A 144,179-nucleotide genomic window follows, 5' to 3' on the forward strand; every position below is an offset into this window, starting at 1 on the left:
AAAACATCATCCTCGGGCCATGATGGCGGAAATCCACTTCTGAAGGTGAAAACGGTGACCCGGGCAGCGGAGTGAGAAAATCACCTGCGAAGCCCGAAAACGCCCTATTCGGGCCGCGATGGCCGAAATCGACTTTTGAAGCCGAAAACGGCAACCCGGGCTGCGGACCAAGAAAATCACTTCCAGAGCCTGAATTCGCCCTACTCGGGCCGCAATGGCCAAAATCGACTTTTGAAGCCTGATTCAGAGACCCGGGCTGTGGAGCCAGAAATTCACCTCCGGAGCCCAAAAATGTCCTCCTCATGCTGCGATGGCCGAAATTGACTTTTGAAGACAAAAACGGCGACCCGGGCTGCGGACCGAGAAAATCACTTCCAGAGCCTGAATACGCCCTACTCGGGCCGCGATGGCCAAAATCGACTTTTGAAGCCGGAATCGGAGACCCGGGCTGTGGAGCCAGAAATTCACCTCCGGAGCCCAAAAACGTCCTCCTCATGCTGCGATGGCCAAAATTGACTTTTGAAGACAAAAACGGCGACCCGGGCCAAGGACTGAGAAAATCACGTGCGGAGCCCGAAAAATCCCTTCTCGGGCCGCGATGGCCGAAATCGACTTCTGAAGCCAAAAACGGCGACCCGGGCTGCGGAGCCAGAAATCCACATCCAGAGCGCGAAAACGTCCTCCTCGTGCCACGATGACCGAAATCGACTTTTGAGGCCAAAAATGGAGACACGGGCTTCGGAGGCCAAAATGCACGTTCGGAGCCTGAAAACGCCCTCCTCAAGCCGCGATGGACAAAATTGACTTCTGTAGCTGAAAACGTCGAAACGGGCTTCGTAGGCCTAAATCCACGTCCGGTGCCCGAAAACGCCCTATTCGGGCCATGATGGCCGAAATCGACTTTTGAAGCCGAAAACGGCGACCCGGGCCAAGGACTGAGAAAATCACGTGCGGAACCCGAAAAAGCCCTTCATGGACCGCGATGGCCGAAATCGACTTTTGAAGGTGAAAACGGCGACCCGGGCCGTGGAGCGAGAAAATCACGTGTGGAGCCCGAAAAATCCCTTCTCGGGCCGCGATGGCCGAAATCGACTTTTGAAGCCGAAAACGGCGACCCGGGCTGCGGAGTCAGAAATCCACATCCAGAGCGCGAAAACGTCCTCCTCGTGCCACGATGACCGAAATCGACTATTGAGGCCAAAAATGGAGACACGGGCTTCGGAGGCCAAAATGCACGTTCGGAGGCTGAAAACGCCCTCCTCAAGCCGCGATGGACAAAATTGACTTCTGTAGCTGAAAACGTCGAAACGGGCTTCGTAGGCCTAAATCCACATCCGGTGCCCGAAAACACCCTCTTCGGGCCGTGATGGCCAAAATAGACTTTTGAAGCCGAAAACGGCGACCCGGGCTGCTGACCGAGAAAATCACTTCCAGACCCTGAATACGCCCTACTCGGGCCGCGATGGCCAAAATCGACTTTTGAAGCCGGAATCGGAGACCCGGGCTGTGGAGCCATTAATTCACCTCCGGAGCCCAAAAACGTCCTCCTCATGCTGCGATGGCCGAAATTGACTTTTGAAGACAAAAACGGCGACCCGGGCTGCGGACCGAGAAAATCACTTCCAGAGCCTGAATACGCCCTACTCGGGCCGCGATGGCCAAAATCGACTTTTGAAGCCGGAATCGGAGACCCGGGCTGTGGACCGAGAAAATCACTTCCAGAGCCTGAATACGCCCTACTCGGGCCGCGATGGCCAAAATCGAGTTTTGAAGCCGAAAACGGCGGCCCGGGCCGCGGCGCCAGAAATTCATGTCCGGAGCCTGAAAACATCCTCCTCGGGCCATGATGGCCGAAATCCACTTCTGAAGGTGAAAACGGTGACCCGGGCAGCGGAGAGAGAAAATCACCTGCGGAGCCCGAAAACGCCCTATTCGGGCCGCGATGGCCGAAATCGACTTTTGAAGCCGAAAACGGCGACCCGGGCTGCGGACCGAGAAAATCACTTCCAGACCCTGAATACGCCCTACTCGGCCGCGATGGCCAAAATCGACTTTTGAAGCCGGAATCGGAGACCCGGGCTGTGGAGCCAGAAATTCACCTCCGGAGCCCAAAAACGTCCTCCTCATGCTGCGATGGCCGAAATTGACTTTTGAAGACAAAAACGGCACCCGGGCTGCGGACCGAGAAAATCAGTTCCACAGCCTGAATACGCCCTACTCGGGCCGCGATGGCCAAAATCGAGTTTTGAAGCCGAAAACGGCGACCCGGGCCGCGGCGCCAGAAATTCATGTCCGGAGCCTGAAAACATCCTCCTCGGGCCATGATGGCCGAAATCCACTTCTGAAGGTGAAAACGGTGACCCCGGGCGGCGGAGAGAGAAAATCACCTGCGGAGCCCGAAAACGCCCTATTCGGGCCGCGATGGCCAAAATTGACTTTTGAAGGTCAAAATGGCGACCCGGGCCGCGGAGCGAAAAAATCACGTCCGGAGCCCGAAAAAGCCCTTCTCGGGCCGCGTTGGCCGAAATTGACTTTTGAAGCCGAAAACGGCGACCCGGGCTGCGGAGCCAGAAATCCACATCCAGAGCGCGAAAACGTCCTCCTCGTGCCACGATGACCGAAATCTACTTTTGAGGCCAAAAATGGAGACACGGGCTTCGGAGGCCAAAATGCACGTTCGGAGCCTGAAAACGCCCTCCTCAAGCCGCGATGGACAAAATTGACTTCTGTAGCTGAAAACGTCGAAACGGGCTTCGTAGGCCTAAATCCACGTCCGGTGCCCGAAAACACCCTCTTCGGGCCGTGATGGCCGAAATCAACTTTTGAAGGTGAAAACGGCGACCCGGGCCGCGGAGCGAGAAAATCACGTGCGGAGCCCGAAAAATCCCTTCTCGGGCCGCGATGGCCGAAATCGACTTTTGAAGCCGAAAACGGCGACCCGGGCTGCGGAGCCAGAAATCCACATCCAGAGCGCGAAAACGTCCTCCTCGTGCCACGATGACCGAAATCGACTTTTGAGGCCAAAAATGGAGACACGGGCTTCGGAGGCCAAAATGCATGTTCGGAGCCTGAAAACGCCCTCCTCAAGCCGCGATGGACAAAATTGACTTCTGTAGCTGAAAACGTCGAAACGGGCTTCGTAGGCCTAAATCCACGTCCGGTGCCCGAAAACGCCCTATTCGGGCCATGGTGGCCGAAATCGACTTTTGAAGCCGAAAACGGCGACCCGGGCCAAGGACTGAGAAAATCACGTGCGGAACCCGAAAAAGCCCTTCCTGGGCCGCGATGGCCGAAATCGACTTTTGAAGCCGAAAACGGTGACCCGGGCCAAGGACTGAGAAAATCACGTGCGGAGCCCGCAAATGCCCTTCCTGGGACGCGATGGCCGAAATCGACTTTTGAAGGTGAAAACGGCGACCCGTGCCGCGGAGTGAGAAAATCACGTGCGGAGCCCGAAAAATCCGTTCTCGGGCCGCGATGGCCGAAATCGACTTTTGAAGCCGAAAACGGCGACCCGGGCTGCGGACCGAGAAAATCACTTCCAGAGCCTGTATACGCCCTACTCGGGCCGCGATGGCCAAAATCGACTTTTGAAGCCGGAATCGGAGACCCGGGCTGTGGAGCCAGAAATTCACCTCCTGAGCCCAAAAACGTCCTCCTCATGCTGCGATGGCCGATATTGACTTTTGAAGACAAAAACGGCGACCCGGGCTGCGGACCGAGAAAATCACTTCCAGAGCCTGAATACGCCCTACTCGGGCCGCGATGGCCAAAATCGAGTTTTGAAGCCGAAAACGGCGACCCGGGCCGCGGCGCCAGAAATTCATGTCCGGAGCCTGAAAACATCCTTCTCGAGCCATGATGGCCGAAATCCACTTCTGAAGGTGAAAACGGTGACCCGGGCAGCGGAGTGAGAAAATCACCTGCGGAGCCCGAAAACGCCCTATTCGGGCCGCGATGGCCGAAATCAACTTTTGAAGCCGAAAACGGCGACCCGGGCTGCGGACCGAGAAAATCACTTCCAGAGCCTGAATACGCCCTACTCGGGCCGCGATGGCCAAAATCGACTTTTGAAGGTGAAAACGGCGTCCCTGGCCGCGGAGCGAGAAAATCACGTGCTGAGCCCAAAAAATCCCTTCTCGGGCCGCGATGGCCGAAATCGACTTTTGAAGCCGAAAACGGCGACCCGGGCTGCGGAGCCAGAAATCCACATCCAGAGCGCGAAAACGTCCTCCTCGTGCCACGATGACCGAAATCGACTTTTGAGGCCAAAAATGGAGACACGGGCTTCGGAGGCCAAAATGCACGTTCGGAGGCTGAAAACGCCCTCCTCAACCCGCGATGGACAAAATTGACTTGTGTAGCTGAAAACGTCGAAACGGGCTTCGTAGGCCTAAATCCACGTCCGGTGCCCGAAAACACCCTCTTCGGGCCGTGATGGCCGAAATCGACTTTTGAAGCCGAAAACGGCGACCCGGGCCAAGGACTGAGAAAATCACGTGCGGAACCCGAAAAAGCCCTTCCTGGGCCGCGATGGCCGAAATCGACTTTTGAAGGTGAAAACGGCGACCCGGGCCGCGGAGCGAGAAAATCACGTGCGGAGCCCGAAAAATCCCTTCTCGGGCCGCGATGGCCAAAATCGACTTTTGAAGCCGAAAACGGCGACCCGGGCTGCGGAGTCAGAAATCCGCATCCAGAGCGCGAAAATGTCTTCCTCGTGCCACGATGACCGAAATCAACTTTTGAGGCCAATAATGGAGACACGGGCTTCGGAGGCCAAAATGCACGTTCGGAGCCTGAAAACGCCCTCCTCAAGCCGCGATGGACAAAATTGACTTCTGTAGCTGAAAACGTCGAACGGGCTTCGTAGGCCTAAATCCACATCCGGTGCCCAAAAACAACCTCTTCGGGCCGTGATGGCCAAAATAGACTTTTGAAGCCGAAAACGGCGACCCGGGCTGCGGAGCCAGTAATCCATGTCCGGAGCCCGATAACGCTATCCTCGTGCCGCGATGGCCGAAATCGACTTTTGAAGCCAAAAACGGCGACCCGGGCTGCTGACCGAGAAAATCACTTCCAGACCCTGAATACGCCCTACTCGGGCCGCGATGGCCAAAATCGACTTTTGAAGCCGGAATCGGAGACCCGGGCTGTGGAGCCAGAAATTCACCTCCGGAGCCCAAAAACGTCCTCCTCATGCCGCGATGGCCGAAATCGACTTTTGAAGCCGAAAACGGCGACCCGGGACGCGGAGCGAGAAAATCACGTGCGGAGCCCGAAAAATCCCTTCTCGGGCCGCGATGGCCGAAATCGACTTTTGAAGCCGAAAACGGCGACCCGGGCTGCGGAGGCAGTAATCCATGTCCGGAGCCCGATAACGCTATCCTCGTGCCGCGATGGCCGAAATCGACTTTTGAAGCCAAAAACGGCGACCCGGGCTGCGGACCGAGAAAATCACTTCCAGAGCCTGAATACGCCCTACTCGGGCCGCGATGGCCAAAATCGACTTTTGAATCCAGTATCGGAGACCCGGGCTGTGGAGCCAGAAATTCACCTCCGGAGCCCAAAAACGTCCTCCTCATGCTGCGATGGCCGAAATTGACTTTTGAAGACAAAAACGGCGACCCGGGCTGCGGACCGAGGAAATCACTTCCAGAGCCTGAATACGCCCTACTCGGGCCGCGATGGCCAAAATCGAGTTTTGAAGCCGAAAACGGCGACCCGGGCCGCGGCGCCAGAAATTCATGTCCGGAGCCTGAAAACATCATCCTCGGGCCATGATGGCCGAAATCCGCTTCTGAAGGTGAAAACGGTGATCCGGGCAGCGTAGAGAGAAAATCACCTGCGGAGCCCGAAAACGCCCTATTCGGGCCGCGATGGCCGAAATCGACTTTTGAAGCCGAAAACGGCGACCCGGGCCAAGGACTGAGAAAATTACGTGCGGAGCCCGAAAAATCCCTTCTCGGGCCGCGATGGCCGAAATTGACTTTTTAAGCCGAAAACGGCGACCCGGGCTGCGGAGCCAGAAATCCACATCCAGAGCGCGAAAACGTCCTCCTCGTGCCATGATGACCGAAATCGACTTTTGAGGCCAAAAATGGAGACACGGGCTTCGGAGGCCAAAATGCACGTTCGGAGCCTGAAAACGCCCTCCTCAAGCCGCGATGGACAAAATTGACTTCTATAGCTGAAAACGTCGAATCGGGCTTCGTAGGCCTAAATCCATGTCCGGTGCCCGAAAACACCCTCTTCGGGCCGTGATGGCCGAAATCGACTTTTGAAGCCGAAAACGGCGACCCGGGAAAAGGACTGAGAAAATCACGTGCGGAACCCGAAAATGCCCTTCCTGGGCCGCGATGGCCGAAATCGACTTTTGAAGGTGAAAACGGCGACCCGGGCAGCGGAGCGAGAAAATCACGTGCGGAGCCCGAAAAATCCCTTCTCAGGCCGCGAAGGCCGAAATCGACTTTTGAAGCCGAAAACGGCGACCCGGGCTGCGGAGCCAGAAATCCACAGCCAGAGCGCGAAAACGTCCTCCTTGTGCCACGATGACCGAAATCGACTTTTGAGGCCAAAAATGGAGACACGGGCTTCGGAGGCCAAAATGCACGTTCGGAGCCTGAAAACGCCCTCCTCAAGCCGCGATGGACAAAATTGACTTCTGTAGCTGAAAACGTCGAAACGGGCTTCGTAGGCCTAAATCCACGTCCAGTGCCTGAAAACACCCTCTTCGGGCCGTGATGGCCAAAATAGATTTTTGAAGCCGAAAACGGCGACCCGGGCTGGGGAGCCAGTAATCCATGTCCGGAGCCCGATATCCTCGTGCCGCGATGGCCGAAATCGACTTTTGAAGCCAAAAACGGCGACCAGGGCTGCGGACCGAGAAAATCACTTCCAGACCCTGAATACGCCCTACTCGGGCCGCGATGGCCAAAATCGACTTTTGAAGCCGGAATCGGAGACCCGGGCTGTGGAGCCAGAAATTCACCTCCAGAGCCCAAAAACGTCCTCCTCATGCTGCGATGGCCGAAATTGACTTTTGAAGACAAAAACGGCGACCCGGGCTGCGGACCGAGAAAATCACTTCCAGAGCCTGAATACGCCCTACTCGGGCAGCGATGGCCAAAATCGAGTTTTGAAGCCGAAAACGGCGACCCGGGCCACGGCGCCAGAAATTCATGTCCGGAGCCTGAAAACATCCTTCTCGGGCCATCATGGCCGAAATCCACTTCTGAAGGTGAAAACGGTGACCCGGGCAGCGGAGTGAGAAAATCACCTGCGGAGCCCGAATATGCCCTATTCGGGCCGCGATGGCCGAAATCAACTTTTGAAGCCGAAAACGGCGACCCGGGCCAAGGACTGAGAAAATTACGTGCGGAGCCCGAAAAATCCCTTCTCGGGCCGCGATGGCCGAAATTGACTTTTGAAGCCGAAAACGGCGACCCGGGCTGCGGAGCAAGAAATCCACATCCAGAGCGCGAAAACATCCTCCTCGTGCCATGATGACCGAAATCGACTTTTGAAGCCGAAAATGGAGACACGGGCTTCGGAGGCCAAAATGCACGTTCGGAGGCTGAAAACGCCCTCCTCAATACGCGATGGACAAAATTGACTTCTGTAGCTGAAAACGTCGAAACGGGCTTCGTAGGCCTAAATCCACATCCTGTGCCCGAAAACACCCTCTTCGGGCCGTGATGGCCAAAATAGACTTTTGAAGCCGAAAACGGCGACCCGGGCTGCGGAGCCAGTAATCCATGTCCGGAGCCCGATAACGCTATCCTCGTGCCGCGATGGCCGAAATCGACTTTTGAAGCCAAAAACGGCGACCCGGGCTGCGGACCGAGGAAATCACTTCCAGAGCCTGAATACGCCCTACTAGGGCCACGATGGCCAAAATCGACTTTTGAAGCCGGAATCGGAGACCCGGGCTGTGGAGCCAGAAATTCACCTCCGGAGCCCAAAAACGTCCTCCTCATGCTGCGATGGCCGAAATTGACTTTTGAAGACAAAAACGGCGACCCGGGCTGCGGACCGAGAAAATCACTTCCAGAGCCTGAATACGCCCTACTCGGGCCGCGATGGCCAAAATCGAGTTTTGAAGCCGAAAACGGCGACACGGGCCGCGGCGCCAGAAATTCATGTCCGGAGCCTGAAAACATCCTCCTCGGGCCATGATGGCCGAAATCCACTTCTGAAGGTGAAAACGGTGACCCCGGGCGGCGGAGAGAGAAAATCACCTGCGGAGCCTGAAAACGCCCTATTCGGGCCGCGATGGCCAAAATTGACTTTTGAAGGTCAAAATGGCGACCCGGGCCGCGGAGCGAAAAAATCACGTCCGGAGCCCGAAAAAGCCCTTCTCGGGCCGCGATGGCCGAAATCGACTTTTGAAGGTGAAAATGGCGACCCGAGCTGCGGAGCCAGAAATCCACATCCAGAGCGTGAAAACGTCCTCCTCGCGCCACGATGACCGAAATCGACTTTTGAGGCCAAAAATGGAGACACGGGCTTCGGAGGCCAAAATGCAAGTTCGGAGGCTGAAAACGCCCTCCTCAAGCCGCGATGGACAAAATTGACTTCTGTAGTTGAAAACGTCGAAACGAGCTGCTTAGGCCTAAATCCACGTCCGGTGCCCGAAAACACCCTCTTCGGGCCGTGATGGCCGAAATCGACTTTTCAAGGCGAAAACGGCGACCCGGGCTGCGGAGCCAGTAATCCATGTCCGGAGCCCGATAACGCTATCCTCGTGCCGCGATGCCCGAAATCGACTTTTGAAGCCAAAAACGGCGACCCGGGCTGCGGAGCCAGTAATCCATGTCCGGAGCCCGATAACGCTATCCTCGTGCCGCGATGGCCGAAATCGACTTTTGAAGCCGGAATCGGAGACCCGGGCTGTGGAGCCAGAAATTCACCTCCGGAGCCCAAAAACGTCCTCCTCATGCTGCGATGGCCGAAATCGACTTTTGAAGACAAAAACGGCGACCCGGGCTGCGGACCGAGAAAATCACTTCCAGAGCCTGAAAACGCCCTACTCGGGCTGCGATGGCCAAAATCGACTTTTGAAGCCGGAATCGGAGACCCGGGCTGTGGAGCCAGAAATTCACGTCCGGAGCCCAAAAACGTCCTCCTCATGCTGCGATGGCCGAAATTGACTTTTGAATACAAAAACGGCGACCCGGGCTGCGGACCGAGAAAATCACTTCCAGAGCCTGAATACGCCCTACTCGGGCCGCGATGGCCAAAATCGAGTTTTGAAGCCGAAAACGGCGACCCGGGCCGCGGCGCCAGAAATTCATGTCCGGAGCCTGAAAACATCCTCCTCGGGCCATGATGGCCGAAATCCACTTCTGAAGGTGAAAACGGTGACCCGGGCAGCGGAGTGAGAAAATCACCTGCGGAGCCCGAAAACGCCCTATTCGGGCCGCGATGGCCGAAATCGACTTTTGAAGCCGAAAACGGCGACCCGGGCTGCGGACCGAGAAAATCACTTCCAGAGCCTGAATACGCCCTACTCGTGCCGCGATGGCCAAAATCGACTTTTGAAGCCTGATTCGGAGACCCGGGCTGTGGAGCCAGAAATTCACCTCCGGAGCCCAAAAACGTCCTCCTCATGCTGCGATGGCCGAAATTGACTTTTGAAGACAAAAACGGCGACCCGGACTGCGGACCGAGAAAATCACTTCCAGAGCCTGAATATGCCCTACTCGGTCCGCGATGGCCAAAATCGAGTTTTGAAGCCGAAAACGGCGACCCGGGCCGCGGCGCCAGAAATTCATGTCCGGAGCCTGAAAACATCCTCCTCCGGCCATGATGGCCGAAATCCACTTCTGAAGGTGAAAACGGTGACCCCGGGCGGCGGAGAGAGAAAATCACCTGCGGAGCCCGAAAACGCCCTATTCGGGCCGCGATGGCCAAAATTGACTTTTGAAGGTCAAAATGGCGACCCGGGCCGCGGAGCGAAAAAATCACGTGCGGAGCCCGAAAAAGCCCTTCTCGGGCCGCGATGGCCGAAATCGACTTTTGAAGGTGAAAATGGCGACCCGGGCTGCGGAGCCAGAAATACACATCCAGAGCGTGAAAACGTCCTCCTCGCGCCACGATGACCGAAATCGACTTTTGAGGCCAAAAATGGAGACACGGGCTTCGGAGGCCAAAATGCACGTTCGGAGGCTGAAAACGCCCTCCTCAACCCGCGATGGACAAAATTGACTTCTGTAGTTGAAAACGTCGAAACGAGCTACGTAGGCCTAAATCCACGTCCGGTGCCCGAAAACACCCTCTTCGGGCCGTGATGGCCGAAATCGACTTTTGAAGGCGAAAATGGCGACCCGGGCTGCGGACCGAGAAAATCACCTGCGGACCCCAAAAACGCCCTATTCGGGCCGCGATGGCCAAAATCGACTTTTGAAGCCGGAATCGGAGACCCGGGCTGTGGAGCCAGAAATTCACCTCCGGAGCCCAAAAACGTCCTCCTCATGCTGCGATGGCCGAAATTGACTTTTGAAGACAAAAACGGCGACCCGGGCTGCGGACCGAGAAAATCAATTCCAGAGCCTGAATACGCCCTACTCGGGCCGCGATGGCCAAAATCGAGTTTTGAAGCCGAAAACGGCGACCCGGGCCGCGGCGCCAGAAATTCATGTCCGGAGCCTGAAAACATCCTCCTCGGGCCATGATGGCCGAAATCCACTTCTGAAGGTGAAAACGGTGACCCGGGCAGCGGAGAGAGAAAATCACCTGCGGAGCCCGAAAACGCCCTATTTGGGCCGCGATGGCCGAAATCGACTTTTGAAGCCGAAAACGGCGACCCGGGCTGCGGACCGAGAAAATCACTTCCAGAGCCTGAATACGCCCTACTCGGGCCGCGATGGCCAAAATCGACTTTTGAAGCCGGAATCGGAGACCCGGGCTGTGGAGCCAGAAATTCACCTCCGGAGCCCAAAAACGTCCTCCTCATGCTGCGATGGCCGAAATTGACTTTTGAAGACAAAAACGGCGACCCGGGCTGCGGACCGAGAAAATCACTTCCAGAGCCTGAATACGCCCTACTCGGGCCGCGATGGCCAAAATCGAGTTTTGAAGCCGAAAACGGCGACCCGGGCCGCGGCGCCAGAAATTATGTCTGAAAACATCCTCCTCGGGCCATGATGGCCGAAATCCACTTCTGAAGGTGAAAACGGTGACCCCGGGCGGCGGAGAGAGAAAATCACCTGCGGAGCCCGAAAACGCCCTATTCGGGCCGCGATGGCCAAAATTGACTTTTGAAGGTCAAAATGGCGACCCGGGCCGCGGAGCGAAAAAATCACGTGCGGAGCCCGAAAAAGACCTTCTCGGGCCACGATGGCCGAAATCGACTTTTGAAGGTGAAAATGGCGACCCGGGCTGCGGAGCCAGAAATACACATCCAGAGCGTGAAAACGTCCTCCACGCGCCACGATGACCGAAATCGACTTTTGAGGCCAAAAATGGAGACACGGGCTACGGAGGCCAAAATGCACGTTCGGAGGCTGAAAACGCCCTCCTCAACCCGCGATGGACAAAATTGACTTCTGTAGTTGAAAACGTCGAAACGAGCTGCGTAGGCCTAAATCCACATCCGGTGCCCGAAAACACCCTCTTCGGGCCGTGATGGCCGAAATCGACTTTTGAAGGCGAAAACGGCGACCCGCGCTGCGGACCGAGAAAATCACTTCCAGAGCCTGAATACGCCCTACTCGGGCCGCGATGGCCAAAATCGACTTTTGAAGCGGGAATCGGAGACCCGGGCTGTGGAGCCAGAAATTCACCTCCGGAGCCCAAAAACGTCCTCCTCATGCTGCGATGGCCGAAATTGACTTTTGAAGACAAAAACGGCGACCCGGGCTGCGGACCGAGAAAATCACTTCCACACCCTGAATACGCCCTACTCGGGCCGCGATGGCCAAAATCGAGTTTTGAAGCCGAAAACGGCGACCCGGGCCGCGGCGCCAGAAATTCATGTCCGGAGCCTGAAAACATCATCCTCGGGCCATGATGGCGGAAATCCACTTCTGAAGGTGAAAACGGTGACCCGGGCAGCGGAGTGAGAAAATCACCTGCGAAGCCCGAAAACGCCCTATTCGGGCCGCGATGGCCGAAATCGACTTTTGAAGCCGAAAACGGCAACCCGGGCTGCGGACGAAGAAAATCACTTTCAGAGCCTGAATACGCCCTACTCGGGCCGCGATGGCCAAAATCGACTTTTGAAGCCGGAATCGGAGACCCGGGCTGTGGAGCCAGAAATTCACCTCCGGAGCCCAAAAACGTCCTCCTCATGCTGCGATGGCCGAAATTGACTTTTGAAGACAAAAACGGCGACCCGGGCTGCGGACCGAGAAAATCACTTCCAGAGCCTGAATACGCCCTACTCGGTCCGCGATGGCCAAAATCGAGTTTTGAAGCCGAAAACGGCGACCCGGGCCGCGGCGCCAGAAATTCATGTCCGGAGCCTGAAAACATCCTCCTCCGGCCATGATGGCCGAAATCCACTTCTGAAGGTGAAAACGGTGACCCCGGGCGGCGGAGAGAGAAAATCACCTGCGGAGCCCGAAAACGCCCTATTCGGGCCGCGATGGCCAAAATTGACTTTTGAAGGTCAAAATGGCGACCCGGGCCGCGGAGCGAAAAAATCACGTCCGGAGCCCGAAAAAGCCCTTCTCGGGCCGCGATGGCCGAAATCGACTTTTGAAGGTGAAAATGGCGACCCGGGCTGCGGAGCCAGAAATACACATCCAGAGCGTGAAAACGTCCTCCTCGCGCCACGATGACCGAAATCGACTTTTGAGGCCAAAAATGGAGACACGGGCTTCGGAGGCCAAAATGCACGTTCGGAGCCTGAAAACGCCCTCCTCAACCCGCGATGGACAAAATTGACTTCTGTAGTTGAAAACGTCGAAACGAGCTACGTAGGCCTAAATCCACGTCCGGTGCCCGAAAACACCCTCTTCGGGCCGTGATGGCCGAAATCGACTTTTGAAGGCGAAAATGGCGACCCGGGCTGCGGACCGAGAAAATCACCTGCGGACCCCAAAAACGCCCTATTCGGGCCGCGATGGCCAAAATCGACTTTTGAAGCCGGAATCGGAGACCCGGGCTGTGGAGCCAGAAATTCACCTCCGGAGCCCAAAAACGTCCTCCTCATGCTGCGATGGCCGAAATTGACTTTTGAAGACAAAAACGGCGACCCGGGCTGCGGACCGAGAAAATCACTTCCAGAGCCTGAATACGCCCTACTCGGGCCGCGATGGCCAAAATCGAGTTTTGAAGCCGAAAACGGCGACCCGGGCCGCGGCGCCAGAAATTCATGTCCGGAGCCTGAAAACATCCTCCTCGGGCCATGATGGCCGAAATCCACTTCTGAAGGTGAAAACGGTGACCCCGGGCGGCGGAGAGAGAAAATCACCTGCGGAGCCCGAAAACGCCCTATTCGGGCCGCGATGGCCAAAATTGACTTTTGAAGGTCAAAATGGCGACCCGGGCCGCGGAGCGAAAAAATCACGTGCGGAGCCCGAAAAAGCCCTTCTCGGGCCGCGATGGCCAAAATCGACTTTTGAAGGTGAAAATGGCGACCCGGGCTGCGGAGCCAGAAATCCACATCCAGAGCGCGAAAACGTCCTCCTCGCGCCACGATGACCGAAATCGACTTTTGAGGCCAAAAATGGAGACACGGGCTTCGGAGGCCAAAATGCACGTTCGGAGGCTGAAAACGCCCTCCTCAAGCCGCGATGGACAAAATTGACTTCTGTAGCTGAAAACGTCGAAACGGGCTTCGTAGGCCTAAATCCACGTCCGGTGCCCGAAAACACCCTCTTCGGACCGTGATGGCCGAAATCGACTTTTGAAGCCGAAAACGGCGACCCGGGCCAAGGACTGAGAAAATCACGAGCGGAGCCCGCAAATGCCCTTCCTGGGCCGCGATGGCCGAAATCGACTTTTGAAGGTGAAAACGGCGACCCGTGCCGCGGAGCGAGAAAATCACGTGCGGAGCCCGAAAAATCCCTTCTCGGGCCGCGATGGCCGAAATCGACTTTTGAAGCCGAAAACGGCGACCCGGGCTGCGGAGCCAGAAATCCACATCCAGAGCGCGAAAACGTCCTCCTCGTGCCACGATGACCGAAATCGACTTTTGAGGCCAAAAATGGAGACACGGGCTTCGGAGGCCAAAATGCACGTTCGGAGCCTGAAAACGCCCTCCTCAAACCGCGATGGACAAAATTGACTTCTGTAGCTGAAAACGTCGAAACGGGCTTCGTAGGCCTAAATCCACGTCCGGTGCCCGAAAACGCCCTATTCGGGCCATGATGGCCGAAATCGACTTTTGAAGCCGAAAACTGCGACCCGGGCCAAGGACTGAGAAAATCACGTGCGGAACCCGAAAAAGCCCTTCCTGGGCCGCGATGGCCGAAATCGACTTTTCAAGGTGAAAACGGCGACCCGGGCCGCGGAGCGAGAAAATCACGTGTGGAGCCCGAAAAATCCCTTCTCGGGCCGCGATGGCCGAAATCGACTTTTGAAGCCGAAAACGGCGACCCGGGCTGCGGAGTCAGAAATCCACATCCAGAGCGCGAAAACGTCCTCCTCGTGCCACGATGACCGAAATCGACTATTGAGGCCAAAAATGGAGACACGGGCTTCGGAGGCCAAAATGCACGTTCGGAGCCTGAAAACGCCCTCCTCAAGCCGCGATGGACAAAATTGACTTCTGTAGCTGAAAACGTCGAAACGGGCTTCGTAGGCCTAAATCCACATCCGGTGCCCGAAAACACCCTCTTCGGGCCGTGATGGCCAAAATAGACTTTTGAAGCCGAAAACGGCGACCCGGGCTGCGGACCGAGAAAATCACTTCCAGAGCCTGAATACGCCCTACTCGGGCCGCGATGGCCAAAATCGACTTTTGAAGCCGGAATCGGAGACCCGGGCTGTGGAGCCAGAAATTCACCTCCGGAGCCCAAAAACGTCCTCCTCATGCTGCGATGGCCGAAATTGACTTTTGAAGACAAAAACGGCGACCCGGGCTGCGGACCGAGAAAATCACTTCCAGACCCTGAATACGCCCTACTCGGGCCGCGATGGCCAAAATCGACTTTTGAAGCCGGAATCGGAGACCCGGGCTGTGGAGCCAGAAATTCACCTCCGGAGCCCAAAAACGTCCACCTCATCCTGCGATGGCCGAAATTGACTTTTGAAGACAAAAACGGCGTCCCGGGCGGCGGCGCCAGAAATTCATGTCCGGAGCCTGAAAACATCCTCCTCCGGCCATGATGGCCGAAATCCACTTCTGAAGGTGAAAACGGTGACCCCGGGCGGCGGAGAGAGAAAATCACCTGCGGAGCCCGAAAACGCCCTATTCGGGCCGCGATGGCCAAAATTGACTTTTGAAGGTCAAAATGGCGACCCGGGCCGCGGAGCGAAAAAATCACGTCCGGAGCCCGAAAAAGCCCTTCTCGGGCCGCGATGGCCGAAATCGACTTTTGAAGGTGAAAATGGCGACCCGGGCTGCGGAGCCAGAAATACACATCCAGAGCGTGAAAACGTCCTCCTCGCGCCACGATGACCGAAATCGACTTTTGAGGCCAAAAATGGAGACACGGGCTTCGGAGGCCAAAATGCACGTTCGGAGCCTGAAAACGACCTCCTCAACCCGCGATGGACAAAATTGACTTCTGTAGTTGAAAACGTCGAAACGAGCTACGTAGGCCTAAATCCACGTCCGGTGCCCGAAAACACCCTCTTCGGGCCGTGATGGCCGAAATCGACTTTTGAAGGCGAAAATGGCGACCCGGGCTGCGGACCGAGAAAATCACCTGCGGACCCCAAAAACGCCCTATTCGGGCCGCGATGGCCAAAATCGACTTTTGAAGCCGGAATCGGAGACCCGGGCTGTGGAGCCAGAAATTCACCTCCGGAGCCCAAAAACGTCCTCCTCATGCTGCGATGGCCGAAATTGACTTTTGAAGACAAAAACGGCGACCCGGGCTGCGGACCGAGAAAATCAATTCCAGAGCCTGAATACGCCCTACTCGGGCCGCGATGGCCAAAATCGAGTTTTGAAGCCGAAAACGGCGACCCGGGCCGCGGCGCCAGAAATTCATGTCCGGAGCCTGAAAACATCCTCCTCGGGCCATGATGGCCGAAATCCACTTCTGAAGGTGAAAACGGTGACCCGGGCAGCGGAGAGAGAAAATCACCTGCGGAGCCCGAAAACGCCCTATTTGGGCCGCGATGGCCGAAATCGACTTTTGAAGCCGAAAACGGCGACCCGGGCTGCGGACCGAGAAAATCACTTCCAGACCCTGAATACGCCCTACTCGGGCCGCGATGGCCAAAATCGACTTTTGAAGCCGGAATCGGAGACCCGGGCTGTGGAGCCAGAAATTCACCTCCGGAGCCCAAAAACGTCCTCCTCATGCTGCGATGGCCGAAATTGACTTTTGAAGACAAAAACGGCGACCCGGGCTGCGGACCGAGAAAATCACTTCCAGAGCCTGAATACGCCCTACTCGGGCCGCGATGGCCAAAATCGAGTTTTGAAGCCGAAAACGGCGACCCGGGCCGCGGCGCCAGAAATTATGTCTGAAAACATCCTCCTCGGGCCATGATGGCCGAAATCCACTTCTGAAGGTGAAAACGGTGACCCCGGGCGGCGGAGAGAGAAAATCACCTGCGGAGCCCGAAAACGCCCTATTCGGGCCGCGATGGCCAAAATTGACTTTTGAAGGTCAAAATGGCGACCCGGGCCGCGGAGCGAAAAAATCACGTGCGGAGCCCGAAAAAGACCTTCTCGGGCCACGATGGCCGAAATCGACTTTTGAAGGTGAAAATGGCGACCCGGGTTGCGGACCGAGAAAATCACTTCCAGAGCCTGAATATGCCCTACTCGGGCCGCGATGGCCAAAATCGACTTTTGAAGCGGGAATCGGAGACCCGGGCTGTGGAGCCAGAAATTCACCTCTGGAGCCCAAAAACGTCCTCCTCATGCTGCGATGGCCGAAATTGACTTTTGAAGACAAAAACGGCGACCCGGGCTGCGGACCGAGAAAATCACTTCCACACCCTGAATACGCCCTACTCGGGCCGCGATGGCCAAAATCGAGTTTTGAAGCCGAAAACGGCGACCCGGGCCGCGGCGCCAGAAATTCATGTCCGGAGCCTGAAAACATCATCCTCGGGCCATGATGGCGGAAATCCACTTCTGAAGGTGAAAACGGTGACCCGGGCAGCGGAGTGAGAAAATCACCTGCGAAGCCCGAAAACGCCCTATTCGGGCCGCGATGGCCGAAATCGACTTTTGAAGCCGAAAACGGCAACCCGGGCTGCGGACGAAGAAAATCACTTTCAGAGCCTGAATACGCCCTACTCGGGCCGCGATGGCCAAAATCGACTTTTGAAGCCGGAATCGGAGACCCGGGCTGTGGAGCCAGAAATTCACCTCCGGAGCCCAAAAACGTCCTCCTCATGCTGCGATGGCCGAAATTGACTTTTGAAGACAAAAACGGCGACCCGGGCTGCGGACCGAGAAAATCACTTCCAGAGCCTGAATACGCCCTACTCGGGCCGCGATGGCCAAAATCGAGTTTTGAAGCCGAAAACGGTGACCCGGGCCGCGGCGCCAGAAATTCATGTCCGAAGCCCGAAAACGCCCTATTCGGGCCGCGATGGCCGAAATCGACTTTTGAAGCCGAAAACGGCAACCAGGGCCAAGGACTGAGAAAATCACGTGCGGAGCCCGAAAAAGCCCTTCCTGGGCCGCGATGGCCGAAATCGACTTTTGAAGCCGAAAACTGCGACCCGGGCTGCAGACCGAGAAAATCACTTCCAGACCCTAAATACGCCCTACTCGGGCCGCGATGGCCAAAATCGACTTTTGAAGCCGGAATCGGAGACCCGGGCTGTGGAGCCAGAAATTCACGTCCGGAGCCCAAAAACGTCCTCCTCATGCTGCGATGGCCGAAATCGACTTTTGAAGACAAAAACGGCGACCCGGGCTGCGGACCGAGAAAATCACTTCCAGAGCCTGAATACGCCCTACTCAGGCTGCGATGGCCAAAATCGACTTTTGAAGCCGGAATCGGAGACCCGGGCTGTGGAGCCAGAAATTCACGTCCGGAGCCCAAAAACGTCCTCCTCATGCTGCGATTGCCGAAATTGACTTTTGAATACAAAAACGGCGACCCGGGCTGCGGACCGAGAAAATCACTTCCAGAGCCTGAATACGCCCTACTCGGGCCGCGATGGCCAAAATCGAGTTTTGAAGCCGAAAACGGCGACCCGGGCCGCGGCGCCAGAAATTCATGTCCGGAGCCTGAAAACATCCTCCTCGGGCCATGATGGCCGAAATCCACTTCTGAAGGTGAAAACGGTGACCCGGGCAGCGGAGTGAGAAAATCACCTGCGGAGCCCGAAAACGCCCTATTCGGGCCGCGATGGCCGAAATCGACTTTTGAAGCCGAAAACGGCGACCCGGGCTGCGGACCCTGAAAATCACTTCCAGAGCCTGAATACGCCATACTCGGGCCGCGATGGCCAAAATCGACTTTTGAAGCCTGATTCGGAGACCCGGGCTGTGGAGCCAGAAATTCACCTCCGGAGCCCAAAAACGTCCTCCTCATGCTGCGATGGCCGAAATCGACTTTTGAAGACAAAAACGGCGACCCGGGCTGCGGACCGAGAAAATCACTTCCAGAGCCTGAATATGCCCTACTCGGTCCGCGATGGCCAAAATCGAGTTTTGAAGCCGAAAACGGCGACCCGGGCGGCGGCGCCAGAAATTCATGTCCGGAGCCTGAAAACATCCTCCTCCGGCCATGATGGCCGAAATCCACTTCTGAAGGTGAAAACGGTGACCCCGGGCGGCGGAGAGAGAAAATCACCTGCGGAGCCCGAAAACGCCCTATTCGGGCCGCGATGGCCAAAATTGACTTTTGAAGGTCAAAATGGCGACCCGGGCCGCGGAGCGAAAAAATCACGTCCGGAGCCCGAAAAAGCCCTTCTCGGGCCGCGATGGCCGAAATCGACTTTTGAAGGTAAAAATGGCGACCCGGGCTGCGGAGCCAGAAATACACATCCAGAGCGTGAAAACGTCCTCCTCGCGCCACGATGACCGAAATCGACTTTTGAGGCCAAAAATGGAGACACGGGCTTCGGAGGCCAAAATGCACGTTCGGAGGCTGAAAACGACCTCCTCAACCCGCGATGGACAAAATTGACTTCTGTAGTTGAAAATGTCGAAACGAGCTGCGTAGGCCTAAATCCACGTCCGGTGCCCGAAAACACCCTCTTCGGGCCGTGATGGCCGAAATCGACTTTTGAAGGCGAAAATGGCGACCCGGGCTGCGGACCGAAAAAATCACCTGCGGACCCCAAAAACGCCCTATTCGGGCCGCGATGGCCAAAATCGACTTTTGAAGCCAGAATCGGAGACCCGGGCTGTGGAGCCAGAAATTCACCTCCGGAGCCCAAAAACGTCCTCCTCATGCTGCGATGGCCGAAATTGACTTTTGAAGACAAAAACGGCGACCCGGGCTGCGGACCGAGAAAATCACTTCCAGAGCCTGAATACGCCCTACTCGGGCCGCGATGGCCAAAATCGAGTTTTGAAGCCGAAAACGCGACCCAGGCCGCGGCGCCAGAAATTCATGTCCGGAGCCTGAAAACATCCTCCTCGGGCCATGATGGCCGAAATCCACTTCTGAAGGTGAAAACGGTGACCCCGGGCGGCGGAGAGAGAAAATCACCTGCGGAGCCCGAAAACGCCCTATTCGGGCCGCGATGGCCAAAATTGACTTTTGAAGGTCAAAATGGCGACCCGGGCCGCGGAGCGAAAAAATCACGTGCGGAGCCCGAAAAAGCCCTTCTCGGGCCGCGATGGCCGAAATCGACTTTTGAAGGTGAAAATGGCGACCCGGGCTGCGGAGCCAGAAATACACATCCAGAGCGTGAAAACGTCCTCCTCGCGCCACGATGACCGAAATCGACTTTTGAGGCCAAAAATGGAGACACGGGCTTCGGAGGCCAAAATGCACGTTCGGAGGCTGAAAACGCCCTCCTCAACCCGCGATGGACAAAATTGACTTCTGTAGTTGAAAACGTCGAAACGAGCTGCGTAGGCCTAAATCCACGTCCGGTGCCCGAAAACACCCTCTTCGGGCCGCGATGGCCAAAATCGAGTTTTGAAGCCGAAAACGCGACCCAGGCCGCGGCGCCAGAAATTCATGTCCGGAGCCTGAAAACATCATCCTCGGGCCATGATGGCCGAAATCCGCTTCTGAAGGTGAAAACGGTGATCCGGGCAGCGGAGAGAGAAAATCACCTGCGGAGCCCGAAAACGCCCTATTCGGGCCGCGATGGCCGAAATCGACTTTTGAAGCCGAAAACGGCGACCCGGGCCAAGGACTGAGAAAATTACGTGCGGAGCCCGAAAAATCCCTTCTCGGGCCGCGATGGCCGAAATTGACTTTTGAAGCCGAAAACGGCGACCCGGGCTGCGGAGCCAGAAATCCACATCCAGAGTGCGAAAACGTCCTCCTCGTGCCATGATGACCGAAATCGACTTTTGAGGCCAAAAATGGAGACACGGGCTTCGGAGGCCAAAATGCACGTTCGGAGCCTGAAAATGCCCTCCTCAAGCCGCGATGGACAAAATTGACTTCTATAGCTGAAAACGTCGAAACAGGCTTCGTAGGCCTAAATCCACGTCCGGTGCCCGAAAACACCCTCTTCGGGCCGTGATGGCCGAAATCGACTTTTGAAGCCGAAAACGGCGACCCGGGAAAAGGACTGAGAAAATCACGTGCGGAACCTGAAAAAGCCCTTCCTGGGCCGCGATGGCCGAAATCGACTTTTGAAGGTGAAAACGGCGACCCGGGCAGCGGAGCGAGAAAATCACGTGCGGAGCCCGAAAAATCCCTTCTCAGGCCGCGAAGGCCGAAATCGACTTTTGAAGCAGAAAACGGCGACCCGGGCTGCGGAGCCAGAAATCCACATCCAGAGCGCGAAAACGTCCTCCTTGTGCCACGATGACCGAAATCGACTTTTGAGGCCAAAAATGGAGACACGGGCTTCGGAGGCCAAAATGCACGTTCGGAGCCTGAAAACGCCCTCCTCAAGCCGCGATGGACAAAATTGACTTCTGTAGCTGAAAACGTCGAAACGGGCTTCGTAGGCCTAAATCCACGTCCAGTGCCTGAAAACACCCTCTTCGGGCCGTGATGGCCAAAATAGATTTTTGAAGCCGAAAACGGCGACCCGGACTGGGGAGCCAGTAATCCATGTCCGGAGCCCGATATCCTCGTGCCGCGATGGCCGAAATCGACTTTTGAAGCCAAAAACGGCGACCCGGGCTGCGGACCGAGAAAATCACTTCCAGACCCTGAATACGCCCTACTCGGGCCGCGATGGCCAAAATCGACTTTTGAAGCCGGAATCGGAGACCCGGGCTGTGGAGCCAGAAATTCACCTCTGGAGCCCAAAAACGTCCTCCTCATGCTGCGATGGCCGAAATTGACTTTTGAAGACAAAAACGGCGACCCGGGCTGCGGACCGAGAAAATCACTTCCAGAGCCTGAATACGCCCTACTCGGGCCGCGATGGCCAAAATCGAGTTTTGAAGCCGAAAACGGCGACCCGGGCCACGGCGCCAGAAATTCATGTCTGGAGCCTGAAAACATCCTTCTCGGGCCATGATGGCCGAAATCCACTTCTGAAGGTGAAAACGGTGACCCGCGCAGCGGAGAGAGAAAATCACTTCCAGAGCCTGAATACGCCCTACTCGGGCCGCGATGGCCAAAATCGACTTTTGAAGCCGAAAACGGCGACCCGGGCCTCGGCACCAGAAATTAATGTCCGGAGCCTGAAAACATCCTCCTCGGGCCATGATGGCCAAAATCGAGTTTTGAAGCCCAAAACGGCGACCCGGGCCGCGGCGCCAGAAATTCATGTCCGGAGGCTGAAAACATCCTCCTCGGGCCATGATGGCCGAAATCCACTTCTGAAGGTGAAAACGGTGACCCCGGGCGGCGGAGAGAGAAAATCACGTGCGGAGCCCGAAAAAGCCCTTCCTGGGCCGCGATGTCCGAAATCGACCTTTGAAGCCGAAAACGGCGACCCGGGCTGCGGACCGAGAAAATCACTTCCAGAGCCTGAATACGCCCTACTCGGGCCGCGATGGCCAAAATCGAGTTTTGAAGCCGAAAACGGCGACCCGGGCCGCGGCGCCAGAAATTCATGTCCGGAGCCTGAAAACATCCTCCTCGGGCCATGATGGCCGAAATCCACTTCTGAAGGTGAAAACGGTGACCCCGGGCGGCGGAGAGAGAAAATCACCTGCGGAGCCCAAAAACGCCCTATTCGGGCCGCGATGGCCAAAATTGACTTTTGAAGGTCAAAATGGCGACCCGGGCCGCGGAGCGAAAAAATCACGTGCGGAGCCCGAAAAAGCCCTTCTCGGGCCGCGATGGCCGAAATCGACTTTTGAAGGTAAAATGGCGACCCGGGCTGCGGAGCCAGAAATACACATCCAGAGCGTGAAAACGTCCTCCTCGCGCCACGATGACCGAAATCGACTTTTGAGGCCAAAAATGGAGACACGGGCTTCGGAGGCCAAAATGCACGTTCGGAGGCTGAAAACGCCCTCCTCAACCCGCGATGGACAAAATTGACTTCTGTAGTTGAAAACGTCGAAACGAGCTGCGTAGGCCTAAATCCACGTCCGGTGCCCGAAAACACCCTCTTCGGGCCGTGATGGCCGAAATCGACTTTTGAAGGCGAAAACGGCGACCTGGGCTGCGGACCGAGAAAATCACTTCCAGAGCCTGAATACGCCCTATTCGGGCCGCGATGGCCGAAATCGAGTTTTGAAGCCGAAAACGGCGACCCGGGCTGCGGCGCCAGAAATTCATGTCCGGAGCCTGAAAACATCATCCTCGGGCCATGATGGCCGAAATCCGCTTCTGAAGGTGAAAACGGTGATCCGGGCAGCGGAGAGAGAAAATCACCTGCGGAGCCCGAAAACGCCCTATTCGGGCCGCGATGGCCGAAATCGACTTTTGAAGCCGAAAACGGCGACCCGGGCCAAGGACTGAGAAAATTACGTGCGGAGCCCGAAAAATCCCTTCTCGGGCCGCGATGGCCGAAATTGACTTTTGAAGCCGAAAACGGCGACCCGGGCTGCGGAGCCAGAAATCCACATCCAGAGCGCGAAAACGTCCTCCTCGTGCCATGATGACCGAAATCGACTTTTGAGGCCAAAAATGGAGACACGGGCTTCGGAGGCCAAAATGCACGTTCGGAGCCTGAAAATGCCCTCCTCAAGCCGCGATGGACAAAATTGACTTCTATAGCTGAAAACGTCGAAACAGGCTTCGTAGGCCTAAATCCATGTCCGGTGCCCGAAAACACCCTCTTCGGGCCGTGATGGCCGAAATCGACTTTTGAAGCCGAAAACGGCGACCCGGGAAAAGGACTGAGAAAATCACGTGCGGAACCTGAAAAAGCCCTTCCTGGGCCGCGATGGCCGAAATCGACTTTTGAAGGTGAAAACGGCGACCCGGGCAGCGGAGCGAGAAAATCACGTGCGGAGCCCGAAAAATCCCTTCTCAGGCCGCGAAGGCCGAAATCGACTTTTGAAGCAGAAAACGGCGACCCGGGCTGCGGAGCCAGAAATCCACATCCAGAGCGCGAAAACGTCCTCCTTGTGCCACGATGACCGAAATCGACTTTTGAGGCCAAAAATGGAGACACGGGCTTCGGAGGCCAAAATGCACGTTCGGAGCCTGAAAACGCCCTCCTCAAGCCGCGATGGACAAAATTGACTTCTGTAGCTGAAAACGTCGAAACGGGCTTCGTAGGCCTAAATCCACGTCCAGTGCCTGAAAACACCCTCTTCGGGCCGTGATGGCCAAAATAGATTTTTGAAGCCGAAAACGGCGACCCGGACTGGGGAGCCAGTAATCCATGTCCGGAGCCCGATATCCTCGTGCCGCGATGGCCGAAATCGACTTTTGAAGCCAAAAACGGCGACCCGGGCTGCGGACCGAGAAAATCACTTCCAGACCCTGAATACGCCCTACTCGGGCCGCGATGGCCAAAATCGACTTTTGAAGCCGGAATCGGAGACCCGGGCTGTGGAGCCAGAAATTCATCTCTGGAGCCCAAAAACGTCCTCCTCATGCTGCGATGGCCGAAATTGACTTTTGAAGACAAAAACGGCGACCCGGGCTGCGGACCGAGAAAATCACTTCCAGAGCCTGAATACGCCCTACTCGGGCCGCGATGGCCAAAATCGAGTTTTGAAGCCGAAAACGGCGACCCGGGCCACGGCGCCAGAAATTCATGTCTGGAGCCTGAAAACATCCTTCTCGGGCCATGATGGCCGAAATCCACTTCTGAAGGTGAAAACGGTGACCCGCGCAGCGGAGAGAGAAAATCACTTCCAGAGCCTGAATACGCCCTACTCGGGCCGCGATGGCCAAAATCGACTTTTGAAGCCGAAAACGGCGACCCGGGCCTCGGCACCAGAAATTAATGTCCGGAGCCTGAAAACATCCTCCTCGGGCCATGATGGCCAAAATCGAGTTTTGAAGCCCAAAACGGCGACCCGGGCCGCGGCGCCAGAAATTCATGTCCGGAGCCTGAAAACATCCTCCTCGGGCCATGATGGCCGAAATCCACTTCTGAAGGTGAAAACGGTGACCCCGGGCGGCGGAGAGAGAAAATCACGTGCGGAGCCCGAAAAAGCCCTTCCTGGGCCGCGATGTCCGAAATCGACCTTTGAAACCGAAAACGGCGACCCGGGCTGCGGACCGAGAAAATCACTTCCAGAGCCTGAATACGCCCTACTCGGGCCGCGATGGCCAAAATCGAGTTTTGAAGCCGAAAACGGCGACCCGGGCCGCGGCGCCAGAAATTCATGTCCGGAGCCTGAAAACATCCTCCTCGGGCCATGATGGCCGAAATCCACTTCTGAAGGTGAAAACGGTGACCCCGGGCGGCGGAGAGAGAAAATCACCTGCGGAGCCCAAAAACGCCCTATTCGGGCCGCGATGGCCAAAATTGACTTTTGAAGGTCAAAATGGCGACCCGGGCCGCGGAGCGAAAAAATCACGTGCGGAGCCCGAAAAAGCCCTTCTCGGGCCGCGATGGCCGAAATCGACTTTTGAAGGTGAAAATGGCGACCCGGGCTGCGGAGCCAGAAATACACATCCAGAGCGTGAAAACGTCCTCCTCGCGCCACGATGACCGAAATCGACTTTTGAGGCCAAAAATGGAGACACGGGCTTCGGAGGCCAAAATGCACGTTCGGAGGCTGAAAACGCCCTCCTCAACCCGCGATGGACAAAATTGACTTCTGTAGTTGAAAACGTCGAAACGAGCTGCGTAGGCCTAAATCCACGTCCGGTGCCCGAAAACACCCTCTTCGGGCCGTGATGGCCGAAATCGAGTTTTGAAGGCGAAAACGGCGACCTGGGCTGCGGACCGAGAAAATCACTTCCAGAGCCTGAATACGCCCTATTCGGGCCGCGATGGCCGAAATCGATTTTTGAAGACAAAAACGGCGACCCGGGCTGCGGACCGAGAAAATCACTTCCAGAGCCTGAATACGCCCTACTCGGGCCGCGATGGCCAAAATCGACTTTTGAAGCCTGATTCGGAGACCCGGGCTGTGGAGCCAGAAATTCACCTCCGGAGCCCAAAAACGTCCTCCTCATGCTGCGATGGCCGAAATTGACTTTTGAAGACAAAAACGGTGACCCGTGCTGCGGACCGAGAAAATCACTTCCAGAGCCTGAATACGCCCTACTCGGGCCGCGATGGCCAAAATCGACTTTTGAAGCCGAAAACGGCGACCCGGGCCTCGGCACCAGAAATTAATGTCCGGAGCCTGAAAACATCCTCCTCGGGCCATGATGGCCAAAATCGAGTTTTGAAGCCGAAAACGGCGACCCGGGCCGCGGCACCAGAAATTCATGTCCGGAGGCTGAAAACATCCTCCTCGGGCCATGATGGCCGAAATCCACTTCTGAAGGTGAAAACGGTGACCCCGGGCGGCGGAGAGAGAAAATCACGTGCGGAGCCCGAAAAAGCCCTTCCTGGGCCGCGATGTCCGAAAGCGACTTTTGAAGCCGAAAACGGCGACCCGGGCTGCGGACCGAGAAAATCACTTCCAGAGCCTGAATACGCCCTACTCGGGCCGCGATGGCCAAAATCAAGTTTTGAAGCCGAAAACGGCGACCCGGGCCGCGGCGCCAGAAATTCATGTCCGGAGCCTGAAAACATCCTCCTCGGGCCATGATGGCCGAAATCCACTTCTGAAGGTGAAAACGGTGACCCCGGGCGGCGGAGAGAGAAAATCACCTGCGGAGCCCGAAAACGCCCTATTCGGGCCGCGATGGCCAAAATTGACTTTTGAAGGTCAAAATGGCGACCCGGGCCGCGGAGCGAAAAAATCACGTCCGGAGCCCGAAAAAGCCCTTCTCGGGCCGCGATGGCCGAAATCGACTTTTGAAGGTGAAAATGGCGACCCGGGCTGCGGAGCCAGAAATACACATCCAGAGCGTGAAAACGTCCTCCTCGCGCCACGATGACCGAAATCGACTTTTGAGGCCAAAAATGGAGACACGGGCTTCGGAGGCCAAAATGCACGTTCGGAGGCTGAAAACGCCCTCCTCAACCCGCGATGGACAAAATTGACATCTGTAGTTGAAAACGTCGAAACGAGCTGCGTAGGCCTAAATCCACGTCCGGTGCCCGAAAACACCCTCTTCGGGCCGTGATGGCCGAAATCGACTTTTGAAGGCGAAAACGGCGACCCGGGCTGCGGACCGAGAAAATCACTTCCAGAGCCTGAATACGCCCTACTCGGGCCGCGATGGCCAAAATCGACTTTTGAAGCCTGATTCGGAGACCCGGGCTGTGGAGCCAGAAATTCACCTCCGGAGCCCAAAAACGTCCTCCTCATGCTGCGATGGCCGAAATTGACTTTTGAAGACAAAAACGGCGACCCGGGCTGCGGACCGAGAAAATCACTTCCAGAGCCTGAATACGCCCTACTCGGGCCGCGATGGCCAAAATCGAGTTTTGAAGCCGAAAACGGCGACCCGGGCCGCGGCGCCAGAAATTCATGTCCGGAGCCTGAAAACATCCTCCTCGGGCCATGATGGCCGAAATCCACTTCTGAAGGTGAAAACGGTGACCCGGGCAGCGGAGTGAGAAAATCACCTGCGGAGCCCGAAAACGCCCTATTCGGGCCGCGATGGCCAAAATTGACTTTTGAAGGTCAAAATGGCGACCCGGGCCGCGGAGCGAAAAAATCACGTCCGGAGCCCGAAAAAGCCCTTCTCGGGCCGCGATGGCCGAAATCGACTTTTGAAGGTGAAAATGGCGACCCGGGCTGCGGAGCCAGAAATACACATCCAGAGCGTGAAAACGTCCTCCTCGCGCCACGATGACCGAAATCGACTTTTGAGGCCAAAAATGGAGACACGGGCTTCGGAGGCCAAAATGCACGTTCGGAGGCTGAAAACGCCCTCCTCAACCCGCGATGGACAAAATTGACTTCTGTAGTTGAAAACGTCGAAACGAGCTGCGTAGGCCTAAATCCACGTCCAGTGCCCGAAAACACCCTCTTCGGGCCGTGATGGCCGAAATCGACTTTTGAAGGCGAAAACGGCGACCCGGGCTGCGGACCGAGAAAATCACTTCCAGAGCCTGAATACGCCCTACTCGGGCCGCGATGGCCAAAATCGACTTTTGAAGCCGGAATCGGAGACCCGGCTGTGGAGCCAGAAATTCACCTCCGGAGCCCAAAAACGTCCTCCTCATGCTGCGATGGCCGAAATTGACTTTTGAAGACAAAAACGGCGACCCGGGCTTCTGACCGAGAAAATCACTTCCAGAGCCTGAATACGCCCTACTCGGGCCGCGATGGCCAAAATCGAGTTTTGAAGCCGAAAACGGCGACCCGGGCCGCGGCGCCAGAAATTCATGTCCGGAGCCTGAAAACATCCTCCTCGGGCCATGATGGCCGAAATCCACTTCTGAAGGTGAAAACGGTGACCCCGGGCGGCGGAGAGAGAAAATCACCTGCGGAGCCCAAAAACGCCCTATTCGGGCCGCGATGGCCAAATTGACTTTTGAAGGTCAAAATGGCGACCCGGGCCGCGGAGCGAAAAAATCACGTCCGGAGCCCGAAAAAGCCCTTCTCGGGCCGCGATGGCCGAAATCGACTTTTGAAGGTGAAAATGGCGACCCGGGCTGCGGAGCCAGAAATACACATCCAGAGCGTGAAAACGTCCTCCTCGCGCCACGATGACCGAAATCGACTTTTGAGGCCAAAAATGGAGACATGGGCTTCGGAGGCCAAAATGCACGTTCGGAGGCTGAAAACACCCTCCTCAACCCGCGATGGACAAAATTGACTTCTGTAGTTGAAAACGTCGAAACGAGCTGCGTAGGCCTAAATCCACGTCCGGTGCCCGAAAACACCCTCTTCGGGCCGTGATGGCCGAAATCGACTTTTGAAGGCGAAAACGGCGACCCGGGCTGCGGACCCTGAAAATCACTTCCAGAGCCTGAATACGCCATACTCGGGCCGCGATGGCCAAAATCGACTTTTGAAGCCTGATTCGGAGACCCGGGCTGTGGAGCCAGAAATTCACCTCTGGAGCCCAAAAACGTCCTCCTCATGCTGCGATGGCCGAAATTGACTTTTGAAGACAAAAACGGCGACCCGGGCTGCGGACCGAGAAAATCACTTCCAGAGCCTGAATACGCCCTACTCGGGCCGCGATGGCCAAAATCGAGTTTTGAAGCCGAAAACGGCGACCCGGGCCACGGCGCCAGAAATTCATGTCCGGAGCCTGAAAACATCCTTCTCGGGCCATGATGGCCGAAATCCACTTCTGAAGGTGAAAACGGTGACCCGGGCAGCGGAGAGAGAAAATCACTTCCAGAGCCTGAATACGCCCTACTCGGGCCGCGATGGCCAAAATCGACTTTTGAAGCCGAAAACGGCGACCCGGGCCTCGGCACCAGAAATTAATGTCCGGAGCCTGAAAACATCCTCCTCGGGCCATGATGGCCAAAATCGAGTTTTGAAGCCGAAAACGGCGACCCGGGCCGCGGCACCAGAAATTCATGTCCGGAGGCTGAAAACATCCTCCTCGGGCCATGATGGCCGAAATCCACTTCTGAAGGTGAAAACGGTGACCCCGGGCGGCGGAGAGAGAAAATCACGTGCGGAGCCCGAAAAAGCCCTTCCTGGGCCGCGATGTCCGAAAGCGACTTTTGAAGCCGAAAACGGCGACCCGGGCTGCGGACCGAGAAAATCACTTCCAGAGCCTGAATACGCCCTACTCGGGCCGCGATGGCCAAAATCAAGTTTTGAAGCCGAAAACGGCGACCCGGGCCGCGGCGCCAGAAATTCATGTCCGGAGCCTGAAAACATCCTCCTCGGCCATGATGGCCGAAATCCACTTCTGAAGGTGAAAACGGTGACCCCGGGCGGCGGAGAGAGAAAATCACCTGCGGAGCCCGAAAACGCCCTATTCGGGCCGCGATGGCCAAAATTGACTTTTGAAGGTCAAAATGGCGACCCGGGCCGCGGAGCGAAAAAATCACGTCCGGAGCCCGAAAAAGCCCTTCTCGGGCCGCGATGGCCGAAATCGACTTTTGAAGGTGAAAATGGCGACCCGGGCTGCGGAGCCAGAAATACACATCCAGAGCGTGAAAACGTCCTCCTCGCGCCACGATGACCGAAATCGACTTTTGAGGCCAAAAATGGAGACACGGGCTTCGGAGGCCAAAATGCACGTTCGGAGGCTGAAAACGCCCTCCTCAACCCGCGATGGACAAAATTGACATCTGTAGTTGAAAACGTCGAAACGAGCTGCGTAGGCCTAAATCCACGTCCGGTGCCCGAAAACACCCTCTTCGGGCCGTGATGGCCGAAATCGACTTTTGAAGGCGAAAACGGCGACCCGGGCTGCGGACCGAGAAAATCACTTCCAGAGCCTGAATACGCCCTACTCGGGCCGCGATGGCCAAAATCGACTTTTGAAGCCTGATTCGGAGACCCGGGCTGTGGAGCCAGAAATTCACCTCCGGAGCCCAAAAACGTCCTCCTCATGCTGCGATGGCCGAAATTGACTTTTGAAGACAAAAACGGCGACCCGGGCTGCGGACCGAGAAAATCACTTCCAGAGCCTGAATACGCCCTACTCGGGCCGCGATGGCCAAAATCGAGTTTTGAAGCCGAAAACGGCGACCCGGGCCGCGGCGCCAGAAATTCATGTCCGGAGCCTGAAAACATCCTCCTCGGGCCATGATGGCCGAAATCCACTTCTGAAGGTGAAAACGGTGACCCGGGCAGCGGAGTGAGAAAATCACCTGCGGAGCCCGAAAACGCCCTATTCGGGCCGCGATGGCCGAAATCGACTTTTGAAGCCGAAAACGGCGACCCGGGCTGCGGACCGAGAAAATCACTTCCAGAGCCTGAATACGCCCTACTCGGGCCACGATGGCCAAAATCGACTTTTGAAGCCTGATTCGGAGACCCGGGCTGTGGAGCCAGAAATTCACCTCCGGAGCCCAAAAACGTCCTCCTCATGCTGCGATGGCCAAAATCGAGTTTTGAAGCCGAAAACGGCGACCCGGGCCGCGGCGCCAGAAATTCATGTCCGGAGCCTGAAAACATCCTCCTCGGGCCATGATGGCCGAAATCCACTTCTGAAGGTGAAAACGGTGACCCCGGGCGGCGGAGAGAGAAAATCACCTGCGGAGCCCGAAAACGCCCTATTCGGGCCGCGATGGCCAAAATTGACTTTTGAAGGTCAAAATGGCGACCCGGGCCGCGGAGCGAAAAATCACGTCCGGAGCCCGAAAAAGCCCTTCTCGGGCCGCGATGGCCGAAATCGACTTTTGAAGGTGAAAATGGCGACCCGGGCTGCGGAGCCAGAAATACACATCCAGAGCGTGAAAACGTCCTCCTCGCGCCACGATGACCGAAATCGACTTTTGAGGCCAAAAATGGAGACACGGGCTTCGGAGGCCAAAATGCACGTTCGGAGGCTGAAAACGCCCTCCTCAACCCGCGATGGACAAAATTGACTTCTGCAGTTGAAAACGTCGAAACGAGCTGCGTAGGCCTAAATCCACGTCCGGTGCCCGAAAACACCCTCTTCGGGCCGTGATGGCCGAAATCGACTTTTGAAGGCGAAAACGGCGACCCGGGCTGCGGACCGAGAAAATCACTTCCAGAGCCTGAATACGCCCTACTCGGGCCGCGATGGCCAAAATCGACTTTTGAAGCCTGATTCGGAGACCCGGGCTGTGGAGCCAGAAATTCACCTCCGGAGCCCAAAAACGTCCTCCTCATGCTGCGATGGCCGAAATTGACTTTTGAAGACAAAAACGGCGACCCGGGCTGCGGACCGAGAAAATCACTTCCAGAGCCTGAATACGCCCTACTCGGGCCGCGATGGCCAAAATCGAGTTTTGAAGCCGAAAACGGCGACCCGGGCCGCGGCGCCAGAAATTCATGTCCGGAGCCTGAAAACAACCTCCTCGGGCCATGATGGCCGAAATCCACTTCTGAAGGTGAAAACGGTGACCCCGGGCGGCAGAGAGAGAAAATCACCTGCGGAGCCCGAAAACGCCCTATTCGGGCCGCGATGGCCAAAATTGACTTTTGAAGGTCAAAATGGCGACCCGGGCCGCGGAGCGAAAAAATCACGTGCGGAGCCCGAAAAAGCCCTTCTCGGGCCGCGATGGCCGAAATCGACTTTTGAAGGTGAAAATGGCGACCCGGGCTGCGGAGCCAGAAATACACATCCAGAGCGTGAAAACGTCCTTCTCGCACCACGATGACCGAAATCGACTTTTGAGGCCAAAAATGGAGACGCGGGCTTCGGAGGCCAAAATGCACGTTCGGAGGCTGAAAACGCCCTCCTCAACCCGCGATGGACAAAATTGACTTCTGTAGTTGAAAACGTCGAAACGAGCTGCGTAGGCCTAAATCCACGTCCGGTGCCCGAAAACACCCTCTTCGGGCCGTGATGGCCGAAATCGACTTTTGAAGCCGGAATCGGAGACCTGGACTGTGGAGCCAGAAATTCACCTCCGGAGCCCAAAAACGTCCTCCTCATGCTGCGATGGCCGAAATTGACTTTTGAAGACAAAAACGTCGACCCGGGCTGCGGACCGAGAAAATCACTTCCAGAGCCTGAATACGCCCTACTCGGGCCGCGATGGCCAAAATCGACTTTTGAAGGTGAAAACGGCGACCCGGGCCTCGGAGCGAGAAAATCACGTGCGGAGCCGGAAAACGTACTCCTCATGCTGCGATGGCCGAAATTGACTTTTGAAGACAAAAACAGCGACCCGGGCTGCGGACCGAGAAAATCACTTCCAGAGCCTGAATTCGCCCTACTCGGGCCGCGATGGCCAAAATCGACTTTTGAAGCCGGAATCGGAGACCCGGACTGTGGAGCCAGAAATTCACCTCCGGAGCCCAAAAACGTCCTCCTCATGCTGCGATGGCCGAAATTGACTTTTGAAGACAAAAACGGCGACCCGGGCTGCGGACCGAGAAAATCACTTCCAGAGCCTGAATACGCCCTACTCGGGCCGCGATGGCCAAAATCGACTTTTGAAGGTGAAAACGGCGACCCGGGCCACGGAGCGAGAAAATCACGTGCGGAGCCGGAAAACGTACTCCTCATGCTGCGATGGCCGAAATTGACTTTTGAAGACAAAAACAGCGACCCGGGCTGCGGACCGAGAAAATCACTTCCAGAGCCTGAATACGCCCTACTCGGGCCGCGATGGCCAAAATCGACTTTTGAAACCGAAAACGGCAACCCAGGCCGTGGTGCCAGAAATTCATGTCCGGAGCCTGAAAACATCATCCTCGGGCCATGATGGCCGAAATCCACTTCTGAAGGTGAAAACGGTGACCCGGGCAGCGGAGTGAGAAAATCACCTGCGGAGCCCGAAAACGCCCTATTCGGGCCGCGATGGCCGAAATCGACTTTTGAAGCCGAAAACGGCGACCCGGGCTGCGGACCGAGAAAATCACTTCCAGACCCTGAATACGCCCTACTCGGGCCGCGATGGCCAAAATCGACTTTTGAAGCCGGAATCGGAGACCAGGGCTGTGGAGCCAGAAATTCACCTCCGGAGCCCAAAAACGTCCTCCTCATGCTGCGATGGCCGAAATTGACTTTTGAAGACAAAAACGGCGACTCGGGCTGCGGACCGAGAAAATCACTTCCAGAGCCTGAATACGCCCTACTCGGGCCGCGATGGCCAAAATCGAGTTTTGAAGCCGAAAACGGCGACCCGGGCCGCGGCGCCAGAAATTCATGTCCGGAGCCTGAAAACATCCTCCTCGGGCCATGATGGCCGAAATCCACTTCTGAAGGTGAAAACGGTGACCCGGGCAGCGGAGTGAGAAAATCACCTGCGGAGCCCGAAAACGCCCTATTCGGGCCGCGATGGCCGAAATCGACTTTTGAAGGCGAAAACGGCGACCCGGGCTGCGGACCGAGAAAATTACTTCCAGAGCCTGAATACGCCCTACTCGGGCCGCGATGGCCAAAATCGACTTTTGAAGCCTGATTCGGAGACCCGGGCTGTGGAGCCAGAAATTCACCTCCGGAGCCCAAAAACGTCCTCCTCATGCTGCGATGGCCGAAATTGACTTTTGAAGACAAAAACGGCGACCCGGGCTGCGGACCGAGAAAATCACTTCCAGAGCCTGAATACGCCCTACTCGGGCCGCGATGGCCAAAATCGAGTTTTGAAGCCGAAAACGGCGACCCGGGCCGCGGCGCCAGAAATTCATGTCCGGAGCCTGAAAACATCCTCCTCGGGCCATGATGGCCGAAATCCACTTCTGAAGGTGAAAACGGTGACCCCGGGCGGCGGAGAGAGAAAATCACCTGCGGAGCCCGAAAACGCCCTATTCGGGCCGCGATGGCCAAAATTGACTTTTGAAGGTCAAAATGGCGACCCGGGCCGCGGAGCGAAAAAATCACGTCCGGAGCCCGAAAAAGCCCTTCTCGGGCCGCGATGGCCGAAATCGACTTTTGAAGGTGAAAATGGCGACCCGGGCTGCGGAGCCAGAAATACACATCCAGAGCGTGAAAACGTCCTCCTCGCACCACGATGACTGAAATCGACTTTTGAGGACAAAAATGGAGACACGGGCTACGGAGGCCAAAATGCACGTTCGGAGGCTGAAAACGCCCTCCTCAACCCGCGATGGACAAAATTGACTTCTGTAGTTGAAAACGTCGAAACGAGCTGCGTAGGCCTAAATCCACGTCCGGTGCCCGAAAACACCCTCTTCGGGCCGTGATGGCCGAAATCGACTTTTGAAGGCGAAAACGGCGACCCGGGCTGCGGACCGAGAAAATCACTTCCAGAGCCTGAATACGCCCTACTCGGGCCGCGATGGCCAAAATCGACTTTTGAAGCCGGAATCGGAGACCCGGGCTGTGGAGCCAGAAATTCACCTCTGGAGCCCAAAAACGTCCTCCTCATGCTGCGATGGCCGAAATTGACTTTTGAAGACAAAAACGGCGACCCGGGCTGCGGACCGAGAAAATCACTTCCAGAGCCTGAATACGCCCTACTCGGGCCGCGATGGCCAAAATCGAGTTTTGAAGCCGAAAACGGCGACCCGGGCCGCGGCGCCAGAAATTCATGTCCGGAGCCTGAAAACATCCTCCTCGGGCCATGATGGCCGAAATCCACTTCTGAAGGTGAAAACGGTGACCCGGGCAGCGGAGTGAGAAAATCACCTGCGGAGCCCGAAAACGCCCTATTCGGGCCGCGATGGCCGAAATCGACTTTTGAAGCCGAAAACGGCGACCCGGGCTGCGGACCGAGAAAATCACTTCCAGAGCCTGAATACGCCCTACTCGGGCCGCGATGGCCAAAATCGACTTTTGAAGCCTGATTCGGAGACCCGGGCTGTGGAGCCAGAAATTCACCTCCGGAGCCCAAAAACGTCCTCCTCATGCTGCGATGGCCGAAATTGACTTTTGAAGACAAAAACGGCGACCCGGGCTGCGGACCGAGAAAATCACTTCCAGAGCCTGAATACGCCCTACTCGGGCCGCGATGGCCAAAATCGACTTTTGAAGCCGAAAACGGCGACCCGGGCCGCGGCGCCAGAAATTCATGTCCGGAGCCTGAAAACAACCTCCTCGGGCCATGATGGCCGAAATCCACTTCTGAAGGTGAAAACGGTGACCCCGGGCGGCGGAGAGAGAAAATCACCTGCGGAGCCCGAAAACGCCCTATTCGGGCCGCGATGGCCAAAATTGACTTTTGAAGGTCAAAATGGCGACCCGGGCCGCGGAGCGAAAAAATCACGTGCGGAGCCCGAAAAAGCCCTTCTCGGGCCGCGATGGCCGAAATTGACTTTTGAAGGTGAAAATGGCGACCCGGGCTGCGGAGCCAGAAATACACATCCAGAGCGTGAAAACGTCCTCCTCGCACCACGATGACCGAAATCGACTTTTGAGGCCAAAAATGGAGACACGGGCTTCGGAGGCCAAAATGCACGTTCGGAGGCTGAAAACGCCCTCCTCAACCCGCGATGGACAAAATTGACTTCTGTAGTTGAAAACGTCGAAACGAGCTGCGTAGGCCTAAATCCACGTCCGGTGCCCGAAAACACCCTCTTCGGGCCGTGATGGCCGAAATCGACTTTTGAAGCCGGAATCGGAGACCCGGACTGTGGAGCCAGAAATTCACCTCCGGAGCCCAAAAACGTCCTCCTCATGCTGCGATGGCCGAAATTGACTTTTGAAGACAAAAACGGCGACCCGGGCTGCGGACCGAGAAAATCACTTCCAGAGCCTGAATACGCCCTACTCGGGCCGCGATGGCCAAAATCGACTTTTGAAGGTGAAAACGGCGACCCGGGCCACGGAGCGAGAAAATCACGTGCGGAGCCGGAAAACGTACTCCTCATGCTGCGATGGCCGAAATTGACTTTTGAAGACAAAAACAGCGACCCGGGCTGCGGACCGAGAAAATCACTTCCAGAGCCTGAATACGCCCTACTCGGGCCGCGATGGCCAAAATCGACTTTTGAAGCCGGAATCGGAGACCCGGACTGTGGAGCCAGAAATTCACCTCCGGAGCCCAAAAACGTCCTCCTCATGCTGCGATGGCCGAAATTGACTTTTGAAGACAAAAACGGCGACCCGGGCTGCGGACCGAGAAAATCACTTCCAGAGCCTGAATACGCCCTACTCGGGCCGCGATGGCCAAAATCGACTTTTGAAGGTGAAAACGGCGACCCGGGCCACGGAGCGAGAAAATCACGTGCGGAGCCGGAAAACGTACTCCTCATGCTGCGATGGCCGAAATTGACTTTTGAAGACAAAAACAGCGACCCGGGCTGCGGACCGAGAAAATCACTTCCAGAGCCTGAATACGCCCTACTCGGGCCGCGATGGCCAAAATCGAGTTTTGAAACCGAAAACGGCAACCCAGGCCGTGGTGCCAGAAATTCATGTCCGGAGCCTGAAAACATCATCCTCGGGCCATGATGGCCGAAATCCACTTCTGAAGGTGAAAACGGTGACCCGGGCAGCGGAGTGAGAAAATCACCTGCGGAGCCCGAAAACGCCCTATTCGGGCCGCGATGGCCGAAATCGACTTTTGAAGCCGAAAACGGCGACCCGGGCTGCGGACCGAGAAAATCACTTCCAGACCCTGAATACGCCCTACTCGGGCCGCGATGGCCAAAATCGACTTTTGAAGCCGGAATCGGAGACCAGGGCTGTGGAGCCAGAAATTCACCTCCGGAGCCCAAAAACGTCCTCCTCATGCTGCGATGGCCGAAATTGACTTTTGAAGACAAAAACGGCGACCCGGGCTGCGGACCGAGAAAATCACTTCCAGAGCCTGAATACGCCCTACTCGGGCCGCGATGGCCAAAATCGACTTTTGAAGCCGAAAACGGCGACCCGGGCCGCGGCGCCAGAAATTCATGTCCAGAGCCTGAAAACATCATCCTCGGGCCATGATGGCCGAAATCCTCTTCTGAAGGTGAAAACGGTGACCCGGGCAGCGGAGTGAGAAAATCACCTGCGGAGCCCGAAAACGCCCTATTCGGGCCGCGATGGCCGAAATCGACTTTTGAAGCCGAAAACGGCGACCCGGGCTGCGGACCGAGAAAATCACTTCCAGAGCCTGAATACGCCATACTCGGGCCGCGATGGCCAAAATCGACTTTTGAAGCCGAAAAGGGCGACCCGGGCCGCGGCGCCAGAAATTCATGTCCAGAGCCTGAAAACATCATCCTCGGGCCATGATGGCCGAAATCCTCTTCTGAAGGTGAAAACGGTGACCCGGGCAGCGGAGTGAGAAAATCACCTGCGGAGCCCGAAAACGCCCTATTCGGGCCGCGATGGCCAAAATCGACTTTTGAAGGTGAAAACGGCGACCCGGGCCGCGGAGCGAGAAAATCACGTGTGGAGCCCGAAAAATCCCTTCTCGGGCCGCGATGGCCGAAATCGACTTTTGAAGCCGAAAACGGCGACCCGGGCTGCGGAGTCAGAAATCCACATCCAGAGCGCGAAAACGTCCTCCTCGTGCCACGATGACCGAAATCGACTTTTGAGGCCAAAAATGGAGACACGGGCTTCGGAGGCCGAAATGCACGTTCGGAGCCTGAAAACGCCCTCCTCAAGCCGCGATGGACAAAATTGACTTCTGTAGCTGAAAACGTCGAAACGGGCTTCGTAGGCCTAAATCCACATCCGGCGCCCGAAAACACCCTCTTCGGGCCGTGATGGCCGAAATCGACTTTTGAAGGCGAAAACGGCGACCCGGGCTGCGGACCAAGAAAATCACTTCCAGAGCCTCAATACGCCCTACTCGGGCCGCGATGGCCAAAATCGACTTTTGAAGCCGGAATCGGAGACCCGGGCTGTGGAGCCAGAAATTCACCTCCGGAGCCCAAAAACGTCCTCCTCATGCTGCGATGGCCGAAATTGACTTTTGAAGACAAAAACGGCGACCCGGGCTGCGGACCGAGAAAATCACTTCCAGAGCCTGAATACGCCCTACTCGGGCCGCGATGGCCAAAATCGAGTTTTGAAGCCGAAAACGGCGACCCGGGCCGCGGCGCCAGAAATTCATGTCCGGAGCCTGAAAACATCCTCCTCGGGCCATGATGGCCGAAATCCACTTCTGAAGGTGAAAACGGTGACCCGGGCAGCGGAGTGAGAAAATCACCTGCGGAGCCCGAAAACGCCCTATTCGGGCCGCGATGGCCGAAATCGACTTTTGAAGCCGAAAACGGCGACCCGGGCTGCGGACCGAGAAAATCACTTCCAGAGCCTGAATACGCCCTACTCGTGCCGCGATGGCCAAAATCGACTTTTGAAGCCTGATTCGGAGACCCGGGCTGTGGAGCCAGAAATTCACCTCCGGAGCCCAAAAACGTCCTCCTCATGCTGCGATGGCCGAAATTGACTTTTGAAGACAAAAACGGCGACCCGGGCTGCGGACCGAGAAAATCACTTCCAGAGCCTGAATACGCCCTACTCGGGCCGCGATGGCCAAAATCGAGTTTTGAAGCCGAAAACGGCGACCCGGTCCGCGGCGCCAGAAATTCATGTCCGGAGCCTGAAAACATCCTCCTCGGGCCATGATGGCCGAAATCCACTTCTGAAGGTGAAAACGGTGACCCGGGCAGCGGAGTGAGAAAATCACCTGCGGAGCCCGAAAACGCCCTATTCGGGCCGCGATGGCCGAAATTGACTTTTGAAGCCGAAAACGGCGACCCGGGCTGCGGACCGAGAAAATCACTTCCAGAGCCTGAATACGCCCTACTCGGGCCGCGATGGCCAAAATCGACTTTTGAAGCCTGATTCGGAGACCCGGGCTGTGGAGCCAGAAATTCACCTCCGGAGCCCAAAAACGTCCTCCTCATGCTGCGATGGCCGAAATTGACTTTTGAAGACAAAAACGGCGACCCGGGTTGCGGACCGAGAAAATCACTTCCAGAGCCTGAATACGCCCTACTCGGGCCGCGATGGCCAAAATCGAGTTTTGAAGCCGAAAACGGCGACCCGGGCCGCGGCGCCAGAAATTCATGTCCGGAGCCTGAAAACAACCTCCTCGGGCCATGATGGCCGAAATTGACTTTTGAAGGTGAAAATGGCGACCCGGGCTGCGGAGCCAGAAATACACATCCAGAGCGTGAAAACGTCCTCCTCGCACCACGATGACCGAAATCGACTTTTGAGGCCAAAAATGGAGACACGGGCTTCGGAGGCCAAAATGCACGTTCGGAGGCTGAAAACGCCCTCCTCAACCCGCGATGGACAAAATTGACTTCTGTAGTTGAAAACGTCGAAACGAGCTGCGTAGGCCTAAATCCACGTCCGGAGCCCGAAAACACCCTCTTCGGGCTGCGATGGCCGAAATTGACTTTTGAAGACAAAAACGGCGACCCGGGCTGCGGACCGAGAAAATCACTTCCAGACCCTGAATACGCCCTACTCGGGCCGCGATGGCCAAAATCGACTTTTGAAGGTGAAAACGGCGACCCGGGCCACGGAGCGAGAAAATCACGTGCGGAGCCGGAAAACGTACTCCTCATGCTGCGATGGCCGAAATTGACTTTTGAAGACAAAAACAGCGACCCGGGCTGCGGACCGAGAAAATCACTTCCAGAGCCTGAATACGCCCTACTCGGGCCGCGATGGCCAAAATCGACTTTTGAAACCGAAAACGGCAACCCAGGCCGTGGTGCCAGAAATTCATGTCCGGAGCCTGAAAACATCATCCTCGGGCCATGATGGCCGAAATCCACTTCTGAAGGTGAAAACGGTGACCCGGGCAGCGGAGTGAGAAAATCACCTGCGGAGCCCGAAAACGCCCTATTCGGGCCGCGATGGCCGAAATCGACTTTTGAAGCCGAAAACGGCGACCCGGGCTGCGGACCGAGAAAATCACTTCCAGACCCTGAATACGCCCTACTCGGGCCGCGATGGCCAAAATCGACTTTTGAAGCCGGAATCGGAGACCAGGGCTGTGGAGTCAGAAATCCACATCCAGAGCGCGAAAACGTCCTCCTCGTGCCACGATGACCGAAATCGACTTTTGAGGCCAAAAATGGAGACACGGGCTTCGGAGGCCAAAATGCACGTTCGGAGCCTGAAAACGCCCTCCTCAAGCCGCGATGGACAAAATTGACTTCTGTAGCTGAAAACGTCGAAACGGGCTTCGTAGGCCTAAATCCACATCCGGTGCCCGAAAACACCCTCTTCGGGCCGTGATGGCCGAAATCGACTTTTGAAGGCGAAAACGGCGACCCGGGCTGCGGACCGAGAAAATCACTTCCAGAGCCTCAATACGCCCTTCTCGGGCCGCGATGGCCAAAATCGACTTTTGAAGCCGGAATCGGAGACCCGGGCTGTGGAGCCAGAAATTCACCTCCGGAGCCCAAAAACGTCCTCCTCATGCTGCGATGGCCGAAATTGACTTTTGAAGACAAAAACGGCGACCCGGGCTGCGGACCGAGAAAATCACTTCCAGAGCCTGAATACGCCCTCCTTGGGCCGCGATGGCCAAAATCGAGTTTTGAAGCCGAAAACGGCGACCCGGGCCGCGGCGTCAGAAATTCATGTCCGGAGCCTGAAAACATCCTCCTCGGGCCATGATGGCCGAAATCCACTTCTGAAGGTGAAAACGGTGACCCGGGCAGCGGAGTGAGAAAATCACCTGCGGAGCCCGAAAACGCCCTATTCGGGCCGCGATGGCCGAAATCGACTTTTGAAGCCGAAAACGGCGACCCGGGCTGCGGACCGAGAAAATCACTTCCAGAGCCTGAATACGCCCTACTCGTGCCGCGATGGCCAAAATCGACTTTTGAAGCCTGATTCGGAGACCCAGGCTGTGGAGCCAGAAATTCACCTCCGGAGCCCAAAAACGTCCTCCTCATGCTGCGATGGCCGAAATTGACTTTTGAAGACAAAAACGGCGACCCGGGCTGCGGACCGAGAAAATCACTTCCAGAGCCTGAATACGCCCTACTCGGGCCGCGATGGCCAAAATCGAGTTTTGAAGCCGAAAACGGCGACCCGGGCCGCGGCGCCAGAAATTCATGTCCGGAGCCTGAAAACATCCTCCTCGGGCCATAATGGCCGAAATCCACTTCTGAAGGTGAAAACGGTGACCCCGGGCGGCGGAGAGAGAAAATCACCTGCGGAGCCCGAAAACGCCCTATTCGGGCCGCGATGGCCAAAATCGACTTTTGAAGGTGAAAATGGCGACCCGGGCTGCGGAGCCAGAAATACACATCCAGAGCGTGAAAACGTCCTCGTCGCGCCACGATGACCGAAATCGACTTTTGAGGCCAAAAATGGAGACACGGGCTTCGGAGGCCAAAATGCACGTTCGGAGGCTGAAAACGCCCTCCTCAACCCGCGATGGACAAAATTGACTTCTGTAGTTGAAAACGTCGAAACGAGCTGCGTAGGCCTAAATCCACGTCCGGTGCCCAAAAACACCCTCTTCGGGCCGTGATGGCCGAAATCGACTTTTGAAGCCGGAATCGGAGACCCGGACTGTGGAGCCAGAAATTCACCTCCAGAGCCCAAAAACGTCCTCCTCATGCTGCGATGGCCGAAATTGACTTTTGAAGACAAAAACGGCGACCCGGGCTGCGGACCGAGAAAATCACTTCCAGAGCCTGAATACGCCCTACTCGGGCCGCGATGGCCAAAATCGACTTTTGAAGGTGAAAACGGCGACCCGGGCCACGGAGCGAGAAAATCACGTGCGGAGCCGGAAAACGTACTCCTCATGCTGCGATGGCCGAAATTGACTTTTGAAGACAAAAACAGCGACCCGGGCTGCGGACCGAGAAAATCACTTCCAGAGCCTGAATACGCCCTACTCGGGCCGCGATGGCCAAAATCGACTTTTGAAGCCGGAATCGGAGACCCGGACTGTGGAGCCAGAAATTCACCTCCGGAGCCCAAAAACGTCCTCCTCATGCTGCGATGGCCGAAATTGACTTTTGAAGACAAAAATGGCGACCCGGGCTGCGGACCGAGAAAATCACTTCCAGAGCCTGAATACGCCCTACTCGGGCCGCGATGGCCAAAATCGACTTTTGAAGGTGAAAACGGCGACCCGGGCCACGGAGCGAGAAAATCACGTGCGGAGCCAGAAAACGTACTCCTCATGCTGCGATGGCCGAAATTGACTTTTGAAGACAAAAACAGCGACCCGGGCTGCGGACCGAGAAAATCACTTCCAGAGCTTGAATACGCCCTACTCGGGCCGCGATGGCCAAAATCGAGTTTTGAAACCGAAAACGGCAACCCCGGCCGTGGTGCCAGAAATTCATGTCCGGAGCCTGAAAACATCATCCTCGGGCCATGATGGCCGAAATCCACTTCTGAAGGTGAAAACGGTGACCCGGGCAGCGGAGTGAGAAAATCACCTGCGGAGCCCGAAAACGCCCTATTCGGGCCGCGATGGCCGAAATCGACTTTTGAAGGCGAAAACGGCGACCCGGGCTGCGGACCGAGAAAATCACTTCCAGAGCCTGAATACGCCCTACTCGGGCCGCGATGGCCAAAATCGACTTTTGAAGCCGGAATCGGAGACCCGGGCTGTGGAGCCAGAAATTCACCTCCGGAGCCCAAAAACGTCCTCCTCATGCTGCGATGGCCGAAATTGACTTTTGAAGACAAAAACGGCGACCCGGGCTGCGGACCGAGAAAATCACTTCCAGAGCCTGAATACGCCCTACTCGGGCCGCGATGGCCAAAATCGAGTTTTGAAGCCGAAAACGGCGACCCGGGCCGCGGCGCCAGAAATTCATGTCCGGAGCCTGAAAACATCCTCCTCGGGCCATGATGGCCGAAATCCACTTCTGAAGGTGAAAACGGTGACCCGGGCAGTGGAGTGAGAAAATCACCTGCGGAGCCCGAAAACGCCCTATTCGGGCCGCGATGGCCGAAATCGACTTTTGAAGCCGAAAACGGCGACCCGGGCTGCGGACCGAGAAAATCACTTCCAGAGCCTGAATACGCCCTACTCGGGCCGCGATGGCCAAAATCGACTTTTGAAGCCTGATTCGGAGACCCGGGCTGTGGAGCCAGAAATTCACCTCCGGAGCCCAAAAACGTCCTCCTCATGCTGCGATGGCCGAAATTGACTTTTGAAGACAAAAACGGCGACCCGGGCTGCGGACCGAGAAAATCACTTCCAGAGCCTGAATACGCCCTACTCGGGCCGCGATGGCCAAAATCGAGTTTTGAAGCCGAAAACGGCGACCCGGGCCGCGGCGCCAGAAATTCATGTCCAGAGCCTGAAAACAACCTCCTCGGGCCATGATGGCCGAAATCCACTTCTGAAGGTGAAAACGGTGACCCCGGGCGGCGGAGAGAGAAAATCACCTGCGGAGCCCGAAAACGCCCTATTCGGGCCGCGATGGCCAAAATTGACTTTTGAAGGTCAAAATGGCGACCCGGGCCGCGGAGCGAAAAAATCACGTGCGGATCCCGAAAAAGCCCTTCTCGGGCCGCGATGGCCGAAATCGACTTTTGAAGGTGAAAATGGCGACCCGGGCTGCGGAGCCAGAAATACACAGCCAGAGCGTGAAAACGTCCTCCTCGCACCACGATGACCGAAATCGACTTTTGAGGCCAAAAATGGAGACACGGGCTTCGGAGGCCAAAATGCACGTTCGGAGGCTGAAAACGCCCTCCTCAACCCGCGATGGACAAAATTGACTTCTGTAGTTGAAAACGTCGAAACGAGCTGCATAGGCCTAAATCCACGTCCGGTGCCCGAAAACACCCTCTTCGGGCCGTGATGGCCGAAATCGACTTTTGAAGCCGGAATCGGAGACCCGGACTGTGGAGCCAGAAATTCACCTCCGGAGCCCAAAAACGTCCTCCTCATGCTGCGATGGCCGAAATTGACTTTTGAAGAAAAAAACAGCGACCCGGGCTGCGGACCGAGAAAATCACTTCCAGAGCCTGAATACGCCCTACTCGGGCCGCGATGGCCAAAATCGACTTTTGAAGGTGAAAACGGCGACCCGGGCCACGGAGCGAGAAAATCACGTGCGGAGCCGGAAAACGTACTCCTCATGCTGCGATGGCCGAAATTGACTTTTGAAGACAAAAACAGCGACCCGGGCTGCGGACCGAGAAAATCACTTCCAGAGCCTGAATACGCCCTACTCGGGCCGCGATGGCCAAAATCGACTTTTGAAGCCGGAATCGGAGACCCGGACTGTGGAGCCAGAAATTCACCTACGGAGCCCAAAAACGTCCTCCTCATGCTGCGATGGCCGAAATTGACTTTTGAAGACAAAAACGGCGACCCGGGCTGCGGACCGAGAAAATCACTTCCAGAGCCTGAATACGCCCTACTCGGGCCGCGATGGCCAAAATCGACTTTTGAAGGTGAAAACGGCGACCCGGGCCACGGAGCGAGAAAATCACGTGCGGAGCCGGAAAACGTACTCCTCATGCTGCGATGGCCGAAATTGACTTTTGAAGACAAAAACAGCGACCCGGGCTGCGGACCGAGAAAATCACTTCCAGAGCCTGAATACGCCCTACTCGGGCCGCGATGGCCAAAATCGACTTTTGAAGCCGGAATCGGAGACCCGGACTGTGGAGCCAGAAATTCACCTACGGAGCTCAAAAACGTCCTCCTCATGCTGCGATGGCCGAAATTGACTTTTGAAGACAAAAACGGCGACCCGGGCTGCGGACCGAGAAAATCACTTCCAGAGCCTGAATACGCCCTACTCGGGCCGCGATGGCCAAAATCGACTTTTGAAGGTGAAAACGGCGACCCGGGCCACGGAGCGAGAAAATCACGTGCGGAGCCGGAAAACGTACTCCTCATGCTGCGATGGCCGAAATTGACTTTTGAAGACAAAAACAGCGACCCGGGCTGCGGACCGAGAAAATCACTTCCAGAGCCTGAATACGCCCTACTCGGGCCGCGATGGCCAAAATCGAGTTTTGAAACCGAAAACGGCAACCCAGGCCGTGGTGCCAGAAATTCATGTCCGGAGCCTGAAAACATCATCCTCGGGCCATGATGGCCGAAATCCACTTCTGAAGGTGAAAACGGTGACCCGGGCAGCGGAGTGAGAAAATCACCTGCGGAGCCCGAAAACGCCCTATTCGGGCCGCGATGGCCGAAATCGACTTTTGAAGCCGAAAATGGCGACCCGGGCTGCGGACCGAGAAAATCACTTCCAGACCCTGAATACGCCCTACTCGGGCCGCGATGGCCAAAATCGACTTTTGAAGCCGGAATCGGAGACCAGGGCTGTGGAGCCAGAAATTCACCTCCGGAGCCCAAAAACGTCCTCCTCATGCTGCGATGGCCGAAATTGACTTTTGAAGACAAAAACGGCGACCCGGGCTGCGGACCGAGAAAATCACTTCCAGAGCCTGAATACGCCCTACTTGGGCCGCGATGGCCAAAATCGACTTTTGAAGCCGAAAACGGCGACCCGGGCCGCGGCGCCAGAAATTCATGTCCAGAGCCTGAAAACATCATCCTCGGGCCATGATGGCCGAAATCCTCTTCTGAAGGTGAAAACGGTGACCCGGGCAGCGGAGTGAGAAAATCACCTGCGGAGCCCGAAAACGCCCTATTCGGGCCGCGATGGCCAAAATCGACTTTTGAAGGTGAAAACGGCGACCCGGGCCGCGGAGCGAGAAAATCACGTGTGGAGCCCGAAAAATCCCTTCTCGGGCCGCGATGGCCGAAATCGACTTTTGAAGCCGAAAACGGCGACCCGGGCTGCGGAGTCAGAAATCCACATCCAGAGCGCGAAAACGTCCTCCTCGTGCCACGATGACCGAAATCGACTTTTGAGGCCAAAAATGGAGACACGGGCTTCGGAGGCCAAAATGCACGTTCGGAGCCTGAAAACGCCGTCCTCAAGCCGCGATGGACAAAATTGACTTCTGTAGCTGAAAACGTCGAAACGGGCTTCGTAGGCCTAAATCCACATCCGGTGCCCGAAAACACCCCCTTCGGGCCGTGATGGCCGAAATCGACTTTTGAAGGCGAAAACGGCGACCCGGGCTGCGGACCGAGAAAATCACTTCCAGAGCCTCAATACGCCCTACTCGGGCCGCGATGGCCAAAATCGACTTTTGAAGCCGGAATCGGAGACCCGGGCTGTGGAGCCAGAAATTCACCTCCGGAGCCCAAAAACGTCCTCCTCATGCTGCGATGGCCGAAATTGACTTTTGAAGACAAAAACGGCGACCCGGGCTGCGGACCGAGAAAATCACTTCCAGAGCCTGAATACGCCCTACTCGGGCCGCGATGGCCAAAATCGAGTTTTGAAGCCGAAAACGGCGACCCGGGCCGCGGCGCCAGAAATTCATGTCCGGAGCCTGAAAACATCCTCCTCGGGCCATGATGGCCGAAATCCACTTCTGAAGGTGAAAACGGTGACCCGGGCAGCGGAGTGAGAAAATCACCTGCGGAGCCCGAAAACGCCCTATTCGGGCCGCGATGGCCGAAATCGACTTTTGAAGCCGAAAACGGCGACCCGGGCTGCGGACCGAGAAAATCACTTCCAGAGCCTGAATACGCCCTACTCGTGCCGCGATGGCCAAAATCGACTTTTGAAGCCTGATTCGGAGACCCAGGCTGTGGAGCCAGAAATTCACCTCCGGAGCCCAAAAACGTCCTCCTCATGCTGCGATGGCCGAAATTGACTTTTGAAGACAAAAACGGCGACCCGGGCTGCGGACCGAGAAAATCACTTCCAGAGCCTGAATACGCCCTACTCGGGCCGCGATGGCCAAAATCGAGTTTTGAAGCCGAAAACGGCGACCCGGGCCGCGGCGCCAGAAATTCATGTCCGGAGGCTGAAAACATCCTCCTCGGGCCATAATGGCCGAAATCCACTTCTGAAGGTGAAAACGGTGACCTCGGGCGGCGGAGAGAGAAAATCACCTGCGGAGCCCGAAAACGCCCTATTCGGGCCGCGATGGCCAAAATTGACTTTTGAAGGTCAAAATGGCGACCCGGGCCGCGGAGCGAAAAAATCACGTGCGGAGCCCGAAAAAGCCCTTCTCGGGCCGCGATGGCCGAAATCGACTTTTGAAGGTGAAAATGGCGACCCGGGCTGCGGAGCCAGAAATACACATCCAGAGCGTGAAAACGTCCTCCTCGCGCCACGATGACCGAAATCGACTTTTGAGGCCAAAAATGGAGACACGGGCTTCGGAGGCCAAAATGCACGTTCGGAGGCTGAAAACGCCCTCCTCAACCCGCGATGGACAAAATTGACTTCTGTAGTTGAAAACGTCGAAACGAGCTGCGTAGGCCTAAATCCACGTCCGGTGCCCGAAAACACCCTCTTCGGGCCGTGATGGCCGAAATCGACTTTTGAAGCCGGAATCGGAGACCCGGACTGTGGAGCCAGAAATTCACCTCCGGAGCCCAAAAACGTCCTCCTCATGCTGCGATGGCCGAAATTGACTTTTGAAGACAAAAACGGCGACCCGGGCTGCGGACCGAGAAAATCACTTCCAGAGCCTGAATACGCCCTACTCGGGCCGCGATGGCCAAAATCGACTTTTGAAGGTGAAAACGGCGACCCGGGTCACGGAGCGAGAAAATCACGTGCAGAGCCGGAAAACGTACTCCTCATGCTGCGATGGCCGAAATTGACTTTTGAAGACAAAAACAGCGACCCGGGCTGCGGACCGAGAAAATCACTTCCAGAGCCTGAATACGCCCTACTCGGGCCGCGATGGCCAAAATCGAGTTTTGAAACCGAAAACGGCAACCCAGGCCGTGGTGCCAGAAATTCATGTCCGGAGCCTGAAAACATCATCCTCGGGCCATGATGGCCGAAATCCACTTCTCAAGGTGAAAACGGTGACCCGGGCAGCGGAGTGAGAAAATCACCTGCGGAGCCCGAAAACGCCCTATTCGGGCCGCGATGGCCGAAATCGACTTTTGAGGCCAAAAATGGAGACACGGGCTTCGGAGGCCAAAATGCACGTTCGGAGGCTGAAAACGCCCTCCTCAACCCGCGATGGACAAAATTGACTTCTGTAGTTGAAAACGTCGAAACGAGCTGCGTAGGCCTAAATCCACGTCCGGTGCCCGAAAACACCCTCTTCGGGCCGTGATGGCCGAAATCGACTTTTGAAGCCGGAATCGGAGACCCGGACTGTGGAGCCAGAAATTCACCTCCGGAGCCCAAAAACGTCCTCCTCATGCTGCGATGGCCGAAATTGACTTTTGAAGACAAAAACGGCGACCCGGGCTGCGGACCGAGAAAATCACTTCCAGAGCCTGAATACGCCCTACTCGGGCCGCGATGGCCAAAATCGACTTTTGAAGGTGAAAACGGCGACCCGGGCCACGGAGCGAGAAAATCACGTGCGGAGCCGGAAAACGTACTCCTCATGCTGCGATGGCCGAAATTGACTTTTGAAGACAAAAACAGCGACCCGGGCTGCGGACCGAGAAAATCACTTCCAGAGCCTGAATACGCCCTACTCGGGCCGCGATGGCCAAAATCGACTTTTGAAGCCGGAATCGGAGACCCGGACTGTGGAGCCAGAAATTCACCTCCGGAGCCCAAAAACGTCCTCCTCATGCTGCGATGGCCGAAATTGACTTTTGAAGACAAAAACGGCGACCCGGGCTGCGGACCGAGAAAATCACTTCCAGAGCCTGAATACGCCCTACTCGGGCCGCGATGGCCAAAATCGACTTTTGAAGGTGAAAACGGCGACCCGGGCCACGGAGCGAGAAAATCACGTGCGGAGCCAGAAAACGTACTCCTCATGCTGCGATGGCCGAAATTGACTTTTGAAGACAAAAACAGCGACCCGGGCTGCGGACCGAGAAAATCACTTCCAGAGCTTGAATACGCCCTACTCGGGCCGCGATGGCCAAAATCGAGTTTTGAAACCGAAAACGGCAACCCCGGCCGTGGTGCCAGAAATTCATGTCCGGAGCCTGAAAACATCATCCTCGGGCCATGATGGCCGAAATCCACTTCTGAAGGTGAAAACGGTGACCCGGGCAGCGGAGTGAGAAAATCACCTGCGGAGCCCGAAAACGCCCTATTCGGGCCGCGATGGCCGAAATCGACTTTTGAAGGCGAAAACGGCGACCCGGGCTGCGGACCGAGAAAATCACTTCCAGAGCCTGAATACGCCCTACTCGGGCCGCGATGGCCAAAATCGACTTTTGAAGCCGGAATCGGAGACCCGGGCTGTGGAGCCAGAAATTCACCTCCGGAGCCCAAAAACGTCCTCCTCATGCTGCGATGGCCGAAATTGACTTTTGAAGACAAAAACGGCGACCCGGGCTGCGGACCGAGAAAATCACTTCCAGAGCCTGAATACGCCCTACTCGGGCCGCGATGGCCAAAATCGAGTTTTGAAGTCGAAAACGGCGACCCGGGCCGCGGCGCCAGAAATTCATGTCCGGAGCCTGAAAACATCCTCCTCGGGCCATGATGGCCGAAATCCACTTCTGAAGGTGAAAACGGTGACCCGGGCAGTGGAGTGAGAAAATCACCTGCGGAGCCCGAAAACGCCCTATTCGGGCCGCGATGGCCGAAATCGACTTTTGAAGCCGAAAACGGCGACCCGGGCTGCGGACCGAGAAAATCACTTCCAGAGCCTGAATACGCCCTACTCGGGCCGCGATGGCCAAAATCGACTTTTGAAGCCTGATTCGGAGACCCGGGCTGTGGAGCCAGAAATTCACCTCCGGAGCCCAAAAACGTCCTCCTCATGCTGCGATGGCCGAAATTGACTTTTGAAGACAAAAACGGCGACCCGGGCTGCGGACCGAGAAAATCACTTCCAGAGCCTGAATACGCCCTACTCGGGCCGCGATGGCCAAAATCGAGTTTTGAAGCCGAAAACGGCGACCCGGGCCGCGGCGCCAGAAATTCATGTCCGGAGCCTGAAAACAACCTCCTCGGGCCATGATGGCCGAAATCCACTTCTGAAGGTGAAAACGGTGACCCCGGGCGGCGGAGAGAGAAAATCACCTGCGGAGCCCGAAAACGCCCTATTCGGGCCGCGATGGCCAAAATTGACTTTTGAAGGTCAAAATGGCGACCCGGGCCGCGGAGCGAAAAAATCACGTGCGGAGCCCGAAAAAGCCCTTCTCGGGCCGCGATGGCCGAAATCGACTTTTGAAGGTGAAAATGGCGACCCGGGCTGCGGACCGAGAAAATCACTTCCAGACCCTGAATACGCCCTACTCGGGCCGCGATGGCCAAAATCGACTTTTGAAGCCGGAATCGGAGACCAGGGCTGTGGAGCCAGAAATTCACCTCCGGAGCCCAAAAACGTCCTCCTCATGCTGCGATGGCCGAAATTGACTTTTGAAGACAAAAACGGCGACCCGGGCTGCGGACCGAGAAAATCACTTCCAGAGCCTGAATACGCCCTATTCGGGCCGCGATGGCCAAAATCGACTTTTGAAGGTGAAAACGGCGACCCGGGCCACGGAGCGAGAAAATCACGTGCAGAGCCGGAAAACGTACTCCTCATGCTGCGATGGCCAAAATTGACTTTTGAAGACAAAAACAGCGACCCGGGCTGCGGACCGAGAAAATCACTTCCAGAGCCTGAATACGCCCTACTCGGGCCGCGATGGCCAAAATCGAGTTTTGAAACCGAAAACGGCAACCCAGGCCGTGGTGCCAGAAATTCATGTCCGGAGCCTGAAAACATCATCCTCGGGCCATGATGGCCGAAATCCACTTCTCAAGGTGAAAACGGTGACCCGGGCAGCGGAGTGAGAAAATCACCTGCGGAGCCCGAAAACGCCCTATTCGGGCCGCGATGGCCGAAATCGACTTTTGAAGCCGAAAACGGCGACCCGGGCTGCGGACCGAGAAAATCACTTCCAGAGCCTGAATACGCCCTACTCGGGCCGCGATGGCCAAAATCGACTTTTGAAGCCGGAATCGGAGACCAGGGCTGTGGAGCCAGAAATTCACCTCCGGAGCCCAAAAACGTCCTCCTCATGCTGCGATGGCCGAAATTGACTTTTGAAGACAAAAACGGCGACCCGGGCTGCGGACCGAGAAAATCACTTCCAGAGCCTGAATACGCCCTACTCGGGCCGCGATAGCCAAAATCGACTTTTGAAGCCGAAAACGGCGACCCGGGCCGCGGCGCCAGAAATTCATGTCCAGAGCCTGAAAACATCATCCTCGGGCCATGATGGCCGAAATCCTCTTCTGAAGGTGAAAACGGTGACCCGGGCAGCGGAGTGAGAAAATCACCTGCGGAGCCCGAAAACGCCCTATTCGGGCCGCGATGGCCGAAATCGACTTTTGAAGCCGAAAACGGCGACCCGGGCTGCGGACCGAGAAAATCACTTCCAGAGCCTGAATACGCCCTACTCGGGCCGCGATGGCCAAAATCGACTTTTGAAGGTGAAAACGGCGACCCGGGCCGCGGAGCGAGAAAATCACGTGTGGAGCCCGAAAAATCCCTTCTCGGGCCGCGATGGCCGAAATCGACTTTTGAAGCCGAAAACGGCGACCCGGGCTGCGGAGTCAGAAATCCACATCCAGAGCGCGAAAACGTCCTCCTCGTGCCACGATGACCGAAATCGACTTTTGAGGCCAAAAATGGAGACACGGGCTTCGGAGGCCAAAATGCACGTTCGGAGGCTGAAAACGCCCTCCTCAACCCGCGATGGACAAAATTGACTTCTGTAGTTGAAAACGTCGAAACGAGCTGCATAGGCCTAAATCCACGTCCGGTGCCCGAAAACACCCTCTTCGGGCCGTGATGGCCGAAATCGACTTTTGAAGCCGGAATCGGAGACCCGGACTGTGGAGCCAGAAATTCACCTCCGGAGCCCAAAAACGTCCTCCTCATGCTGCGATGGCCGAAATTGACTTTTGAAGAAAAAAACAGCGACCCGGGCTGCGGACCGAGAAAATCACTTCCAGAGCCTGAATACGCCCTACTCGGGCCGCGATGGCCAAAATCGACTTTTGAAGGTGAAAACGGCGACCCGGGCCACGGAGCGAGAAAATCACGTGCGGAGCCGGAAAACGTACTCCTCATGCTGCGATGGCCGAAATTGACTTTTGAAGACAAAAACAGCGACCCGGGCTGCGGACCGAGAAAATCACTTCCAGAGCCTGAATACGCCCTACTCGGGCCGCGATGGCCAAAATCGACTTTTGAAGCCGGAATCGGAGACCCGGACTGTGGAGCCAGAAATTCACCTACGGAGCCCAAAAAAGTCCTCCTCATGCTGCGATGGCCGAAATTGACTTTTGAAGACAAAAACGGCGACCCGGGCTGCGGACCGAGAAAATCACTTCCAGAGCCTGAATACGCCCTACTCGGGCCGCGATGGCCAAAATCGACTTTAGAAGGTGAAAACGGCGACCCGGGCCACGGAGCGAGAAAATCACGTGCGGAGCCGGAAAACGTACTCCTCATGCTGCGATGGCCGAAATTGACTTTTGAAGACAAAAACAGCGACCCGGGCTGCGGACCGAGAAAATCACTTCCAGAGCCTGAATACGCCCTACTCGGGCCACGATGGCCAAAATCGAGTTTTGAAACCGAAAACGGCAACCCAGGCCGTGGTGCCAGAAATTCATGTCCGGAGCCTGAAAACATCATCCTCGGGCCATGATGGCCGAAATCCACTTCTGAAGGTGAAAACGGTGACCCGGGCAGCGGAGTGAGAAAATCACCTGCGGAGCCCGAAAACGCCCTATTCGGGCCGCGATGGCCGAAATCGACTTTTGAAGCCGAAAATGGCGACCCGGGCTGCGGACCGAGAAAATCACTTCCAGACCCTGAATACGCCCTACTCGGGCCGCGATGGCCAAAATCGACTTTTGAAGCCGGAATCGGAGACCAGGGCTGTGGAGCCAGAAATTCACCTCCGGAGCCCAAAAACGTCCTCCTCATGCTGCGATGGCCGAAACTGACTTTTGAAGACAAAAACGGCGACCCGGGCTGCGGACCGAGAAAATCACTTCCAGAGCCTGAATACGCCCTACTCGGGCCGCGATGGCCAAAATCGACTTTTGAAGCCGAAAACGGCGACCCGGGCCGCGGCACCAGAAATTCATGTCCAGAGCCTGAAAACATCATCCTCGGGCCATGATGGCCGAAATCCTCTTCTGAAGGTGAAAACGGTGACCCGGGCAGCGGAGTGAGAAAATCACCTGCGGAGCCCGAAAACGCCCTATTCGGGCCGCGATGGCCAAAATCGACTTTTGAAGGTGAAAACGGCGACCCGGGCCGCGGAGCGAGAAAATCACGTGTGGAGCCCGAAAAATCCCTTCTCGGGCCGCGATGGCCGAAATCGACTTTTGAAGCCGAAAACGGCGACCCGGGCTGCGGAGTCAGAAATCCACATCCAGAGCGCGAAAACGTCCTCCTCGTGCCACGATGACCGAAATCGACTTTTGAGGCCAAAAATGGAGACACGGGCTTCGGAGGCCAAAATGCACGTTCGGAGCCTGAAAACGCCGTCCTCAAGCCGCGATGGACAAAATTGACTTCTGTAGCTGAAAACGTCGAAACGGGCTTCGTAGGCCTAAATCCACATCCGGTGCCCGAAAACACCCCCTTCGGGCCGTGATGGCCGAAATCGACTTTTGAAGGCGAAAACGGCGACCCGGGCTGCGGACCGAGAAAATCACTTCCAGAGCCTCAATACGCCCTACTCGGGCCGCGATGGCCAAAATCGACTTTTGAAGCCGGAATCGGAGACCCGGGCTGTGGAGCCAGAAATTCACCTCCGGAGCCCAAAAACGTCCTCCTCATGCTGCGATGGCCGAAATTGACTTTTGAAGACAAAAACGGCGACCCGGGCTGCGGACCGAGAAAATCACTTCCAGAGCCTGAATACGCCCTACTCGGGCCGCGATGGCCAAAATCGAGTTTTGAAGCCGAAAACGGCGACCCGGGCCGCGGCGCCAGAAATTCATGTCCGGAGCCTGAAAACATCCTCCTCGGGCCATGATGGCCGAAATCCACTTCTGAAGGTGAAAACGGTGACCCGGGCAGCGGAGTGAGAAAATCACCTGCGGAGCCCGAAAACGCCCTATTCGGGCCGCGATGGCCGAAATCGACTTTTGAAGCCGAAAACGGCGACCCGGGCTGCGGACCGAGAAAATCACTTCCAGAGCCTGAATACGCCCTACTCGTGCCGCGATGGCCAAAATCGACTTTTGAAGCCTGATTCGGAGACCCAGGCTGTGGAGCCAGAAATTCACCTCCGGAGCCCAAAAACGTCCTCCTCATGCTGCGATGGCCGAAATTGACTTTTGAAGACAAAAACGGCGACCCGGGCTGCGGACCGAGAAAATCACTTCCAGAGCCTGAATACGCCCTACTCGGGCCGCGATGGCCAAAATCGAGTTTTGAAGCCGAAAACGGCGACCCGGGCCGCGGCGCCAGAAATTCATGTCCGGAGGCTGAAAACATCCTCCTCGGGCCATAATGGCCGAAATCCACTTCTGAAGGTGAAAACGGTGACCTCGGGCGGCGGAGAGAGAAAATCACCTGCGGAGCCCGAAAACGCCCTATTCGGGCCGCGATGGCCAAAATTGACTTTTGAAGGTCAAAATGGCGACCCGGGCCGCGGAGCGAAAAAATCACGTGCGGAGCCCGAAAAAGCCCTTCTCGGGCCGCGATGGCCGAAATCGACTTTTGAAGGTGAAAATGCCGACCCGGGCTGCGGAGCCAGAAATACACATCCAGAGCGTGAAAACGTCCTCCTCGCGCCACGATGACCGAAATCGACTTTTGAGGCCAAAAATGGAGACACGGGCTTCGGAGGCCAAAATGCACGTTCGGAGGCTGAAAACGCCCTCCTCAACCCGCGATGGACAAAATTGACTTCTGTAGTTGAAAACGTCGAAACGAGCTGCGTAGGCCTAAATCCACGTCCGGTGCCCGAAAACACCCTCTTCGGGCCGTGATGGCCGAAATCGACTTTTGAAGCCGGAATCGGAGACCCGGACTGTGGAGCCAGAAATTCACCTCCGGAGCCCAAAAACGTCCTCCTCATGCTGCGATGGCCGAAATTGACTTTTGAAGACAAAAACGGCGACCCGGGCTGCGGACCGAGAAAATCACTTCCAGAGCCTGAATACGCCCTATTCGGGCCGCGATGGCCAAAATCGACTTTTGAAGGTGAAAACGGCGACCCGGGCCACGGAGCGAGAAAATCACGTGCAGAGCCGGAAAACGTACTCCTCATGCTGCGATGGCCAAAATTGACTTTTGAAGACAAAAACAGCGACCCGGGCTGCGGACCGAGAAAATCACTTCCAGAGCCTGAATACGCCCTACTCGGGCCGCGATGGCCAAAATCGAGTTTTGAAACCGAAAACGGCAACCCAGGCCGTGGTGCCAGAAATTCATGTCCGGAGCCTGAAAACATCATCCTCGGGCCATGATGGCCGAAATCCACTTCTCAAGGTGAAAACGGTGACCCGGGCAGCGGAGTTGGAAAATCACCTGCGGAGCCCGAAAACGCCCTATTCGGGCCGCGATGGCCGAAATCGACTTTTGAAGCCGAAAACGGCGACCCGGGCTGCGGACCGAGAAAATCACTTCCAGACCCTGAATACGCCCTACTCGGGCCGCGATGGCCAAAATCGACTTTTGAAGCCGGAATCGGAGACCAGGGCTGTGGAGCCAGAAATTCACCTCCGGAGCCCAAAAACGTCCTCCTCATGCTGCGATGGCCGAAATTGACTTTTGAAGACAAAAACGGCGACCCGGGCTGCGGACCGAGAAAATCACTTCCAGAGCCTGAATACGCCCTACTCGGGCCGCGATAGCCAAAATCGACTTTTGAAGCCGAAAACGGCGACCCGGGCCGCGGCGCCAGAAATTCATGTCCAGAGCCTGAAAACATCATCCTCGGGCCATGATGGCCGAAATCCTCTTCTGAAGGTGAAAACGGTGACCCGGGCAGCGGAGTGAGAAAATCACCTGCGGAGCCCGAAAACGCCCTATTCGGGCCGCGATGGCCGAAATCGACTTTTGAAGCCGAAAACGGCGACCCGGGCTGCGGACCGAGAAAATCACTTCCAGAGCCTGAATACGCCCTACTCGGGCCGCGATGGCCAAAATCGACTTTTGAAGGTGAAAACGGCGACCCGGGCCGCGGAGCGAGAAAATCACGTGTGGAGCCCGAAAAATCCCTTCTCGGGCCGCGATGGCCGAAATCGACTTTTGAAGCCGAAAACGGCGACCCGGGCTGCGGAGTCAGAAATCCACATCCAGAGCGCGAAAACGTCCTCCTCGTGCCACGATGACCGAAATCGACTTTTGAGGCCAAAAATGGAGACACGGGCTTCGGAGGCCAAAATGCACGTTCGGAGCCTGAAAACGCCGTCCTCAAGCCGCGATGGACAAAATTGACTTCTGTAGCTGAAAACGTCGAAACGGGCTTCGTAGGCCTAAATCCACATCCGGTGCCCGAAAACACCCCCTTCGGGCCGTGATGGCCGAAATCGACTTTTGAAGGCGAAAACGGCGACCCGGGCTGCGGACCGAGAAAATCACTTCCAGAGCCTCAATACGCCCTACTCGGGCCGCGATGGCCAAAATCGACTTTTGAAGCCGGAATCGGAGACCCGGGCTGTGGAGCCAGAAATTCACCTCCGGAGCCCAAAAACGTCCTCCTCATGCTGCGATGGCCGAAATTGACTTTTGAAGACAAAAACGGCGACCAGGGCTGCGGACCGAGAAAATCACTTCCAGAGCCTGAATACGCCCTACTCGGGCCGCGATGGCCAAAATCGAGTTTTGAAGCCGAAATCGGCGACCCGGGCCGCGGCGCCAGAAATTCATGTCCGGAGCCTGAAAACATCATCCTCGGGCCATGATGGCCGAAATCCACTTCTCAAGGTGAAAACGGTGACCCGGGCAGCGAAGTGAGAAAATCACCTGCGGAGCCCGAAAACGCCCTATTCGGGCCGCGATGGCCGAAATCGACTTTTGAAGCCGAAAACGGCGACCCGGGCTGCGGACCGAGAAAATCACTTCCAGACCCTGAATACGCCCTACTCGGGCCGCGATGGCCAAAATCGACTTTTGAAGCCGGAATCGGAGACCAGGGCTGTGGAGCCAGAAATTCACCTCCGGAGCCCAAAAACGTCCTCCTCATGCTGCGATGGCCGAAATTGACTTTTGAAGACAAAAACGGCGACCCGGGCTGCGGACCGAGAAAATCACTTCCAGAGCCTGAATACGCCCTACTCGGGCCGCGATGGCCAAAATCGACTTTTGAAGCCGAAAACGGCGACCCGGGCCGCGGCGCCAGAAATTCATGTCCAGAGCCTGAAAACATCATCCTCGGGCCATGATGGCCGAAATCCTCTTCTGAAGGTGAAAACGGTGACCCGGGCGGCGGAGTGAGAAAATCACCTGCGGAGCCCGAAAACGCCCTATTCGGGCCGCGATGGCCAAAATCGACTTTTGAAGGTGAAAACGGCGACCCGGGCCGCGGAGCGAGAAAATCACGTGTGGAGCCCGAAAAATCCCTTCTCGGGCCGCGATGGCCGAAATCGACTTTTGAAGCCGAAAACGGCGACCCGGGCTGCGGAGTCAGAAATCCACATCCAGAGCGCGAAAACGTCCTCCTCGTGCCACGATGACCGAAATCGACTTTTGAGGCCAAAAATGGAGACACGGGCTTCGGAGGCCAAAATGCACGTTCGGAGCCTGAAAACGCCCTCCTCAAGCCGCGATGGACAAAATTGACTTCTGTAGCTGAAAACGTCGAAACGGGCTTCGTAGGCCTAAATCCACATCCGGTGCCCGAAAACACCCTCTTCGGGCCGTGATGGCCGAAATCGACTTTTGAAGGCGAAAACGGCGACCCGGGCTGCGGACCGAGAAAATCACTTCCAGAGCCTCAATACGCCCTACTCGGGCCGCGATGGCCAAAATCGACTTTTGAAGCCGGAATCGGAGACCCGGGCTTTGGAGCCAGAAATTCACCTCCGGAGCCCAAAAACGTCCTCCTCATGCTGCGATGGCCGAAATTGACTTTTGAAGACAAAAACGGCGACCCGGGCTGCGGACCGAGAGAATCACTTCCAGAGCCTGAATACGCCCTACTCGGGCCGCGATGGCCAAAATCGAGTTTTGAAGCCGAAAACGGCGACCCGGGCCGCGGCGCCAGAAATTCATGTCCGGAGCCTGAAAACATCCTCCTCGGGCCATGATGGCCGAAATCCACTTCTGAAGGTGAAAACGGTGACCCGGGCAGCGGAGTGAGAAAATCACCTGCGGAGCCCGAAAACGCCCTATTCGGGCCGCGATGGCCGAAATCGACTTTTGAAGCCGAAAACGGCGACCCGGGCTGCGGACCGAGAAAATCACTTCCAGAGCCTGAATACGCCCTACTCGTGCCGCGATGGCCAAAATCGACTTTTGAAGCCTGATTCGGAGACCCGGGCTGTGGAGCCAGAAATTCACCTCCGGAGCCCAAAAACGTCCTCCTCATGCTGCGATGGCCGAAATTGACTTTTGAAGACAAAAACGGCGACCCGGGCTGCGGACCGAGAAAATCACTTCCAGAGCCTGAATACGCCCTACTCGGGCCGCGATGGCCAAAATCGAGTTTTGAAGCCGAAAACGGCGACCCGGGCCGCGGCGCCAGAAATTCATGTCCGGAGGCTGAAAACATCCTCCTCGGGCCATAATGGCCGAAATCCACTTCTGAAGGTGAAAACGGTGACCCCGGGCGGCGGAGAGAGAAAATCACCTGCGGAGCCCGAAAACGCCCTATTCGGGCCGCGATGGCCAAAATTGACTTTTGAAGGTCAAAATGGCGACCCGGGCCGCGGAGCGAAAAAATCACGTCCGGAGCCCGAAAAAGCCCTTCTCGGGCCGCGATGGCCGAAATCGACTTTTGAAGGTGAAAATGGCGACCCGGGCTGCGGAGCCAGAAATACACATCCAGAGCGTGAAAACGTCCTCCTCGCGCCACGATGACCGAAATCGACTTTTGAGGCCAAAAATGGAGACACGGGCTTCGGAGGCCAAAATGCACGTTCGGAGGCTGAAAACGCCCTCCTCAACCCGCGATGGACAAAATTGACTTCTGTAGTTGAAAACGTCGAAACGAGCTGCGTAGGCCTAAATCCACGTCCGGTGCCCGAAAACACCCTCTTCGGGCCGTGATGGCCGAAATCGACTTTTGAAGGCGAAAACGGCGACCCGGGCTGCGGACCGAGAAAATCACTTCCAGAGCCTGAATACGCCCTACTCGGGCCGCGATGGCCAAAATCGACTTTTGAAGCCGGAATCGGAGACCCGGGCTGTGGAGCCAGAAATTCACCTCCGGAGCCCAAAAACGTCCTCCTCATGCTGCGATGGCCGAAATTGACTTTTGAAGACAAAAACGGCGACCCGGGCTGCGGACCGAGAAAATCACTTCCAGAGCCTGAATACGCCCTACTCGGGCCGCGATGGCCAAAATCGAGTTTTGAAGCCGAAAACGGCGACCCGGGCCGCGGCGCCAGAAATTCATGTCCGGAGCCTGAAAACATCCTCCTCGGGCCATGATGGCCGAAATCCACTTCTGAAGGTGAAAACGGTGACCCGGGCAGCGGAGTGAGAAAATCACCTGCGGAGCCCGAAAACGCCCTATTCGGGCCGCGATGGCCGAAATCGACTTTTGAAGCCGAAAACGGCGACCCGAGCTGCGGACCGAGAAAATCACTTCCAGAGCCTGAATACGCCCTACTCGGGCCGCGATGGCCAAAATCGACTTTTGAAGCCTGATTCGGAGACCCAGGCTGTGGAGCCAGAAATTCACCTCCGGAGCCCAAAAACGTCCTCCTCATGCTGCGATGGCCGAAATTGACTTTTGAAGACAAAAACGGCGACCCGGGCTGCGGAACGAGAAAATCACTTCCAGAGCCTGAATACGCCCTACTCGGGCCGCGATGGCCAAAATCGAGTTTTGAAGCCGAAAACGGCGACCCGGGCCGCGGCGCCAGAAATTCATGTCCGGAGCCTGAAAACATCCTCCTCGGGCCATGATGGCCGAAATCCACTTCTGAAGGTGAAAACGGTGACCCCGGGCGGCGGAGAGAGAAAATCACCTGCGGAGCCCGAAAACGCCCTATTCGGGCCGCGATGGCCAAAATTGACTTTTGAAGGTCAAAATGGCGACCCGGGCCGCGGAGCGAAAAAATCACGTGCGGAGCCCGAAAAAGCCCTTCTCGGGCCGCGATGGCCGAAATCGACTTTTGAAGGTGAAAATGGCGACCCGGGCTGCGGAGCCAGAAATACACATCCAGAGCGTGAAAACGTCCTCCTCGCGCCACGATGACCGAAATCGACTTTTGAGGCCAAAAATGGAGACACGGGCTTCGGAGGCCAAAATGCACGTTCGGAGGCTGAAAACGCCCTCCTCAGCCTGCGATGGACAAAATTGACTTCTGTAGTTGAAAATGTCGAAACGAGCTGCGTAGGCCTAAATCCACGTCCGGTGCCCGAAAACACCCTCTTCGGGCCGTGATGGCCGAAATCGACTTTTGAAGGCGAAAACGGCGACCCGGGCTGCGGACCGAGAAAATCACTTCCAGAGCCTGAATACGCCCTACTCGGGCCGCGATGGCCAAAATCGACTTTTGAAGCCGGAATCGGAGACCCGGGCTGTGGAGCCAGAAATTCACCTCCGGAGCCCAAAAACGTCCTCCTCATGCTGCGATGGCCGAAATTGACTTTTGAATACAAAAACGGCGACCCGGGCTGCGGACCGAGAAAATCACTTCCAGAGCCTGAATACGCCCTACTCGGGCCCCGATGGCCAAAATCGAGTTTTGAAGCCGAAAACGGCGACCCGGGCCGCGGCGCCAGAAATTCATGTCCGGAGGCTGAAAACATCCTCCTCGGGCCATAATGGCCGAAATCCACTTCTGAAGGTGAAAACGGTGACCCCGGGCGGCGGAGAGAGAAAATCACCTGCAGAGCCCGAAAACGCCCTATTCGGGCCGCGATGGCCAAAATTGACTTTTGAAGGTCAAAATGACGACCCGGGCCGCGGAGCGAAAAAATCACGTGCGGAGCCCGAAAAAGCCCTTCTCGGGCCGCGATGGCCGAAATCGACTTTTGAAGACAAAAACGGCGACCCGGGCTGCGGAACGAGAAAATCACTTCCAGAGCCTGAATACGCCCTACTCGGGCCGCGATGGCCAAAATCGAGTTTTGAAGCCGAAAACGGCGACCCGGGCCGCGGCGCCAGAAATTCATGTCCGGAGCCTGAAAACATCCTCCTCGGGCCATGATGGCCGAAATCCACTTCTGAAGGTGAAAACGGTGACCCCGGGCGGCGGAGAGAGAAAATCACCTGCGGAGCCCGAAAACGCCCTATTCGGGCCGCGATGGCCAAAATTGACTTTTGAAGGTCAAAATGGCGACCCGGGCCGCGGAGCGAAAAAATCACGTGCGGAGCCCGAAAAAGCCCTTCTCGGGCCGCGATGGCCGAAATCGACTTTTGAAGGTGAAAATGGCGACCCGGGCTGCGGAGCCAGAAATACACATCCAGAGCGTGAAAACGTCCTCCTCGCGCCACGATGACCGAAATCGACTTTTGAGGCCAAAAATGGAGACACGGGCTTCGGAGGCCAAAATGCACGTTCGGAGGCTGAAAACGCCCTCCTCAGCCTGCGATGGACAAAATTGACTTCTGTAGTTGAAAACGTCGAAACGAGCTGCGTAGGCCTAAATCCACGACCGGTGCCCGAAAACACCCTCTTCGGGCCGTGATGGCCGAAATCGACTTTTGAAGGCGAAAACGGCGACCCGGGCTGCGGACCGAGAAAATCACTTCCAGAGCCTGAATACGCCCTACTCGGGCCGCGATGGCCAAAATCGACTTTTGAAGCCGGAATCGGAGACCCGGGCTGTGGAGCCAGAAATTCACCTCCGGAGCCCAAAAACGTCCTCCTCATGCTGCGATGGCCGAAATTGACTTTTGAAGACAAAAACGGCGACCCGGGCTGCGGACCGAGAAAATCACTTCCAGAGCCTGAATACGCCCTACTCGGGCCGCGATAGCCAAAATCGACTTTTGAAGCCGAAAACGGCGACCCGGGCCGCGGCGCCAGAAATTCATGTCCAGAGCCTGAAAACATCATCCTCGGGCCATGATGGCCGAAATCCTCTTCTGAAGGTGAAAACGGTGACCCGGGCAGCGGAGTGAGAAAATCACCTGCGGAGCCCGAAAACGCCCTATTCGGGCCGCGATGGCCGAAATCGACTTTTGAAGCCGAAAACGGCGACCCGGGCTGCGGACCGAGAAAATCACTTCCAGAGCCTGAATACGCCCTACTCGGGCCGCGATGGCCAAAATCGACTTTTGAAGGTGAAAACGGCGACCCGGGCCGCGGAGCGAGAAAATCACGTGTGGAGCCCGAAAAATCCCTTCTCGGGCCGCGATGGCCGAAATCGACTTTTGAAGCCGAAAACGGCGACCCGGGCTGCGGAGTCAGAAATCCACATCCAGAGCGCGAAAACGTCCTCCTCGTGCCACGATGACCGAAATCGACTTTTGAGGCCAAAAATGGAGACACGGGCTTCGGAGGCCAAAATGCACGTTCGGAGCCTGAAAACGCCGTCCTCAAGCCGCGATGGACAAAATTTACTTCTGTAGCTGAAAACGTCGAAACGGGCTTCGTAGGCCTAAATCCACATCCGGTGCCCGAAAACACCCCCTTCGGGCCGTGATGGCCGAAATCGACTTTTGAAGGCGAAAACGGCGACCCGGGCTGCGGACCGAGAAAATCACTTCCAGAGCCTCAATACGCCCTACTCGGGCCGCGATGGCCAAAATCGACTTTTGAAGCCGGAATCGGAGACCCGGGCTGTGGAGCCAGAAATTCACCTCCGGAGCCCAAAAACGTCCTCCTCATGCTGCGATGGCCGAAATTGACTTTTGAAGACAAAAACGGCGACCAGGGCTGCGGACCGAGAAAATCACTTCCAGAGCCTGAATACGCCCTACTCGGGCCGCGATGGCCAAAATCGAGTTTTGAAGCCGAAATCGGCGACCCGGGCCGCGGCGCCAGAAATTCATGTCCGGAGCCTGAAAACATCATCCTCGGGCCATGATGGCCGAAATCCACTTCTCAAGGTGAAAACGGTGACCCGGGCAGCGAAGTGAGAAAATCACCTGCGGAGCCCGAAAACGCCCTATTCGGGCCGCGATGGCCGAAATCGACTTTTGAAGCCGAAAACGGCGACCCGGGCTGCGGACCGAGAAAATCACTTCCAGACCCTGAATACGCCCTACTCGGGCCGCGATGGCCAAAATCGACTTTTGAAGCCGGAATCGGAGACCAGGGCTGTGGAGCCAGAAATTCACCTCCGGAGCCCAAAAACGTCCTCCTCATGCTGCGATGGCCGAAATTGACTTTTGAAGACAAAAACGGCGACCCGGGCTGCGGACCGAGAAAATCACTTCCAGAGCCTGAATACGCCCTACTCGGGCCGCGATGGCCAAAATCGACTTTTGAAGCCGAAAACGGCGACCCGGGCCGCGGCGCCAGAAATTCATGTCCAGAGCCTGAAAACATCATCCTCGGGCCATGATGGCCGAAATCCTCTTCTGAAGGTGAAAACGGTGACCCGGGCGGCGGAGTGAGAAAATCACCTGCGGAGCCCGAAAACGCCCTATTCGGGCCGCGATGGCCAAAATCGACTTTTGAAGGTGAAAACGGCGACCCGGGCCGCGGAGCGAGAAAATCACGTGTGGAGCCCGAAAAATCCCTTCTCGGGCCGCGATGGCCGAAATCGACTTTTGAAGCCGAAAACGGCGACCCGGGCTGCGGAGTCAGAAATCCACATCCAGAGCGCGAAAACGTCCTCCTCGTGCCACGATGACCGAAATCGACTTTTGAGGCCAAAAATGGAGACACGGGCTTCGGAGGCCAAAATGCACGTTCGGAGCCTGAAAACGCCCTCCTCAAGCCGCGATGGACAAAATTGACTTCTGTAGCTGAAAACGTCGAAACGGGCTTCGTAGGCCTAAATCCACATCCGGTGCCCGAAAACACCCTCTTCGGGCCGTGATGGCCGAAATCGACTTTTGAAGGCGAAAACGGCGACCCGGGCTGCGGACCGAGAAAATCACTTCCAGAGCCTCAATACGCCCTACTCGGGCCGCGATGGCCAAAATCGACTTTTGAAGCCGGAATCGGAGACCCGGGCTTTGGAGCCAGAAATTCACCTCCGGAGCCCAAAAACGTCCTCCTCATGCTGCGATGGCCGAAATTGACTTTTGAAGACAAAAACGGCGACCCGGGCTGCGGACCGAGAGAATCACTTCCAGAGCCTGAATACGCCCTACTCGGGCCGCGATGGCCAAAATCGAGTTTTGAAGCCGAAAACGGCGACCCGGGCCGCGGCGCCAGAAATTCATGTCCGGAGCCTGAAAACATCCTCCTCGGGCCATGATGGCCGAAATCCACTTCTGAAGGTGAAAACGGTGACCCGGGCAGCGGAGTGAGAAAATCACCTGCGGAGCCCGAAAACGCCCTATTCGGGCCGCGATGGCCGAAATCGACTTTTGAAGCCGAAAACGGCGACCCGGGCTGCGGACCGAGAAAATCACTTCCAGAGCCTGAATACGCCCTACTCGTGCCGCGATGGCCAAAATCGACTTTTGAAGCCTGATTCGGAGACCCGGGCTGTGGAGCCAGAAATTCACCTCCGGAGCCCAAAAACGTCCTCCTCATGCTGCGATGGCCGAAATTGACTTTTGAAGACAAAAACGGCGACCCGGGCTGCGGACCGAGAAAATCACTTCCAGAGCCTGAATACGCCCTACTCGGGCCGCGATGGCCAAAATCGAGTTTTGAAGCCGAAAACGGCGACCCGGGCCGCGGCGCCAGAAATTCATGTCCGGAGGCTGAAAACATCCTCCTCGGGCCATAATGGCCGAAATCCACTTCTGAAGGTGAAAACGGTGACCCCGGGCGGCGGAGAGAGAAAATCACCTGCGGAGCCCGAAAACGCCCTATTCGGGCCGCGATGGCCAAAATTGACTTTTGAAGGTCAAAATGGCGACCCGGGCCGCGGAGCGAAAAAATCACGTCCGGAGCCCGAAAAAGCCCTTCTCGGGCCGCGATGGCCGAAATCGACTTTTGAAGGTGAAAATGGCGACCCGGGCTGCGGAGCCAGAAATACACATCCAGAGCGTGAAAACGTCCTCCTCGCGCCACGATGACCGAAATCGACTTTTGAGGCCAAAAATGGAGACACGGGCTTCGGAGGCCAAAATGCACGTTCGGAGGCTGAAAACGCCCTCCTCAACCCGCGATGGACAAAATTGACTTCTGTAGTTGAAAACGTCGAAACGAGCTGCGTAGGCCTAAATCCACGTCCGGTGCCCGAAAACACCCTCTTCGGGCCGTGATGGCCGAAATCGACTTTTGAAGGCGAAAACGGCGACCCGGGCTGCGGACCGAGAAAATCACTTCCAGAGCCTGAATACGCCCTACTCGGGCCGCGATGGCCAAAATCGACTTTTGAAGCCGGAATCGGAGACCCGGGCTGTGGAGCCAGAAATTCACCTCCGGAGCCCAAAAACGTCCTCCTCATGCTGCGATGGCCGAAATTGACTTTTGAAGACAAAAACGGCGACCCGGGCTGCGGACCGAGAAAATCACTTCCAGAGCCTGAATACGCCCTACTCGGGCCGCGATGGCCAAAATCGAGTTTTGAAGCCGAAAACGGCGACCCGGGCCGCGGCGCCAGAAATTCATGTCCGGAGCCTGAAAACATCCTCCTCGGGCCATGATGGCCGAAATCCACTTCTGAAGGTGAAAACGGTGACCCGGGCAGCGGAGTGAGAAAATCACCTGCGGAGCCCGAAAACGCCCTATTCGGGCCGCGATGGCCGAAATCGACTTTTGAAGCCGAAAACGGCGACCCGAGCTGCGGACCGAGAAAATCACTTCCAGAGCCTGAATACGCCCTACTCGGGCCGCGATGGCCAAAATCGACTTTTGAAGCCTGATTCGGAGACCCAGGCTGTGGAGCCAGAAATTCACCTCCGGAGCCCAAAAACGTCCTCCTCATGCTGCGATGGCCGAAATTGACTTTTGAAGACAAAAACGGCGACCCGGGCTGCGGACCGAGAAAATCACTTCCAGAGCCTGAATACGCCCTACTCGGGCCGCGATGGCCAAAATCGAGTTTTGAAGCCGAAAACGGCGACCCGGGCCGCGGCGCCAGAAATTCATGTCCGGAGCCTGAAAACATCCTCCTCGGGCCATGATGGCCGAAATCCACTTCTGAAGGTGAAAACGGTGACCCCGGGCGGCGGAGAGAGAAAATCACCTGCGGAGCCCGAAAACGCCCTATTCGGGCCGCGATGGCCAAAATTGACTTTTGAAGGTCAAAATGGCGACCCGGGCCGCGGAGCGAAAAAATCACGTGCGGAGCCCGAAAAAGCCCTTCTCGGGCCGCGATGGCCGAAATCGACTTTTGAAGGTGAAAATGGCGACCCGGGCTGCGGAGCCAGAAATACACATCCAGAGCGTGAAAACGTCCTCCTCGCGCCACGATGACCGAAATCGACTTTTGAGGCCAAAAATGGAGACACGGGCTTCGGAGGCCAAAATGCACGTTCGGAGGCTGAAAACGCCCTCCTCAGCCTGCGATGGACAAAATTGACTTCTGTAGTTGAAAATGTCGAAACGAGCTGCGTAGGCCTAAATCCACGTCCGGTGCCCGAAAACACCCTCTTCGGGCCGTGATGGCCGAAATCGACTTTTGAAGGCGAAAACGGCGACCCGGGCTGCGGACCGAGAAAATCACTTCCAGAGCCTGAATACGCCCTACTCGGGCCGCGATGGCCAAAATCGACTTTTGAAGCCGGAATCGGAGACCCGGGCTGTGGAGCCAGAAATTCACCTCCGGAGCCCAAAAACGTCCTCCTCATGCTGCGATGGCCGAAATTGACTTTTGAAGACAAAAACGGCGACCCGGGCTGCGGACCGAGAAAATCACTTCCAGAGCCTGAATACGCCCTACTCGGGCCGCGATGGCCAAAATCGAGTTTTGAAGCCGAAAACGGCGACCCGGGCCGCGGCGCCAGAAATTCATGTCCGGAGCCTGAAAACATCCTCCTCGGGCCATAATGGCCGAAATCCACTTCTGAAGGTGAAAACGGTGACCCCGGGCGGCGGAGAGAGAAAATCACCTGCGGAGCCCGAAAACGCCCTATTCGGGCCGCGATGGCCGAAATCGACTTTTGAAGGTCAAAATGACGACCCGGGCCGCGGAGCGAGAAATCACGTGCGGAGCCCGAAAAAACCCTCCTCGGGCCGCGATGGCCGAAATCGACTTTTGAAGACAAAAACGGCGACCCGGGCTGCGGAACGAGAAAATCACTTCCAGAGCCTGAATACGCCCTACTCGGGCCGCGATGGCCAAAATCGAGTTTTGAAGCCGAAAACGGCGACCCGGGCCGCGGCGCCAGAAATTCATGTCCGGAGCCTGAAAACATCCTCCTCGGGCCATGATGGCCGAAATCCACTTCTGAAGGTGAAAACGGTGACCCCGGGCGGCGGAGAGAGAAAATCACCTGCGGAGCCCGAAAACGCCCTATTCGGGCCGCGATGGCCAAAATTGACTTTTGAAGGTCAAAATGGCGACCCGGGCCGCGGAGCGAAAAAATCACGTGCGGAGCCCGAAAAAGCCCTTCTCGGGCCGCGATGGCCGAAATCGACTTTTGAAGGTGAAAATGGCGACCCGGGCTGCGGAGCCAGAAATACACATCCAGAGCGTGAAAACGTCCTCCTCGCGCCACGATGACCGAAATCGACTTTTGAGGCCAAAAATGGAGACACGGGCTTCGGAGGCCAAAATGCACGTTCGGAGGCTGAAAACGCCCTCCTCAGCCTGCGATGGACAAAATTGACTTCTGTAGTTGAAAACGTCGAAACGAGCTGCGTAGGCCTAAATCCACGTCCGGTGCCCGAAAACACCCTCTTCGGGCCGTGATGGCCGAAATCGACTTTTGAAGGCGAAAACGGCGACCCGGGCTGCGGACCGAGAAAATCACTTCCAGAGCCTGAATACGCCCTACTCGGGCCGCGATGGCCAAAATCGACTTTTGAAGCCGGAATCGGAGACCCGGGCTGTGGAGCCAGAAATTCACCTCCGGAGCCCAAAAACGTCCTCCTCATGCTGCGATGGCCGAAATTGACTTTTGAAGACAAAAACGGCGACCCGGGCTGCGGACCGAGAAAATCACTTCCAGAGCCTGAATACGCCCTACTCGGGCCCCGATGGCCAAAATCGAGTTTTGAAGCCGAAAACGGCGACCCGGGCCGCGGCGCCAGAAATTCATGTCCGGAGGCTGAAAACATCCTCCTCGGGCCATAATGGCCGAAATCCACTTCTGAAGGTGAAAACGGTGACCCCGGGCGGCGGAGAGAGAAAATCACCTGCGGAGCCCGAAAACGCCCTATTCGGGCCGCGATGGCCAAAATTGACTTTTGAAGGTCAAAATGACGACCCGGGCCGCGGAGCGAAAAAATCACGTGCGGAGCCCGAAAAAGCCCTTCTCGGGCCGCGATGGCCGAAATCGACTTTTGAAGGTGAAAATGGCGACCCGGGCTGCGGAGCCAGAAATACACATCCAGAGCGTGAAAACGTCCTCCTCGCGCCACGATGACCGAAATCGACTTTTGAGGCCAAAAATGGAGACACGGGCTTCGGAGGCCAAAATGCACGTTCGGAGGCTGAAAACGCCCTCCTCAACCCGCGATGGACAAAATTGACTTCTGTAGTTGAAAACGTCGAAACGAGCTGCGTAGGCCTAAATCCACGTCCGGTGCCCGAAAACACCCTCTTCGGGCCGTGATGGCCGAAATCGACTTTTGAAGGCGAAAACGGCGACCCGGGCTGCGGACCGAGAAAATCACTTCCAGAGCCTGAATACGCCCTACTCGGGCCGCGATGGCCAAAATCGACTTTTGAAGCCGGAATCGGAGACCCGGGCTGTGGAGCCAGAAATTCACCTCCGGAGCCCAAAAACGTCCTCCTCATGCTGCGATGGCCGAAATTGACTTTTGAAGACAAAAACGGCGACCCGGGCTGCGGACCGAGAAAATCACTTCCAGAGCCTGAATACGCCCTACTCGGGCCGCGATGGCCAAAATCGAGTTTTGAAGCCGAAAACGGCGACCCGGGCCGCGGCGCCAGAAATTCATGTCCGGAGCCTGAAAGATCCTCCTCGGGCCATGATGGCCGAAATCCACTTCTGAAGGTGAAAACGGTGACCCGGGCAGCGGAGTGAGAAAATCACCTGCGGAGCCCGAAAACGCCCTATTCGGGCCGCGATGGCCGAAATCGACTTTTGAAGCCGAAAACGGCGACCCGGGCTGCGGACCGAGAAAATCACTTCCAGAGCCTGAATACGCCCTACTCGGGCCGCGATGGCCAAAATCGACTTTTGAAGCCTGATTCGGAGGCCCGGGCTGTGGAGCCAGAAATTCACCTCCGGAGCCCAAAAACGTCCTCCTCATGCTGCGATGGCCGAAATTGACTTTTGAAGACAAAAACGGCGACCCGGGCTGCGGACCGAGAAAATCACTTCCAGAGCCTGAATACGCCCTACTCGGGCCGCGATGGCCAAAATCGAGTTTTGAAGCCGAAAACGGCGACCCGGGCCGCGGCACCAGAAATTCATGTCCGGAGCCTGAAAACATCCTCCTCGGGCCATGATGGCCGAAATCCACTTCTGAAGGTGAAAACGGTGACCCCGGGCGGCGGAGAGAGAAAATCACCTGCGGAGCCCGAAAACGCCCTATTCGGGCCGCGATGGCCAAAATTGACTTTTGAAGGTCAAAATGGCGACCCGGGCCGCGGAGCGAAAAAATCACGTGCGGAGCCCGAAAAAGCCCTTCTCGGGCCGCGATGGCCGAAATCGACTTTTGAAGGTGAAAATGGCGACCCGGGCTGCGGAGCCAGAAATACACATCCAGAGCGTGAAAACGTCCTCCTCGCGCCACGATGACCGAAATCGACTTTTGAGGCCAAAAATGGAGACACGGGCTTCGGAGGCCAAAATGCACGTTCGGAGGCTGAAAACGCCCTCCTCAGCCTGCGATGGACAAAATTGACTTCTGTAGTTGAAAACGTCGAAACGAGCTGCGTAGGCCTAAATCCACGTCCGGTGCCCGAAAACACCCTCTTCGGGCCGTGATGGCCGAAATCGACTTTTGAAGGCGAAAACGGCGACCCGGGCTGCGGACCGAGAAAATCACTTCCAGAGCCTGAATACGCCCTACTCGGGCCGCGATGGCCAAAATCGACTTTTGAAGCCGGAATCGGAGACCCGGGCTGTGGAGCCAGAAATTCACCTCCGGAGCCCAAAAACGTCCTCCTCATGCTGCGATGGCCGAAATTGACTTTTGAAGACAAAAACGGCGACCCGGGCTGCGGACCGAGAAAATCACTTCCAGAGCCTGAATACGCCCTACTCGGGCCGCGATGGCCAAAATCGAGTTTTGAAGCCGAAAACGGCGACCCGGGCCGCGGCGCCAGAAATTCATGTCCGGAGGCTGAAAACATCCTCCTCGGGCCATAATGGCCGAAATCCACTTCTGAAGGTGAAAACGGTGACCCCGGGCGGCGGAGAGAGAAAATCACTTGCGGAGCCCGAAAACGCCCTATTCGGGCCGCGATGGCCAAAATTGACTTTTGAAGGTCAAAATGGCGACCCGGGCCGCGGAGCGAAAAAATCACGTGCGGAGCCCGAAAAAGCCCTTCTCGGGCCGCGATGGCCGAAATCGACTTTTGAAGGTGAAAATGGCGACCCGGGCTGCGGAGCCAGAAATACACATCCAGAGCGTGAAAACGTCCTCCTCGCGCCACGATGACCGAAATCGACTTTTGAGGCCAAAAATGGAGACACGGGCTTCGGAGGCCAAAATGCACGTTCGGAGGCTGAAAACGCCCTCCTCAGCCCGCGATGGACAAAATTGACTTCTGTAGTTGAAAACGTCGAAACGAGCTGCGTAGGCCTAAATCCACGTCCGGTGCCCGAAAACACCCTCTTCGGGCCGTGATGGCCGAAATCGACTTTTGAAGGCGAAAACGGCGACCCGGGCTGCGGACCGAGAAAATCACTTCCAGAGCCTGAATACGCCCTACTCGGGCCGCGATGGCCAAAATCGACTTTTGAAGCCGGAATCGGAGACCCGGGCTGTGGAGCCAGAAATTCACCTCCGGAGCCCAAAAACGTCCTCCTCATGCTGCGATGGCCGAAATTGACTTTTGAAGACAAAAACGGCGACCCGGGCTGCGGACCGAGAAAATCACTTCCAGAGCCTGAATACGCCCTACTCGGGCCCCGATGGCCAAAATCGAGTTTTGAAGCCGAAAACGGCGACCCGGGCCGCGGCGCCAGAAATTCATGTCCGGAGCCTGAAAACATCCTCCTCGGGCCATGATGGCCGAAATCCACTTCTGAAGGTGAAAACGGTGACCCCGGGCGGCGGAGAGAGAAAATCACCTGCGGAGCCCGAAAACGCCCTATTCGGGCCGCGATGGCCAAAATTGACTTTTGAAGGTCAAAATGACGACCCGGGCCGCGGAGCGAAAAAATCACGTGCGGAGCCCGAAAAAGCCCTTCTCGGGCCGCGATGGCCGAAATCGACTTTTGAAGACAAAAACGGCGACCCGGGCTGCGGACCGAGAAAATCACTTCCAGAGCCTGAATACGCCCTACTCGGGCCGCGATGGCCAAAATCGAGTTTTGAAGCCGAAAACGGCGACCCGGGCCGCGGCGCCAGAAATTCATGTCCGGAGCCTGAAAACATCCTCCTCGGGCCATGATGGCCGAAATCCACTTCTGAAGGTGAAAACGGTGACCCCGGGCGGCGGAGAGAGAAAATCACCTGCGGAGCCCGAAAACGCCCTATTCGGGCCGCGATGGCCAAAATTGACTTTTGAAGGTCAAAATGGCGACCCGGGCCGCGGAGCGAAAAAATCACGTGCGGAGCCCGAAAAAGCCCTTCTCGGGCCGCGATGGCCGAAATCGACTTTTGAAGGTGAAAATGGCGACCCGGGCTGCGGAGCCAGAAATACACATCCAGAGCGTGAAAACGTCCTCCTCGCGCCACGATGACCGAAATCGACTTTTGAGGCCAAAAATGGAGACACGGGCTTCGGAGGCCAAAATGCACGTTCGGAGGCTGAAAACGCCCTCCTCAGCCTGCGATGGACAAAATTGACTTCTGTAGTTGAAAACGTCGAAACGAGGTGCGTAGGCCTAAATCCACGTCCGGTGCCCGAAAACACCCTCTTCGGGCCGTGATGGCCGAAATCGACTTTTGAAGGCGAAAACGGCGACCCGGGCTGCGGACCGAGAAAATCACTTCCAGAGCCTGAATACGCCCTACTCGGGCCGCGATGGCCAAAATCGACTTTTGAAGCCGGAATCGGAGACCCGGGCTGTGGAGCCAGAAATTCACCTCCGGAGCCCAAAAACGTCCTCCTCATGCTGCGATGGCCGAAATTGACTTTTGAAGACAAAAACGGCGACCCGGGCTGCGGACCGAGAAAATCACTTCCAGAGCCTGAATACGCCCTACTCGGGCCCCGATGGCCAAAATCGAGTTTTGAAGCCGAAAACGGCGACCCGGGCCGCGGCGCCAGAAATTCATGTCCGGAGGCTGAAAACATCCTCCTCGGGCCATAATGGCCGAAATCCACTTCTGAAGGTGAAAACGGTGACCCCGGGCGGCGGAGAGAGAAAATCACCTGCGGAGCCCGAAAACGCCCTATTCGGGCCGCGATGGCCAAAATTGACTTTTGAAGGTCAAAATGACGACCCGGGCCGCGGAGCGAAAAAATCACGTGCGGAGCCCGAAAAAGCCCTTCTCGGGCCGCGATGGCCGAAATCGACTTTTGAAGGTGAAAATGGCGACCCGGGCTGCGGAGCCAGAAATACACATCCAGAGCGTGAAAACGTCCTCCTCGCGCCACGATGACCGAAATCGACTTTTGAGGCCAAAAATGGAGACACGGGCTTCGGAGGCCAAAATGCACGTTCGGAGGCTGAAAACGCCCTCCTCAACCCGCGATGGACAAAATTGACTTCTGTAGTTGAAAACGTCGAAACGAGCTGCGTAGGCCTAAATCCACGTCCGGTGCCCGAAAACACCCTCTTCGGGCCGTGATGGCCGAAATCGACTTTTGAAGGCGAAAACGGCGACCCGGGCTGCGGACCGAGAAAATCACTTCCAGAGCCTGAATACGCCCTACTCGGGCCGCGATGGCCAAAATCGACTTTTGAAGCCGGAATCGGAGACCCGGGCTGTGGAGCCAGAAATTCACCTCCGGAGCCCAAAAACGTCCTCCTCATGCTGCGATGGCCGAAATTGACTTTTGAAGACAAAAACGGCGACCCGGGCTGCGGACCGAGAAAATCACTTCCAGAGCCTGAATACGCCCTACTCGGGCCGCGATGGCCAAAATCGAGTTTTGAAGCCGAAAACGGCGACCCGGGCCGCGGCGCCAGAAATTCATGTCCGGAGCCTGAAAGATCCTCCTCGGGCCATGATGGCCGAAATCCACTTCTGAAGGTGAAAACGGTGACCCGGGCAGCGGAGTGAGAAAATCACCTGCGGAGCCCGAAAACGCCCTATTCGGGCCGCGATGGCCGAAATCGACTTTTGAAGCCGAAAACGGCGACCCGGGCTGCGGACCGAGAAAATCACTTCCAGAGCCTGAATACGCCCTACTCGGGCCGCGATGGCCAAAATCGACTTTTGAAGCCTGATTCGGAGGCCCGGGCTGTGGAGCCAGAAATTCACCTCCGGAGCCCAAAAACGTCCTCCTCATGCTGCGATGGCCGAAATTGACTTTTGAAGACAAAAACGGCGACCCGGGCTGCGGACCGAGAAAATCACTTCCAGAGCCTGAATACGCCCTACTCGGGCCGCGATGGCCAAAATCGAGTTTTGAAGCCGAAAACGGCGACCCGGGCCGCGGCGCCAGAAATTCATGTCCGGAGCCTGAAAACATCCTCCTCGGGCCATGATGGCCGAAATCCACTTCTGAAGGTGAAAACGGTGACCCCGGGCGGCGGAGAGAAAAAATCACCTGCGGAGCCCGAAAACGCCCTATTCGGGCCGCGATGGCCAAAATTGACTTTTGAAGGTCAAAATGGCGACCCGGGCCGCGGAGCGAAAAAATCACGTGCGGAGCCCGAAAAAGCCCTTCTCGGGCCGCGATGGCCGAAATCGACTTTTGAAGGTGAAAATGGCGACCCGGGCTGCGGAGCCAGAAATACACATCCAGAGCGTGAAAACGTCCTCCTCGCGCCACGATGACCGAAATCGACTTTTGAGGCCAAAAATGGAGACACGGGCTTCGGAGGCCAAAATGCACGTTCGGAGGCTGAAAACGCCCTCCTCAGCCTGCGATGGACAAAATTGACTTCTGTAGTTGAAAACGTCGAAACGAGCTGCGTAGGCCTAAATCCACGTCCGGTGCCCGAAAACACCCTCTTCGGGCCGTGATGGCCGAAATCGACTTTTGAAGGCGAAAACGGCGACCCGGGCTGCGGACCGAGAAAATCACTTCCAGAGCCTGAATACGCCCTACTCGGGCCGCGATGGCCAAAATCGACTTTTGAAGCCGGAATCGGAGACCCGGGCTGTGGAGCCAGAAATTCACCTCCGGAGCCCAAAAACGTCCTCCTCATGCTGCGATGGCCGAAATTGACTTTTGAAGACAAAAACGGCGACCCGGGCTGCGGACCGAGAAAATCACTTCCAGAGCCTGAATACGCCCTACTCGGGCCCCGATGGCCAAAATCGAGTTTTGAAGCCGAAAACGGCGACCCGGGCCGCGGCGCCAGAAATTCATGTCCGGAGGCTGAAAACATCCTCCTCGGGCCATAATGGCCGAAATCCACTTCTGAAGGTGAAAACGGTGACCCCGGGCGGCGGAGAGAGAAAATCACCTGCGGAGCCCGAAAACGCCCTATTCGGGCCACGATGGCCAAAATTGACTTTTGAAGGTCAAAATGGCGACCCGGGCCGCGGAGCGAAAAAATCACGTGCGGAGCCCGAAAAAGCCCTTCTCGGGCCGCGATGGCCGAAATCGACTTTTGAAGGTGAAAATGGCGACCCGGGCTGCGGAGCCAGAAATACACATCCAGAGCGTGAAAACGTCCTCCTCGCGCCACGATGACCGAAATCGACTTTTGAGGCCAAAAATGGAGACACGGGCTTCGGAGGCCAAAATGCACGTTCGGAGGCTGAAAACGCCCTCCTCAGCCTGCGATGGACAAAATTGACTTCTGTAGTTGAAAACGTCGAAACGAGCTGCGTAGGCCTAAATCCACGTCCGGTGCCCGAAAACACCCTCTTCGGGCCGTGATGGCCGAAATCGACTTTTGAAGGCGAAAACGGCGACCCGGGCTGCGGACCGAGAAAATCACTTCCAGAGCCTGAATACGCCCTACTCGGGCCGCGATGGCCAAAATCGACTTTTGAAGCCGGAATCGGAGACCCGGGCTGTGGAGCCAGAAATTCACCTCCGGAGCCCAAAAACGTCCTCCTCATGCTGCGATGGCCGAAATTGACTTTTGAAGACAAAAACGGCGACCCGGGCTGCGGACCGAGAAAATCACTTCCAGAGCCTGAATACGCCCTACTCGGGCCCCGATGGCCAAAATCGAGTTTTGAAGCCGAAAACGGCGACCCGGGCCGCGGCGCCAGAAATTCATGTCCGGAGCCTGAAAACATCCTCCTCGGGCCATAATGGCCGAAATCCACTTCTGAAGGTGAAAACGGTGACCCCGGGCGGCGGAGAGAGAAAATCACCTGCGGAGCCCGAAAACGCCCTATTCGGGCCGCGATGGCCAAAATTGACTTTTGAAGGTCAAAATGGCGACCCGGGCCGCGGAGCGAAAAAATCACGTGCGGAGCCCGAAAAAGCCCTTCTCGGGCCGCGATGGCCGAAATCGACTTTTGAAGGTGAAAATGGCGACCCGGGCTGCGGAGCCAGAAATACACATCCAGAGCGTGAAAACGTCCTCCTCGCGCCACGATGACCGAAATCGACTTTTGAGGCCAAAAATGGAGACACGGGCTTCGGAGGCCAAAATGCACGTTCGGAGGCTGAAAACGCCCTCCTCAACCCGCGATGGACAAAATTGACTTCTGTACTTGAAAACGTCGAAACGAGCTGCGTAGGCCTAAATCCACGTCCGGTGCCCGAAAACACCCTCTTCGGGCCGTGATGGCCGAAATCGACTTTTGAAGGCGAAAACGGCGACCCGGGCTGCGGACCGAGAAAATCACTTCCAGAGCCTGAATACGCCCTACTCGGGCCGCGATGGCCAAAATCGACTTTTGAAGCCGGAATCGGAGACCCGGACTGTGGAGCCAGTAATTCACCTCCGGAGCCCAAAAACGTCCTCCTCATGCTGCGATGGCCGAAATTGACTTTTGAAGACAAAAACGGCGACCCGGGCTGCGGACCGAGAAAATCACTTCCAGAGCCTGAATACGCCCTACTCGGGCCGCGATGGCCAAAATCGACTTTTGAAGCCTGATTCGGAGACCCGGGCTGTGGAGCCAGAAATTCACCTCCGGAGCCCAAAAACGTCCTCCTCATGCTGCGATGGCCGAAATTGACTTTTGAAGACAAAAACAGCGACCCGGGCTGCGGACCGAGAAAATCACTTCCAGAGCCTGAATACGCCCTACTCGGGCCGCGATGGCCAAAATCGAGTTTTGAAACCGAAAACGGCAACCCAGGCCGTGGTGCCAGAAATTCATGTCCGGAGCCTGAAAACATCATCCTCGGGCCATGATGGCCGAAATCGACTTTTGAAGCCGAAAACGGCGACCCGGGCTGCGGACCGAGAAAATCACTTCCAGAGCCTGAATACGCCCTACTCGGGCCGCGATGGCCAAAATCGACTTTTGAAGCCGGAATCGGAGACCCGGGCTGTGGAGCCAGAAATTCACCTCCGGAGCCCAAAAACGTCCTCCTCATGCTGCGATGGCCGAAATTGACTTTTGAAGACAAAAACGGCGACCCGGGCTGCGGACCGAGAAAATCACTTCCAGAGCCTGAATACGCCCTACTCGGGCCGCGATGGCCAAAATCGAGTTTTGAAGCCGAAAACGGCGACCCGGGCCGCGGCGCCAGAAATTCATGTCCAGAGCCTGAAAACATCATCCTCGGGCCATGATGGCCGAAATCCTCTTCTGAAGGTGAAAACGGTGACCCGGGCAGCGGAGTGAGAAAATCACCTGCGGAGCCCAAAAACGCCCTATTCGGGCCGCGATGGCCGAAATCGACTTTTGAAGCCGAAAACGGCGACCTGGGCTGCGGACCGAGAAAATCACTTCCAGAGCCTGAATACGCCCTACTCGGGCCGCGATGGCCAAAATCGACTTTTGAAGGTGAAAACGGCGACCCGGGCCGCGGAGCGAGAAAATCACGTCCGGAGCCCGAAAAATCCCTTCTCGGGCCGCGATGGCCGAAATCGACTTTTGAAGCCGAAAACGGCGACCCGGGCTGCGGAGTCAGAAATCCACATCCAGAGCGCGAAAACGTCCTCCTCATGCCACGATGACCGAAATCGACTTTTGAGGCCAAAAATGGAGACACGGGCTTCGGAGGCCAAAATGCACGTTCGGAGCCTGAAAACGCCCTCCTCAAGCCGCGATGGACAAAATTGACTTCTGTAGCTGAAAACGTCGAAACGGGCTTCGTAGGCCTAAATCCACATCCGGTGCCCGAAAACACCCTCTTCGGGCCGTGATGGCCGAAATCGACTTTTGAAGGCGAAAACGGCGACCCGGGCTGCGGACCGAGAAAATCACTTCCAGAGCCTGAATACGCCCTACTCGGGCCGCGATGGCCAAAATCGACTTTGAAGCCGGAATCGGAGACCCGGGCTGTGGAGCCAGAAATTCACCTCCGGAGCCCAAAAACGTCCTCCTCATGCTGCGATGGCCGAAATTGACTTTTGAAGACAAAAACGGCGACCCGGGCTGCGGACCGAGAACATCACTTCCAGAGCCTGAATACGCCCTACTCGGGCCGCGATGGCCAAAATCGAGTTTTGAAGCCGAAAACGGCGACCCGGGCCGCGGCGCCAGAAATTCATGTCCGGAGCCTGAAAACATCCTCCTCGGGCCATGATGGCCGAAATCCACTTCTGAAGGTGAAAACGGTGACCCGGGCAGCGGAGTGAGAAAATCACCTGCGGAGCCCGAAAACGCCCTATTCGGGCCGCGATGGCCGAAATCGACTTTTGAAGCCGAAAACGGCGACCCGGGCTGCGGACCGAGAAAATCACTTCCAGAGCCTGAATACGCCCTACTCGGGCCGCGATGGCCAAAATCGACTTTTGAAGCCTGATTCGGAGACCCGGGCTGTGGAGCCAGAAATTCACCTCCGGAGCCCAAAAACGTCCTCCTCATGCTGCGATGGCCGAAATTGACTTTTGAAGACAGAAACGGCGACCCGGGCTGTGGAGCCAGAAATTCACCTCCGGAGCCCAAAAACGTCCTCCTCATGCTGCGATGGCCGAAATTGACTTTTGAAGACAAAAACGGCGACCCGGGCTGCGGACCGAGAAAATCACTTCCAGAGCCTGAATACGCCCTACTCGGGCCGCGATGGCCAAAATCGAGTTTTGAAGCCTAAAACGGCGACCCGGGCCGCGGCGCCAGAAATTCATGTCCGGAGGCTGAAAACATCCTCCTCGGGCCATAATGGCCGAAATCCACTTCTGAAGGTGAAAACGGTGACCCCGGGCGGCGGAGAGAGAAAATCACCTGCGGAGCCCGAAAACGCCCTATTCGGGCCGCGATGGCCAAAATTGACTTTTGAAGGTCAAAATGACGACCCGGGCCGCGGAGCGAAAAAATCACGTGCGGAGCCCGAAAAAGCCCTTCTCGGGCCGCGATGGCCGAAATCGACTTTTGAAGGTGAAAATGGCGACCCGGGCTGCGGAGCCAGAAATACACATCCAGAGCGTGAAAACGTCCTCCTCGCGCCACGATGACCGAAATCGACTTTTGAGGCCAAAAATGGAGACACGGGCTTCGGAGGCCAAAATGCACGTTCGGAGGCTGAAAACGCCCTCCTCAACCCGCGATGGACAAAATTGACTTCTGTAGTTGAAAACGTCGAAACGAGCTGCGTAGGCCTAAATCCACGTCCGGTGCCCGAAAACACCCTCTTCGGGCCGTGATGGCCGAAATCGACTTTTGAAGGCGAAAACGGCGACCCGGGCTGCGGACCGAGAAAATCACTTCCAGAGCCTGAATACGCCCTACTCGGGCCGCGATGGCCAAAATCGACTTTTGAAGCCGGAATCGGAGACCCGGGCTGTGGAGCCAGAAATTCACCTCCGGAGCCCAAAAACGTCCTCCTCATGCTGCGATGGCCGAAATTGACTTTTGAAGACAAAAACGGCGACCCGGGCTGCGGACCGAGAAAATCACTTCCAGAGCCTGAATACGCCCTACTCGGGCCGCGATGGCCAAAATCGAGTATTGAAGCCGAAAACGGCGACCCGGGCCGCGGCGCCAGAAATTCATGTCCGGAGCCTGAAAACATCCTCCTCGGGCCATGATGGCCGAAATCCACTTCTGAAGGTGAAAACGGTGACCCGGGCAGCGGAGTGAGAAAATCACCTGCGGAGCCCGAAAACGCCCTATTCGGGCCGCGATGGCCGAAATCGACTTTTGAAGCCGAAAACGGCGACCCGGGCTGCGGACCGAGAAAATCACTTCCAGAGCCTGAATACGCCCTACTCGGGCCGCGATGGCCAAAATCGACTTTTGAAGCCTGATTCGGAGGCCCGGGCTGTGGAGCCAGAAATTCACCTCCGGAGCCCAAAAACGTCCTCCTCATGCTGCGATGGCCGAAATTGACTTTTGAAGACAAAAACGGCGACCCGGTCTGCGGACCGAGAAAATCACTTCCAGAGCCTGAATACGCCCTACTCGGGCCGCGATGGCCAAAATCGAGTTTTGAAGCCGAAAACGGCGACCCGGGCCGCGGCGCCAGAAATTCATGTCCGGAGCCTGAAAACATCCTCCTCGGGCCATGATGGCCGAAATCCACTTCTGAAGGTGAAAACGGTGACCCCGGGCGGCGGAGAGAGAAAATCACCTGCGGAGCCCGAAAACGCCCTATTCGGGCCGCGATGGCCAAAATTGCCTTTTGAAGGTCAAAATGGCGACCCGGGCCGCGGAGCGAAAAAATCACGTGCGGAGCCCGAAAAAGCCCTTCTCGGGCCGCGATGGCCGAAATCGACTTTTGAAGGTGAAAATGGCGACCCGGGCTGCGGAGCCAGAAATACACATCCAGAGCGTGAAAACGTCCTCCTCGCGCCACGATGACCGAAATCGACTTTTGAGGCCAAAAATGGAGACACGGGCTTCGGAGGCCAAAATGCACGTTCGGAGGCTGAAAACGCCCTCCTCAGCCTGCGATGGACAAAATTGACTTCTGTAGTTGAAAACGTCGAAACGAGCTGCGTAGGCCTAAATCCACGTCCGGTGCCCGAAAACACCCTCTTCGGGCCGTGATGGCCGAAATCGACTTTTGAAGGCGAAAACGGCGACCCGGGCTGCGGACCGAGAAAATCACTTCCAGAGCCTGAATACGCCCTACTCGGGCCGCGATGGCCAAAATCGACTTTTGAAGCCGGAATCGGAGACCCGGGCTGTGGAGCCAGAAATTCACCTCCGGAGCCCAAAAACGTCCTCCTCATGCTGCGATGGCCGAAATTGACTTTTGAAGACAAAAACGGCGACCCGGGCTGCGGACCGAGAAAATCACTTCCAGAGCCTGAATACGCCCTACTCGGGCCCCGATGGCCAAAATCGAGTTTTGAAGCCGAAAACGGCGACCCGGGCCGCGGCGCCAGAAATTCATGTCCGGAGGCTGAAAACATCCTCCTCGGGCCATAATGGCCGAAATCCACTTCTGAAGGTGAAAACGGTGACCCGGGCGGCGGAGTGAGAAAATCACCTGCAGAGCCCGAAAACGCCCTATTCGGGCCGCGATGGCCAAAATCGACTTTTGAAGGTCAAAATGACGACCCGGGCCGCGGAGCCAAAAAATCACGTGCGGAGCCAGAAAAAGCCCTTCTCGGGCCGCGATGGCCGAAATCGACTTTTGAAGACAAAAACGGCGACCCGGGCTGCGGAACGAGAAAATCACTTCCAGAGCCTGAATACGCCCTACTCGGGCCGCGATGGCCAAAATCGAGTTTTGAAGCCGAAAACGGCGACCCGGGCCGCGGCGCCAGAAATTCATGTCCGGAGCCTGAAAACATCCTCCTCGGGCCATGATGGCCGAAATCCACTTCTGAAGGTGAAAACGGTGACCCCGGGCGGCGGAGAGAGAAAATCACCTGCGGAGCCCGAAAACGCCCTATTCGGGCCGCGATGGCCAAAATTGACTTTTGAAGGTCAAAATGGCGACCCGGGCCGCGGAGCGAAAAAATCACGTGCGGAGCCCGAAAAAGCCCTTCTCGGGCCGCGATGGCCGAAATCGACTTTTGAAGGTGAAAATGGCGACCCGGGCTGCGGAGCCAGAAATACACATCCAGAGCGTGAAAACGTCCTCCTCGCGCCACGATGACCGAAATCGACTTTTGAGGCCAAAAATGGAGACACGGGCTTCGGAGCCAAAATGCACGTTCGGAGGCTGAAAACGCCCTCCTCAGCCTGCGATGGACAAAATTGACTTCTGTAGTTGAAAACGTCGAAACGAGCTGCGTAGGCCTAAATCCACGTCCGGTGCCCGAAAACACCCTCTTCGGGCCGTGATGGCCGAAATCGACTTTTGAAGGCGAAAACGGCGACCCGGGCTGCGGACCGAGAAAATCACTTCCAGAGCCTGAATACGCCCTACTCGGGCCGCGATGGCCAAAATCGACTTTTGAAGCCGGAATCGGAGACCCGGGCTGTGGAGCCAGAAATTCACCTCCGGAGCCCAAAAACGTCCTCCTCATGCTGCGATGGCCGAAATTGACTTTTGAAGACAAAAACGGCGACCCGGGCTGCGGACCGAGAAAATCACTTCCAGAGCCTGAATACGCCCTACTCGGGCCGCGATGGCCAAAATCGAGTTTTGAAGCCGAAAACGGCGACCCGGGCCGCGGCGCCAGAAATTCATGTCCGGAGCCTGAAAGATCCTCCTCGGGCCATGATGGCCGAAATCCACTTCTGAAGGTGAAAACGGTGACCCGGGCAGCGGAGTGAGAAAATCACCTGCGGAGCCCGAAAACGCCCTATTCGGGCCGCGATGGCCGAAATCGACTTTTGAAGCCGAAAACGGCGACCCGGGCTGCGGACCGAGAAAATCACTTCCAGAGCCTGAATACGCCCTACTCGGGCCGCGATGGCCAAAATCGACTTTTGAAGCCTGATTCGGAGGCCCGGGCTGTGGAGCCAGAAATTCACCTCCGGAGCCCAAAAACGTCCTCCTCATGCTGCGATGGCCGAAATTGGCTTTTGAAGACAAAAACGGCGACCCGGGCTGCGGACCGAGAAAATCACTTCCAGAGCCTGAATACGCCCTACTCGGGCCGCGATGGCCAAAATCGAGTTTTGAAGCCGAAAACGGCGACCCGGGCCGCGGCGCCAGAAATTCATGTCCGGAGCCTGAAAACATCCTCCTCGGGCCATGATGGCCGAAATCCACTTCTGAAGGTGAAAACGGTGACCCCGGGCGGCGGAGAGAAAAAATCACCTGCGGAGCCCGAAAACGCCCTATTCGGGCCGCGATGGCCAAAATTGCCTTTTGAAGGTCAAAATGGCGACCCGGGCCGCGGAGCGAAAAAATCACGTGCGGAGCCCGAAAAAGCCCTTCTCGGGCCGCGATGGCCGAAATCGACTTTTGAAGGTGAAAATGGCGACCCGGGCTGCGGAGCCAGAAATACACATCCAGAGCGTGAAAACGTCCTCCTCGCGCCACGATGACCGAAATCGACTTTTGAGGCCAAAAATGGAGACACGGGCTTCGGAGGCCAAAATGCACGTTCGGAGGCTGAAAACGCCCTCCTCAGCCTGCGATGGAGAAAATTGACTTCTGTAGTTGAAAACGTCGAAACGAGCTGCGTAGGCCTAAATCCACGTCCGGTGCCCGAAAACACCCTCTTCGGGCCGTGATGGCCGAAATCGACTTTTGAAGGCGAAAACGGCGACCCGGGCTGCGGACCGAGAAAATCACTTCCAGAGCCTGAATACGCCCTACTCGGGCCGCGATGGCCAAAATCGACTTTTGAAGCCGGAATCGGAGACCCGGGCTGTGGAGCCAGAAATTCACCTCCGGAGCCCAAAAACGTCCTCCTCATGCTGCGATGGCCGAAATTGACTTTTGAAGACAAAAACGGCGACCCGGGCTGCGGACCGAGAAAATCACTTCCAGAGCCTGAATACGCCCTACTCGGGCCCCGATGGCCAAAATCGAGTTTTGAAGCCGAAAACGGCGACCCGGGCCGCGGCGCCAGAAATTCATGTCCGGAGGCTGAAAACATCCTCCTCGGGCCATAATGGCCGAAATCCACTTCTGAAGGTGAAAACGGTGACCCCGGGCGGCGGAGAGAGAAAATCACCTGCGGAGCCCGAAAACGCCCTATTCGGGCCGCGATGGCCAAAATTGACTTTTGAAGGTCAAAATGGCGACCCGGGCCGCGGAGCGAAAAAATCACGTGCGGAGCCCGAAAAAGCCCTTCTCGGGCCGCGATGGCCGAAATCGACTTTTGAAGGTGAAAATGGCGACCCGGGCTGCGGAGCCAGAAATACACATCCAGAGCGTGAAAACGTCCTCCTCGCGCCACGATGACCGAAATCGACTTTTGAGGCCAAAAATGGAGACACGGGCTTCGGAGGCCAAAATGCACGTTCGGAGGCTGAAAACGCCCTCCTCAGCCTGCGATGGACAAAATTGACTTCTGTAGTTGAAAACGTCGAAACGAGCTGCGTAGGCCTAAATCCACGTCCGGTGCCCGAAAACACCCTCTTCGGGCCGTGATGGCCGAAATCGACTTTTGAAGGTGAAAACGGCGACCCGGGCTGCGGACCGAGAAAATCACTTCCAGAGCCTGAATACGCCCTACTCGGGCCGCGATGGCCAAAATCGACTTTTGAAGCCGGAATCGGAGACCCGGGCTGTGGAGCCAGAAATTCACCTCCGGAGCCCAAAAACGTCCTCCTCATGCTGCGATGGCCGAAATTGACTTTTGAAGACAAAAACGGCGACCCGGGCTGCGGACCGAGAAAATCACTTCCAGAGCCTGAATACGCCCTACTCGGGCCCCGATGGCCAAAATCGAGTTTTGAAGCCGAAAACGGCGACCCGGGCCGCGGCGCCAGAAATTCATGTCCGGAGCCTGAAAACATCCTCCTCGGGCCATAATGGCCGAAATCCACTTCTGAAGGTGAAAACGGTGACCCCGGGCGGCGGAGAGAGAAAATCACCTGCGGAGCCCGAAAACGCCCTATTCGGGCCGCGATGGCCAAAATTGACTTTTGAAGGTCAAAATGGCGACCCGGGCCGCGGAGCGAAAAAATCACGTGCGGAGCCCGAAAAAGCCCTTCTCGGGCCGCGATGGCCGAAATCGACTTTTGAAGGTGAAAATGGCGACCCGGGCTGCGGAGCCAGAAATACACATCCAGAGCGTGAAAACGTCCTCCTCGCGCCACGATGACCGAAATCGACTTTTGAGGCCAAAAATGGAGACACGGGCTTCGGAGGCCAAAATGCACGTTCGGAGGCTGAAAACGCCCTCCTCAACCCGCGATGGACAAAATTGACTTCTGTACTTGAAAACGTCGAAACGAGCTGCGTAGGCCTAAATCCACGTCCGGTGCCCGAAAACACCCTCTTCGGGCCGTGATGGCCGAAATCGACTTTTGAAGGCGAAAACGGCGACCCGGGCTGCGGACCGAGAAAATCACTTCCAGAGCCTGAATACGCCCTACTCGGACCGCGATGGCCAAAATCGACTTTTGAAGCCGGAATCGGAGACCCGGGCTGTGGAGCCAGAAATTCACCTCCGGAGCCCAAAAACGTCCTCCTCATGCTGCGATGGCCGAAATTGACTTTTGAAGACAAAAACGGCGACCCGGGCTGCGGACCGAGAAAATCACTTCCAGAGCCTGAATACGCCCTACTCGGGCCGCGATGGCCAAAATCGAGTTTTGAAGCCGAAAACGGCGACCCGGGCCGCGGCGCCAGAAATTCATGTCCGGAGCCTGAAAACATCCTCCTCGGGCCATGATGGCCGAAATCCACTTCTGAAGGTGAAAACGGTGACCCGGGCAGCGGAGTGAGAAAATCACCTGCGGAGCCCAAAAACGCCCTATTCGGGCCGCGATGGCCGAAATCGACTTTTGAAGCCGAAAACGGCGACCCGGGCTGCGGACCGAGAAAATCACTTCCAGAGCCTGAATACGCCCTACTCGGGCCGCGATGGCCAAAATCGACTTTTGAAGGTGAAAACGGCGACCCGGGCCGCGGAGCGAGAAAATCACGTGCGGAGCCCGAAAAATCCCTTCTCGGGCCGCGATGGCCGAAATCGACTTTTGAAGCCGAAAACGGCGACCCGGGCTGCGGAGTCAGAAATCCACATCCAGAGCGCGAAAACGTCCTCCTCGTGCCACGATGACCGAAATCGACTTTTGAGGCCAAAAATGGAGACACGGGCTTCGGAGGCCAAAATGCACGTTCGGAGCCTGAAAACGCCCTCCTCAATCCGCGATGGACAAAATTGACTTCTGTAGCTGAAAACGTCGAAACGGGCTTCGTAGGCCTAAATCCACATCCGGTGCCCGAAAACACCCTCTTCGGGCCGTGATGGCCGAAATCGACTTTTGAAGGCGAAAACGGCGACCCGGGCTGCGGACCGAGAAAATCACTTCCAGAGCCTGAATACGCCCTACTCGGGCCGCGATGGCCAAAATCGACTTTTGAAGCCGGAATCGGAGACCCGGACTGTGGAGCCAGAAATTCACCTCCGGAGCCCAAAAACGTCCTCCTCATGCTGCGATGGCCGAAATTGACTTTTGAAGACAAAAACGGCGACCCGGGCTGCGGACCGAGAAAATCACTTCCAGAGCCTGAATACGCCCTACTCGGGCCGCGATGGCCAAAATCGACTTTTGAAGCCTGATTCGGAGACCCGGGCTGTGGAGCCAGAAATTCACCTCCGGAGCCCAAAAACGTCCTCCTCATGCTGCGATGGCCGAAATTGACTTTTGAAGACAAAAACAGCGACCCGGGCTGCGGACCGAGAAAATCACTTCCAGAGCCTGAATACGCCCTACTCGGGCCGCGATGGCCAAAATCGAGTTTTGAAACCGAAAACGGCAACCCAGGCCGTGGTGCCAGAAATTCATGTCCGGAGCCTGAAAACATCATCCTCGGGCCATGATGGCCGAAATCGACTTTTGAAGCCGAAAACGGCGACCCGGGCTGCGGACCGAGAAAATCACTTCCAGAGCCTGAATACGCCCTACTCGGGCCGCGATGGCCAAAATCGACTTTTGAAGCCGGAATCGGAGACCCGGGCTGTGGAGCCAGAAATTCACCTCCGGAGCCCAAAAACGTCCTCCTCATGCTGCGATGGCCGAAATTGACTTTTGAAGACAAAAACGGCGACCCGGGCTGCGGACCGAGAAAATCACTTCCAGAGCCTGAATACGCCCTACTCGGGCCGCGATGGCCAAAATCGAGTATTGAAGCCGAAAACGGCGACCCGGGCCGCGGCGCCAGAAATTCATGTCCGGAGCCTGAAAACATCCTCCTCGGGCCATGATGGCCGAAATCCACCTCTGAAGGTGAAAACGGTGACCCGGGCAGCGGAGTGAGAAAATCACCTGCGGAGCCCGAAAACGCCCTATTCGGGCCGCGATGGCCGAAATCGACTTTTGAAGCCGAAAACGGCGACCCGGGCTGCGGACCGAGAAAATCACTTCCAGAGCCTGAATACGCCCTACTCGGGCCGCGATGGCCAAAATCGACTTTTGAAGCCTGATTCGGAGGCCCGGGCTGTGGAGCCGGAAATTCACCTCCGGAGCCCAAAAACGTCCTCCTCATGCTGCGATGGCCGAAATTGACTTTTGAAGACAAAAACGGCGACCCGGGCTGCGGACCGAGAAAATCACTTCCAGAGCCTGAATACGCCCTACTCGGGCCCCGATGGCCAAAATCGAGTTTTGAAGCCGAAAACGGCGACCCGGGCCGCGGCGCCAGAAATTCATGTCCGGAGGCTGAAAACATCCTCCTCGTGCCATAATGGCCGAAATCCACTTCTGAAGGTGAAAACGGTGACCCCGGGCGGCGGAGAGAGAAAATCACCTGCGGAGCCCGAAAACGCCCTATTCGGGCCGCGATGGCCAAAATTGACTTTTGAAGGTCAAAATGGCGACCCGGGCCGCGGAGCGAAAAAATCACGTGCGGAGCCCGAAAAAGCCCTTCTCGGGCCGCGATGGCCGAAATCGACTTTTGAAGGTGAAAATGGCGACCCGGGCTGCGGAGCCAGAAATACACATCCAGAGCGTGAAAACGTCCTCCTCGCGCCACGATGACCGAAATCGACTTTTGAGGCCAAAAATGGAGACACGGGCTTCGGAGGCCAAAATGCACGTTCGGAGGCTGAAAACGCCCTCCTCAACCCGCGATGGACAAAATTGACTTCTGTAGTTGAAAACGTCGAAACGAGCTGCGTAGGCCTAAATCCACGTCCGGTGCCCGAAAACACCCTCTTCGGGCCGTGATGGCCGAAATCGACTTTTGAAGGCGAAAACGGCGACCCGGGCTGCGGACCGAGAAAATCACTTCCAGAGCCTGAATACGCCCTACTCGGGCCGCGATGGCCAAAATCGACTTTTGAAGCCGGAATCGGAGACCCGGGCTGTGGAGCCAGAAATTCACCTCCGGAGCCCAAAAACGTCCTCCTCATGCTGCGATGGCCGAAATTGACTTTTGAAGACAAAAACGGCGACCCGGGCTGCGGACCGAGAAAATCACTTCCAGAGCCTGAATACGCCCTACTCGGGCCGCGATGGCCAAAATCGAGTTTTGAAGCCGAAAACGGCGACCCGGGCCGCGGCGCCAGAAATTCATGTCCGGAGCCTGAAAACATCCTCCTCGGGCCATGATGGCCGAAATCCACTTCTGAAGGTGAAAACGGTGACCCGGGCAGCGGAGTGAGAATATCACCTCCGGAGCCCAAAAACGTCCTCCTCATGCTGCGATGGCCGAAATTGACTTTTGAAGACAAAAACGGCGACCCGGGCTGCGGACCGAGAAAATCACTTCCAGAGCCTGAATACGCCCTACTCGGGCCGCGATGGCCAAAATCGAGTTTTGAAGCCGAAAACAGCGACCCGGGCCGCGGCGCCAGAAATTCATGTCCGGAGCCTGAAAACATCCTCCTCGGGCCATGATGGCCGAAATCCACTTCTGAAGGTGAAAACGGTGACCCCGGGCGGCGGAGAGAGAAAATCACCTGCGGAGCCCGAAAACGCCCTATTCGGGCCGCGATGGCCAAAATTGACTTTTGAAGGTCAAAATGGCGACCCGGGCCGCGGAGCGAAAAAATCACGTGCGGAGCCCGAAAAAGCCCTTCTCGGGCCGCGATGGCCGAAATCGACTTTTGAAGGTGAAAATGGCGACCCGGGCTGCGGAGCCAGAAATACACATCCAGAGCGTGAAAACGTCCTCCTCGCGCCACGATGACCGAAATCGACTTTTGAGGCCAAAAATGGAGACACGGGCTTCGGAGGCCAAAATGCACGTTCGGAGGCTGAAAATGCCCTCCTCAACCCGCGATGGACAAAATTGACTTCAGTAGTTGAAAACGTCGAAACGAGCTGCGTAGGCCTAAATCCACGTCCGGTGCCCGAAAACACCCTCTTCGGGCCATGATGGCCGAAATCGACTTTTGAAGGCTAAAACGGCGACCCGGGCTGCGGACCGAGAAAATCACTTCCAGAGCCTGAATACGCCCTACTCGGGCCGCGATGGCCAAAATCGACTTTTGAAGCCGGAATTGGAGACCCGGGCTGTGGAGCCAGAAATTCACCTCCGGAGCCCAAAAACGTCCTCCTCATGCTGCGATGGCCGAAATTGACTTTTGAAGACAAAAACGGCGACCCGGGCTGCGGACCGAGAAAATCACTTCCAGAGCCTGAATACGCCCTACTCGGGCCGCGATGGCCAAAATCGAGTTTTGAAGCCGAAAACGGCGACCCGGGCCGCGGCGCCAGAAATTCATGTCCGGAGCCTGAAAACATCCTCCTCGGGCCATGATGGCCGAAATCCACTTCTGAAGGTGAAAACGGTGACCCGGGCAGCGGAGTGAGAAAATCACCTGCGGAGCCCGAAAACGCCCTATTCGGGCCGCGATGGCCGAAATCGACTTTTGAAGGCGAAAACGGCGACCCGGGCTGCGGACCGAGAAAATCACTTCCAGAGCCTGAATACGCCCTACTCGGGCCGCGATGGCCAAAATCGAGTTTTGAAGCCGAAAACGGCGACCCGGGCTGCGTCGCCAGAAATTCATGTCCGGAGCCTGAAAACATCCTCCTCGGGCCATGATGGCCGAAATCCACTTCTGAAGGTGAAAACGGTGACCCCGGGCGGTGGAGAGAGAAAATCACCTGCGGAGCCCGAAAACGCCCTATTCGGGCCGCGATGGCCAAAATTGACTTTCGAAGGTCAAAATGGCGACCCGGGCCGCGGAGCGAAAAAATCACGTCCGGAGCCCGAAAAAGCCCTTCTCGCACCACGATGACCGAAATCGACTTTTGAGGCCAAAAATGGAGACACGGGCTTCGGAGGCCAAAATGCACGTTCGGAGGCTGAAAACGCCCTCCTCAACCCGCGATGGACAAAATTGACTTCTGTAGTTGAAAACGTCGAAACGAGCTGCGTAGGCCTAAATCCACGTCCGGTGCCCGAAAACACCCTCTTCGGGCCGTGATGGCCGAAATCGACTTTTGAAGGCGAAAACGGCGACCCGGGCTGCGGACCGAGAAAATCACTTCCAGAGCCTGAATACGCCCTACTCGGGCCGCGATGGCCAAAATCGACTTTTGAAGCCGGAATCGGAGACCCGGACTGTGGAGCCAGAAATTCACCTCCGGAGCCCAAAAACGTCCTCCTCATGCTGCGATGGCCGAAATTGACTTTTGAAGACAAAAACGGCGACCCGGGCTGCGGACCGAGAAAATCACTTCCAGAGCCTGAATACGCCCTACTCGGGCCGCGATGGCCAAAATCGACTTTTGAAGGTGAAAACGGCGACCCGGGCCACGGAGCGAGAAAATCACGTGCGGAGCCGGAAAACGTACTCCTCATGCTGCGATGGCCGAAATTGACTTTTGAAGACAAAAACAGCGACCCGGGCTGCGGACCGAGAAAATCACTTCCAGAGCCTGAATACGCCCTACTCGGGCCGCGATGGCCAAAATCGAGTTTTGAAACCGAAAACGGCAACCCAGGCCGTGGTGCCAGAAATTCATGTCCGGAGCCTGAAAACATCATCCTCGGGCCATGATGGCCGAAATCGACTTTTGAAGCCGAAAACGGCGACCCGGGCTGCGGACGGAGAAAATCACTTCCAGAGCCTGAATACGCCCTACTCGGGCCGCGATGGCCAAAATCGACTTTTGAAGCCGAAAACGGCGACCCGGGCCGCGGCACCAGAAATTCATGTCCAGAGCCTGAAAACATCATCCTCGGGCCATGATGGCCGAAATCCTCTTCTGAAGGTGAAAACGGTGACCCGGGCAGCGGAGTGAGAAAATCACCTGCGGAGCCCAAAAACGCCCTATTCGGGCCGCGATGGCCGAAATCGACTTTTGAAGCCGAAAACGGCGACCCGGGCTGCGGACCGAGAAAATCACTTCCAGAGCCTGAATACGCCCTACTCGGGCCGCGATGGCCAAAATCGACTTTTGAAGGTGAAAACGGCGACCCGGGCCGCGGAGCGAGAAAATCACGTGCGGAGCCCGAAAAATCCCTTCTCGGGCCGCGATGGCCGAAATCGACTTTTGAAGCCGAAAACGGCGACCCGGGCTGCGGAGTCAGAAATCCACATCCAGAGCGCGAAAACGTCCTCCTCGTGCCACGATGACCGAAATCGAATTTGAGGCCAAAAATGGAGACACGGGCTTCGGAGGCCAAAATGCACGTTCGGAGCCTGAAAACGCCCTCCTCAAGCCGCGATGGACAAAATTGACTTCTGTAGCTGAAAACGTCGAAACGGGCTTCGTAGGCCTAAATCCACATCCGGTGCCCGAAAACACCCTCTTCGGGCCGTGATGGCCGAAATCGACTTTTGAAGGCGAAAACGGCGACCCGGGATGCGGACCGAGAAAATCACTTCCAGAGCCTGAATACGCCCTACTCGGGCCGCGATGGCCAAAATCGACTTTTGAAGCCGGAATCGGAGACCCGGACTGTGGAGCCAGAAATTCACCTCCGGAGCCCAAAAACGTCCTCCTCATGCTGCGATGGCCGAAATTGACTTTTGAAGACAAAAACGGCGACCCGGGCTGCGGACCGAGAAAATCACTTCCAGAGCCTGAATACGCCCTACTCGGGCCGCGATGGCCAAAATCGACTTTTGAAGCCTGATTCGGAGACCCGGGCTGTGGAGCCAGAAATTCACCTCCGGAGCCCAAAAATGTCCTCCTCATGCTGCGATGGCCGAAATTGACTTTTGAAGACAAAAACAGCGACCCGGGCTGCGGACCGAGAAAATCACTTCCAGAGCCTGAATACGCCCTACTCGGGCCGCGATGGCCAAAATCGAGTTTTGAAACCGAAAACGGCAACCCAGGCCGTGGTGCCAGTAATTCTTGTCCGGAGCCTGAAAACATCATCCTCGGGCCATGATGGCCGAAATCGACTTTTGAAGCCGAAAACGGCGACCCGGGCTGCGGACCGAGAAAATCACTTCCAGAGCCTGAATACGCCCTACTCGGGCCGCGATGGCCAAAATCGACTTTTGAAGCCGGAATCGGAGACCCGGGCTGTGGAGCCAGAAATTCACCTCCGGAGCCCAAAAACGTCCTCCTCATGCTGCGATGGCCGAAATTGACTTTTGAAGACAAAAACGGCGACCCGGGCTGCGGACCGAGAAAATCACTTCCAGAGCCTGAATACGCCCTACTCGGGCCGCGATGGCCAAAATCGAGTTTTGAAGCCGAAAACGGCGACCCGGGCCGCGGCGCCAGAAATTCATGTCCGGAGCCTGAAAACATCCTCCTCGGGCCATGATGGCCGAAATCCACTTCTGAAGGTGAAAACGGTGACCCGGGCAGCGGAGTGAGAAAATCACCTGCGGAGCCCGAAAACGCCCTATTCGGGCCGCGATGGCCGAAATCGACTTTTGAAGCCGAAAACGGCGACCCGGGCTGCGGACCGAGAAAATCACTTCCAGAGCCTGAATACGCCCTACTCGGGCCGCGATGGCCAAAATCGACTTTTGAAGCCTGATTCGGAGACCCGGGCTGTGGAGCCAGAAATTCACCTCCGGAGCCCAAAAACGTCCTCCTCATGCTGCGATGGCCGAAATTGACTTTTGAAGACAAAAACGGCGACCCGGGCTGCGGACCGAGAAAATCACTTCCAGAGCCTGAATACGCCCTACTCGGGCCGCGATGGCCAAAATCGAGTTTTGAAGCCGAAAACGGCGACCCGGGCCGCGGCGCCAGAAATTCATGTCCGGAGCCTGAAAACATCCTCCTCGGGCCATGATGGCCGAAATCCACTTCTGAAGGTGAAAACGGTGACCCCGGGCGGCGGAGAGAGAAAATCACCTGCGGAGCCCGAAAACGCCCTATTCGGGCCGCGATGGCCAAAATCGACTTTTGAAGGTGAAAATGGCGACCCGGGCTGCGGAGCCAGAAATACACATCCAGAGCGTGAAAACGTCCTCCTCGCGCCACGATGACCGAAATCGACTTTTGAGGCCCAAAATGGAGACACGGGCTTCGGAGGCCAAAATGCACGTTCGGAGGCTGAAAACGCCCTCCTCAACCCGCGATGGACAAAATTGACTTCTGTAGTTGAAAACGTCGAAACGAGCTGCGTAGGCCTAAATCCACGTCCGGTGCCCGAAAACACCCTCTTCGGGCCGTGATGGCCGAAATCGACTTTTGAAGCCGAAAACGGCGACCCGGGCTGCGGACCGAGAAAATCACTTCCAGAGCCTGAATACGCCCTACTCGGGCCGCGATGGCCAAAATCGACTTTTGAAGCCGGAATCGGAGACCCGGGCTGTGGAGCCAGAATTCACCTCCGGAGCCCAAAAACGTCCTCCTCATGCTGCGATGGCCGAAATTGACTTTTGAAGACAAAAACGGCGACCCGGGCTGCGGACCGAGAAAATCACTTCCGGAGCCTGAATACGCCCTACTCGGGCCGCGATGGCCAAAATCGAGTTTTGAAGCCGAAAGCGGCGCCAGAAATTCATGTCCGGAGCCTGAAAACATCCTCCTCGGGCCATGATGGCCGAAATCCACTTCTGAAGGTGAAAACGGTGACCCGGGCAGCGGAGTGAGAAAATCACCTGCGGAGCCCGAAAACGCCCTATTCGGGCCGCGATGGCCGAAATCGACTTTTGAAGCCGAAAACGGCGACCCGGGCTGCGGACCGAGAAAATCACTTCCAGAGCCTGAATACGCCCTACTCGGGCCGCGATGGCCAAAATCGACTTTTGAAGCCTGATTCGGAGACCCGGGCTGTGGAGCCAGAAATTCACCTCCGGAGCCCAAAAACGTCCTCCTCATGCTGCGATGGCCGAAATTGACTTTTGAACACAAAAACGGCGACCCGGGCTGCGGACCGAGAAAATCACTTCCAGAGCCTGAATACGCCCTACTCGGGCCGCGATGGCCAAAATCGAGTTTTGAAGCCGAAAACGGCGACCCGGGCCGCGGCGCCAGAAATTCATGTCCGGAGCCTGAAAACATCCTCCTCGGGCCATGATGGCCGAAATCCACTTCTGAAGGTGAAAACGGTGACCCCGGGCGGCGGAGAGAGAAAATCACCTGCGGAGCCCGAAAACGCCCTATTCGGGCCGCGATGGCCAAAATTGACTTTTGAAGGTCAAAATGGCGACCCGGGCCGCGGAGCGAAAAAATCACGTGCGGAGCCCGAAAAAGCCCTTCTCGGGCCGCGATGGCCGAAATCGACTTTTGAAGGTGAAAATGGCGACCCGGGCTGCGGAGCCAGAAATACACATCCAGAGCGTGAAAACGTCCTCCTCGCGCCACGATGACCGAAATCGACTTTTGAGGCCAAAAATGGAGACACGGGCTTCGGAGGCCAAAATGCACGTTCGGAGGCTGAAAACGCCCTCCTCAACCCGCGATGGACAAAATTGACTTCTGTAGTTGAAAACGTCGAAACGAGCTGCGTAGGCCTAAATCCACGTCCGGTGCCCGAAAACACCCTCTTCGGGCCGTGATGGCCGAAATCGACTTTTGAAGGCGAAAACGGCGACCCGGGCTGCGGACCGAGAAAATCACTTCCAGAGCCTGAATACGCCCTACTCGGGCCGCGATGGCCAAAATCGACTTTTGAAGCCGGAATCGGAGACCCGGGCTGTGGAGCCAGAAATTCACCTCCGGAGCCCAAAAACGTCCTCCTCATGCTGCGATGGCCGAAATTGACTTTTGAAGACAAAAACGGCGACCCGGGCTGCGGACCGAGAAAATCACTTCCAGAGCCTGAATACGCCCTACTCGGGCCGCGATGGCCAAAATCGAGTTTTGAAGCCGAAAACGGCGACCCGGGCCGCGGCGCCAGAAATTCATGTCCGGAGCCTGAAAACATCCTCCTCGGGCCATGATGGCCGAAATCCACTTCTGAAGGTGAAAACGGTGACCCGGGCAGCGGAGTGAGAAAATCACCTGCGGAGCCCGAAAACGCCCTATTCGGGCCGTGATGGCCGAAATCGACTTTTGAAGGCGAAAACGGCGACCCGGGCTGCGGACCGAGAAAATCACTTCCAGAGCCTGAATACGCCCTACTCGGGCCGCGATGGCCAAAATCGACTTTTGAAGCCGGAATTGGACACCCGGGCTGTGGAGCCAGAAATTCACCTCCGGAGCCCAAAAACGTCCTCCTCATGCTGCGATGGCCGAAATCGACTTTTGAAGACAAAAACGGCGACCCAGGCTGCGGACCGAGAAAATCACTTCCAGAGCCTGAATACGCCCTACTCGGGCCGCGATGGCCAAAATCGAGTTTTGAAGCCGAAAACGGCGACCCGGGCCGCGGCGCCAGAAATTCATGTCCGGAGCCTGAAAACATCCTCCTCGGGCCATGATGGCCGACATCCACTTCTGAAGGTGAAAACGGTGACCCGGGCAGCGGAGTGAGAAAATCACCTGCGGAGCCCGAAAACGCCCTATTCGGGCTGCGATGTCCGAAATCGACTTTTGAAGCCGAAAACGGCGACCCGGGCTGCGGACCGAGAAAATCACTTCCAGAGCCTGAATACGCCCTACTCGGGCCGCGATGGCCAAAATCGACTTTTGAAGCCGGAATCGGAGACCCGGGCTGTGGAGCCAGAATTCACCTCCGGAGCCCAAAAACGTCCTCCTCATGCTGCGATGGCCGAAATTGACTTTTGAAGACAAAAACGGCGACCCGGGCTGCGGACCGAGAAAATCACTTCCAGAGCCTGAATACGCCCTACTCGGGCCGCGATGGCCAAAATCGAGTTTTGAAGCCGAAAACGGCGACCCGGGCCGCGGCGCCAGAAATTCATGTCCGGAGCCTGAAAACATCCTCCTCGGGCCATGATGGCCGAAATCCACTTCTGAAGGTGAAAACGGTGACCCGGGCAGCGGAGTGAGAAAATCACCTGCGGAGCCCGAAAACGCCCTATTCGGGCCGCGATGGCCGAAATCGACTTTTGAAGCCGAAAACGGCGACCCGGGCTGCGGACCGAGAAAATCACTTCCAGAGCCTGAATACGCCCTACTCGGGCCGCGATGGCCAAAATCGACTTTTGAAGCCTGATTCGGAGACCCGGGCTGTGGAGCCAGAAATTCACCTCCGGAGCCCAAAAACGTCCTCCTCATGCTGCGATGGCCGAAATTGACTTTTGAAGACAAAAACAGCGACCCAGGCTGCGGACCGAGAAAATCACTTCCAGAGCCTGAATACGCCCTACTCGGGCCGCGATGGCCAAAATCGAGTTTTGAAGCCGAAAACGGCGACCCGGGCTGCGGCGCCAGAAATTCATGTCCGGAGCCTGAAAACATCCTCCTCGGGCCATGATGGCCGAAATCCACTTCTGAAGGTGAAAACGGTGACCCCGGGCGGCGGAGAGAGAAAATCACCTGCGGAGCCCGAAAACGCCCTATTCGGGCCGCGATGGCCAAAATCGACTTTTGAAGGTGAAAATGGCGACCCGGGCTGCGGAGCCAGAAATACACATCCAGAGCGTGAAAACGTCCTCCTCGCGCCACGATGACCGAAATCGACTTTTGAGGCCCAAAATGGAGACACGGGCTTCGGAGGCCAAAATGCACGTTCGGAGGCTGAAAACGCCCTCCTCAACCCGCGATGGACAAAATTGACTTCTGTAGTTGAAAACGTCGAAACGAGCTGCGTAGGCCTAAATCCACGTCCGGTGCCCGAAAACACCCTCTTCGGGCCGTGATGGCCGAAATCGACTTTTGAAGCCGAAAACGGCGACCCGGGCTGCGGACCGAGAAAATCACTTCCAGAGCCTGAATACGCCCTACTCGGGCCGCGATGGCCAAAATCGACTTTTGAAGCCGGAATGGGAGACCCGGGCTGTGGAGCCAGAAGTTCACCTCCGGAGCCCAAAAACGTCCTCCTCATGCTGCGATGGCCGAAATTGACTTTTGAAGACAAAAACGGCGACCCGGGCTGCGGACCGAGAAAATCACTTCCGGAGCCTGAATACGCCCTACTCGGGCCGCGATGGCCAAAATCGAGTTTTGAAGCCGAAAGCGGCGCCAGAAATTCATGTCCGGAGCCTGAAAACATCCTCCTCGGGCCATGATGGCCGAAATCCACTTCTGAAGGTGAAAACGGTGACCCGGGCAGCGGAGTGAGAAAATCACCTGCGGAGCCCGAAAACGCCCTATTCGGGCCGCGATGGCCGAAATCGACTTTTGAAGCCGAAAACGGCGACCCGGGCTGCGGACCGAGAAAATCACTTCCAGAGCCTGAATACGCCCTACTCGGGCCGCGATGGCCAAAATCGACTTTTGAAGCCTGATTCGGAGACCCGGGCTGTGGAGCCAGAAATTCACCTCCGGAGCCCAAAAACGTCCTCCTCATGCTGCGATGGCCGAAATTGACTTTTGAAGACAAAAACGGCGACCCGGGCTGCGGACCGAGAAAATCACTTCCAGAGCCTGAATACGCCCTACTCGGGCCGCGATGGCCAAAATCGAGTTTTGAAGCCGAAAACGGCGACCCGGGCCGCGGCGCCAGAAATTCATGTCCGGAGCCTGAAAACATCCTCCTCGGGCCATGATGGCCGAAATCCACTTCTGAAGGTGAAAACGGTGACCCCGGGCGGCGGAGAGAGAAAATCACCTGCGGAGCCCGAAAACGCCCTATTCGGGCCGCGATGGCCAAAATTGACTTTTGAAGGTCAAAATGGCGACCCGGGCCGCGGAGCGAAAAAATCACGTGCGGAGCCCGAAAAAGCCCTTCTCGGGCCGCGATGGCCGAAATCGACTTTTGAAGGTGAAAATGGCGACCCGGGCTGCGGAGCCAGAAATACACATCCAGAGCGTGAAAACGTCCTCCTCGCGCCACGATGACCGAAATCGACTTTTGAGGCCAAAAATGGAGACACGGGCTTCGGAGGCCAAAATGCACGTTCGGAGGCTGAAAACGCCCTCCTCAACCCGCGATGGACAAAATTGACTTCTGTAGTTGAAAACGTCGAAACGAGCTGCGTAGGCCTAAATCCACGTCCGGTGCCCGAAAACACCCTCTTCGGGACGTGATGGCCGAAATCGACTTTTGAAGGCGAAAACGGCGACCCGGGCTGCGGACCGAGAAAATCACTTCCAGAGCCTGAATACGCCCTACTCGGGCCGCGATGGCCAAAATCGACTTTTGAAGCCGGAATCGGAGACCCGGGCTGTGGAGCCAGAAATTCACCTCCGGAGCCCAAAAACGTCCTCCTCATGCTGCGATGGCCGAAATTGACTTTTGAAGACAAAAACGGCGACCCGGGCTGCGGACCGAGAAAATCACTTCCAGAGCCTGAATACGCCCTACTCGGGCCGCGATGGCCAAAATCGAGTTTTGAAGCCGAAAACGGCGACCCGGGCCGCGGCGCCAGAAATTCATGTCCGGAGCCTGAAAACATCCTCCTCGGGCCATGATGGCCGAAATCCACTTCTGAAGGTGAAAACGGTGACCCGGGCAGCGGAGTGAGAAAATCACCTGCGGAGCCCGAAAACGCCCTATTCGGGCCGTGATGGCCGAAATCGACTTTTGAAGGCGAAAACGGCGACCCGGGCTGCGGACCGAGAAAATCACTTCCAGAGCCTGAATACGCCCTACTCGGGCCGCGATGGCCAAAATCGACTTTTGAAGCCGGAATTGGAGACCCGGGCTGTGGAGCCAGAAATTCACCTCCGGAGCCCAAAAATTCCTCCTCATGCTGCGATGGCCGAAATTGACTTTTGAAGACAAAAACGGCGACCCAGGCTGCGGACCGAGAAAATCACTTCCAGAGCCTGAATACGCCCTACTCGGGCCGCGATGGCCAAAATCGAGTTTTGAAGCCGAAAACGGCGACCCGGGCCGCGGCGCCAGAAATTCATGTCCGGAGCCTGAAAACATCCTCCTCGGGCCATGATGGCCGAAATCCACTTCTGAAGGTGAAAACGGTGACCCCGGGCGGGGGAGAGAGAAAATCACCTGCGGAGCCCGAAAACGCCCTATTCGGGCCGCGATGGCCAAAATTGACTTTTGAAGGTCAAAATGGCGACCCGGGCCGCGGAGCGAAAAAATCACGTCCAGAGCCCGAAAAAGCCCTTCTCGCACCACGATGACCGAAATCGACTTTTGAGGCCAAAAATGGAGACACGGGCTTCGGAGGCCAAAATGCACGTTCGGAGGCTGAAAACGCCCTCCTCAACCCGCGATGGACAAAATTGACTTCTGTAGTTGAAAACGTCGAAACGAGCTGCGTAGGCCTAAATCCACGTCCGGTGCCCGAAAACACCCTCTTCGGGCCGTGATGGCCGAAATCGACTTTTGAAGGCGAAAACGGCGACCCGGGCTGCGGACCGAGAAAATCACTTCCAGAGCCTGAATACGCCCTACTCGGGCCGCGATGGCCAAAATCGACTTTTGAAGCCGGAATCGGAGACCCGGGCTGTGGAGCCAGAAATTCACCTCCGGAGCCCAAAAACGTCCTCCTCATGCTGCGATGGCCGAAATTGACTTTTGAAGACAAAAACGGCGACCCGGGCTGCGGACCGAGAAAATCACTTCCAGAGCCTGAATACGCCCTACTCGGGCCGCGATGGCCAAAATCGACTTTTGAAGGTGAAAACGGCGACCTGGGCCACGGAGCGAGAAAATCACGTGCGGAGCCGGAAAACGTAATCCTCATGCTGCGATGGCCGAAATTGACTTTTGAAGACAAAAACAGCGACCCGGGCTGCGGACCGAGAAAATCACTTCCAGAGCCTGAATACGCCCTACTCGGGCCGCGATGGCCAAAATCGAGTTTTGAAACCGAAAACGGCAACCCAGGCCGTGGTGCCAGAAATTCATGTCCGGAGCCTGAAAACATCATCCTCGGGCCATGATGGCCGAAATCGACTTTTGAAGCCGAAAACGGCGACCCGGGCTGCGGACCGAGAAAATCACTTCCAGAGCCTGAATACGCCCTACTCGGGCCGCGATGGCCAAAATCGACTTTTGAAGCCGAAAACGGCGACCCGGGCCGCGGCGCCAGAAATTCATGTCCAGAGCCTGAAAACATCATCCTCGGGCCATGATGGCCGAAATCCTCTTCTGAAGGTGAAAACGGTGACCCGGGCAGCGGAGTGAGAAAATCACCTGCGGAGCCCAAAAACGCCCTATTCGGGCCGCGATGGCCGAAATCGACTTTTGAAGCCGAAAACGGCGACCCGGGCTGCGGACCGAGAAAATCACTTCCAGAGCCTGAATACGCCCTACTCGGGCCGCGATGGCCAAAATCGACTTTTGAAGGTGAAAACGGCGACCTGGGCCGCGGAGCGAGAAAATCACGTGCGGAGCCCGAAAAATCCCTTCTCGGGCCGCGATGGCCGAAATCGACTTTTGAAGCCGAAAACGGCGACCCGGGCTGCGGAGTCAGAAATCCACATCCAGAGCGCGAAAACGTCCTCCTCGTGCCACGATGACCGAAATCGACTTTTGAGGCCAAAAATGGAGACACGGGCTTCGGAGGCCAAAATGCACGTTCGGAGCCTGAAAACGCCCTCCTCAAGCCGCGATGGACAAAATTGACTTCTGTAGCTGAAAACGTCGAAACGGGCTTCGTAGGCCTAAATCCACATCCGGTGCCCGAAAACACCCTCTTCGGGCCGTGATGGCCGAAATCGACTTTTGAAGCCGAAAACGGCGACCCGGGCTGCGGACCGAGAAAATCACTTCCAGAGCCTGGATACGCCCTACTCGGGCCGCGATGGCCAAAATCGACTTTTGAAGCCGGAATCGGAGACCCGGACTGTGGAGCCAGAAATTCACCTCCGGAGCCCAAAAACGTCCTCCTCATGCTGCGATGGCCGAAATTGACTTTTGAAGACAAAAACGGCGACCCGGGCTGCGGACCGAGAAAATCACTTCCAGAGCCTGAATACGCCCTACTCGGGCCGCGATGGCCAAAATCGACTTTTGAGGCCTGATTCGGAGACCCGGGCTGTGGAGCCAGAAATTCACCTCCGGAGCCCAAAAACGTCCTCCTCATGCTGCGATGGCCGAAATTGACTTTTGAAGACAAAAACAGCGACCCGGGCTGCGGACCGAGAAAATCACTTCCAGAGCCTGAATACGCCCTACTCGGGCCGCGATGGCCAAAATCGAGTTTTGAAACCGAAAACGGCAACCCAGGCCGTGGTGCCAGAAATTCATGTCCGGAGCCTGAAAACATCATCCTCGGGCCATGATGGCCGAAATCGACTTTTGAAGCCGAAAACGGCGACCCGAGCTGCGGACCGAGAAAATCACTTCCAGAGCCTGAATACGCCCTACTCGGGCCGCGATGGCCAAAATCGACTTTTGAAGCCGGAATCGGAGACCCGGGCTGTGGAGCCAGAAATTCACCTCCGGAGCCCAAAAACGTCCTCCTCATGCTGCGATGGCCGAAATTGACTTTTGAAGACAAAAACGGCGACCCGGGCTGCGGACCGAGAAAATCACTTCCAGAGCCTGAATACGCCCTACTCGGGCCGCGATGGCCAAAATCGAGTTTTGAAGCCGAAAACGGCGACCCGGGCCGCGGCGCCAGAAATTCATGTCCAGAGCCTGAAAACATCATCCTCGGGCCATGATGGCCGAAATCCTCTTCTGAAGGTGAAAACGGTGACCCGGGCAGCGGAGTGAGAAAATCACCTGCGGAGCCCAAAAACGCCCTATTCGGGCCGCGATGGCCGAAATCGACTTTTGAAGCCGAAAACGGCGACCCGGGCTGCGGACCGAGAAAATCACTTCCAGAGCCTGAATACGCCCTACTCGGGCCGCGATGGCCAAAATCGACTTTTGAAGGTGAAAACGGCGACCCGGGCCGCGGAGCGAGAAAATCACGTCCGGAGCCCGAAAAATCCCTTCTCGGGCCGCGATGGCCGAAATCGACTTTTGAAGCCGAAAACGGCGACCCGGGCTGCGGAGTCAGAAATCCACATCCAGAGCGCGAAAACGTCCTCCTCGTGCCACGATGACCGAAATCGACTTTTGAGGCCAAAAATGGAGACACGGGCTTCGGAGGCCAAAATGCACGTTCGGAGCCTGAAAACGCCCTCCTCAAGCCGCGATGGACAAAATTGACTTCTGTAGCTGAAAACGTCGAAACGGGCTTCGTAGGCCTAAATCCACATCCGGTGCCCGAAAACACCCTCTTCGGGCCGTGATGGCCGAAATCGACTTTTGAAGGCGAAAACGGCGACCCGGGCTGCGGACCGAGAAAATCACTTCCAGAGCCTGAATACGCCCTACTCGGGCCGCGATGGCCAAAATCGACTTTGAAGCCGGAATCGGAGACCCGGGCTGTGGAGCCAGAAATTCACCTCCGGAGCCCAAAAACGTCCTCCTCATGCTGCGATGGCCGAAATTGACTTTTGAAGACAAAAACGGCGACCCGGGCTGCGGACCGAGAACATCACTTCCAGAGCCTGAATACGCCCTACTCGGGCCGCGATGGCCAAAATCGAGTTTTGAAGCCGAAAACGGCGACCCGGGCCGCGGCGCCAGAAATTCATGTCCGGAGGCTGAAAACATCCTCCTCGGGCCATGATGGCCGAAATCCACTTCTGAAGGTGAAAACGGTGACCCCGGGCGGCGGAGAGAAAAAATCACCTGCGGAGCCCGAAAATGCCCTATTCGGGCCGCGATGGCCAAAATTGACTTTTGAAGGTCAAAATGGCGACCCGGGCCGCGGAGCGAAAAAATCACGTGCGGAGCCCGAAAAAGCCCTTCTCGGGCCGCGATGGCCGAAATCGACTTTTGAAGGTGAAAATGGCGACCCGGGCTGCGGAGCCAGAAATACACATCCAGAGCGTGAAAACGTCCTCCTCGCGCCACGATGACTGAAATCGACTTTTGAGGCCAAAAATGGAGACACGGGCTTCGGAGGCCAAAATGCACGTTCGGAGGCTGAAAACGCCCTCCTCAACCCGCGATGGACAAAATTGACTTCTGTAGTTGAAAACGTCGAAACGAGCTGCGTAGGCCTAAATCCACGTCCGGTGCCCGAAAACACCCTCTTCGGGCCGTGATGGCCGAAATCGACTTTTGAAGGCGAAAACGGCGACCCGGGCTGCGGACCGAGAAAATCACTTCCAGAGCCTGAATACGCCCTACTCGGGCCGCGATGGCCAAAATCGACTTTTGAAGCCGGAATCGGAGACCCGGGCTGTGGAGCCAGAAATTCACCTCCGGAGCCCAAAAACGTCCTCCTCATGCTGCGATGGCCGAAATTGACTTTTGAAGACAAAAACGGCGACCCGGGCTGCGGACCGAGAAAATCACTTCCAGAGCCTGAATACGCCCTACTCGGGCCGCGATGGCCAAAATCGAGTTTTGAAGCCGAAAACGGCGACCCGGGCCGCGGCGCCAGAAATTCATGTCCGGAGCCTGAAAACATCCTCCTCGGGCCATGATGGCCGAAATCCACTTCTGAAGGTGAAAACGGTGACCCGGGCAGCGGAGTGAGAAAATCACCTGCTGAGCCCGAAAACGCCCTATTCGGGCCGCGATGGCCGAAATCGACTTTTGAAGCCGAAAACGGCGACCCGGGCTGCGGACCGAGAAAATCACTTCCAGAGCCTGAATACGCCCTACTCGGGCCGCGATGGCCAAAATCGACTTTTGAAGCCTGATTCGGAGACCCGGGCTGTGGAGCCAGAAATTCACCTCCAGAGCCCAAAAACGTCCTCCTCATGCTGCGATGGCCGAAATTGACTTTTGAAGACAAAAACGGCGACCCGGGCTGCGGACCGAGAAAATCACTTCCAGAGCCTGAATACGCCCTACTCGGGCCGCGATGGCCAAAATCGTGTTTTGAAGCCGAAAACGGCGACCCGGGCTGCGGCGCCAGAAATTCATGTCCGGAGCCTGAAAACATCCTCCTCGGGCCATGATGGCCGAAATCCACTTCTGAAGGTGAAAACGGTGACCCCGGGCGGCGGAGAGAGAAAATCACCTGCGGAGCCCGAAAATGCCCTATTCGGGCCGCGATGGCCAAAATTGACTTTTGAAGGTCAAAATGGCGACCCGGGCCGCGGAGCGAAAAAATCACGTGCGGAGCCCGAAAAAGCCCTTCTCGGGCCGCGATGGCCGAAATCGACTTTTGAAGGTGAAAATGGCGACCCGGGCTGCGGAGCCAGAAATACACATCCAGAGCGTGAAAACGTCCTCCTCGCGCCACGATGACCGAAATCGACTTTTGAGGCCAAAAATGGAGACACGGGCTTCGGAGGCCAAAATAAACGTTCGGAGGCTGAAAACGCCCTCCTCAACCCGCGATGGACAAAATTGACTTCTGTAGTTGAAAACGTCGAAACGAGCTGCGTAGGCCTAAATCCACGTCCGGTGCCCGAAAACACCCTCTTCGGGCCGTGATGGCCAAAATCGACTTTTGAAGGCGAAAACGGCGACCCGGGCTGCGGACCGAGAAAATCACTTCCAGAGCCTGAATACGCCCTACTCGGGCCGCGATGGCCAAAATCGACTTTTGAAGCCGGAATCGGAGACCCGGGCTGTGGAGCCAGAAGTTCACCTCCGGAGCCCAAAAACGTCCTCCTCATGCTGCGATGGCCGAAATTGACTTTTGAAGACAAAAACGGCGACCCGGGCTGCGGACCGAGAAAATCACTTCCGGAGCCTGAATACGCCCTACTCGGGCCGCGATGGCCAAAATCGAGTTTTGAAGCCGAAAGCGGCGCCAGAAATTCATGTCCGGAGCCTGAAAACATCCTCCTCGGGCCATGATGGCCGAAATCCACTTCTGAAGGTGAAAACGGTGACCCGGGCAGCGGAGTGAGAAAATCACGTGCGAAGCCCGAAAACGCCCTATTCGGGCCGCGATGGCCGAAATCGACTTTTGAAGCCGAAAACGGCGACCCGGGCTGCGGACCGAGAAAATCACTTCCAGAGCCTGAATACGCCCTACTCGGGCCGCGATGGCCAAAATCGACTTTTGAAGCCTGATTCGGAGACCCGGGCTGTGGAGCCAGAAATTCACGTCCGGAGCCCAAAAACGTCCTCCTCATGCTGCGATGGCCGAAATTGACTTTTGAAGACAAAAACGGCGACCCGGGCTGCGGACCGAGAAAATCACTTCCAGAGCCTGAATACGCCCTACTCGGGCCGCGATGGCCAAAATCGAGTTTTGAAGCCGAAAACGGCGACCCGGGCCGCGGCGCCAGAAATTCATGTCCGGAGCCTGAAAACATCCTCCTCGGGCCATGATGGCCGAAATCCACTTCTGAAGGTGAAAACGGTGACCCCGGGCGGCGGAGAGAGAAAATCACCTGCGGAGCCCGAAAACGCCGCGATGGCCAAAATTGACTTTTGAAGGTCAAAATGGCGACCCGGGCCGCGGAGCGAAAAAATCACGTCCGGAGCCCGAAAAAGCCCTTCTCGGGCCGCGATGGCCGAAATCGACTTTTGAAGGTGAAAATGGCGACCCGGGCTGCGGAGGCCAAAATGCACGTTCGGAGGCTGAAAACGCCCTCCTCAACCCGCGATGGACAAAATTGACTTCTGTAGTTGAAAACGTCGAAACGAGCTGCGTAGGCCTAAATCCACGTCCGGTGCCCGAAAACACCCTCTTCGGGCCGTGATGGCCGAAATCGACTTTTGAAGGTGAAAACGGCGACCCGGGCTGCGGACCGAGAAAATCACTTCCAGAGCCTGAATACGCCCTACTCGGGCCGCGATGGCCAAAATCGAGTTTTGAAGCCGAAAGCGGCGCCAGAAATTCATGTCCGGAGCCTGAAAACATCCTCCTCGGGCCATGATGGCCGAAATCCACTTCTGAAGGTGAAAACGGTGACCCGGGCAGCGGAGTGAGAAAATCACCTGCGGAGCCCGAAAACGCCCTATTCGGGCCGCGATGGCCGAAATCGACTTTTGAAGCCGAAAACGGCGACCCGGGCTGCGGACCGAGAAAATCACTTCCAGAGCCTGAATACGCCCTACTCGGGCCGCGATGGCCAAAATCGACTTTTGAAGCCTGATTCGGAGACCCGGGCTGTGGAGCCAGAAATTCACCTCCGGAGCCCAAAAACGTCCTCCTCATGCTGCGATGGCCGAAATTGACTTTTGAAGACAAAAACGGCGACCCGGGCTGCGGACCGAGAAAATCACTTCCAGAGCCTGAATACGCCCTACTCGGGCCGCGATGGCCAAAATCGAGTTGTGAAGCCGAAAACGGCGACCCGGGCCGCGGCGCCAGAAATTCATGTCCGGAGCCTGAAAACATCCTCCTCGGGCCATGATGGCCGAAATCCACTTCTGAAGGTGAAAACGGTGACCCCGGGCGGCGGAGAGAGAAAATCACCTGCGGAGCCCGAAAACGCCCTATTCGGGCCGCGATGGCCAAAATTGACTTTTGAAGGTCAAAATGGCGACCCGGGCCGCGGAGCGAAAAAATCACGTGCGGAGCCCGAAAAAGCCCTTCTCGGGCCGCGATGGCCGAAATCGACATTTGAAGGTGAAAATGGCGACCCGGGCTGCGGAGCCAGAAATACACATCCAGAGCGTGAAAACGTCCTCCTCGCGCCACGATGACCGAAATCGACTTTTGAGGCCAAAAATGGAGACACGGGCTTCGGAGGCCAAAATGCACGTTGGGAGGCTGAAAACGCCCTCCTCAACCCGCGATGGACAAAATTGACTTCTGTAGTTGAAAACGTCGAAACGAGCTGCGTAGGCCTAAATCCACGTCCGGTGCCCGAAAACACCCTCTTCGGGCCGTGATGGCCGAAATCGACTTTTGAAGGCGAAAACGGCGACCCGGGCTGCGGACCGAGAAAATCACTTCCAGAGCCTGAATACGCCCTACTCGGGCCGCGATGGCCAAAATCGACTTTTGAAGCCGGAATCGGAGACCCGGGCTGTGGAGCCAGAAATTCACCTCCGGAGCCCAAAAACGTCCTCCTCATGCTGCGATGGCCGAAATTGACTTTTGAAGACAAAAACGGCGACCCGGGCTGCGGACCGAGAAAATCACTTCCAGAGCCTGAATACGCCCTACTCGGGCCGCGATGGCCAAAATCGAGTTTTGAAGCCGAAAACGGCGACCCGTGCCGCGGCGCCAGAAATTCATGTCCGGAGCCTGAAAACATCCTCCTCGGGCCATGATGGCCGAAATCCACTTCTGAAGGTGAAAACAGAGACCCCGGGCGGCGGAGAGAGAAAATCACCTGCGGAGCCCGAAAACGCCCTATTCGGGCCGCGATGGCCAAAATTGACTTTTGAAGGTCAAAATGGCGACCCGGGCCGCGGAGCGAAAAAATCACGTCCGGAGCCCGAAAAATCCCTTCTCGGGCCGCGATGGCCGAAATCGACTTTTGAAGGTGAAAATGGCGACCCGGGCTGCGGAGCCAGAAATACACATCCAGAGCGTGAAAACGTCCTCCTCGCGCCATGATGACCGAAATCGACTTTTGAGGCCAAAAATGGAGACACGGGCTTCGGAGGCCAAAATGCACGTTGGGAGGCTGAAAACGCCCTCCTCAACCCGCGATGGACAAAATTGACTTCTGTAGTTGAAAACGTCGAAACGAGCTGCGTAGGCCTAAATCCACGTCCGGTGCCCGAAAACACCCTCTTCGGGCCGTCATGGCCGAAATCGACTTTTGAAGGCGAAAACGGCGACCCGGGCTGCGGACCGAGAAAATCACTTCCAGAGCCTGAATACGCCCTACTCGGGCCGCGATGGCCAAAATCGACTTTTGAAGCCGGAATCGGAGACCCGGGCTGTGGAGCCAGAAATTCACCTCCGGAGCCCAAAAACGTCCTCCTCATGCTGCGATGGCCGAAATTGACTTTTGAAGACAAAAACGGCGACCCGGGCTGCGGACCGAGAAAATCACTTCCAGAGCCTGAATACGCCCTACTCGGGCCGCGATGGCCAAAATCGAGTTTTGAAGCCGAAAACGGCGACCCGGGCCGCGGCGCCAGAAATTCATGTCCGGAGCCTGAAAACATCCTCCTCGGGCCATGATGGCCGAAATCCACTTCTGAAGGTGAAAACAGAGACCCCGGGCGGCGGAGAGAGAAAATCACCTGCGGAGCCCGAAAACGCCCTATTCGGGCCGCGATGGCCAAAATTGACTTTTGAAGGTCAAAATGGCGACCCGGGCCGCGGAGCGAAAAAATCACGTCCGGAGCCCGAAAAATCCCTTCTCGGGCCGCGATGGCCGAAATCGACTTTTGAAGGTGAAAATGGCGACCCGGGCTGCGGAGCCAGAAATACACATCCAGAGCGTGAAAACGTCCTCCTCGCGCCATGATGACCGAAATCGACTTTTGAGGCCAAAAATGGAGACACGGGCTTCGGAGGCCAAAATGCACGTTCGGAGGCTGAAAACGCCCTCCTCAACCCGCGATGGACAAAATTGACTTCTGTAGTTGAAAACGTCGAAACGAGCTGCGTAGGCCTAAATCCACGTCCGGTGCCCGAAAACACCCTCTTCGGGCCGTGATGGCCGAAATCGACTTTTGAAGGCGATAATGGCGACCCGGGCTGAGGACCGAGAAAATCACTTCCAGAGCCTGAATACGCCCTACTCGGGCCGCGATGGCCAAAATCGACTTTTGAAGCCGGAATCGGAGACCCGGGCTGTGGAGCCAGAAATTCACCTCCGGAGCCCAAAAACGTCCTCCTCATGCTGCGATGGCCGAAATTGACTTTTGAAGACAAAAACGGCGACCCGGGCTGCGGACCGAGAAAATCACTTCCAGAGCCTGAATACGCCCTACTCGGGCCGCGATGGCCAAAATCGACTTTTGAGGCCAAAAACGGCGACCCGGGCTGCGGACCGAGAAAATCACTTCCGGAGCCTGAATACGCCCTACTCGGGCCGCGATGGCCAAAATCGACTTTTGAAGCCGGAATCGGAGACCCGGGCCGCGGCGCCAGAAATTCATGTCCGGAGCCTGAAATCATCCTCCTCGGGCCATGATGGCCGAAATCCACTTCTGAAGGTGAAAACGGTGACCCCGGGCGGCGGAGAGAGAAAATCACCTGCGGAGCCCGAAAACGCCCTATTCGGGCCGCGATGGCCAAAATTGACTTTTGAAGGTCAAAATGGCGACCCGGGCCGCGGAGCGAAAAAATCACGTGCGGAGCCCGAAAAAGCCCTTCTCGGGCCGCGATGGCCGAAATCGACTTTTGAAGGTGAAAATGGCGACCCGGGCTGCGGAGCCAGAAATACACATCCAGAGCGTGAAAACGTCCTCCTCGCGCCACGATGACCGAAATCGACTTTTGAGGCCAAAAATGGAGACACGGGCTTCGGAGGCCAAAATGCACGTTCGGAGGCTGAAAACGCCCTCCTCAACCCGCGATGGACAAAATTGACTTCTGTAGTTGAAAACGTCGAAACGAGCTGCGTAGGCCTAAATCCACGTCCGGTGCCCGAAAACACCCTCTTCGGGCCGTGATGGCCGAAATCGACTTTTGAAGGCGAAAACGGCGACCCGGGCTGCGGACCGAGAAAATCACTTCCAGAGCCTGAATACGCCCTACTCGGGCCGCGATGGCCAAAATCGACTTTTGAAGCCGGAATCGGAGACCCGGGCTGTGGAGCCAGAAATTCACCTCCGGAGCCCAAAAACGTCCTCCTCATGCTGCGATGGCCGAAATTGACTTTTGAAGACAAAAACGGCGACCCGGGCTGCGGACCGAGAAAATCACTTCCAGAGCCTGAATACGCCCTACTCGGGCCGCGATGGCCAAAATCGAGTTTTGAAGCCGAAAACGGCGACCCGGGCCGCGGCGCCAGAAATTCATGTCCGGAGCGTGAAAACATCCTCCTCGGGCCATGATGGCCGAAATCCACTTCTGAAGGTGAAAACGGTGACCCGGGCAGCGGAGTGAGAAAATCACCTGCGGAGCCCGAAAACGCCCTATTCGGGCCGCGATGGCCGAAATCAACTTTTGAAGCCGAAAACGGCGACCCGGGCTGCGGACCGAGAAAATCACTTCCAGAGCCTGAATACGCCCTACTCGGGCCGCGATGGCCGAAATCCACTTTTGAAGGTGAAAACGGCATCCCTGGCCGCGGAGCGAGAAAATCACGTGTGGAGCCCGAAAAATCCCTTCTCGGGCCGCGATGGCCGAAATCGACTTTTGAAGCCGAAAACGGCGACCCGGGCTGCGGAGTCAGAAATCCACATCCAGAGCGCGAAAACGTCCTCCTCGTGCCACGATGACCGAAATCGACTTTTCAGGCCAAAAATGGAGACACGGGCTTCGGAGGCCAAAATGCACGTTCGGAGCCTGAAAACGCCCTCCTCAAGCCGCGATGGACAAAATTGACTTCTGTAGCTGAAAACGTCGAAACGGGCTTCGTAGGCCTAAATCCACATTCGGTGCCCGAAAACACCCTCTTCGGGCCGTGATGGCCAAAATAGACTTTTGAAGCCGAAAACGGCGACCTGGGCTGCTGACCGAGAAAATCACTTCCAGAGCCTTAATACGCCCTACTCGGGCCGCGATGGCCAAAATCGAGTTTTGAAGCCGAAAACGGCGACCCGGGCCACGGCGCCAGAAATTCATGTCCGGAGCCTGAAAACATCCTCCTCGGGCCATGATGGCCGAAATCCACTTCTGAAGGTGAAAACGGTGACCCGGGCAGCGGAGAGAGAAAATCACCTGCGGAGCCCGAAAACGCCCTATTCGGGCCGCGATGGCCGAAATCGATTTTTGAAGCCGAAAACGGCGACCCGGGCTGCGGACCGAGAAAATCACTTCCAGACCCTGAATACGCCCTACTCGGGCCGCGATGGCCAAAATCGACTTTTGAAGCCGGAATCGGAGACCCGGGCTGTGGAGCCAGAAATTCACCTCCGGAGCCCAAAAACGTCCTCCTCATGCTGCGATGGCCGAAATCGACTTTTGAAGACAAAAACGGCGACCCGGGCTGCGGACCGAGAAAATCACTTCCAGAGCCTGAATACGCCCTACTCGGGCTGCGATGGCCAAAATCGACTTTTGAAGCCGGAATCGGAGACCCGGGCTGTGGAGCCAGAAATTCACGTCCGGAGCCCAAAAACGTCCTCCTCATGCTGCGATGGCCGAAATTGACTTTTGAATACAAAAACGGCGACCCGGGCTGCGGACCGAGAAAATCACTTCCAGAGCCTGAATACGCCCTACTCGGGCCGCGATGGCCAAAATCGAGTTTTGAAGCCGAAAACGGCGACCCGGGCCGCGGCGCCAGAAATTCATGTCCGGAGCCTGAAAACATCCTCCTCGGGCCACGATGGCCGAAATCCACTTCTGAAGGTGAAAACAGTGACCCGGGCAGCGGAGTGAGAAAATCACCTGCGGAGCCCGAAAACGCCCTATTCGGGCCGCGATGGCCGAAATCGACTTTTGAAGCCGAAAACGGCGACCCGGGCTGCGGACCCTGAAAATCACTTCCAGAGCCTGAATACGCCCTACTCGGGCCGCGATGGCCAAAATCGACTTTTGAAGCCTGATTCGGAGACCCGGGCTGTGGAGCCAGAAATTCACCTCCGGAGCCCAAAAACGTCCTCCTCATGCTGCGATGGCCGAAATTGACTTTTGAAGACAAAAACGGCGACCCGGGCTGCGGACCGAGAAAATCACTTCCAGAGCCTGAATACGCCCTACTCGGGCCGCGATGTCCAAAATCGAGTTTTGAAGCCGAAAACGGCGACCCGGGCTGCGGCGCCAGAAATTCATGTCCGGAGCCTGAAAACATCCTCCTCCGTCCATGATGGCCGAAATCCACTTCTGAAGGTGAAAACGGTGACCCCGGGCGGCGGAGAGAGAAAATCACCTGCGGAGCCCGAAAACGCCCTATTCGGGCCGCGATGGCCAAAATTGACTTTTGAAGGTCAAAATGGCGACCCGGGCCGCGGAGCGAAAAAATCACGTGCGGAGCCCGAAAAAGCCCTTCTCGGGCCGCGATGGCCGAAATCGACTTTTGAAGGTGAAAATGGCGACCCGGGCTGCGGAGCCAGAAATACACATCCAGAGCGTGAAAACGTCCTCCTCGCGCCACGATGACCGAAATCGACTTTTGAGGCCAAAAATGGAGACACGGGCTTCGGAGGCCAAAATGCACGTTCGGAGGCTGAAAACGCCCTCCTCAACCCGCGATGGACAAAATTGACTTCTGTAGTTGAAAACGTCGAAACGAGCTGCATAGGCCTAAATCCACGTCCGGTGCCCGAAAACACCCTCTTCGGGCCGTGATGGCCGAAATCGACTTTTGAAGGCGAAAACGGCGACCCGGGCTGCGGACCGAGAAAATCACCTGCGGACCCCAAAAACGCCCTATTCGGGCCGCGATGGCCAAAATCGACTTTTGAAGCCGGAATCGGAGACCCGGGCTGTGGAGCCAGAAATTCACCTCCGGAGCCCAAAAACGTCCTCCTCATGCTGCGATGGCCGAAATTGACTTTTGAAGACAAAAACGGCGACCCGGGCTGCGGACCGAGAAAATCACTTCCAGAGCCTGAATACGCCCTACTCGGGCCGCGATGGCCAAAATCGAGTTTTGAAGCCGAAAACGGCGACCCGGGCCGCGGCGCCAGAAATTCATGTCCGGAGCCTGAAAACATCCTCCTCGGGCCATGATGGCCGAAATCCACTTCTGAAGGTGAAAACGGTGACCCCGGGCGGTGGAGAGAGAAAATCACCTGCGGAGCCTGAAAACGCCCTATTCGGGCCGCGATGGCCAAAATTGACTTTTGAAGGTCAAAATGGCGACCCGGGCCGCGGAGCGAAAAAATCACGTCCGGAGCCCGAAAAAGCCCTTCTCGGGCCGCGATGGCCGAAATCGACTTTTGAAGGTGAAAATGGCGACCCGGGCTGCGGAGCCAGAAATACACATCCAGAGCGTGAAAACGTCCTCCTCGCGCCACGATGACCGAAATCGACTTTTGAGGCCAAAAATGGAGACACGGGCTTCGGAGGCCAAAATGCACGTTGGGAGGCTGAAAACGCCCTCCTCAACCCGCGATGGACAAAATTGACTTCTGTAGTTGAAAACGTCGAAACGAGCTGCGTAGGCCTAAATCCACGTCCGGTGCCCGAAAACACCCTCTTCGGGCCGTGATGGCCGAAATCGACTTTTGAAGGCGAAAATGGCGACCCGGGCTGCGGACCGAGAAAATCACCTGCGGACCCCAAAAACGCCCTATTCGGGCCGCGATGGCCAAAATCGACTTTTGAAGCCGGAATCGGAGACCCGGGCTGTGGAGCCAGAAATTCACGTCCGGAGCCCAAAAACGTCCTCCTCATGCTGCGATGGCCGAAATTGACTTTTGAAGACCAAAACGGCGACCCGGGCTGCGGACCGAGAAAATCACTTCCAGAGCCTGAATACGCCCTACTCGGGCCGCGATGGCCAAAATCGAGTTTTGAAGCCGAAAACGGCGACCCGGGCCGCGGCGCCAGAAATTCATGTCCGGAGCCTGAAAACATCCTCCTCGGGCCATGATGGCCGAAATCCACTTCTGAAGGTGAAAACGGTGACCCGGGCAGCGGAGAGAGAAAATCACCTGCGGAGCCCGAAAACGCCCTATTCGGGCCGCGATGGCCGAAATCGATTTTTGAAGCCGAAAACGGCGACCCGGGCTGCGGACCGAGAAAATCACTTCCAGACCCTGAATACGCCCTACTCGGGCCGCGATGGCCAAAATCGACTTTTGAAGCCGGAATCGGAGACCCGGGCTGTGGAGCCAGAAATTCACCTCCGGAGCCCAAAAACGTCCTCCTCATGCTGCGATGGCCGAAATCGACTTTTGAAGACAAAAACGGCGACCCGGGCTGCGGACCGAGAAAATCACTTCCAGAGCCTGAATACGCCCTACTCGGGCTGCGATGGCCAAAATCGACTTTTGAAGCCGGAATCGGAGACCCGGGCTGTGGAGCCAGAAATTCACGTCCGGAGCCCAAAAACGTCCTCCTCATGCTGCGATGGCCGAAATTGACTTTTGAATACAAAAACGGCGACCCGGGCTGCGGACCGAGAAAATCACTTCCAGAGCCTGAATACGCCCTACTCGGGCCGCGATGGCCAAAATCGAGTTTTGAAGCCGAAAACGGCGACCCGGGCCGCGGCGCCAGAAATTCATGTCCGGAGCCTGAAAACATCCTCCTCGGGCCACGATGGCCGAAATCCACTTCTGAAGGTGAAAACAGTGATCCGGGCAGCGGAGTGAGAAAATCACCTGCGGAGCCCGAAAACGCCCTATTCGGGCCGCGATGGCCGAAATCGACTTTTGAAGCCGAAAACGGCGACCCGGGCTGCGGACCCTGAAAATCACTTCCAGAGCCTGAATACGCCCTACTCGGGCCGCGATGGCCAAAATCGACTTTTGAAGCCTGATTCGGAGACCCGGGCTGTGGAGCCAGAAATTCACCTCCGGAGCCCAAAAACGTCCTCCTCATGCTGCGATGGCCGAAATTGACTTTTGAAGACAAAAACGGCGACCCGGGCTGCGGACCGAGAAAATCACTTCCAGAGCCTGAATACGCCCTACTCGGGCCGCGATGTCCAAAATCGAGTTTTGAAGCCGAAAACGGCGACCCGGGCCGCGGCGCCAGAAATTCATGTCCGGAGCCTGAAAACATCCTCCTCCGTCCATGATGGCCGAAATCCACTTCTGAAGGTGAAAACGGTGACCCCGGGCGGCGGAGAGAGAAAATCACCTGCGGAGCCCGAAAACGCCCTATTCGGGCCGCGATGGCCAAAATTGACTTTTGAAGGTCAAAATGGCGACCCGGGCCGCGGAGCGAAAAAATCACGTCCGGAGCCCGAAAAAGCCCTTCTCGGGCCGCGATGGCCGAAATCGACTTTTGAAGGTGAAAATGGCGACCCGGGCTGCGGAGCCAGAAATACACATCCAGAGCGTGAAAACGTCCTCCTCGCGCCACGATGACCGAAATCGACTTTTGAGGCCAAAAATGGAGACACGGGCTTCGGAGGCCAAAATGCACGTTCGGAGGCTGAAAACGCCCTCCTCAACCCGCGATGGACAAAATTGACTTCTGTAGTTGAAAACGTCGAAACGAGCTGCATAGGCCTAAATCCACGTCCGGTGCCCGAAAACACCCTCTTCGGGCCGTGATGGCCGAAATCGACTTTTGAAGGCGAAAATGGCAACCCGGGCTGCGGACCGAGAAAATCACCTGCGGACCCCAAAAACGCCCTATTCGGGCCGCGATGGCCAAAATCGACTTTTGAAGCCGGAATCGGAGACCTGGGCTGTGGAGCCAGAAATTCACCTCCGGAGCCCAAAAACGTCCTCCTCATGCTGCGATGGCCGAAATTGACTTTTGAAGACAAAAACGGCGACCCGGGCTGCGGACCGAGAAAATCACTTCCAGAGCCTGAATACGCCCTACTCGGGCCGCGATGGCCAAAATCGAGTTTTGAAGCCGAAAACGGCGACCCGGGCCGCGGCGCCAGAAATTCATGTCCGGAGCCTGAAAACATCCTCCTCGGGCCATGATGGCCGAAATCCACTTCTGAAGGTGAAAACGGTGACCCCGGGCGGCGGAGAGAGAAAATCACCTGCGGAGCCTGAAAACGCCCTATTCGGGCCGCGATGGCCAAAATTGACTTTTGAAGGTCAAAATGGCGACCCGGGCCGCGGAGCGAAAAAATCACGTGCGGAGCCCGAAAAAGCCCTTCTCGGGCCGCGATGGCCGAAATCGACTTTTGAAGGTGAAAATGGCGACCCGGGCTGCGGAGCCAGAAATACACATCCAGAGCGTGAAAACGTCCTCCTCGCGCCACGATGACCGAAATCGACTTTTGAGGCCAAAAATGGAGACACGGGCTTCGGAGGCCAAAATGCACGTTCGGAGGCTGAAAACGCCCTCCTCAACCCGCGATGGACAAAATTGACTTCTGTAGTTGAAAACGTCGAAACGAGCTGCGTAGGCCTAAATCCACGTCCGGTGCCCGAAAACACCCTCTTCGGGCCGTGATGGCCGAAATCGACTTTTGAAGCCGAAAACGGCCACCCAGGTCGCGGCGCCAGAAATTCATGGCCGAAAACCACTTCTGAAGGTGAAAACGGTGACCCCGGGCGGCGGAGAGAGGAAATCACCTGCGGAGCCCGAAAACGCCCTATTCGGGCCGCGATGGCCGAAATTGACTTTAGAAGGTCAAAATGGCGACCCGGGACGCGGAGCGAAAAAATCACGTGCGGAGCCCGAAAAAGCCCTTCTCGGGCCGCAATGGCCGAAATCGACTTTTGAAGGTGAAAGTGGCGACCCGGACTGCGGAGCCAGAAATCCACATCCTGAGCGCGAAAACGTCCTCCTCGCGCCACGATAACCGAAATCGACTTTTGAGGCCAAAAATGGAGACACGGGCTTCGGAGGCCAAAATGCACGTTCGGAGGCTGAAAACGCCCTCCTCAACCCGCGATGGACAAAATTGACTTCTGCAGTTGAAAACGTCGAAACGGGCTGCGTAGGCCTAAATCCATTCCGGTGCCCGAAAACACCCTCTTCGGGCCGTGATGGCCGAAATCGACTTTTGAAGCCGAAAACGGCGACCCGGGCTGCGGAGCCAGTAATCCATGTCCGGAGGCCGAAAACGCTATCCTCGTGCCGCGATGGCCGAAATCGACTTTTGAAGCCAAAAACGGCGACCCGGGCTGCGGACCGAGAAAATCACTTCCAGAGCCTGAATACGCCCTACTCGGGCCGCGATGGCCAAAATCGACTTTTGAAGCCGGAATCGGAGACCCGGGCTGTGGAGCCAGAAATTCACCTCCGGAGCTCAAAAACGTCCTCCTCATGCTGCGATGGCCGAAATTGACTTTTGAAGACAAAAACGGCGACCCGGGCGGGGGACCGAGAAAATCACTTCCAGAGCCTGAGTACGCCCTTCTCGGGCCGCGATGGCCAAAATCGAGTTTTGAAGCCGAAAACAGCGACCCGGGCCGCGGCGCCAGAAATTCATGTCCGGAGCCTGAAAACATCCTCCTCGGGCCATGATGGCCGAAATCCACTTCTGAAGGTGAAAACGGTGACCCCGGGCAGCGGAGAGAGAAAATCACCTGCGGAGCCTGAAAACGCCCTATTCGGGCCGCGATGCCCGAAATCGACTTTTGAAGGTCAAAATGGCGACCCTGGCAGCGGAGCGAAAAAATCACGTCCGGAGCCCGAAATAGCCCTTCTCGGGCCGCGATGGCCGAAATCGACTTTTGAAGGTGAAAATGGCGACCCGGGCTGCGGAGCCAGAACTCCACATCCAGAGCGCGAAAACGTCCTCCTCGCGCCACGATGACCAAAATCGACTTTTGAGGCCAGAAATGGAGACACGGGCTTCGGAGGCAAAAATGCACGTTCGGAGGCTGAAAACGCCCTCCTCAACCCGCGATGGACAAAATTGACTTCTGTAGTTGAAAACGTCGAAACGGGCTGCGTAGGCCTAAATCCACATCCGGTGCCCGAAAACACCCTCTACGGGCCGTGATGGCTGAAATCGACTTTTGAAGCCGAAAACGGCGACCCGGGCTGCGGACCGAGAAAATCACTTCCAGAGCCTGAGTACGCCCTTCTCGGGCCGCGATGGCCAAAATCGACTTTTGGAGCCAGAAATTCACCTCTGGAGCCCAAAAAAGTCCTCCTCATGCTGCAATGGCCGAAATTGACTTTTGAAGACAAAAACGGCGACCCGGGCTGCGGACCGAGAAAATCACTTCCAGAGCCTGAGTACGCCCTTCTCGGGCCGCGATGGCCAAAATCGACTTTTGAAGCCGAAAACGGCGACCCGGGCCGCGGCGCCAGAAATTCATGTCCGGAGCCTGAAAACATCCTCTTCGGGCCATGATGGCCAAAATCGAGTTTTGAAGCCGAAAACGGCGACCCGGGCCGCGGCGCCAGAAATTCATGTCCGGAGCCTGAAAACATCCTCCTCGGTCCATGATGGCCGAAATCCACTTCTGAAGGTGAAAACGGTGACCCCGGGCGGCGGAGAGAGAAAATCACCTGCTGAGCCCGAAATGCCCTTCCTGGGCCGCGATGGCCGAAATTGACTTTTGAAGGTCAAAATGGCGACCCGGGCAGCGGAGCGAAAAAATCACGTCCGGAGCCCGAAAAATCCCTTCTCGGGCCGCGATGGCCGAAATCGACTTTTGAAGGTGAAAATGGCGACCCGGGCTGCGGAGCCAGAAATCCACATCCAGAGCGCGAAAATGTCCTCCTCGCGCCACGATGACCGAAATCGACTTTTGAGGCCAGAAATGGAGACACGGGCTTTGGAGGCCAAAATGCACGTTCGGAGGCTGAAAACGCCCTCCTCAACCTGCGATGGACAAAATTGACTTCTGTAGTTGAAAACGTCGAAACGGGCTGCGTAGGCCTAAATCTACATCCGGTGCCCGAAAACACCCTCTTCGGGCCGCGATGGCCGAAATCGACTTTTGAAGCCAAAAACGGCGACCCGGGCTGCGGACCGAGAAAATCACTTCCAGAGCCTGAATACGCCCTACTCGGGCCGCGATGGCCAAAATCGACTTTTGAAGCCGGAATCGGAGACCCGGGCTGCGGAGCCAGAAATTCACCTCCGGAGCCCAAAAACGTCCTCCTCATGCTGCGATGGCCGAAATTGACTTTTGAAGACAAAAACGGCGACCCGGGCTGCGGACCGAGAAAATCACTTCCAGAGCCTGAATACGCCCTACTCGGGCCGCGATGGCCGAAATCGAATTTGAAGCCAAAAATGGCGACCCGGGCTGCGGACCGAGAAAATCACTTCCAGAGCCTGAATACGCCCTACTCGGGCCGCGATGGCCAAAATCGACTTTTGAAGCCGGAATCGAAGACCCGGGCTGTGGAGCCAGAAATTCACCTCCGGAGCCCAAAAACGTCCTCCTCATGCGGCGATGGCCGAAATTGACTTTTGAAGACAAAAACGGCGACCCGGGCTGCTGACCGAGAAAATCACTTCCAGACCCTGAATACGCCCTACTCGGGCCGCGATGGCCAAAATCGACTTTTGAAGCCGAAAACGGCGACCCGGGCCGCGGCGCCAGAAATTCATGTCCGGAGCCTGAAAACATCCTCCTCGGGCTATGATGGCCGAAATCCACTTCTGAAGGTGAAAACGGTGACCCCGGGCGGTGGAGAGAGAAAATCATCTGCGGAGCCCGAAATGCCCTTCCTGGGCCGCGATGGCCGAAATTGACTTTTGAAGGTCAAAATGGCGACCCGGGCCGCGGAGCGAAAAAATCACGTCCGGAGCCCGAAAAAGCCCTTCTCGGGCCGCGATGGCCGAAATCGACTTTTGAAGGTGAAAATGGCGACCCGGGCTGCGGAGCCAGAAATCCACATCCAGAGCGCGAAAACGTCCTCCTCGCGCCACGATGACCGAAATCGACATTTGAGGCCAAAAATGGAGACACGGGCTTCGGAGGCCAAAATGCACGTTCGGAGGCTGAAAACGCCCTCCTCAACCCGCGATGGACAAAATTGACTTCTGTAGTTGAAAACGTCGACACGGGCTGCGTAGGCCTAAATCCACGTCCGGTGCCCGAAAACACCCTCTTCGGGCCGTGATGGCCGAAATCGACTTTTGAAGCCAAAAAACGGCGACCCGGGCTGCGGACCGAGAAAATCACTTCCAGAGCCTGAATACGCCCTACTCGGGCCGCGATGGCCAAAATCGACTTTTGAAGCAGGTATCGGAGACCCGGGCTTTGGAGCCAGAAATTCACCTCCGGAGCCCAAAAACGTCCTCCTCATGCTGCGATGGCCGAAATTGACTTTTGAAAACAAAAACGGCGACCCGGGCTGCGGACCGAGAAAATCACTTCCAGAGCCTGAATACGCCCTACTCGGGCCGCGATGGCCAAAATCGAGTTTTGAAGCCGAAAACGGCGACCCGGGCCATGGACTGAGAAAATCACGTGCGGAACCCGAAAAAGCCCTTCCTGGGCCGCGATGGCCGAAATCGACTTTTGAAGGTGAAAACGGCGACCCGGGCCACGGAGCGAGAAAATCACGTGCGGAGCCCGAAAAATCCCTTCTCGGGCCGCGATGGCCGAAATCGACTTTTGAAGCCGAAAACGGCGACCCGGGCTGCGGAGCCAGAAATCCACATCCAGAGCGCGAAAACGTCCTGCTTGTGCTACGATGACCGAAATCGACTTTTGAGGCCAAAAATGGAGACACGGGCTTCGGAGGCCAAAATGCACGTTCGGAGCCTGAAAACGCCCTCCTCAAGCCGCGATGGACAAAATTGACTTCTGTAGCTGAAAACGTCGAAACGGGCTTCGTAGGCCTAAATCCACGTCCGGTGCCCGAAAACACCCTCTTCGGGCCGTGATGGCCAAAATAGACTTTTGAAGCCGAAAACGGCGACCCGGGCTGCCGGGCCAGAAATTCACCTCCGGAGCCCAAAAACGTCCTCCTCATGCTGCGATGGCCGAAATTGACTTTTGAAGACAAAAACGGCGACCCGGGCGGCGGACCGAGAAAATCACTTCCAGAGCCTGAATACGCCCTACTCGGGCCGCGATGGCCAAAATCGAGTTTTGAAGCCGAAAACGGCGACCCGGGCCGCGGCGCCAGAAATTCATGTCCGGAGCCTGAAAACATTATCCTTGGGCCATGATGGCCGAAATCCACTTCTGAAGGTGAAAACGGTGACCCGGGCAGCGGAGTGAGAAAATCACCTGCGGATCCCGAAAACGCCCTATTCGGGCCGCGATGGCCGAAATCGACTTTTGAAGCCGAAAACGGCGACCCGGGCCAAGGACTGAGAAAATCACGTGCGGAGCCCGAAATGCCCTTCCTGGGCCGCGATGGCCGAAATCGACTTTTGAAGCCGAAAACGGCGACCCGGGCTGCGGAGCCATAAATCCACATCCAGAGCGCGAAAACGTCCTCGTCGTGCTACGATGACCGAAATCGACTTTTGAGGCCAAAAATGGAGACATGGGCTTCGGAGGCCAAAATGCACGTTCGGAGCCTGAAAACGCCCTCCTCAAGCCGCGATGGACAAAATTGACTTCTGTAGCTGAAAACGTCGAAACGGGCTTCGTAAGCCTAAATCCACGTCCGGTGCCCGAAAACACCCTCTTCGGGCCGTGATGGCCAAAATAGACTTTTGAAGCCGAAAACGGCGACCCGGGCTGAGGAGCCAGAAATTCACCTCCGGAGCGCAAAAACGTCCTCCTCATGCTGCGATGGCCGAAATTGACTTTTGAAGACAAAAACGGCGACCCGGGCTGCGGACCGAGAAAATCACTTTCAGAGCCTGAATACGCCCTACTCGGGCCGCGATGGCCAAAATCGAGTTTTGAAGCCGAAAACGGCGACCCGGGCCGCGGCGCCAGAAATTCATGTCCGGAGCCTGAAAACATCCTCCTCGGTCCATGATGGCCGAAATCCACTTCTGAAGGTGAAAACGGTGACCCCGGTCGGCGGAGAGAGAAAATCACCTGCGGAGCCCGAAAACGCCCTATTCGGACCGCGATGGCCAAAATCGACTTTTGAAGCCGAAAACGGCGACCCGGGCCGCGGCGCCAGAAATTCATGTCCGGAGCCTGAAAACATCCTCCTCGGGCCATGATGGCCAAAATCGAGTTTTGAAGCCGAAAACGGCGACCCGGTCCGCGGCGCCAGAAATTCATGTCCGGAGCCTGAAAACATCCTCCTCGGGCCATGATGGCCGAAATCCACTTTTGAAGGTGAAAACGGTGACCCCGGGCGGCGGAGAGAGAAAATCACCTGCGGAGCCCGAAATGCCCTTCCTGGGCCGCGATGGCCGAAATTGACTTTTGAAGGTCAAAATGGCGACCCGGGCCGCGGAGCGAAAAAATCACCTCCGGAGCCCGAAAAAGCCCTTTTCGGGCCGCGATGGCCGAAATCGACTTTTGAAGGTGAAAATGGCGACCCGGGCTGCGGAGCCAGAAATCCACATCCAGAGCGCGAAAACGTCCTCCCCGCGCCACGATGACCGAAATCGACATTTGAGGCCAAAAATGGAGACACGGGCTTCGGAGGCCAAAATGCACGTTCGGAGGCTGAAAACGCCCTCCTCAATCCGCGATGGACAAAATTGACTTCTGTAGTTGAAAACGTCGAAATGGTCTGCGTAGGCCTAAATCCACGTCCGGGGCCCGAAAACACCCTCTTCGGGCCGTGATGGCCGAAATCGACTTTTGAAGCCAAAAACGGCGACCCGGGCTGCGGAGTGAGAAAATCACCTGCGGAGCCCGAAAACGCCCTATTCGGGCCGCGATGGCCGAAATCGACTTTTGAAGCCGAAAACGGCGACCCGGGCTGCGGACCGAGAAAATCACTTCCAGAGCCTGAATACGCCCTACTCGGGCCGCGATGGCCAAAATCGACGTTTGAAGCCGGAATCGGAGACCCGGGCTGTGGAGCCAGAAATTCACCTCCGGAGCCCAAAAACGTCCTCCTCATGCTGCGATGGCCGAAATTGACTTTTGAAGACAAAAACGGCGACCCGGGCTGCGGACCGAGAAAATCACTTCCAGAGCCTGAATACGCCCTACTCGGGCCGCGATGGCCAAAATCGAGTTTTGAAGACGAAAACGGCGACCCGGGCCGCGGCGCCAGAAATTCATGTCCGGAGCCTGAAAACATTATCCTCGGGCCATGATGGCCGAAATCCACTTCTGAAGGTGAAAACGGTGACCCGGGCAGCGGAGTGAGAAAATCACCTGCGGATCCCGAAAACGCCCTATTCGGGCCGCGATGGCCGAAATCGACTTTTGAAGCCGAAAACGGCGACCCGGGCCAAGGACTGAGAAAATCACGTGCGGAGCCCGAAATGCCCTTCCTGGGCCGCGATGGCCGAAATCGACTTTTGAAGGTGAAAACGGTGACCCGGGCCGCGGAGCGAGTAAATCACGTGCCGAGCCCGAAAAATCCCTTCTCGGGCCGCGATGGCCGAAATCGACTTTTGAAGCCGAAAACGGCGACCCGGGCTGCGGAGCCAGAAATCCACATCCGGAGCGCGAAAACGTCCTCCTCGTGCTACGATGACCGAAATCGACTTTTGAGGCCAAAAATGGAGACACAGGCTTCGGAGGCCAAAATGCACGTTCGGAGCCTGAAAACGCCCTCCTCAATCCACGATGGACAAAATTGACTTCTGTAGCTGAAAACGTCGAAACGGGCTGCGTAGGCCTAAATCCACGTCCGGTGCCCGAAAACACCCTCTTCGGGCCGTGATGGCCAAAATAGACTTTTGAAGCCGAAAACGGCGACCCGGGCTGCGGAGCCAGAAATTCACCTCCGGAGCGCAAAAACGTCCTCCTCATGCTGCGATGGCCGAAATTGACTTTTGAAGACAAAAACGGCGACCCGGGCTGCGGACCGAGAAAATCGCTTCCAGAGCCTGAATACGCCCTACTCGGGCCGCGATGGCCAAAATCGAGTTTTGAAGCCGAAAACGGCGACCCGGGCCGCGGCGCCAGAAATTCATGTCCGGAGCCTGAAAACATTATCCTCGGGCCATGATGGCCGAAATGCACTTCTGAAGGTGAAAACGGTGACCCGGGCAGCGGAGTGAGAAAATCACCTGCGGAGCCCGAAAACGCCCTATTCGGGCCGCGATGGCCGAAATCGACTTTTGAAGGTGAAAATGGTGACCCGGGCTGCGGAGCCAGAAATCCGCATCCAGAGCGTGAAAACGTCCTCCTCGCGCCACGATGACCGAAATCGACATTTGAGGTCAAAAATGGAGACACGGGCTTCGGAGGCCAAAATGCACGTTCGGAGGCTGAAAACGCCCTCCTCAATCCGCGATGGACAAAATTGACTTCTGTAGTTGAAAACGTCGAAACGGGCTGCGTAGGCCTAAATCCACATCCGGGGCCCGAAAACACCCTCTTCGGCCCGTGATGGCCGAAATCGACTTTTGAAGCCAAAAACGGCGACCCGGGCTGAGGAACGGGAAAATCACTTCCAGAGCCAGAATACGCCCTACTCGGGCCGCGATGGCCAAAATCGAGTTTTGAAGCCGAAAACGGCGACCCGGGCCGCGGCGCCAGAAATTCATGTCCGGAGCCTGAAAACATCATCCTCGGGCCATGATGGCCGAAATCCTCTTCTGAAGGTGAAAACGGTGACCCGGGCAGCGGAGTGAGAAAATCACCTGCGGAGCCCGAAAACGCCCTATTCGGGCCGCGATGGCCGAAATCGACTTTTGAAGCCGAAAACGGCGACCCGGGCTGCGGACCGAGAAAATCACTTCCAGAGCCTGAATACGCCCTACTCGGGCCGCGATGGCCAAAATCGACTTTTGAACCCGGAATCGGAGACCCGGGCTGTGGAGCCAGAAATTCAGGTCCGGAGCCCAAAAACGTCCTCCTCATGCTGCGATGGCCGAAATTGACATTTGAAGACAAAAACGGCGACCCGGGCTGCGGACCGAGAAAATCACTTCCAGAGCCTGAATACGCCCTACTCGGGCCGCGATGGCCAAAATCGAGTTTTGAAGACGAAAACGGCAACCCGGGCCGCGGCGCCAGAAATTCATGTCCGGAGCCTGAAAACATTATCCTCGGGCCATGATGGCCGAAATCCACTTCTGAAGGTGAAAACGGTGACCCGGGCAGCGGAGTGAGAAAATCACCTGCGGATCCCGAAAACGCCCTATTCGGGCCGCGATGGCCGAAATCGACTTTTGAAGCCGAAAACGGCGACCCGGGCCAAGGACTGAGAAAATCACGTGCGGAGCCCGAAATGCCCTTCCTGGGCCGCGATGGCCGAAATCGACTTTTGAAGGTGAAAACGGCGACCCGGGCCGCGGAGCGAGTAAATCACGTGCGGAGCTCGAAAAATCCCTTCTCGGGCCGCGATGGCCGAAATCGACTTTTGAAGCCGAAAACGGCGACCCGGGCTGCGGAGTCAGAAATCCACATCCAGAGCGCGAAAACGTCCTCCTCGCGCCACGATGACCGAAATCGACTTTTGAGGCCAAAAATGGAGACACGGGCTTCGGAGGCCAAAATGCACGTTCGGAGCCTGAAAACGCCCTCCTCAAGCAGCGATGGACAAAATTGACTTCTGTAGCTGAAAACGTCGAAACGGGCTTCGTAGGCCTAAATCCACGTCCGGTGCCCGAAAACACCCTCTTCGGGCCGTGATGGCCAAAATAGACTTTTGAAGCCGAAAACGGCGACCCGGGCTGCGGAGCCAGAAATTCACCTCCGGAGCGCAAAAACGTCCTCCTCATGCTGCGATGGCCGAAATTGACTTTTGAAGACAAAAACGGCGACCCGGGCTGCGGACCGAGAAAATCGCTTCCAGTGCCTGAATACGCCCTACTCGGGCCGCGATGGCCAAAATCGAGTTTTGAAGCCGAAAATGGCGACCCGGGCCGCGGCGCCAGAAATTCATGTCCGGAGCCTGAAAACATCCTCCTCGGGCCATGATGGCCGAAATAGACTTCTGAAGGTGAAAATGGTGACAGCGGAGTGAGAAAATCACCTGCGGAGCCCGAAAACGCCCTATTCGGGCCGCGATGGCCGAAATCGACTTTTGAAGACAAAAACGGCGATCCGGGCTGTGGACCGAGGAAATCACTTCCAGAGCCTGAATACGCCCTACTCGGGCCGCGATGGCCAATATCGACTTTTGAAGCCTGATTCGGAGACCCGGGCTGTGGAGCCAGTAATTCACCTCCGGAGCCCAAAAACGTCCTCCTCATGCTGCCATGGCCGAAATTGACTTTTGAAGACAAAAACGGCGACCCGGGCTGCGGACCGAGAAAATCACTTCCAGAGCCTGAATACGCCCTACTCGGGCCGCGATGGCCAAAATCGAGTTTTGAAGCTGAAAATGGCTGCGGAGCCAGAATCCACATCCAGAGCGCGAAAACGTCCTCCTCGCGTCACGATGACCGAAATCGACTTTTGAGGCCAAAAATGGAGACACGGGCTTCGGAGACCAAAATGCACATTCGGAGGCTGAAAACGCCCTCCTCAACCCGCGATGGACAAAATTGACTTCTGTTGTTGAAAACGTCGAAACGGGCTGCGTAGGCCTAAATCCACTTCCAGAGCCTGAATACGCCCTACTCGGGCCGCGATGGCCAAAATCGACTTTTGAAGCCAGAATCGGAGACCCGGGCTGTGGAGCCTAAAATTCACCTCCGGAGCCCAAAAACGTCCTCCTCATGCTGCGATGGCCGAAATTGACTTTTGAAGACAAAAACGGCGACCCGGGCTGCGGACCGAGAAAATCACTTCCAGAGCCTGAATACGCCCTCTTCGGGCCGCGATGGCCAAAATCGAGTTTTGAAGCCGAAAACGGCGACCCAGGCCGCCGCGCCAGAAATTCATGTCCGGAGCCTGAAAACATCCTCCTCGGGCCATGAGGGCCGAAATCCACTTCTCAAGGTGAAAACGGTGACCCGGGCAGCGGAGTGAGAAAATCACCTGCGGAGCCCGAAAACGCCCTATTCGGGCCGCGATGGCCGAAATCGACTTTTGAAGCTGAAAACGGCGAACCGGGTTGCGGACCGAGAAAATCACTTCCAGAGCCTGAATACGCCCTACTCGGGCCGCGATGGCCAAAATCGACTTTTGAAGCCGGAATCGGAGACCCGGGTTGTGGAGCCAGAAATTCACCTCCGGAGCCCAAAAACGTCCTCCTCATGCTGCTATGGCCGAAATTGACTTTTGAAGACAAAAACGGCGACCCGGGCTGCGGACCGAGAAAATCACTTTCAGAGCCTGAATACGCCCTACTCGGGCCGCGATGGCCAAAATCGAGTTTTGAAGCCGAAAACCGCGACCCGGGCTGCGGTGCCAGTAATCCATGTCCGGAGGCCGAAAACGCTATCCTCGTGCCGCGATGGCCGAAATCGAATTTGAAGCCAAAAACGGCGACCCGGGCTGCGGACCGAGAAAATCACTTCCAGAGCCTGAATACGCCCTACTCGGGCCGCGATGGCCAAAATCGACTTTTGAAGCCGAAAACGGCGACCCGGGCCTCGGCACCAGAAATTAATGTCCGGAGCCTGAAAACATCCTCCTCGGGCCATGATGGCCAAAATCGAGTTTTGAAGCCCAAAACGGCGACCCGGGCCGCGGCGCCAGAAATTAATGTCCGGAGGCTGAAAACATCCTCCTCGGGCCATGATGGCCGAAATCCACTTCTGAAGGTGAAAACGGTGACCCCGGGCGGCGGAGAGAGAAAATCACGTGCGGAGCCCGAAAAAGCCCTTCCTGGGCCGCGATGTCCGAAATCGACTTTTGAAGCCGAAAACGGCGACCCGGGCTGCGGACCGAGAAAATCACTTCCAGAGCCTGAATACGCCCTACTCGGGCCGCGATGGCCGAAATCGACTTATGAAGGTGAAAATGGCGACACGGGCTGCGGAGCCAGAAATCCACATCCCGAGCGCGAAAACGTCCTCCTCGCGCCACGATGACCGAAATCGACTTTAGAGGCCAAAAATGGAGACACGGGCTTCGGAGGCCAAAATGCACGTTCGGAGCCTGAAAACGCCCTCCTCAAGCCGCGATGGGCAAAATTGACTTCTGTAGCTGAAAACGTCGAAATGGGCTTCGTAGGCCTAAATCCACGTCCGGTGCCCGAAAACACCCTCTTCGGGCCGCGATGGCCGAAATCGACTTTTGAAGCCAAAAACGGCGACCCGGGCTGCAGACCGAGAAAATCACTTCCAGAGCCTGAATACGCCCTACTCGGGCCGCGATGACCAAAATCGACATTTGAAGCCGGAATCGGAGACCCGGGCAGTGGAGCCAGAAATTCACCTCCGGAGCCCAAAAACGTCCTCCTCATGCTGAGATGGCCGAATTGACTTTTGAAGACAAAAACGGCGACCCGGGCTGCGGACCGAGAAAATCACTTCCAGAGCCTGAATACGCCCTACTCGGGCCGCGATGGCCAAAATCGAGTTTTGAAGGTGAAAATGGCTGCGGAGCCAGAAATCCACATCCAGAGCGCGAAAACGTCCTCCTCGCGCCACGATGACCGAAATCGACTTTTGAGGCCAAAAATGGAGACACGGGCTCCGGAGACCAAAATGCACATTCGGAGGCTGAAAACGCCCTCCTCAACCCGCGATGGACAAAATTGACTTCTGTTGTTGAAAACGTCGAAACGGGCTGCGTAGGCCTAAATCCACTTCCAGAGCCTGAATACGCCCTACTCGGGCCGCGATGGCCAAAATCGACTTTTGAAGCCAGAATCGGAGACCCGGGCTGTGGAGCCTAAAATTCACCTCCGGAGCCCAAAAACGTCCTCCTCATTCTGCGATGGCCGAAATTGACTTTTGAAGACAAAAACGGTGACCCGGGCTGCGGACCGAGAAAATCACTTCCAGAGCCTGAATACGCCCTCTTCGGGCCGCGATGGCCAAAATCGAGTTTTGAAGCCGAAAACGGCGACCCGGGCCGCGGCGCCAGAAATTCATGTCCGGAGCCTGAAAACATCCTCCTCGGGCCATGAGGGCCGAAATCCACTTCTGAAGGTGAAAACGGTGACCCGGGCAGCGGAGTGAGAAAATCACCTGCGGAGCCCGAAAACGCCCTATTCGGGCCGCGATGGCCTAAATCGACTTTTGAAGCCGAAAACGGCGAACCGGGTTGCGGACCGAGAAAATCACTTCCAGAGCCTGAATACGCCCTACTCGGGCCGCGATGGCCAAAATCGACTTTTGAAGCCGGAATCGGAGACCCGGGCTGTGGAGCCAGAAACTCACCTCCGGAGCCCAAAAACGTCCTTCTCATGCTGCGATGGCCGAAATTGACCTTTGAAGACAAAAACGGCGACCCGGGCTGCGGACCGAGAAAATCACTTCAAGACCCTGAATACGCCCTACTCGGGCCGCGATGGCCAAAATCGACTTTTGAAGCCGAAAACGGCGACCCGGGCCTCGGCACCAGAAATTCATGTCCGGAGCCTGAAAACATCCTCCTCGGGCCATGATGTCTAAAATCGAGTTTTGAAGCCCAAAACGGCGACCCGGGCCGCGGCGCCAGAAATTCATGTCCGGAGGCTGAAAACATCCTCCTCGGGCCATGATGGCCGAAATCCACTTCTGAAGGTGAAAACGGTGACCCCGGGCGGCGGAGAGAGAAAATCACCTGCGGAGCCCGAAATGCCCTTCCTGGGCCACGATGACCGAAATCGACTTTTGAGGCCTAAAATGGAGACACGGGCTTCGGAGGCCAAAATGCACGTTCGGAGGCTGAAAACGCCCTCCTCAACCCGCGATGGACAAAATTGACTTCTGTAGTTGAAAACGTCGAAACGGGCTGCGTAGGCCTAAATCCACATCCGGTGCCCGAAAACACCCTCTTCGGGCCATGATGGCCGAAATCAACTTTTGAAGCCGAAAACGGCGACCCGGGCTGCGGATCGAGAAAATCACTTCCAGAGCCTGAATACGCCCTACTCGGGCCGCGATGGCCAAAATCGAGTTTTGAAGCCGAAAACGGCGACCCTGGCCGTGGCGCCAGAAATTCATGTCCGGAGCCTGAAAACATCATCCTTGGGCCATGATGGCCGAAATCCTCTTCTGAAGGTGAAAACACTGACCCGGGCAGCGGAGTGAGAAAATCACCTGCGGAGCCCGAAAACGCCCTATTCGGGCCGCGATGGCCGAAATCGACTTTTGAAGCCGAAAACGGCGACCAGGGGCAAGGACTGAGAAAATCACGTGCGGAGCCCGAAAAAGCCCTTCCTGGGCCGCGATGTCCGAAATCGACTTTTGAAGCCGAAAACGGCGACCCGGGCTGCGGACCGAGAAAATCACTTCCAGAGCCTGAATACGCCCTACTCGGGCCGTGATGGCCGAAATCGACTTATGAAGGTGAAAATGGCGACACGGGCTGCGGAGCCAGAAATCCACATCCCGAGCGCGAAAACGTCCTCCTCGCGCCACGATGACCGAAATCGACTTTAGAGGCCAAAAATGGAGACACGGGCTCCGGAGGCCAAAATGCACGTTCGGAGCCTGAAAACGCCCTCCTCAAGCCGCGATGGACAAAATTGACTTCTGTAGCTGAAAACGTCGAAATGGGCTTCGTAGGCCTAAATCCACGTCCGGTGCCCGAAAACACCCTCCTCGGGCCGTGATGGCCAAAATAGACTTTTGAAGCCGAAAACGGCGACCCGGGCTGCGGAGCCAGTAATCCATGTCCGGAGCCCGATAACGCTATCCTCGTGCCGCGATGGCCGAAATCGACTTTTGAAGCCGGAATCGGAGACCCGGGCAGGGGAGCCAGAAATTCACCTCCGGAGCCCAAAAACGTCCTCCTCATGCTGCGATGGCCGAATTGACTTTTGAAGACAAAAACGGCGACCCGGGCTGCGGACCGAGAAAATCACTTCCAGAGCCTGAATACGCCCTACTCGGGCCGCGACGGCCAAATCGAGTTTTGAAGCCGAAAACGGCGACCCGGGCCGCGATGCCAGAAATTCATGTCCGGAGCCTGAAAACATCCTCCTCGGGCCATGATGGCCGAAATCCACTTCTGAAGGTGAAAACGGTGACCCCGGGCGGCGGAGAGAGGAAATCACCTGCGGAGCCCGAAAACGCCCTATTCGGGCCGCGATGGCTGAAATTGACTTTTGAAGGTCAAAATGGCGACCCGGGCCGCGGAGCGAAAAAATCACGTCCGGAGCCCGAAAAAGCCCTTCTCGGGCCGCGATGGCCGAAATCGACTTTTGAAGGTGAAAATGGCGACCCGGGCTGCGGAGCCAGAAATCCACATCCAGAGCGCGAAAACGTCCTCCTCGCGCCACGATGACCGAAATCGACTTTTGAGGCCAAAAATGGAGACACGGGCTTCGGAGACCAAAATGCACATTCGGAGGCTGAAAACGCCCTTCTCAACCCGCGATGGACAAAATTGACTTCTGTTGTTGAAAACGTCGAAACGGGCTGCGTAGGCCTAAATCCACTTCCAGAGCCTGAATACGCCCTACTCGGGCCGCGATGGCCAAAATCGACTTTTGAAGCTGAAAACGGCGAACCGGGTTGCGGACCGAGAAAATCACTTCCAGAGCCTGAATACGCCCTACTCGGGCAGCGATGGCCAAAATCTACTTTTGAAGCCGGAATCGGAGACCCGGGCTGTGGAGCCAGAAATTCACCTCCGGAGCCCAAAAACGACCTCACCATGCTGCGATGGCCGAAATTGACTTTTGAAGACAAAAACGGCGACCCGGGCTGCGGACCGAGAAAATCACTTTCAGAGCCTGAATACGCCCTACTCGGGCCGCGATGGCCAAAATCGAGTTTTGAAGCCGAAAACGGCGACCCGGGCCGCGGCGCCAGAAATTCATGTCCGGAGCCTGAAAACATCCTCCTCGGGCCATGATGGCCAAAATCCACTTCTGAAGGTGAAAACGGTGACCCGGGCAGCGGAGTGAGAAAATCACCTGCGGAGCCCGAAAACGCCCTATTCGGGCCACGATGGCCGAAATCGACATTGGAAGGTGAAAACGGCGACCCGGGCCGCGGAGCGAGTAAATCACGTGCGGAGCCCGAAAAATCCCTTCTCGGGCCACGATGGCCGAAATCCTCTTCTGAAGGTGAAAACACTGACCCGGGCAGCGGAGTGAGAAAATCACCTGCGGAGCCCGAAAACGCCCTATTCGGGCCGCGATGGCCGAAATCGACTTTTGAAGCCGAAAACGGCGACCAGGGGCAAGGACTGAGAAAATCACGTGCGGAGCCCGAAAAAGCCCTTCCTGGGCCGCGATGTCCGAAATCGACTTTTGAAGCCGAAAACGGCGACCCGGGCTGCGGACCGAGAAAATCACTTCCAGAGCCTGAATACGCCCTACTCGGGCCGTGATGGCCGAAATCGACTTATGAAGGTGAAAATGGCGACACGGGCTGCGGAGCCAGAAATCCACATCCCGAGCGCGAAAACGTCCTCCTCGCGCCACGATGACCGAAATCGACTTTAGAGGCCAAAAATGGAGACACGGGCTCCGGAGGCCAAAATGCACGTTCAGAGCCTGAAAACGCCCTCCTCAAGCCGTGATGGACAAAATTGACTTCTGTAGCTGAAAACGTCGAAATGGGCTTCGTAGGCCTAAATCCACGTCCGGTGCCCGAAAACACCCTCCTCGGGCCGTGATGGCCAAAATAGACTTTTGAAGCCGAAAACGGCGACCCGGGCTGCGGAGCCAGTAATCCATGTCCGGAGCCCGATAACGCTATCCTCGTGCCGCGATGGCCGAAATCGACTTTTGAAGCCGGAATCGGAGACCCGGGCAGGGGAGCCAGAAACTCACCTCCGGAGCCCAAAAACGTCCTCCTCATGCTGCGATGGCCGAATTGACTTTTGAAGACAAAAACGGCGACCCGGGCTGCGGACCGAGAAAATCACTTCCAGAGCCTGAATACGCCCTACTCGGGCCGCGACGGCCAAATCGAGTTTTGAAGCCGAAAACGGCGACCCGGGCCGCGATGCCAGAAATTCATGTCCGGAGCCTGAAAACATCCTCCTCGGGCCATGATGGCCGAAATCCACTTCTGAAGGTGAAAACGGTGACCCCGGGCGGCGGAGAGAGGAAATCACCTGCGGAGCCCGAAAAGGCCCTATTCGGGCCGCGATGGCCGAAATTGACTTTTGAAGGTCAAAATGGCGACCCGGGCCGCGGAGCGAAAAAATCACGTCCGGAGCCCGAAAAAGCCCTTCTCGGGCCGCGATGGCCGAAATCGACTTTTGAAGGTGAAAATGGCGACCCGGGCTGCGGAGCCAGAAATCCACATCCAGAGCGCGAAAACGTCCTCCTCGCGCCACGATGACCGAAATCGACTTTTGAGGCCAAAAATGGAGACACGGGCTTCGGAGACCAAAATGCACATTCGGAGGCTGAAAACGCCCTCCTCAACCCGCGATGGACAAAATTGACTTCTGTTGTTGAAAACGTCGAAACGGGCTGCGTAGGCCTAAATCCACTTCCAGAGCTTGAATACGCCCTACTCGGGCCGCGATGGCCAAAATCGACTTTTGAAGCTGAAAACGGCGAACCGGGTTGCGGACCGAGAAAATCACTTCCAGAGCCTGAATACGCCCTACTCGGGCCGCGATGGCCAAAATCTACTTTTGAAGCCGGAATCGGAGACCCGGGCTGTGGAGCCAGAAATTCACCTCCGGAGCCCAAAAACGACCTCACCATGCTGCGATGGCCGAAATTGACTTTTGAAGACAAAAACGGCGACCCGGGCTGCGGACCGAGAAAATCACTTTCAGAGCCTGAATACGCCGTACTCGGGCCGCGATGGCCAAAATCGAGTTTTGAAGCCGAAAACGGCGACCCGGGCCGCGGCGCCAGAAATTCATGTCCGGAGCCTGAAAACATCCTCCTCGGGCCATGATGGCCGAAATCCACTTCTGAAGGTGAAAACGGTGACCCGGGCAGCGGAGTGAGAAAATCACCTGCGGAGCCCGAAAACGCCCTATTCGGGCCACGATGGCCGAAATCGACATTGGAAGGTGAAAACGGCGACCCGGGCCGCGGAGCGAGTAAATCACGTGCGGAGCCCGAAAAATCCCTTCTCGGGCCACGATGGCCGAAATCGCCTTTGAAGCCGAAAGCGACGACACGGGCTGCGGAGCCAGAAATCCACATCCAGAGCGCGAAAACGTCCTCCTCGTGCCACGATGATCGAAATCGACTTTTAGGGCCAAAAATGGAGACACGGGCTTCGGAGGCCAAAATGCACGTTCGGAGCCTGAAAACGCCCTCCTCAATCCGCGATGGACAAAATTGACTTCTGTAGTTGAAAACGTCGAAACGGGCTGCGTAGGCCTAAATCCACGTCCGGGGCCCGAAAACACCCTCTTCGGGCGGTGATGGCCGAAATCGACTTTTGAAGCCAAAAAAGGCGACCCGGGCTGCAGACCGAGAAAATCACTTCCAGAGCCTGAATACGCCCTACTCGGGCCGCGATGGCCAAAATCGAGTTTTGAAGCCGAAAACGGCGACCCGGGCCGCGGCGCCAGAAAGTCATGTCCGGAGCCTGAAAACATCATCCTCGGGCCATGATGGCCGAAATCCTCTTCTGAAGGTGAAAACGGTGACCAGGGCAGCGGAGTGAGAAAATCACCTGCGGAGCCCGAAAACGCCCTATTCGGGCCGCAATGGCCGAAATCGACTTTTGAAGCCGAAAACGGCGACCCGGGCTGCGGACCGAGAAAATCACTTCCAGAGCCTGAATACGCCCTACTCGGGCCGCGATGGCCAAAATCGAGTTTTGAAGGTGAAAATGGCTGCGGAGCCAGAAATCCACATCCAGAGCGCGAAAACGTCCTCCTCGCGCCATGATGGCCGAAATCCACTTCTGAAGGTGAAAACGGTGACCCCAGGCGGCGGAGAGAGGAAATCACCTGCAGAGCCCGAAAACGCCCTATTCGGGCCGCGATGGCCGAAATTGACTTTTGAAGGTCAAAATGGCGACCCGGGCCACGGAGCGAAAAAATCACGTCCGGAGCCCGAAAAAGCCCTACTCGGGCCGCGATGGCCAAAATCGACTTTTGAAGACGGAATCGGAGACCCGGGCCGCGGCGCCAGAAATTCACCTCCGGAGTCCGAAAACATCCTCCTCGGGCCATGATGGCCAAAATCGAGTTTTGAAGACAAAAACGGCGACCCGGGCTGCGGACCGAGAAAATCACTTCCAGAGCCTTCTCGGGCCGCGATGGCCAAAATCGAGTTTTGAAGCCGAAAACAGCGACACGGGCTGCGGAGCCAGAAATCCACATCCAGAGCGCGAAAACGTCCTCCTCGTGCCACGATGATCGAAATCGACTTTTGAGGCCAAAAATGGAGACACGGGCTTCGGAGGCCAAAATGCACGTTCGGAGCCTGAAAACGCCCTCCTCAAGCCGCGATGGACAAAATTGACTTCTGTAGCTGAAAACGTCGAAACGGGCTTCGAAGGCCTAAATCCACGTCCGGTGCCCGAAAACACCCTCTTCGGGCCGTGATGGCCGAAATCGACTTTTGAAGCCGAAAACGGCGACCCGGGCTGCGGACCGAGAAAATCACTTCCAGAGCCTGAAAACGCCGTATTCGGGCCGCGATGGCCAAAATAGACTTTTGAAGGTCAAAATGGCGACCCGGGCCGCGGAGCGAAAAAATCATGTCCGGAGCCCGAAAAAGCCCTTCTCGGGCCGCGATGGCCGAAATCGACTTTTGAAGGTGAAAATGGCGACCCGGGCTGCGGAGCCAGAAATACACATCCAGAGCGTGAAAACGTCCTCCTCGCGCCACGATGACCGAAATCGACTTTTGAGGCCAAAAATGGAGACACGGGCTTCGGAGGCCAAAATGCACGTTCGGAGGCTGAAAACGCCCTCCTCAACCCGCGATGGACAAAATTGACTTCTGTAGTTGAAAACGTCGAAACGAGCTGCGTAGGCCTAAATCCACGTCCGGTGCCCGAAAACACCCTCTTCGGGCCATGAAGGCTGAAATCGACTTTTGAAGGCGAAAACGGCGACCCGGGCTGCGGACCGAGAAAATCACTTCCAGAGCCTGAATACGCCCTACTCAGGCCGCGATGGCCAAAATCGACTTTTGAAGCCGGAATCGGAGACCCGGGCTGTGGAGCCAGAAATTCACCTCCGGAGCCCAAAAACGTCCTCCTCATGCTGCGATGGCCGCAATTGACTTTTGAAGACAAAAACGGCGACCCGGGCTGCGGACCGAGAAAATCACTTCCAGAGCCTGAATACGCCCTACTCGGGCCGCGATGGCCAAAATCGACTTTTGAAGCCTGATTCGGAGACCCTGGCTGTGGAGCCAGAAATTCACCTCCGGAGCCCAAAAACGTCCTCCTCATGCTGCGATGGCCGAAATTGACTTTTGAAGACAAAAACGGCGACCCGGGCTGCGGACCGAGAAAATCACTTCCAGAGCCTGAATACGCCCTACTCGGGCCGCGATGGCCAAAATCGACTTTTGAAGCCTGATTCGGAGACCCTGGCTGTGGAGCCAGAAATTCACCTCCGGAGCCCAAAAACGTCCTCCTCATGCTGCGATGGCCGAAATTGACTTTTGAAGACAAAAACGGCGACCCGGGCTGCGGACCGAGAAAATCACTTCCAGAGCCTGAATACGCCCTACTCGGGCCGCGATGGCCAAAATCGACTTTTGAAGCCTGATTCGGAGACCCTGGCTGTGGAGCCAGAAATTCACCTCCGGAGCCCAAAAACGTCCTCCTCATGCTGCGATGGCCGAAATTGACTTTTGAAGACAAAAACGGCGACCCGGGCTGCGGACCGAGAAAATCACTTCCAGAGCCTGAATACGCCCTACTCGGGCCGCGATGGCCAAAATCGACTTTTGAAGCCTGATTCGGAGACCCTGGCTGTGGAGCCAGAAATTCACCTCCGGAGCCCAAAAACGTCCTCCTCATGCTGCGATGGCCGAAATTGACTTTTGAAGACAAAAACGGCGACCCGGGCTGCGGACCGAGAAAATCACTTCCAGAGCCTGAATACGCCCTACTCGGGCCGCGATGGCCGAAATCGACTTTCGAAGCCGAAAACGGTGACCCGGGCTGCGGACCGAGAAAATCACTTCCAGAGCCTGAATACGCCCTACTCGGGCCGCGATGGCCAAAATCGACTTTTGAAGCTGGAATCGGAGACCCGGGCTGTGGAGCCAGAAATTCACCTCCGGAGCCCAAAAACGTCCTCCTCATGCTGCGATGGCCGAAATTGACTTTTGAAGACAAAAACGGCGACCCGGGCTGCGGACCGAGAAAATCACTTCCAGAGCCTGAATACGCCCTACTCGGGCCGCGATGGCCAAAATCGAGTTTTGAAGCCGAAAACGGCGACCCGGGCCGCGGCGCCAGAAATTCATGTCCGGAGCCTGAAAACATCCTCCTCGGGCCATGATGGCCGAAATCCACTTCTGAAGGTGAAAACGGTGACCCGGGCAGCGGAGTGAGAAAATCACCTGCGGAGCCCGAAAACGCCCTATTCGGGCCGCGATGGCCGAAATCGACTTTTGAAGCCGAAAACGGCGACCCGGGCTGCGGACCGAGAAAATCACTTCCAGAGCCTGAATACGCCCTACTCGGGCCGCGATGGCCAAAATCGACTTTTGAAGCCTGATTCGGAGACCCGGGCTGTGGAGCCAGAAATTCACCTCCGGAGCCCAAAAACGTCCTCCTCATGCTGCGATGGCCGAAATTGACTTTTGAAGACAAAAACGGCGACCCGGGCTGCGGACCGAGAAAATCACTTCCAGAGCCTGAATACGCCCTACTCGGGCCGCGATGGCCAAAATCGAGTTTTGAAGCCGAAAACGGCGACCCGGGCCGCGGCGCCAGAAATTCATGTCCGGAGCCTGAAAACATCCTCCTCGGGCCATGATGGCCGAAATCCACTTCTGAAGGTGAAAACGGTGACCCCGGGCGGCGGAGAGAGAAAATCACCTGCGGAGCCCGAAAACGCCCTATTCGGGCCGCGATGGCGAAAATAGACTTTTGAAGGTCAAAATGGCGACCCGGGCCGCGGAGCGAAAAAATGACGTGCGGAGCCCGAAAAAGCCCTTCTCGGGCCGCGATGGCCGAAATCGACTTTTGAAGGTGAAAATGGCGACCCGGGCTGCGGAGCCAGAAATACACATCCAGAGCGTGAAAACGTCCTCCTCGCGCCACGATGACCGAAATCGACTTTTGAGGCCAAAAATGGAGACACGGGCTTCGGAGGCCAAAATGCACGTTCGGAGGCTGAAAACGCCCTCCTCAACCCGCGATGGACAAAATTGACTTCTGTAGTTGAAAACGTCGAAACGAGCTGCGTAGGCCTAAATCCACGTCCGGTGCCCGAAAACACCCTCTTCGGGCCGTGATGGCCGAAATCGACTTTTGAAGGCGAAAACGGCGACCCGGGCTGCGGACCGAGAAAATCACTTCCAGAGCCTGAATACGCCCTACTCGGGCCGCGATGGCCAAAATCGACTTTTGAAGCCGGAATCGGAGACCCGGGCTGTGGAGCCAGAAATTCATGTCCGGAGCCCAAAAACGTCCTCCTCATGCTGCGATGGCCGAAATTGACTTTTGAAGACAAAAACGGCGACCCGGGCTGCGGACCGAGAAAATCACTTCCAGAGCCTACTCGGGCCGCGATGGCCGAAATCGACTTTTGAAGCCGAAAGCGGCGACACGGGCTTCGTAGGCCTAAATCCACGTCCGGTGCCCGAAAACACCCTACTCGGGCCGCGATGGCCAAAATCGACTTTTGAAGCCGGAATCGGAGACCCGGGCTGTGGAGCCAGAAATTCACCTCTGGAGCCCAAAAACGTCCTCCTCATGCTGCGATGGCCGAAATTGACTATTGAAGACAAAAACGGCGACCCGGGCTGCGGACCGAGAAAATCACTTCCAGAGCCTGAATACGCCCTACTCGGGCCGCGATGGCCAAAATCGAGTTTTGAAGCCTAAAACGGCGACCCGGGCCGCGGCGCCAGAAATTCATGTCCGGAGCCTGAAAACATCCTCCTCGGGCCATGATGGCCGAAATCCACTTCTGAAGGTGAAAACGGTGACCCCAGGCGGCGGAGAGAGGAAATCACCTGCAGAGCCCGAAAACGCCCTATTCGGGCCGCGATGGCCGAAATTGACTTTTGAAGGTCAAAATGGCGACCCGGGCCACGGAGCGAAAAAATCACGTCCGGAGCCCGAAAAAGCCCTACTCGGGCCGCGATGGCCAAAATCGACTTTTGAAGACGGAATCGGAGACCCGGGCCGCGGCGCCAGAAATTCACCTCCGGAGTCCGAAAACATCCTCCTCGGGCCATGATGGCCAAAATCGAGTTTTGAAGACAAAAACGGCGACCCGGGCTGCGGACCGAGAAAATCACTTCCAGAGCCTTCTCGGGCCGCGATGGCCAAAATCGAGTTTTGAAGCCGAAAACAGCGACACGGGCTGCGGAGCCAGAAATCCACATCCAGAGCGCGAAAACGTCCTCCTCGTGCCACGATGATCGAAATCGACTTTTGAGGCCAAAAATGGAGACACGGGCTTCGGAGGCCAAAATGCACGTTCGGAGCCTGAAAACGCCCTCCTCAAGCCGCGATGGACAAAATTGACTTCTGTAGCTGAAAACGTCGAAACGGGCTTCGAAGGCCTAAATCCACGTCCGGTGCCCGAAAACACCCTCTTCGGGCCGTGATGGCCGAAATCGACTTTTGAAGCCGAAAACGGCGACCCGGGCTGCGGACCGAGAAAATCACTTCCAGAGCCTGAAAACGCCGTATTCGGGCCGCGATGGCCAAAATAGACTTTTGAAGGTCAAAATGGCGACCCGGGCCGCGGAGCGAAAAAATCATGTCCGGAGCCCGAAAAAGCCCTTCTCGGGCCGCGATGGCCGAAATCGACTTTTGAAGGTGAAAATGGCGACCCGGGCTGCGGAGCCAGAAATACACATCCAGAGCGTGAAAACGTCCTCCTCGCGCCACGATGACCGAAATCGACTTTTGAGGCCAAAAATGGAGACACGGGCTTCGGAGGCCAAAATGCACGTTCGGAGGCTGAAAACGCCCTCCTCAACCCGCGATGGACAAAATTGACTTCTGTAGTTGAAAACGTCGAAACGAGCTGCGTAGGCCTAAATCCACGTCCGGTGCCCGAAAACACCCTCTTCGGGCCATGATGGCTGAAATCGACTTTTGAAGGCGAAAACGGCGACCCGGGCTGCGGACCGAGAAAATCACTTCCAGAGCCTGAATACGCCCTACTCGGGCCGCGATGGCCAAAATCGACTTTTGAAGCCGGAATCGGAGACCCGGGCTGTGGAGCCAGAAATTCACCTCCGGAGCCCAAAAACGTCCTCCTCATGCTGCGATGGCCGAAATTGACTTTTGAAGACAAAAACGGCGACCCGGGCTGCGGACCGAGAAAATCACTTCCAGAGCCTGAATACACCCTACTCGGGCCGCGATGGCCAAAATCGAGTTTTGAAGCCGAAAACGGCGACCCGGGCCGCGGCGCCAGAAATTCATGTCCGGAGCCTGAAAACATCCTCCTCGGGCCATGATGGCCGAAATCCACTTCTGAAGGTGAAAACGGTGACCCGGGCAGCGGAGTGAGAAAATCACCTGCGGAGCCCGAAAACGCCCTATTCGGGCCGCGATGGCCGAAATCGACTTTTGAAGGTCAAAATGGCGACCCGGGCTGCGGAGCCAGAAATACACATCCAGAGCGTGAAAACGTCCTCCTCGCGCCACGATGACCGAAATCGACTTTTGAGGCCAAAAATGGAGACACGGGCTTCGGAGGCCAAAATGCACGTTCGGAGGCTGAAAACGCCCTCCTCAACCCGCGATGGACAAAATTGACTTCTGTAGTTGAAAACGTCGAAACGAGCTGCGTAGGCCTAAATCCACGTCCGGTGCCCGAAAACACCCTCTTCGGGCCATGATGGCTGAAATCGACTTTTGAAGGCGAAAACGGCGACCCGGGCAGCGGAGTGAGAAAATCACCTGCGGAGCCCGAAAACGCCCTATTCGGGCCGCGATGGCCGAAATCGACTTTTGAAGCCGAAAACGGCGACCCGGGCTGCGGACCGAGAAAATCACTTCCAGAGCCTGAATACGCCCTACTCGGGCCGCGATGGCCAAAATCGACTTTTGAAGCCGAAAACGGCGACCCGGGCTGCGGACCGAGAAAATCACTTCCAGAGCCTGAATACGCCCTACTCGGGCCGCGATGGCCAAAATCGACTTTTGAAGCCGGAATCGGAGACCCGGGCTGTGGAGCCAGAAATTCACCTCCGGAGCCCAAAAACGTCCTCCTCATGCTGCGATGGCCGCAATTGACTTTTGAAGACAAAAACGGCGACCCGGGCTGCGGACCGAGAAAATCACTTCCAGAGCCTGAATACGCCCTACTCGGGCCGCGATGGCCAAAATCGACTTTTGAAGCCTGATTCGGAGACCCTGGCTGTGGAGCCAGAAATTCACCTCCGGAGCCCAAAAACGTCCTCCTCATGCTGCGATGGCCGAAATTGACTTTTGAAGACAAAAACGGCGACCCGGGCTGCGGACCGAGAAAATCACTTCCAGAGCCTGAATACGCCCTACTCGGGCCGCGATGGCCGAAATCGACTTTCGAAGCCGAAAACGGTGACCCGGGCTGCGGACCGAGAAAATCACTTCCAGAGCCTGAATACGCCCTACTCGGGCCGCGATGGCCAAAATTGACTTTTGAAGGTCAAAATGGCGACCCGGGCCGCGGAGCGAAAAAATCACGTGCGGAGCCCGAAAAAGCCCTTCTCGGGCCGCGATGGCCGAAATCGACTTTTGAAGGTGAAAATGGCGACCCGGGCTGCGGAGTCAGAAATACACATCCAGAGCGTGAAAACGTCCTCCTCGCGCCACGATGACCGAAATCGACTTTTGAGGCCAAAAATGGAGACACGGGCTTCGGAGGCCAAAATGCACGTTCGGAGGCTGAAAACGCCCTCCTCAACCCGCGATGGACAAAATTGACTTCTGTAGTTGAAAACGTCGAAACGAGCTGCGTAGGCCTAAATCCACGTCCGGTGCCCGAAAACACCCTCTTCGGGCCGTGATGGCTGAAATCGACTTTTGAAGGCGAAAACGGCGACCCGGGCTGCGGACCGAGAAAATCACTTCCAGAGCCTGAATACGCCCTACTCGGGCCGCGATGGCCAAAATCGACTTTTGAAGCCTGATTCGGAGACCCGGGCTGTGGAGCCAGAAATTCACCTCCGGAGCCCAAAAACGTCCTCCTCATGCTGCGATGGCCGAAATTGACTTTTGAAGACAAAAACGGCGACCCGGGCTGCGGACCGAGAAAATCACTTCCAGAGCCTGAATACGCCCTACTCGGGCCGCGATGGCCAAAATCGAGTTTTGAAGCTGAAAACGGCGACCCGGGCCGCGGTGCCAGAAATTCATGTCCGGAGCCTGAAAACATCCTCCTCGGGCCATGATGGCCGAAATCCATTTCTGAAGGTGAAAACGGTGACCCGGGCAGCGGAGTGAGAAAATCACCTGCGGAGCCCGAAAACGCCCTATTCGGGCCGCGATGGCCGAAATCGACTTTTGAAGCCTGATTCGGAGACCCGGGCTGCGGACCGAGAAAATCACTTCCAGAGCCTGAATACGCCCTACTCGGGCCGCGATGGCCAAAATCGACTTTTGAAGCCGAAAACGGCGACCCGGGCTGCGGACCGAGAAAATCACTTCCAGAGCCTGAATACGCCCTACTCGGGCCGCGATGGCCAAAATCGACTTTTGAAGCCGGAATCGGAGACCCGGGCTGTGGAGCCAGAAATTCACCTCCGGAGCCCAAAAACGTCCTCCTCATGCTGCGATGGCCGAAATTGACTTTTGAAGACAAAAACGGCGACCCGGGCTGCGGACCGAGAAAATCACTTCCAGAGCCTGAATACGCCCTACTCGGGCCGCGATGGCCAAAATCGACTTTTGAAGCCTGATTCGGAGACCCTGGCTGTGGAGCCAGAAATTCACCTCCGGAGCCCAAAAACGTCCTCCTCATGCTGCGATGGCCGAAATTGACTTTTGAAGACAAAAACGGCGACCCGGGCTGCGGACCGAGAAAATCACTTCCAGAGCCTGAATACGCCCTACTCGGGCCGCGATGGCCAAAATCGACTTTTGAAGCCTGATTCGGAGACCCTGGCTGTGGAGCCAGAAATTCACCTCCGGAGCCCAAAAACGTCCTCCTCATGCTGCGATGGCCGAAATTGACTTTTGAAGACAAAAACGGCGACCCGGGCTGCGGACCGAGAAAATCACTTCCAGAGCCTGAATACGCCCTACTCGGGCCGCGATGGCCAAAATCGACTTTTGAAGCCTGATTCGGAGACCCTGGCTGTGGAGCCAGAAATTCACCTCCGGAGCCCAAAAACGTCCTCCTCATGCTGCGATGGCCGAAATTGACTTTTGAAGACAAAAACGGCGACCCGGGCTGCGGACCGAGAAAATCACTTCCAGAGCCTGAATACGCCCTACTCGGGCCGCGATGGCCAAAATCGACTTTTGAAGCCTGATTCGGAGACCCTGGCTGTGGAGCCAGAAATTCACCTCCGGAGCCCAAAAACGTCCTCCTCATGCTGCGATGGCCGAAATTGACTTTTGAAGACAAAAACGGCGACCCGGGCTGCGGACCGAGAAAATCACTTCCAGAGCCTGAATACGCCCTACTCGGGCCGCGATGGCCGAAATCGACTTTCGAAGCCGAAAACGGTGACCCGGGCTGCGGACCGAGAAAATCACTTCCAGAGCCTGAATACGCCCTACTCGGGCCGCGATGGCCAAAATCGACTTTTGAAGCTGGAATCGGAGACCCGGGCTGTGGAGCCAGAAATTCACCTCCGGAGCCCAAAAACGTCCTCCTCATGCTGCGATGGCCGAAATTGACTTTTGAAGACAAAAACGGCGACCCGGGCTGCGGACCGAGAAAATCACTTCCAGAGCCTGAATACGCCCTACTCGGGCCGCGATGGCCAAAATCGAGTTTTGAAGCCGAAAACGGCGACCCGGGCCGCGGCGCCAGAAATTCATGTCCGGAGCCTGAAAACATCCTCCTCGGGCCATGATGGCCGAAATCCACTTCTGAAGGTGAAAACGGTGACCCGGGCAGCGGAGTGAGAAAATCACCTGCGGAGCCCGAAAACGCCCTATTCGGGCCGCGATGGCCGAAATCGACTTTTGAAGCCGAAAACGGCGACCCGGGCTGCGGACCGAGAAAATCACTTCCAGAGCCTGAATACGCCCTACTCGGGCCGCGATGGCCAAAATCGACTTTTGAAGCCTGATTCGGAGACCCGGGCTGTGGAGCCAGAAATTCACCTCCGGAGCCCAAAAACGTCCTCCTCATGCTGCGATGGCCGAAATTGACTTTTGAAGACAAAAACGGCGACCCGGGCTGCGGACCGAGAAAATCACTTCCAGAGCCTGAATACACCCTACTCGGGCCGCGATGGCCAAAATCGAGTTTTGAAGCCGAAAACGGCGACCCGGGCCGCGGCGCCAGAAATTCATGTCCGGAGCCTGAAAACATCCTCCTCGGGCCATGATGGCCGAAATCCACTTCTGAAGGTGAAAACGGTGACCCCGGGCGGCGGAGAGAGAA

The sequence above is a fragment of the Pelodiscus sinensis genome, chromosome 1 (assembly GCF_052426305.1).
Source record: "Pelodiscus sinensis isolate ZL-2025 chromosome 1, ASM5242630v1, whole genome shotgun sequence".
Classification (NCBI taxonomy): domain Eukaryota; kingdom Metazoa; phylum Chordata; order Testudines; family Trionychidae; genus Pelodiscus; species Pelodiscus sinensis.